The 144,179-nt window shown below is 40.0% G+C and overlaps 9 protein-coding genes and 2 long non-coding RNA genes across 13 annotated transcripts; 7 read left to right on the plus strand and 4 right to left on the minus strand.

The window, feature by feature from the left end:
- Positions 1 to 7,204: 7,204 nt before the first annotated feature.
- On the minus strand, positions 7,205 to 22,425 carry atf6b (activating transcription factor 6 beta). Of its 2 annotated transcripts, none has more exons than XM_055054924.1 (17): positions 22,117 to 22,425; positions 18,816 to 18,895; positions 17,830 to 17,911; positions 16,881 to 16,940; positions 16,721 to 16,800; positions 16,229 to 16,436; positions 14,619 to 14,780; positions 14,248 to 14,417; positions 13,765 to 13,944; positions 13,241 to 13,323; positions 12,826 to 13,041; positions 11,979 to 12,086; positions 11,512 to 11,611; positions 11,249 to 11,316; positions 10,574 to 10,673; positions 10,398 to 10,482; positions 7,205 to 10,295 (listed from the first exon to the last, which is right to left on the minus strand). In XM_055054924.1, the coding sequence occupies exons 1-17, from the start codon at positions 22,187 to 22,189 to the stop codon at positions 10,003 to 10,005; spliced, it is 2,148 nt and encodes a 715-aa protein (XP_054910899.1). In that variant the 5' UTR covers positions 22,190 to 22,425; the 3' UTR covers positions 7,205 to 10,002. The 2 variants fall into 2 exon arrangements, with proteins under 2 accessions (XP_054910899.1, XP_054910898.1); XM_055054923.1 differs by having other exon boundaries at positions 14,619 to 14,783.
- A 1,668-nt stretch (positions 22,426 to 24,093) lies between these two features.
- Positions 24,094 to 27,566, plus strand: LOC129375702 (uncharacterized). The gene is made up of 8 exons (XM_055054928.1): positions 24,094 to 24,207; positions 25,112 to 25,417; positions 25,566 to 25,835; positions 26,307 to 26,369; positions 26,476 to 26,520; positions 26,607 to 26,720; positions 27,174 to 27,230; positions 27,318 to 27,566. The coding sequence occupies exons 1-8, from the start codon at positions 24,132 to 24,134 to the stop codon at positions 27,488 to 27,490; spliced, it is 1,104 nt and encodes a 367-aa protein (XP_054910903.1). The 5' UTR covers positions 24,094 to 24,131; the 3' UTR covers positions 27,491 to 27,566.
- A 1,352-nt stretch (positions 27,567 to 28,918) lies between these two features.
- LOC129375705 (uncharacterized) lies at positions 28,919 to 36,289 on the minus strand. The gene is made up of 5 exons (XM_055054931.1): positions 36,221 to 36,289; positions 34,832 to 35,191; positions 33,524 to 33,646; positions 29,322 to 29,380; positions 28,919 to 29,094 (listed from the first exon to the last, which is right to left on the minus strand). Exons 1-5 carry the CDS (start codon positions 36,252 to 36,254, stop codon positions 28,963 to 28,965), a joined length of 708 nt encoding a protein of 235 aa, XP_054910906.1. The 5' UTR covers positions 36,255 to 36,289; the 3' UTR covers positions 28,919 to 28,962.
- LOC129375704 (uncharacterized) lies at positions 29,805 to 32,415 on the plus strand. The gene is made up of 2 exons (XM_055054930.1): positions 29,805 to 30,367; positions 31,191 to 32,415. Exons 1-2 carry the CDS (start codon positions 30,041 to 30,043, stop codon positions 31,698 to 31,700), a joined length of 837 nt encoding a protein of 278 aa, XP_054910905.1. The 5' UTR covers positions 29,805 to 30,040; the 3' UTR covers positions 31,701 to 32,415.
- Positions 36,290 to 37,200: 911 nt separating the features above from the next.
- Positions 37,201 to 41,642, plus strand: lgals17 (galectin 17). The gene is made up of 7 exons (XM_055054929.1): positions 37,201 to 37,334; positions 38,103 to 38,146; positions 38,829 to 39,194; positions 39,539 to 39,629; positions 40,218 to 40,396; positions 40,588 to 40,638; positions 40,938 to 41,642. The coding sequence occupies exons 1-7, from the start codon at positions 37,309 to 37,311 to the stop codon at positions 41,015 to 41,017; spliced, it is 837 nt and encodes a 278-aa protein (XP_054910904.1). The 5' UTR covers positions 37,201 to 37,308; the 3' UTR covers positions 41,018 to 41,642.
- On the minus strand, positions 40,178 to 53,605 carry vps52 (VPS52 subunit of GARP complex). Its single transcript, XM_055054922.1, has 21 exons — positions 53,564 to 53,605; positions 53,233 to 53,340; positions 52,944 to 53,025; positions 52,423 to 52,475; positions 51,968 to 52,043; positions 51,682 to 51,749; positions 51,319 to 51,494; positions 50,987 to 51,137; positions 50,624 to 50,724; positions 50,384 to 50,516; positions 50,120 to 50,177; positions 49,443 to 49,576; positions 49,025 to 49,180; positions 48,575 to 48,693; positions 48,283 to 48,406; positions 47,671 to 47,766; positions 47,340 to 47,447; positions 47,053 to 47,118; positions 45,585 to 45,696; positions 44,449 to 44,567; positions 40,178 to 43,356 (listed from the first exon to the last, which is right to left on the minus strand). Exons 2-21 carry the CDS (start codon positions 53,323 to 53,325, stop codon positions 43,210 to 43,212), a joined length of 2,172 nt encoding a protein of 723 aa, XP_054910897.1. The 5' UTR covers positions 53,326 to 53,340; positions 53,564 to 53,605; the 3' UTR covers positions 40,178 to 43,209.
- Positions 53,606 to 53,616: 11 nt separating this feature from the next.
- Positions 53,617 to 56,818, plus strand: rps18 (ribosomal protein S18). Its single transcript, XM_055054932.1, has 6 exons — positions 53,617 to 53,689; positions 54,277 to 54,375; positions 54,523 to 54,609; positions 55,511 to 55,612; positions 55,737 to 55,828; positions 56,696 to 56,818. Exons 1-6 carry the CDS (start codon positions 53,687 to 53,689, stop codon positions 56,769 to 56,771), a joined length of 459 nt encoding a protein of 152 aa, XP_054910907.1. The 5' UTR covers positions 53,617 to 53,686; the 3' UTR covers positions 56,772 to 56,818.
- Positions 56,819 to 56,864: 46 nt separating this feature from the next.
- Positions 56,865 to 63,790, minus strand: LOC129375701 (E3 ubiquitin-protein ligase RING2-A-like). 2 transcript variants are annotated; one of them, XM_055054927.1, is made up of 7 exons: positions 63,507 to 63,790; positions 61,808 to 61,906; positions 60,725 to 60,885; positions 60,260 to 60,475; positions 59,147 to 59,467; positions 58,300 to 58,540; positions 56,865 to 58,198 (listed from the first exon to the last, which is right to left on the minus strand). In XM_055054927.1, the coding sequence occupies exons 2-7, from the start codon at positions 61,883 to 61,885 to the stop codon at positions 58,037 to 58,039; spliced, it is 1,179 nt and encodes a 392-aa protein (XP_054910902.1). In that variant the 5' UTR covers positions 61,886 to 61,906; positions 63,507 to 63,790; the 3' UTR covers positions 56,865 to 58,036. The 2 variants fall into 2 exon arrangements, with proteins under 2 accessions (XP_054910902.1, XP_054910900.1); XM_055054925.1 differs by having other exon boundaries at positions 60,251 to 60,475.
- An 11,266-nt stretch (positions 63,791 to 75,056) lies between these two features.
- LOC129375949 (uncharacterized) lies at positions 75,057 to 76,354 on the plus strand. The gene is made up of 3 exons (XR_008607687.1): positions 75,057 to 75,117; positions 76,021 to 76,077; positions 76,156 to 76,354. It is a non-coding gene; the product is annotated as an uncharacterized LOC129375949 (long non-coding RNA).
- A 15,367-nt stretch (positions 76,355 to 91,721) lies between these two features.
- LOC129375695 (mucin-5AC-like) lies at positions 91,722 to 102,859 on the plus strand. Its single transcript, XM_055054919.1, has 3 exons — positions 91,722 to 91,827; positions 94,389 to 96,676; positions 102,779 to 102,859. Exons 1-3 carry the CDS (start codon positions 91,722 to 91,724, stop codon positions 102,857 to 102,859), a joined length of 2,475 nt encoding a protein of 824 aa, XP_054910894.1.
- Positions 102,860 to 105,459: 2,600 nt separating this feature from the next.
- LOC129375958 (uncharacterized) lies at positions 105,460 to 112,111 on the plus strand. The gene is made up of 3 exons (XR_008607688.1): positions 105,460 to 105,513; positions 111,431 to 111,486; positions 111,572 to 112,111. It is a non-coding gene; the product is annotated as an uncharacterized LOC129375958 (long non-coding RNA).
- Positions 112,112 to 144,179: the final 32,068 nt, after the last annotated feature.

Here is a 144,179-nt window from a genome sequence, read left to right on the forward strand (position 1 = left end):
GCACCAAATTACTCCTATATATAATAGGAGTAATTTGAAAAAAATGAAACTATAATCCAGCAAGCCTCTCTCAGAGACAGAGCTACAGGTTAGTGTGTGAAAAGTAAGCGTAACTCAAAGCTTACTTTTTTACATCTATGTTCCATTTGTTGCAACATAGAAATTTCATCTTCAATTTAAATTGTACCAAAGGTAGTTATTTAATAAATCCTTGGGCCACAAAAGCTTATGTGTTAGAAAAGTGTCTGAAAATGCCTTTGTTGTCGGAAGGATGTATAACAGACTTTTAAATTATGATATTAATTCATGTCTTTGCTGTATAAAAAATCTCTCACATTTACAGTGGTGCAAAAGTAAATGTAAGAAAAACAAAACAAAGTAGTAACATCATTGTGAATTACAAGAAAGTTCATATCAGATGTTTTGCTAATGAAACCTAAAGTGCGCTGTGCATGTTCATCCTCAGTATATCTGCATATTAAAATGGAAAAATTGATTGAAATAATGGCAAACCTACTAAAGGAGGGAATTAACCCGAGAAGCAGGTATGGTAACGCTGGGACAGCTGCACAGATCCACTGCTTAAGTGGGATAATCCAAGTACAGGAAAATTATCAGTCATGCACACCATGAATCAGACCTTTATGGAAAAGCAGCAAGAAGAAAGAATGTGTTAAAGGAAACCCATTAGAAGGACAATCTGCCTTTTCTGAAGAATAGGAGAATGGACCGGTCTGAGGCAAGACTTGAAAAAACTTTCTTACTGGCTCTTTCCAGTCACTCTGACTCATGTTCAGACGTTTAGTAAGAAATAGTAAAAAAAAAAAAAAAAAAGATTTTGAGGATTTTATGATTTTTGTTTCATTTTGACAAACATTTTCCCAGATCTTTGTGACGATTTATGCTTTTAAATATCAAAATTCACAATCCCTTATCTTAAAATACACTACAAAATGTAAAAATAAGTAAATAAATAAAGTTTAAAGTATGAAAATAATTTTGCAGGGCACTCTACATTTATTTAGCTTTTGGGTGTCAGAAGAAATCCAGATGTCAAGAGTGAAGTTCTCAGTTATGTCATGAAACCTGCAGCTGTGTTTTTTGGACATTCAAGTGAAAAGTGGATACAAAGTGACAGCCAATCATCACCGAATAGTAAATGAGATCATAGGCTGGGAAAGAATGACAAACCTGGCAAACTCAAACACTGAGAGAGCGTGAAATCAGAGCATCTGTCAGAAGCTTTTATCTTTACCATCCACTTCAAAAAGATTTTTTTAACCACTTAAAATTGTAGACTTAGTCAAATTTATGATGTCAAATTTTAAGTGGGAATTATATATAATTTTTAATCACTAAAAATGTAACATTTTGAAGTTCTCATCTTTGTTCTTTTATTTCTTTGATCTAGACTTTTAGATTTTATAAGCACATCCTTATTTACTTTATTCTTTTGATTCATTTGAAAAAACTTATAAAATAAACTTGCTAATTTCCATAATGCAGTTAGCATTATTTAAAAATTATCCAACTTTTTAACAATTAACAAAAAACTGACTGACTTTAGAAGATGACTGCATCACATTAGTGATGGAGGGTTCACTCACAGCTGTTAAAACTATTGGTGCAAACCTGTAACGTCCGGCTGTGAGGGGGAATACGTTTATTTGGGACACATGACTGCATCGCACAACCCTCCTCACTTCCAAACCCTCTCCACCAGAAACATGGCTGCCTTATTAATGATTCCCTGGTGGAAGTTCCTTCTGTTATTGTCCCTCTGATGAGCTCATATCAGAGAAAATATGTTTACTGAAATGATGGATTAAAATTTTAAGGGCCAGTTAGTACGTCATATGAACGTGACTCATGAGAAACAAGTTGAAAGAATATCAGACACATTTCTCCCTGGACTCTTCAGAAAAACAAAAACCTGGGGTTACCCTGATATGTGCAGCAGCAAACCCTTTGGTCCCTGTGATATTTATAGGTTTGGACAGTAATGATGTTTTATTATTACCCAAGTTTCAAGACTGAGGATTTGCACTATGTGTAAGTTTATAGTCAAAAGTAAAAAAGCATTTTTCAGAGAAAACTATACTCAACTGTGATAAAGTTGAGTCACATCACTATGAAGAGCAGAGAGTTTGAACATTTTGGTTCTAAGTTTCAAACTCCCTTAAATCTGTGTGCTTGCCAATTTTTCATCTTCTTAAGACTGAGCTGCTTGTTGCAAGGGCTTAAAGTTTTAGCTTATTTCAATGTATGGAGAATGTTGAAACTTTCATCCATAAAATTAAAAGAAAACCAAAAAAAGACTTGGCATGTGTCATTTAGTTTAAAGATAGGGATAAAATATGGTGTGGTGGCATCTGGGACCGCAGTGGAAAAATAGAGTGATGTGGTTACAAGCAAGGGGTCTGTGGTCGAACGACTTTCATAACGGATGGTCATAATACAGGAGACGTTCTCCAATGATTGTTAATGACGCATGAGATGGACAGAGTAATGCCGGTTATGAAAGCGGAGAATAAAAGAAGCTGGACAGTAAGAATGAAGTTATAAAGGATTTATCCTTTAAAACTCCAAAGTTTATTTCCATTTGTTCCATCGAATCATTGAGTGTCTGAGAGAAATTAAAGGCATCTGCTCCTGCCGGATGGCTTTCTGCTAGAATTACAGTTTCTTTGCTTTTGGAGGCATTTATGAAAACATTTCTGGTCAATAATTGAAGTAATTTTGTTAAAAGACAAGCAGTATGATCACCTGCCTAACAATGTGACCTGCTCTCAAAACAGACCGGTCCATGTGTTACTACCGACAGACCTCAGAAAGTCTGCTGTGGTGTCTGGTAACAAGATCTGTGATGGTCACTTACATACCTAATACACAAATAAATTTAGAAACAATAATAGATGATCTGGTCCATATGATCACTTAAATTTAACATTTAAAATACCCGACAGATTCAAAGGGTAAATAGTAGAGAAATTAACCAGATCACATAAATCATACAATGAAAACTAAATATATCCAATAATCGAATTACAATAAGAGTTTGAGGGGGCTTAGCTCTTCTAAAATAGCAGGAATTGGAGCTACACTAAGTCCTCTGTTGGATCCTATCAGAGGTTCACAGCTGTTCCTTCCTTGGACCATTTTTGACAGATACTAAACACCGCAGAATGGAAAGGCCCACAAAATCTGCAGTTTTGGAGATGTTTACAGCCAGTAGTACAGTCACCACTATTTGTTCTTTGTCAAACTCCCTTTAAGCGTTATGCTTGCCAATTTCCCCCTGCTTCTAATTTATCGATTTTACAAGCTCCACTTGCTGCCTAATATATCCAACCTACTAATCCAAGGAAGAAACTATTGTTTACTTTACTTCATAAATTATGTTTTGTCAACTCAGTGTATATTGCACCTTATTTACAATTTACAGTTCTATTTCTGTGTTCGTTAATGTTCTTTCCATGAAGCTTGTTTTGTTGGCTTATACTGAATCTGCATGTACTTTCCATCTTGGTGTCATATTATGTTATTTACAGGTGCTGTATATTCATAAAATGCACACAAATAAAACAAATAACAAACATGTTTTGATAAATTTACATCATGTGAAAATGCTATTCCTACAGCTAAAATATAGTTTGAGTTCAAAACCCATATAATGATCATTAAAAGCTCAAAAAAACAAATAAGAAATTATTTATACACTGCAAGACATTTGTTGTCTCATTCCTCTGAAAATCTGCCATATTCATTGCCTCTTTTCCTCTTTCCATCAAATAAAGTCTTTATTTTCCAGCCAGGACGGTGATATTGCACATCAGCCAAAGAAAACAAACACTTTCTTTCTCAGAAAACAACCGAGACACACAAGCCTGGTCTCTGCGAAGACTGCGAGGTTTCCACACACCAAATAGTCAGATCTCTGTGCCAGAGTTTGATTCTGTTTTTACAGAAAATCACAGCTTTTCCACAGGATTTTTGGATGTAGTTCAAGGATTTGAAAGCCGGCAGTAAAAAATAATGACGAATTTGACCCCTGCCTCATAGTTTTGGTTAGTGGTGGATTACAAAATATTTTCTTGTCTCTGGTTATTATTCTAAGGTGGAATTCAATTTCAAGTACATGAGCGGAAATAATTTACACTTTTGCAAGACAGGTTTGTGGTAGAGGGTGAAAATTTGGTAAAACCACCGAATGAAAAATGAGCTGAACATTAAAACACATTGGATCATCCACAAAGTCACGACTTCTACTTACAAAGGAAAACATTTGATTCTTAACTAAATAAATCTATGATGTTTACCTGCAGAAGAGTGCAGAAATATTATATAAAAATCACAGTTTATGATCCTTTCCTGGCCTTTCAATCCACGTCTATCCTTACACTATCCTTATTGTTTCGATCTGAATCGCATGCATTAGATCAAGTGAATCCAGATAAGTCAGTGGTTGTTTACTTTGCGGGTTTCAAGTGTTGCAAAAGGACTTTTTTCTCCCATCGTGAGGCTGGAATTCAGCTCTAGCTGCTGGACAACACTCCTTATATTTTAGGTTTACCACACAAGCAGCTTGGCTCACAAAGACCAGACATGTTTCTGACTACCTGACTTTCAGTTTATCACCAGCAGCTGGTAAAAAGCTCCCACTTATAAGGCGTCTTAGAAGGAAAATAAAATAAGACTTTTTTTTTTAATTATCCAAAATATTTATTTCTTATTATATATTTGTCATTTTCTTCTTGTATCATCATCAAAAGACATTTACAGACACATTTCTACAAATACTTTTTTTTTACTTGTAAAATTTTAAATACAGATAAAGCTAAAAAAACTAATATTAATTATTTGTTTAACCATTTTCAATGTGACACTTGTCAACTTGTTTCTCCAGGTACAACTAAAAACAGCTCCTCTTTGAATTATTTTGCTAAGTAATCCTGCGGTGTCCTGTAGTCAGAAAATGTAGATCTTTTCTACACAATTTTGTAGATGCTGAACATTTCTATCCGTCTTCTTTGCAAAATTACTCAGCTCTGATCACATGTAGATCAAATGGAGCTGAAGTAATTGTTAACAGCAATTTTCAAGTCTTGCCATAAATTCTCAATCATTTCTGTCTGTTTATAAGCAAACAAGTAAAGAGCCATTTTATAACTTTGTTGACTTTAAAGCCTTTATTGTAGCTGTTGTTGTTCCCCAACACACAGAGCCTATGTCTAAAAAATGATTTCATTTAGGAAAAGACTAAAGATTCTCAAGGGGTTACAACATCATGTATAAACCTGTAAAACTGTCATTACCAAGTACAAAAAAATTACTTTTTCTGCAGCAAACGAATGATCTCACAGCCCCACTTAAAGGACAAAATTACTGGTCAGAAATTATATGTCATAGAAAACTTTTTATACATATTTCACAGTCAGTGCTGTTTAAAAAGTGAATAGACCTATAGTGTTAGTTTTTGCCAATAATTACAACTCACAGCTGTAAATGTAGCAGTTTAGTGTTTTCATTTCCAGCCTCATTGGAGTTTGAAAGTCCAGAGTTTGAGTCAAATTTACAGCTTCTGTTCTGCAGCAGTGACATGAGGACATTACGTTATACAGGCCTGTTTGCTCCTGGTGAATGAGAACAAACATTGGGTAAGAGATTAAACCGGAAGACATTTTTTAAGCACTTAAATTGTGTTAGTGTAAATGTAAATGACTAAATCACAACAATTATCATGCACAGAACATTGTTGTGCCATTAGTAATCCAGCCAGTTCAGGATTACTGAATGGAGCATATAAAGTCTCCATAAACTCCTTTAATTGCACTTTATTGTTTATTATTTTAACAAGCAGGTAATTATGGGGGCATTATGAGTTTACGAACACCCACTAAGCGAATGTCTTGATGTTTAACGGCAAGTTTTTCTGGTTACCTCATAGGAAACAGATGTGTCGTCCCTAAAGTAGACCAAAAACATACTGTACGCCCGTCTTCATAAATTTTCTTATGTAAATAGATCTGTTTATTAAAAAAAGCAAATAAGCAGTCTCTAAGGCCAAATCAACACCAGACTTAAGTCATCATTCATCATTGCTATCATATGGTGAAAATAATCTTATCGACTCTGCAACGATACACAACTGTGACAGATGTTGGCCTCATGAGTTTGCCCTTCATGAACTTGTGGATAAAAAAGATTAAAAAAAGAGAAGGAACGCAGACAAGACACTAAAACATTGTGGCTCTGAGCCGTCTGTCATCAGCTGCAGATTTAAAATCTGTCGAGTATTACAGGAAGAAAAACTGAGTCGTAAAACTAGACAGCAAAGTAAAAACCATCAATGAAATTATCCACAAACACAGAAGATACAAGTTTTCTGTCAGGCTAAATCATGACCACAAAAACAAACAATTCAGCTTTGGGGTGACATGAGGATGTCGTCCATGCACAGAATAAGAATATGTGTTCAGAAGCATGCTGCCTTTTATTTCTCATGTGTTCAACAGAGCCTGGACTGAATTTAAACATTGTGATATAGATCCTTCCTACTAAAATATTTTGGTTCAGCTTGATCTTATAAGCTTCACATTACAACACGACCTCAGCCACTGACTGCGAATCATGAAGTCAGCCCCGTTGAGGCTCATTTTTCTTCTGGGGAAATTTAAATCATGTTTGTGTTCACCTGTGATTAATGTTTCCTGAGTCACTCTCTTGCTTCTTCACATCTGTCTGACAGCAGCTCACCAATCTGCAGCGTCCAACCGCCCCCTGCTGGTTGGATTATTTACTACTTCCTCTTATCAAACAGATCCTGCTTAGGTTATCTCACCAAATTATGATTGGATTTGAAACATTAAATGTGATACTATTTGCTGTGCTTATCAATAATTAGAAAAGTTGATATTAGCACAAACTTTTCTAAACTAATTAATGTTGCAACTAGATATATTGCAGTAAATTGGAATATGCTTTTCAATAAAGCTTGTCAGGTTAAAATTATTGCTTGAAAATAGCCCCTAATATTCTAAATTTAATATTTATATTCTAACGAATAAAGTTTGGCAAAGAGCCTAAAGGGGGAAAAAAAGAGTTGTTTGAATAATAAAGTAAGAATTTTTGTTTTAATTTTAAAATTTAAGGGAATAAATGAATCAACAATTTCTTAAACTGTTATAACAAATTTAGTCACAAGTTATACTTTTTTAAAATTTAATAATTAATGCAAGTAAAATTGCCAAGAACATACCGTTACTTTTCAGACGTCTCAATTTTAATCCCAAACATAGGTCAAAAGGGCAAAAATCTGAGTGAAAAAAAGCCAACTTGTCCATTTCAAATGAACAGAAAGTCAAATATCATATTTACATATTTTCCTTACAAGAAAAAGTGCATAATGTTTATCATAACAATGTTCTTGCACTGCAAATGTAAATATAAGTTTTGAAACATCTGAACACAGCAAGAGAAAAAGAACCAATTCAAAATTGTTTCCCAAATCTTTTCAACTTCAATTTTAATGGTGTTAAAATGTATTTAAAAATGTTCAGTCATAACATTGTTAAATACATTATTCAGTATGAATATGGAATGATGATCCATTTTCTGTTATCTTTACTGTTTTTGAATCATTTATAAACGCGGTCTAAAATTGTGAAGAGTAACTGTCCTGGACAGTTACCAGGCATGAAGTGATAACATGTCGACAGTAATCAGAAAACAGAAACTGAATGACCACTGTTTTATTGACAATGCTTCAAAAACTTTATACAAACCTCCCCCGCAATTCTTGACATTTTTGTCCCTCCCCATTTTCAATACACACCATCCTATTACAAATAAAAAAAGGCCCTTCCTACTTTATGTTAACTTCTTCTTAGCATACCTTTATACAAATCAGAAAATTATTTAAAAAAACAAAAGAACAAACTGATTTGTAAATTTTTTCAATAGTCTAATGAACAGTGAACTCCAAACGTTTTATGGTCGTGTTCAAACAGAACCCAGCAGCAAACTGAAGGCTTCAGAAACATAAAAAAAGTTAGAAACGTGACTGTCAATAATAATACAAGATAATAGTAAAACTTGAACCTGAATTGTTTCATCTTCTGAAATACAAAATTGAAAATCCATTTCAATTGTATGCACCCGTTTCTTAGCTTTTTAATTTTGCCTCAATAGAAAGAAAACATTTTTAAAATATGTCCCTGGGGAAATGCATGTCAAAACATTTCTTGCAGCTTCTAAAACCCAGTAGAAATATTTACATCAAAGCTGCACAAACTGAGATATCCTCCAGCTCAAGTATACACCTACAGTTTTCATCCATCATGCACAGCGGGTGGGTTTGATAGATGAAGATTATGAAGTGATGCGAGAGTCTAATATTACATTTTGCATTCAGCTACAATGGAACAGGATGAAACTCAGGTCCCAGGTCAGAAATCCTAAATTATTCAGTTTCTTTCAGGCACTAATAGTTCTTTCCTTTAAAAATTAAAAAGAAGAACTCAATTTTATGATTTCTATGTACAATCATAAAAAGAATATGAAACTAATATAAGTTTACACTTACAGATTGAGAGGCTGACTGGTCCACTGGACACAACATGTAAATATAAAATATTACATTTCCAAGACAAAAAAAAACTTCACAGGTTTTCTCATCTTTTTACTTTTTGTTGTGAAAAGAGAAATATAAAAATTTTTAAATGTGACAAAATACAAGCAAAGTATCAACACTCATATTTACAGATATTAAATAACATAAAAAAACAGACAATGATAAAAGTGACAGCTGATGCAGGAGGCAGGCTGTTTAACTCAAAATTAGTAAAAGATTTCAGAGTTATCATAGAAAAAAACAAATAATCTTCGCCTCACTTAAGTTTTTGTTTTTATATTAGTTGTTTTTATTTAAAAAAAAAAGGAAAATAAATATTTTGACAATCAAATGGATAAAAACTAAGGGTTGAAAAAATCTGCAGGCTCAAATCTTGCGGTGGCATAACTCTTGAACACATTGAACAAATTGTTTCTGATGAAATTAATTTCTACACCACTGCTCAACTTGAACAGGAGGTGGCATTCATATAGAGTATGTTTGCTGGGAAAACAAATCAGCAAGACTCCTTTGTAAAAATGTATGCCTTAACATTTACAAAAAGAACAAATAAAACAACTCTGTAATTTTTTTTTTAACCAAATAGTGTTCGCCGTCATGCAACAGCTGTCAGTGTTGTGTCAAATAATCAAATTCATGAAACACTGTATTTACAACAAAATGTAAAGGCCTTAAAGATTCCTGTCTTTTTTCCAGATAAAGAAATACAACATTTCTGCAGTTTTATTGATCACAATGTATATAAATATGTACATCATGTCTCTTTTACTGGTTAGATCTATATGCCTAGAATCCCCCAAAATGAAAGTTTTAAACCCTGAAACCATTAAAAAACTCAATACATGACACTGAAAACATTTCATGTCCTGAAACCTGAATATAATCTCTAAACATGGAGATCATATCGCAATAACTTCTTTTCTTCGTGACTTTAGTATGTCTGCAGAACCAAAAAGTTGACGGGTTTAAATATGCAACGTCCACAAGAACTTCAAAATGTGGCCCCATCAAACTGAACAGTCCGGTAGAGAGTCAAATTTAATAAAGATTTGACTGTCAAAGGGAAACAACCGAGTAGTCTGGAAAGAAAACTGGAACTGATCAGTTTGATTCACTTTCACGTGCTGGCGGTGCCCTCTTTGTCTTTTTATTTTAAGGAATAGATCTGTCTATTTTGACAGTATTTTATGTAGTCCTGTCTGTGCCAGTCGCTGATGAAATGCAAGAAAAACTCAGACTTTAACACAACTTAGTTCGATTTTAACCATCTCTGAAATCGTTTTTGCTTAGTGAAGAGATCTTAAAAAATTTCTTTTGATTCTTCATGCGAGTCACCAACCTTCAACCATCAGACTCGCCTCTGTGTCTCCTCAGACTCCTTCTGATTGGCCGATCAAGTATTCGGGTGTTTGAGTTCGGGCGGGTAGCGGCTGCCTTGGAGAGGGGTTTGAAGATGATGGGTGGTGCTGGTGGCGCCCTCTGAGGGAGGTGTTGTTGTTATGGTGATGGTGGGCACCATGCTGGGAGGCGGGCGGAGGAGGGGCGGGTTCACGAAGAGATGGAGGGACGGCAGAGGACTTTATGGGGATGATGCGAGTGTCCATGACCTCGCAGTCGACCTGCATCATCATCTCGTAGCCCTGAGACGAGTTGTAGAGACTCTCTGAGGAGGACGAGACCGGAAAAGTCAAACCCAGCAACCAGGTCAGTAAACGCATCATGCATTGTTCTTCAGATGTTTTAAATATCATCCAGACAAACTCACCATTAACAGATATGGCTGGCATCACCAGAGACATTTTAGGCCGGCTGGTTTTGTTATGGCTGATGGCAGGGAGTAACAGGTGGTCCTGCAGGAATCAACACATTTTGATTGATTGATATCTGATATTTAAGATCTAAAATCATAAACTGGAACCGAGATGTTTTCAATAGTCTTACCCTCCGGAAAGACACGACGTAGAACGTGTCTTCCCTGCGATCAATGGCGTCCAAGAAGTCGCTGTAGGTGAGCTCAGGACCAGGAAGTACCCTCAACTGACTGCAGGGGAAGCCAAACAAGAACCAGAAGAACCAGAAGAAGAAACTTAAAAACTTAAACCGAAATATTAATATTCTGTTTACCAAACTCTAAGGAATATGGCAAAAATGTTCCGTTTAGTTAAAAATCAAGCACGACGGATAAGGAAACATTTTTAAAAACATATTAAGAGATATGATGGCCAAAGCCAAAGTCCAGTAATAAGATGGAATCATTCAGTAATTATTGTGAACATATTTAATGTTTCCAGTCTCAGAAAAGAGAAACAAAAAACTGATTTGAACTTTAAAACTGCTTGTAATATTTGTTAAATGAGATAATTCAATGTAGTTGAGCTCCAAAAGTATCCATAATACTCATTTAGAATTTGATTACTTCAATGTTCAAATTATTAATTTAGAACAACTGAATTTCTTGGATATTTATAAGATAAATTTGGTATTAATAATTTATTTTCAGTTTCTTTTTCACCCGTAGTCTGTCAAATGAGAATAAACTCATCTTCTTTACTCATAGCTAAGTCGCCTTCTTAGTAACAGTCTTGTTTACATTGAGGAGTGTGTGTTTGGTTGTACCTTTCTATGGAGCGGTGAGCCTGGATCGGCAGATATCTGGAAATGTTTGCCTTCCTCAGGTGAGCTTTCTGTTTCAAAAGAAATACACAAAAAAAGATTTGTCTTGGTTATTTCAAGTCAAATCCTTTACAACTGAAACTGTATTTATGTGCTGCTGCCTTCCCAGGCTAATAAAGTACTCCAAAAGAGACTTTACTGAATCCTTGTTAACTAAACCATTTTTAAAAGGTAGATACACTTGTTTAAATACGAATATTTCTCACCTGGGTGATCTTTGCTTTTTTGGCCGTCTTTGCTTTTCCTCCAGACTTCTTTCTGTCGATTTGATGTCGATGAACCCATCCTCTTAGCTCGTCTGCGAGCCTGGAGTCACAGAGATTTTCAGTTTGAGCTGCTACGCAAAAAAAAGTTTTATTTCTCTTTTTATTTATTTATTTTTTTAAATTAGCTTTATTGTGTTCATAAAAAGTGAGAACTATCCCACCAGAGATTAGCACATTGTTTCACAAACCCCGTCTGTGAAACAAACAGGATCTTTGTGACTGCTATTTAACATTTACTAAAGAAATGACAAAAGAATAATAAATACAGAATAAGGTAATTCAAGTTTTACTTGTGATCTGGCCTGTGCAGTTTGAGGGCTTTAGACATTTGTTACAAATTTCTCCTTTGGAGATGGTAAAAATGAAGGCATGATAAAACAAGATATTTCGTCCAGCGCAGGACTGACCTGAGAGACTCAGAGCGGTTGAACTGTCGGCAGTCTGAGGAAGTGAAGTAACGTTCGATGTCTGGCAGAACCAGATCTTTCATGTCACTGAACATGTCACTCAAGTTTCTGCCCAACAACCAGAAAATACAGGACAATGGTTAGACACTAAGAAAGATGCTCAGAGCAATAAGATAAATTATCACATTTTTTACAAAAATTAAGTCTGTGCTTTAAAATAAATTTTCTTAGGTAAAGTTGGAAAAACTCTTGCAGAGAAACTCTATGCTCCACAAGTGAGAAGTGGTTGGGTGTCTAAATAAAATGCAGGTTACTGCAATGATAGCAATGAGTTATATAACAGGGTACAACAGTCAAGGAACACAATGAGAACTGTGACACCAAAATGAAAATGACCAAACATCATCATTTATCCATTGAATAAAAGAAACAAAAATAAGATAACTTAAGTAACCAAATCTAGCATTTGAGTTTTTAATGGTTGTTTAATAAAAATTAATTGACTACTATCAGCATTTATTCTGCAATAACTTTTTATCCTCTTAGTACATTTTTTCACAATACTTCAACCAAAAGTACTTATTGCAAAGTCCTTTGAAATATGAGCAACACAATAATATTGACACAATCATACATTGAGTAGCTCTTAAATAAGGGTCAATGTATTGCTAAAAAAAAAAATTTACATTCTACATCAGTCTGTGTTTGTTAGCATAAAGTGATATTGGGTTGTGAAAACAGTCGCCTTCAGTGTAATAGCTCCTTTGGAAGTGGAAGTTGTAGCCTCAGTTTATTCCACTGCATGTCAAGATAATGTGTTTACAGCCAGTCTATTGATTTGCCTCACCGGAACTGATAAGACTCTGGAGCGTATCTCTCTGCCTCTCCTCCCTTCCATCGCTCATCACCGACGGACTCCGGTTTCTCCGGTTTGTCCTCAACTTTCTGGAGAGGTTGAGAATCAGTCTGGCGATCCTGCTGCTGTTCGATCTCCAGCAACCGGCGACCCGTATAAGACACCAGATCTTCCTGCAGACTAGCTGACAGCTTCCTGTCAGTGATGCTGCAGCGATAAACACCAAAATCGTTTAAACCTCAAATACAACTGTTGTGGTTCTTCCATATATTCCATACAGGACAATATAGTTTGTGTTTTTAAATTGTAAAAACAACAATTGGACATAGAATGACACAGTAACAAGCTGAGATGCTAAACTAAATCATATCATCCTAATATTTTGAAGAAAGCTGTGAGCGGATACCTGACGGGGCCAAAGCTGAAGGTCATGAACAGCAGAACCGCCATGACACACACTGCTCTCTTGTTGCTTGCAGAGTCGCCGTTCTGAAACATAAAGAGCATAAAAATGGAAATGTTGCTTCACACATGCTGAATCTCATCAATGTGTAAAATCAGCTTTCTATTTTGCAAATATGTTCATTTTGCTATATACGTACTAAAAAAAAAGCCTGCATGATTTACAGTTTTGTTTTTTTTAATCAACAGGATTAGCAGGTTTCTCTGTTTCTTGTGCGTTTTCCCGTCACTCAGTCTTCAGGTCTTGTTATTCAAGTTTCCCTGTTTACCACATGCTTCTTCCTCTTCTTCAGGTGCAAAACCAACAGAGTGGAAGAAAAAGCTGCTCTCCATATGTAGTTTTAAAGACATAAACCTTATCACACAAAATCAGAGGCTTGGTAATTTTATTACACATTTTTGTTTCCATTACTGTAACTTGTTCTTTCTCCTTAAGTTCCCCTACATAACTGTCTCACCACCACTCACCTCTTTCGCAGCCAGTCTCTCCCTCAGCGCCTGGTTCTCCTTGCGGAGTCGTTCGTTCTCCTGCTGGGCTTCCCTCAGCTGAGCCTCCAGATTCTGCAGGTATTCCTTCTTTTTCTTTCTCGACTGGCAGGCAGACTCTCTGTTTTTTATCATCCTCTGTTGCCGCTTTAGCACCTTCATCTGTGCAAGGAAAAATTTGAAGAGAAAGAAAGTAGGCAGAAGTGATTCAGAATTCAAAATGGGAAAGAAATCAGCTGGACGAGTTAAAAATCAGCAGCAGAAATTGAGATCGGTAAATTTTTATGTCTATGTATAACTGAATATTTTTCTTTCTCTGAGTGACAAGAATAAAATAAAAAGATGTTTATAAACTTGTGAGTAATGAACTGTGGGTATTGATATTACTTTCAGCAAAACATTGTAGCCAGCCTTCAACCTGGCAGAGTTTTGTTTCAGCGTGAGTCACCGCATCCACCTACTCACATCAATGTCGTTGGAGTTGTTGCTGGGTAACGGCGTAGTCGCCGGAACGATGGGCTTGCTGTTTGAGGAGGCAGCTGGGCTGGAGCAGTGCTGAGGGATGCTGGGGGACACGGGCTCCATTTTCACAATAGCCGGAGCCGAACTGAGACAGACGGACGGAGAGAGGACGACTGGGAGGAGAAAAGGCGCTGCGTTAGCGATCAGACACAAAGCTAATTAACTTTACCTGGAATTTAGAATAAAAAGGACAAAAACTTGGGAATTTATCTGGTAGTTACATTTGATTTCATTTGAAAAATACTTAAAGATCTTCATTCTTTAATAAAATAAGAAAATGCATAATAACGGCTAACAGAACAATACTGTCCTACCGGGTCTATTCTGATCCATGGAGGGAAGCCCCTGCAGTATGAGGGTCTTTGCTGGTGCAGGGTTTTGGGGGACGGGGAGCGTAGCAGCAACACACACCGGTCGGGGCTGGATGGGAGGTTTAGTGCTCAGGATGGTGCTGGCTTTTAATGTGCTTGGCAGGACTGCTACAAAACACACACTTTTAGGTTATTTCACATCACAAAAACATATTGATATCAAATATATATTGCAGCAGTTTCTCTGTGTTGTGCACAACTGTTCTGAAATGCTTTCCTCCTTGAAAACACTACATTAAAATAACTAAATACTCTCTCCAGCATGTTACTGAGTTCAGAAGAAGCTTTTTAAATCAGTTCTCCCTTAACAACAAGTTTGAAGAAACAAGAAAATATTTCAAACATGGAGAACAGTTGGTGCTACAACTGGAAATAAAAACAAACAGTTAAGAACAATGTTACCAAATATTATTTTAACAAATAGGAATGTTTTAGTATCATAAAACGGCCAATATGGTTGTACTGGTCACAGAGTGACTTCTCAGCTACTCTGTTTATTTGGGGGTTAGAAACTACAACCATCTGCAAACAACTAAAAACCACAAAGCTATAGTTTTAGATGTACTTAAAATGATCATAATTGCCTATTTTAATAATTAGACACCAATTGCATGTTAATATGCAAATAGAAAACTGCCTTGTCACTATGACAGAGCCTAACCTCAGGAATAAATTTAAATAATTTGCATGATTGGAACTAAGCAGTCATTTTAATATCAGAGCTTACTAAGGAGACAGCAGCTTCAGGTTGGTAACTTTTCTCCGATTCTCAACACCAATCTTGATTTCGTTTTCATTTCAATATAATTTCTATGATTCTTGCCTAAAAAAGATATTTCCAATGAGGAAATATCTTTTACAAGATTTTTTTTTTATGGGTATAAAATTTCTAAAAAGTAGCATAGCTCATAAATATGCATACACATGATAAAACAAGATAATAACTGGACAGTTGGAACTATACAATCACTTAGAGATCCTTCATGCTTTCATTAAAGCTAATGAAGGTTACCCAAATGTCAGAAACTTCAACCTGTCCTAAATACCCAAAGTTTTGAGTTAATATATATGCAATATTTACAACTGTATGAGCTTGATCAAGAAAAGAACATTTGAAGTCTCTAAGACTGCAGACTGAGGTGCTGTTTAAACATTCGAAGGCCTTTCAGTATGAAGACTAGAAAAGTTCCATTTATCCAAAACTCCGTATTTAGTTACAACCCACCAAAGACCCTTCTTCAGAGGAGTTCCCACACCTATACAGTACTCCCACCATTGTATGGGGGCTGCCCCAGGGTCTGTGCACAGAATACCTCCACAAATGAGTGGAACACAGGGTGGAAGGTAAACCGAGCTCTCTATTCAGGCTCTAGCGCTGACAGCTCACAGATAAGTGCAGAGGAAAAAAAAAAACAAAACTGCAAACTAAACACATGTGGAATATCCAGTTTTCAGATTTGCATAAACAAAAGGTGTGGAGTACTAATGTAATCCTTGTCTAGTGCTTCTTATTGTCTCAATATAGAAGAATACTGAGTAAACAAATCGCATACCTGCAGTTTGTGTCTGTATTCCATTGATGACTGCTTGGACAGAAGTTAATGGGGTCTGTAGCTGAGTCTGGGTCATTATTGGAATCTGGGACTGGGGTGGGGGTACTCCTGTCGTTGCCACAGTTACCTCCATCGTCCCCAGCGGAGGAGACAGTACGTCTCCATACATGTACGGAGGAGTCGGAGGATTTTCGGCTTTAATTGTAACCTGTAAAGGAGATGGGACACAAATAAGCTTGTTTTCTTCCCTCCCAGTCAGATCATTACTCCAAATAAAAATGTGTTCTTAATCATTCACCTGGTCAAGTAAAGGTTAAATAAATGAAAATAAATAAAGATGGCCTCTTTACACTATGACTTTGAAATATATCTTCAGTTATTTTATTAGTTTCTTTTAATATTAAAAGATGAGCATCCAAATCATAACACAAACAGTTTCATTGGTCTATTTGTGTGATAAAACAGCCTCCTCGATCATCTGAAAAATCCCACCTGAGGGTCCGGTGATGAGGTCGAACAATCTGACTCCAGCGAGGAAGCAGGAGAGGGAGGCTCAGCCTTGACCTGGAACACTGAACAGAAACAACATAATTAGTGGAAACATTGTAAAAACACACTGTGCAAAGATTAGATTAGAAAAAACTCAACTTACACATTTCCACAGGGAGCGGCTCTGTCAGTGTCATCTCATTTTTTATCACCGAAGTGTTTCCTAAACAGAAACAAAAACAGCACACAAACAGAGATGGATGTTGTGACATTAAACAACATTATGACTGGATAAATAAAACCCTTTAAATGCACTTGCACCAAATTTATTATTAAATTAAGTGCAAAAACCTTTCAAAATTTTACTAAATGAAAATGTTCTTAAAGGAAAACAGAACAGATTTTTAGCAAATATTAATGGAATTCTTCAGTTCTGCCAAAAATAAATAATATTTAATAAACATGTCGACATAAATAAAAACTGAAGTTGATTCTTTGCCTGAATCAAAATAATTGGTTTTGTTCAAAAGGTAGTCTATCCATACACCTCCCACATACAATGAGCTACATAAAGCTAGTTCATGCAACAAAAGGCAGATCTGCTCATTGGACTGATTTCTGCAAAATCAATGTTCTCAACTGAGCTTCTTGAGTCAATCATTTACCATTTTGCATCAGCTGTTTTGCTGACTTTTAATAGAGGGATCATGTCCACCTTATTTTTAATTATTTGTGTTAAATTAACTTAAAAATGTTCATTTTGAGAAAAAAATAGCACCATGTTGGGATTTCAAAGAACCATGCAATCACATAAACACAAGCGAGCTTAAACTGTAAAGCTAGTATGTTTTTGATTAAAAGCAAGTGGTTTTCAGTATTAGAACTGTTATGTTTTTATTTTCACACTGTCCCTTAAGTCTCACTAAATAGGCATAAAAATAAAGCTTATAGGTGGAGAAGACCTGCAGATGTCGACAGAGTGACTCTGCTTCTAGTAGCTGAGGACAAAGAGTCTCGTGTTGCAGAGACGACTGATCCGTGAAACCAAAATGCTAAGCGATGTGATCCAAGCGCCCCGAGGTGAGAGCCACAGGCAACTGGACGGTGTGTACCTGTGAGAAGGTTGTCGTCAAGGTATCGCCATGGTGATGTGCGGTTATCAGGATCGAGGGTGAGCACGAGGTCATTGTCAAACTGTGAGGAGTTGGAGAAATAGAGAGTGAAGAGGAAAAAAGTCAGTAATCAAACATGTCCAAACAACTGTAGGGTTTGTGTGTCTCAGTCTGTGTGACTGAGTGTGTGTGCATGTTTGTGTTACTCAGCCAGGCAACACACAGCATCTGTCTGAACTGTGCCCTGACCATTCATCTGTGGGAGCTGCTGCTCCAACAACCTGATCCTAACTGTGTATAAACTCTAGAGTTTCACTCACACAAGAGTTTGTTACTGTATTCTGTATAGTTTTCTGCAGCTAAACTGGATGATTACAAGCATTTAAAAATAAAATATCTGCCTAAATAATTAAGACGGTGTATACATGAAGCTAAAATTTGGGAATTGACAACATTCACATTAAAATCAGGTTTATAGAACTCAATAACCTGAAGCTGTAACCATTCCAGTGCAGACTGAGTCAACAAACTGCAAAGAGATTCTATCAAAACCGTCACTAAACCAGTTCCTCAGAAAACTGCAAACTGTCTGCACTTTGTTTGACTTCTCAAACAAGTCAAACTTTGTTTGTTTTTATGAAAAAAAAGGAAAAAAAAGCACAAGATTAAAGGTTTAAACAGGATGTAGTTCGGCACTGTCCAGGAACAAGGATTCATGCCAAATCTAACACCTTCAAGCTCATTTGAACACATCTTAAGCAAACTAGTGAAACCATAGTAAAAACAATAAAATGTCCAACGTAAAGTAATGACAATTTCCCCCAGAAGTTTATTGAAATATTCAAGATTAGAAATAAATGCTAGTTAATTCATGCAAGTTTAGAGACTATTATCATATAGGGGGGTCAAATTGAGCAATGAATGCTGAGTGTCAGCTGCACTGAAACAAAAGCTGCAATGCAAAGACACATTTTCAATGACCGTACCGATGGGTCATATTTCAACCCTTGACTGAAGTCCCCGTCCTCTCCTTCCTCCATGCTCTCACACTTGAACAGGCAGGCATCTGCAGAGGAAACAAAATTTTCAGAACATCAGTAAAGCGCAAGGAATAAAACTCAGGTGCAGATGATGAAGCGAAAAACAAGGTGGTCCACGGCCAGAGGAGAGTCAAATCAGCCATTTTATTTGCATCTCTGAACATGTAAAAACGGTACTTAGGAACACTACCAAAACATCACCAAAAGTCATTCAATGCAACAAGAAAGAAACAAAACTGCGACACAAACAGATTCAGTCATGCATCAGTTTGGCAGAAAGTGCATGCAAATGTTCTTTCACAAGTCAAACCTCAAAACACAATTAGAGGAAAGCATATAACAAAAACTTTATTGTTATCCTCAAAGGTTTTGAACTAAATATTCAGTCTTCTCTCATAAACAAGTTAAAAGAACCAGGAGCATGTTTGTAACTTTCTGTCTGGCAAAACCTGAAACATATATAAATAGACCTGCCACAGCCAGTTGAAACATAATGTTAATTCATAGTTCATAACTGCATGAAACAGTTTAAAGACAGAATCCAGTTCAGTGAGGAGTTTTAGTTTTTACTATTTCATCTGTCTTCAATGGCACTGCCTATTCATTCTCTGCCTATAAGTAAATTAACTCTTTTGCAAACGATTTACAATGACAGTGACACTAACCATGTGACAATATCAATGTTTCTTACTTCATACTACATATTGTTTTAATTTTCTTACAGAACATTTTTTTCTATTATTTTGTTGCTGATATTTTTATTTTATATGGATAAAAAATGTTTTTTTCCTTCGCTCAGAATCTGAATTAACAAATGAGTTGTTTATACGAATGGGTGTACAACATTCCCTCTCACAAGTTAAACAGCCTTGGCTATAGGAATTTGAGAAGAATCAAATAAACGCTGATGAACTAGATTCCTCCAGCAAGGAGGAGGAGAAATCTCTGAGGTGACAAATATTTTAGAAAGTTACAATATTCACTCACACCAGCCAAACTGAATCTCAGGCAAAAGTGTAACAATGTACATTTGATTTTAATATCTTCATCAAACTCAGTGGCAAAGTAAGCTACAACCTGGAGAGATATTAACACATAAATGTGTCAACTACGAATCTTTATGAGATCACATCAGGAGATATGAAGACATGTTCCTATTTAGACTGGCACACAAGCACTGTTGTTTGTAAAAAAGCTAAAGCTATGCCTCATTTACAGGAAACAAACAAAGTGGTAGAAAATGGTACTTCTCCCATCATGCTTTGCGTTCTCTGATGAGCCACACACTGGACTTTGAAACTGAAATAAACAGGGGACACTTAAGCTTTTACTATGATCAGATTCTGTTAAAGAGAACCAAAAATTGAAAGAAACATTTTTTTAATCAGTTTTAAAACTCCACAAACAAATGATTATACCTACTGAAGTTAATTTGCATTAACAAACAAGTCAAGTAATTAATAAAAGTAAAGTATCTGTGAGGTTTTAAGTCTTTCCTGCTTATTACATGAAAGAACTCACCTTTTTAAGTTACTGAAAAAATAAAGAAATACAACATAATCTAGATAATCTCGCTAAAAAGCAGAAATATTGTTCATGAACTTTTACTTTTCTGTGTTATGAGAATTTGAAATTGCAGGAAATTGTAAATGTGTCTTCTGAAACAGTTCATGCAGCTCAAATCAAACTACATTTTGTCAGCCATAAGTAATGATTCACCTACTCTTAACCTCAATCTAGTCACGTTTACTGCTTCACTGCAAGGGACGAGCAATCGCTTTGTCCTTCAAGTCACAGTGAGCCGTAAAACTGCTCAGTTTGACTGTCAAATTTACCTAAAAGATCTGAGGCGAAGCAGGTTGACAGAGTTAAACAGAGAAACATATCAAGTCTAAACTTCAAGCTGCAAGAGCAAAAAACAACTCAACAAGAAGTCTCAAACACATCTACAGACTGTTCATTAGAAACAGTCAAAACCACCAACTAAAAATAAGGATGACTGATATCAATCTGTACATTGGTTGAGACGTGGTGGAGCCGACTGCTACAGTCACACTAGGTGGGAAAAGCGAAGTATTCAGGACCTTATGAGACTCTCAGTAAAAAAAAATTAAAAAGAAGAAGAATATTAAATAACGCAAGTAAAAATACATAAGTATCACAGTACACTTTATGTATAGCGTTAACATTTTTTTTAATACTAAAACAGAGTTGTAAATAAATATAATTTAAAATGAGTGCTGCAATGCCTACATTATGTCTTTCATAATGTATGCGAAAGTAAATTTAACTTTTTTGTCATTCTGGTCTTTATAATTCTGGTCATCACAAAAAAACCATTACAAGTTACACAATGATGTTAGCTGGTTAATTAGTCAAACTATTTGTTTCATTTAAATTTGTCTTTCTTGTAAGCTTTGGAAAAGAATAGTAGCCTTTATTCAGCTAGTTGACCAGCAGTCTGCAAAAATAAGTGGGGAATGGGGCAGAAGAATTTATCTTCCAGGAAAAAAATGTAGGCAGCTACAACTCTCACATCACATATGGATGATGAGACAAAATAGATTAAAATTTGGGCTAACCTTGCTAAAAAAAATTCGCATCACAACAATATGTTCTTGCAGCAGCAGTCAAACTTTGGCTTAGTTAATGTATTTCCATGCTAAGCTTTTTTTATTGCCAAATAGTTTTACCAAAATCACTACAGGAGTATATTTCACATGCTACAGCTGCAAACATGACTGGAAATGTGTTTTTCTGACCATTAGCAATTTAAAGTCTGCAACCTTTAGAGACGTTTTGATAAGTATTGTTGCATTACAAACACAGTGATGGACTGCAGGAAATAGTGGGAACTCTTTATCAAACAAAGAACGGGTTTAGATGAAAATCATGTAAGCAATAGCAAATTTTAAAGAGAAAAAGTTAGAGGAGGTTATATAAAACGTTCAATCACGTTCCCAGCCAGAGAGAGGCTGATAAAACAGCTACGTCCGGGTTAGAAGATTGAGGAAGCGAGTTCAGAGCAACGCTAAAACCGCGTGGACCAGTACCATAAACCAACTGAAATATAAATTACTGTTGTAAGATTCGGGAATAAACATTAAAAACGTGTAAAACTGAAATGAAAATCTTGTAACGCCCAGTTGGCCTCGCCTCGGTGCAGCAGTTAGCGCCCGCAGTTAGCTTGTAATGCCAATTTTACCCATTCATCTTCATTCATACACGGACTTAAAAGAGTCCTTACCCCAATCTTCGCTCGTCAGTAGGTTATCGGCGAAGAATCGGCTGTCCAGATCAGACAGTAAATCCGCAGTCATCGCCACAAAGGCGGTGTGTGTTTGGACAGCAGGAGTCTGCAGTCAGACGTGATAACAGCAGCTAAACAAGCATATACTCGATGAAACTCTAAGCTTTATCCACAAGCTAACGCGCTAATTCTAGATTAGGCCACCATTTGCGATGTGAAGTAATATAATTTATTTATATCGAGTAGAAAACTGTTTTTTTTTTCATGCCCTCCAGTCAAATTATCGATCCTTCGTTTCGCTTTGCATATGACAGAATAGGAAACGCATTTTCCAGAAAGTCACCGCCTACCGCCTCGTTGGTTTAGCCAATGAGAGTAAAGAAGGCTCTGATCGACACAGATAAGAACCAATGAAATAGCCGGAAGACTGTGATTGGGCAGCTAGTGAACCTACTGTTAAACAGGACCTTGTGGGACATCCCTTTAAAGATGATTCTGCCCAATAAGATTGCGGATTTTTGATTGACAAAAACCCTGAGCCAAACAACGCGATAATGTCCAGCGCAAACAAAAATAGTTACGAGAAGACTCACGTGGATTCAAGCGTTGTAGCAGAAAAACTGGCCTGTGTCAGACTAGGATGTTTTCCAAACATAAAGCAATTCATTGTTCATTTTAGAAAAAAATAAAAGAAACATTTACAAAACATTGATTTCTATGGGATTAGGACCAGTTTTGAAATGCTATGCATCTTGCGGGGCTGGAGGTGTTATATAACCAAACAGGGAAGAGATGATCACACTAACATTTTAAGCACAAGTTGCTTTTTCAGTGTCGAAAGAGCCCTCTAAAAATCAATTTCAATTTGCCAGAAGGTGAATCATGCACTGTAAAATCACAGTGGCTGTTGATTCATCAGAGGGAGAGTTTATTTGGAAAAGTAAGACACAGGACTCAATTTTTGAGTTTCCATAAAAGTAAAGTCCAATCCATTTTAAAAATCTATTTTTGATGTAAAATGTTTTTCCAATTTTTTTGAACCGTATGTGGTGTAATTTGAGCTATGTCCATCATATTTTAGTATGCCTTGTGTAGTTGTTTTTGACTTACTATTTTCAGAAAATAGAAATAAATTTTTTTGTCCTACTGCAGGGTAATTCAAGAGTAAAATACAAGCATGCATTTTGAAAGTGAGATTTAAAAAGAGCCTAAAAACTGAAACTGAGAAAAAGAATACTATTCAGTTATTAAATATAGCATACTCAAATCAAAAGAAACTTAGAATAATTTTCTTTTGAAGTGTATAAAATGTGTATATTTGTACATTGAAAACAGGAACAAAGAAGTTGAAAAATGGACTGTATAAATAACAGCAGTAATGTTCTGTGAGATGAGAAAAAGTGAAAACAACAGCAGTGAAGAAAACATTGAATGAGTTTGATGGCTGCAAAGTCAACAACATTATGCAATCAGACATCACCTGTCCTGATGCTGATTATGCTTCTTATCCTTTGTTGCATCCTCTGTTTAGGTCAAATGCATTTATATATTTTTTTATGGATCTTGTGTTTAGATTAATAATTACATAATTTATACTTAAAATTTAATGTTCTTTTAACTGGATGCATTTACACAGTCAGCCTATTCTTTCATGTCTTTCTTACAGCTGCAATGTCCATTTCACTCTTAAAACTCCCTTATAATTTAATGGTTTTGTTTGTGACTGGTCATCTTTTACCCACATATCCACAGACAGAAAACCCAAAAATTCTTACAGAATTAATTACTTAAATCTGAAAGTATAGGCATAAAGCCACAATTAGAATTCAGATTCCCATTTCCCCAGTCTCTAATGCTCAGATGTAAAAGGTCTCAGCTTGAGGAAGAGGAAGAAGGACAGAAGGAACATGTGGAAAAAAAAGATTGAGACAGACAAGAGGTTCATTTTTCCAGACAAACCAGGAACAGGACTTCTGCACTGCAGTCATATTTTCTGTCCTCTTGTTGTGAAGATGCTCAAGTTTATGATTCTCTGTCATGTCTGGTTCCTGATCCACGATGTGATCGACGGTGTTGAAAACTCCACAGGTACAGACAGATCTCTGTTGTTTCACTACTAAATACAATTATATTGATCATACAGCTAGTAATGTGTGCTTATAATGTATCGCAACATTTGATGATGAACAAATAATATTCAGCTTTATTGTGTTATTTTTTCCATGGTGATTTCAACTGATTAAATTAATAAAATCTGTAATAAAGAATTGCAATTACACATATTTTATAATGTGTAAGAAATTACTGAAACATAATGAATAACTACCTCATTGTAATGTCATTAGAATGAAGATTGAATTATATGAAACAGAACAGAAAAAAATAAGGTCTTACAAATATTGTTTTGTATTTTTTTGTGTAAATATTATTTACAGATGTTTCACATTTATTGTATTTTTTTTAACATATGTTCCAAAGTTTTGTCTCAATTCTCCATTACAGTTATTATTTTAGTCTGAGCGGATGACAGTGAGCCTGTTTCCATGAGATAAAACAGGAAGTGCAGGCAAGACAGGAAACAAGGCTAAAAGTCGACTTCCAGTTAGGTGACTGTCATAGTTAATATTAGTGTCATCTTGATACACAACTAAAATTCTATTATAACTGACATTCAAGCAAGCATCCTAAAAAAATTGTTTTTTCTTGTAATTTGGAGGGAATCTCAAGAGCTTAAGTACTCAGTTTGTTTGTCTCAAAATAATGTTCAAATTAAAAAGTAATTAACTGATTGCAAAGAGCAACTAAATGTTTTTTCCATTTAATTTTAATTGAATTTGAAGCAAAAAACTGAGTTTTTTTAGCCACTACATGCATGTATGAATTTATTGAAAATCGCAAACGCCAAAGTAAAATAAATGATTTTAAAAAGCAATAAGAGCAACAAACCTATATTTAAAATGAAACATAGATTTAATAATAATTTCCAACTCAGATCTTCAGGCTAAGAGCTTCAGGTTTTGGACCAGTCTCTCTCCATCAGAAGTGAACCGGTTTTCAGTATTGGAGGGTCATCATGTGTGCCTGCCTTGTGGGGGGTTTGCCGGCTCCAATGTAATCTGGACTCATCAGAACCGGAGGGTCCTGGTGACACGGCAGAGCAGCTACCAGACCAACGATGACCGTCAGCATTATGTTCTGTTGGGTGATGGAGGTCTCTGCGTGCTGAAGCTTGAGGATTCAGACAGTGGAGCGTATGACTGCAACCAGCAGCTGGTGGCTGAGCTGCAGGTGCTCACAGGTATGATAAGAATCCAGCAAAAGTGTTAAATACCAGCTAGGACATTCTTACTATTGTACACAGGAAGCTCTGTATTCTTGAACTGAACACTGCAATCCTTAAAGTGTAAAAACTAAAAGTCAGTAATCCTTCTGCTTCTGACACCCAGGGCATGACTTCACTGTAGCTACGGGCAGGACGCTTCTGCTTCCCTGCAGAGGCTCCTCTAAGTCTAAACACAGGTGGTTTAGACAGAGAGAAGGGCAAAAGGAGGAGGTCATCTTCACCCGTTTCAGAAATGGTACAGGGAAAGCGGAAATAGACGGGAGTCGCCTGAGCTACATAAATGACGCTCTGCAGATCACAAACCTGCAGCCAGAGGACGCTGGAGACTATTTCTGCAACAGAGTTCTGCAGGCAAAACTCACCATCCTGGAAGGTAGCTCGGTCAAATATTCAACTGGTTATTTTGTCCAAAATTTTGCAGTAATAACAAGAAAAAAAAACTGAGTTATTGATGATGAAAACTGAAATACAGATTTTATAGTCTTTTTAAGTAACCTGATTCTGTTATTTTTCTGTTATGATTCTTTATTTTGTATTTGCAGAGCTTTTTATCTTTCCTATGATTAGCAATTTCTTGTTCCTTTTTAAGTGCTTGATTAGAAATATAAATATTTTATATTCTTTAAATACAAAATTTTAATGCATTCAACAGAAATGTGAATTTGTAATTCTGAATATCGCATTTGCTTTAAATAAGGCAAAAATAAATTGAGGTCAGTGTTGAATCAATACATCCAACAGAAGGATTTGAACAGTTGTCAGTATTTACAACAAAATGTATATAATTGCTTACTCATAATGCTTGTCAACTGGTAGACTTTGAAACTTGAAAACTACATTTCAGAGCATGCTGTGCCAGCCAGCATCCCATCATCTACCACAATAAGAACAGTCTCATCTGTGTCAGGTAGGTTCTCCTTTCAAAATCATGTATTTAGTTTTTTTTTTTTTTTAAAAGACACAAAAACAATTCTACCAATGCACAGATTTTTACATTTTGTTTGTGTTTTTAGTTGTGTTTGAAACGCAGAACCCAGCAAAGAAGAGACCAGAGAATGGTCAGCCACACACAGTTAAGAGCAAAAAGAAATAATCTCAGTATTAATCTGTGGTTTAAATGTTCATTGTTTGTGCTTGTTTTTAGCTCTGCTGCTGGTCACTGTCATTGGTTTGGGGTTAATGATTGTCCTGATCGCTTTAGTCTGTATTTTCCTCACCAGCATGAAGTGCAGAAAGAGGAGGAGACACAGATATGCAGGTATTTATTCATGCATTGTTACTTGTTTATTTATCTGAATAATCTTCACTTTACTTCAATTCAGTTTTAGCTTTGAGGATGAATAGTAATGTAATAAGATAATTGCAAGTAATTATAACCAGAGGTTTGACAGTAATATGGCCATTAAAGCCGCTAATCAGGCATTTAGGAACTGAGTCACTGGCTCTACCCAATGTTTAATTTAACATCTAGGACATCTAGGAATCCAAATCTTAAGCAAAAGCCTTCAGTTTGACTTTTCTTAAAGGCACAGAGAACGATATTAGCAGCCATCTGGATCAAGATTTTATCATCTAATTCCTAATTCACGATATTAGGAATTCACTATTAATAAAGTAAACTGAGTTACTGCAAGTGACAAACATTTTATGAGCATTGTCCATTCTCTTCATTATCTTATGTATCCTGAATTCAGACGTTTCTCTGTTGTAGCAAAAAGACGAGAAGAGACAGAGCTGCAGCTGTGGATGACATATAATGCCCAGACTGGTAAATAAATAACTCAGTCAAATCTACTAAAGGAAAGTAACTTTGTCATTTAAATGCATTTAAATGATTCATTTTAATTGGCTGCAGAGTATGAGGTGTTTAAGCGTCCGTCCCTGCAGGATGACAGCATCCACTACGCCTCTCTGGGTCGACAGAGCTGGATCCACAGACCCAGCTGGTCTCCACCAGATCAGAGCACCAGTAATGTTGTTTATTCCTCGGTCATCTCCAGACCTGCAGTCAAACACACTTTCTCCTGATCCAGTTTATTTCTGCCATTCTTCGTCAAACAACAGTGAGAAGTGTTTGACCTTTTGTGTGTCAATTACTTCTAACTTTTAGCCTTTGATTAAAGTTGTTACAACATGAAGCACAGAAATCTTTTTTTTTTATCTCCTTGAGGCTTTATAAAAAGTAAATACAGTTAAATACTATGTCAGCTTATGTTTATTTGTTTTTCACTAACTGTAAAGAAGGTACTGAAAACATTTCATTTATATTTGTAACAAAGAGGAATGTCAACAAGATTCTGCAAATCAACAGTTTTGCAAAAAATCAGCATTTTACTTCTAAAACACGTTATGAAAGTTATATCATAAACATATTTACATTTGAGTTACTGAAAAGAATTGACCCATAATTGACAGTGAAATACAAATGTACACTTTAAAAAAAAAAAAAAAGAAAGACAGAAAAGAAGACGTAAGAAAACAAAGAAAATGGTATGCCGAGCTGAGCTGGTAATTTTTTCATACAAGGGAATTTCTTCACATCAGGATTTTGTATAAGTCCCCTCCATGCCCAGTGTTCAGCTTCTATTGATCATATTTACATTCTTCGTGTCAGTAGCTTACTGGTTATATAGCTGTAAAGCAGGAAGCAAAAAAAAAAAAAATTACAGCAGTTCCACAAAATTTTAACAGTAAAACAAAGACGAATGATAAAGCTTACATGATACCTCATATTCATCTTGAGAATAATGAGATTATGTTACCTGGCTATGTTGGAGATTTTGTGTTTATTCTTGCTGTGTTATAGCATCAGTTCAAAACTCTTAACATATCCTATATTTAATTATAATAATTAATAACATTTTATATCAGCTATTGAATTTGTTGCTATCCTGTACCTTTATTTTGTTAGGAGTCCAGATCAACTTCATATTAACTGACTCATTTGTATTTAATATGTATGTTTTCACATCGCAACAACAACAAAACTAACAATACTTTCTTTCTTCATCAGATATAACAGATTCATTTTTTAAATTTCAAATCATGATTTAAAAATGTGAACCGAACAATTTATTATTAGGTTGATCCTAAACTAAAATTGTAAGCTAAATTGCAAATTTATTTTCAGAATTGCTACTTTTGCTTTGATATTAATTGAAATTTAATTGCACATGAGGCTAAGAGGTGTTTAAAATACATTTCTATATTTTTCATATTGAATTGCACTGTAGTCCCGTATTGTGTCCTGCGTTGTGGGTATGGCAGGAGATTTGAAATATTAATATTTTATTTAGCACGACTGAAGAACTAAAGCAGTTATCTAGAAATCTGTGTATGCTCTAGATTTACTGGAAAAAATATAGTTTTTTGAAAATTAATTAGAAAACAAAACAATAGAAAATGATTTTACTTTTAAACTAGAATAAAGTTTCCTAAGAATTGAGAAATGTCATATTAAGAGTGGCTCAGCAGAAATAAAATGATCTATTTTCTGCTTGTTATCCATTTAAGTTTTTGCGTGTGGTCACTGTGGAATATGTGACCAAGTCTTCTGCTAATCCAGGTCTGGTCTTGACAGATGGGCGGGGCTTATCTGGATGCCTCAGACTGGAGTAATGTAAAGAATCTTCCTGCAGAAACAGACGTCAGACAAGAAGCAGAAAAGTCACATTCCTTGGTACCATGATGCAGGAAAGCATGGGGGAAAAAAAACATGTCTATTTACTTTCTGAAAAATAATAAGGCTGAATTTAAAATGAATGGATGTCACCTAACAACATTTAGATCAATTTTGTGTTGTAGGTAAATAACTTTCAGCTGTGAACTCATAATGTGAACTTGGCATACATCTACTGACCTCTGTGATCCTCAAAGAATGCTGTCTCCTTGGATTACAGTAGCAAGGGCCGAGTTTACCTGCAGATAAAGCAGAATACGAGTGAGGATGAAAAGAGATTGATCTGAAGCTCTGATTTATTTGGAATCAGTTATAGTAATCAACCTTGCATATTTTAAAAGGTTTTGAAAGATGTCAGTATTTACAGGTCACACGTATTTCAATTTGCAAAGCCAGAAGTGAAAAGGAGCGAAAGTAACTTCACATAAAAGTGAAGAAACTAAGTCACCAAGTGTCTCATCTAAACAGTAAATGCAGAACTCTGCTTGTTAACTGGGTGAAATGTAACCTGACACCAGATAGGCAGTGCACCAGATAATCACAAACACCATCAGAAAGCAGACTGCAACAAGCTTGTAGTTTTCGTTAGACTGAGGTAAACAATGTAATCCTATGTTAGACCACATCCTCAAAAGATTCTGCATTTATTCCTGAGCATGCTCTGGTTTACAGGAAATTATCAAAGCGAAAGTGAAAGAGCAGTTAGTAAAGGGATAAGTGAAACTAAGAATCAGTGTTCAGCTGAACTACCGAGAGAAAAGCTAGACTTGATTTCTTACCTCCTCTTGATAGATGTGTAACTTTATTTAAAGTAGAAAGAAAAGGCAATTGTTCCACCTAACGCTGAAGGACAAGGAGGCGGGTTTCCTTCCAGAAATCTTTTACAACATCGGAGCAAAATGTCAGACATAAAGCTTTGCCTGGAGGCCCTGTCAGCTCTCTCTGGCTGTACCGTTGAGGCAACAACTGGATCCTCGCAGCTCACCTCGCAGGATTTTGTCAACATTGTAGCCCTTAAAGAGTTTTACAAACAGGAAGGATTTAAAGAACTGGAGTACCCGAGCTTGGGAACTTTGTCCTTGCAGGACTTGGAAAATCAGGACATGTATAGCGCCCCACCAGCACTGACCCATGGACCCGTCAGTGCAAGCCTTAAACCAACCATTAAAATCAATACCCAAGACTTCTTCCATCCGCAGTATGACTACGATTTTACCAACATAAAGGTAAGAAGAAATCTTTCATTTTTTGCTTCGTAAACCCGTCATATGACAAAGACCTTAGGCAATAGAGCAGTCATAAAAACATGTTTGTGTTGACTTGAAACTGCAACGTAACAGTATCATTAAAACAGAAAGAACAAATACACATTTTACAAAACTACTGGGCTAACTCTGTTTCCGGAGCAGACTCGCTTTTTACTAAGGGAGGAAATGAGGACATGTGTACACATAAAATGTGATTGAGTTTTATTTTAAGCAAATTCATCTCACTCGGCACACATATGTCCTGGAATAAGGAAAGGTTGTAGTGAATGTGTCTAGAATAAATAAACCTATCATTTAAATTCTTAATTCAAATATTTTTTATCAATATTCGATGACTTTCTGTTTCTCTGGGGCAAAAATATGTTGTACAGTAGCCTAGTGCTCTTAAGGACTCTTCAAAGTAGGAAATATTTGACAGCATGTCAATCAAATCCTGCAGAGATGTGTTGAAGTCACAAAATGTTAAAATTATCTAGCTATCTCTCTCCAGTTGTTTGTAAGTGTGTCCATATTTTTATGTTAAAACCACTAACATCTGTGCATATTGATGGGATTTCATGTAAGAGATCAACACAAAATTGTATGAAAATGCAGACCAGGTATATTTTAGGACATTTTCACATCCTAACTAAGGGTGGCAATAAGCATAGAAACAGCTGTAGAAAAATGACAACAGATTTTTCTCAAAATCAGAAAGTGCTTTCCTGAGCATTCCCACCTATTCTTTAAACAAGATTAAAGAAGACACATTTTGAACTGATAAATATATCTTGATTTACAGGATGGTGATAAGGTATTTATGCGTGGAAATGAGAAGTACGTTCGCCCCTGTGGATGGAAACGGATCGCTCTGCGCGTTGAACAGAAGTATGAAGATGGGGACAGTTGGCTGGGGACAGGGAACAATGCCTGGCCAGTCTCCTACCATGGCCACAACATGGACGGCTCCCTTGGCATCATCATCACCCATGATGGCCCACCAGACGACGAGCCAAACTTTCTGGATGCCGGAGCCGCCGCTTTGCGAAACCCCGACACCAGAGGCAGGGGGGTGTACTCAACCCCAGATATCAAGATGGCAGAGAAGTACTGCAAGACATTCAAGTACAGCGTGGATGGGAAGACGTACAAAGTAGTTCTTCAGAACCGTATCAACCCTCAGAAAAGGAAGAGCTGCCAGAGAGAGGGCGTCTGGTTGGTGTACATCCCAGAAGGCAGCACCAACCTGCAAGAGAAAGCCATTATTGAGAAGTCCCTTCGTCCGTATGGACTCCTGATAAAGCAGGAGTGACTTTTTGGATGCTTGGAAGATTCAGGGATATCAACCTTCTTTCACCTTGGGGAAATAGAAATGCTTTGCAAAAAGTGTGAGATCTGTTTCAGTCAGGGGCATGTGGACATGATTATGCTAGTTTCTTCAGTTTCTGTTTGCTATTGTCACTTTAGCTAAGTGATCACACAATCTGCCATTTACCGATCAGAAACACCAGGCTCCTCCCAGCCTGCATTATCTTCACCATCCTTTTCTCAAATTTGCTTGTCTCATATTTTTATTATTCAGAAATAAATAAACAGATCTACTAAAAATACAAATTGGATGAACTGATGAAAAGAGAAAGCAAACAAGATGTAGAAAAGTCTGTAGTTCTCTAAGTTGATTTACACTGGCACATAAAAACTTTTAGTTTCTATTTTGATTGTAGCCTAGTTTTATTTTTATTAATTATTGCACATAATTGAACCAACTTGACAAAAAAAGAATGCTCCATAATGACTGAGTAATTCAATGAGCAATAAATTATTAATTTGCAAATATTGTTTCAGTAATATTTTGTACCTTTAAACTTCATAATGTGGTGTGGGGTTTTTATGTTTACTCCCTAGTCTAATTGGAAATCTTTTTGTCTGAACTGATATTTTACTGTGATCATCTGTCTGTCTATTGTGAACTGAAAGTCTGTCACAAATATGTCATAAATATTAAAATGGAGAGTACAAATCCTTTAGCTATGATGCTTTCTTTAACTTGAGTATTTTACTGCATTAGTTTTGACACTGACATCAAGTTTGACATTTAGGAACTGCTCCTCCTTTTCACAAAGTGAAGATCTGATTGCAGAGCAGCATTCACTTCTCACCAATTCATTGTTTATTTTTACACTTGCGTCATTTAAATCCAGTAAAACCGGCTTTAAAACACATTGCATCTCAAAGCTCATTCACAGTATGACTAAAACGTGCATTACACAGAGTGTTGAATAAATGTTTCTGTTAATACCAATAATGTCCATATTTATCACAATTTTTTATGTCAGTTTCTATATTTATAGGATATTTATTGTGTTTCAGTTAAGTGCAGGAACTTGGAGCTTTTGATTAAAAATACTCTCAAGTGGTGTATTTCTCTTTAGCAAATGTACAAGACTTCATAATGTCAGAGCTGAGTGATGAAGCATAAGCTAATCACTTGTGTTAAAACAGGAAAAAATAAACTTTAAACTAGGACAATATATAAAGTCTTTTTGTCCCTTGGTTGTAAAAGTGGTAGATGAGCGGTTTATACCACAGGGAATGATCATGCAGCACTGTTGGATTTCACAAAATGCAGAGTTTTAAAACTACACTGGTCTGTTGCTTATATATCTGCGTATGTTAAGGTCAGTAAAGTCACCAAACGTACACGATCAGATTCCATTAGTAAACACAATGCAAGACCACCAGACATAAAAGATCTTTAAGCATTAGTTTTGTTTTAAATGAGTCAAAGTGACTTTACATAAAGGACAACTGCAGTTCCAATAGGTGAGCAGCAGAGGGCAGTAGGAGAATACAGTATGCTTGCTTACTTGCAAGATGAATGAAGTATGCAGGTACAAACCAATATACCAAACAGTTTAAAATTCTCTTTTACAAGAAAAAGTTTTTTCAAACTTTCATCTGAGCTAAAATTTTTTTTTTTTTTAAAGTCCCTTGAACATTGAACTCAAAAATGACCATAAATTTGATAATCATGATGTATTATTCTGATGATGTTGAGCAGCAGTTTTAAAATAAAAGCAGTGCTACAGAAGTAGAAGAAGTGTCAACAGGTGGAAGATGTAAGTGGATATGCACCTGAGCAAAGGTAGAGTCCAATCATCAGGAAGGAAGAGAGGCCGAGTAAACCCGGAAGGACACAGATCCCCAGACTCCAACAAGGTTGTCCAGCTTTTCTTCCAGCAGTGTCCTCATCTACTCCTGGACATAACAAGAAAAATCCATCAAGATCACAAAGACATTATTTTAATGCTGAATTGTTCCATGTCAGTATTTACAGCTGTAATGCAAAGCTATGAAACTCACACTCCTTTGAGTTTCTACTTGTTTCAGTCTTCATTTAGATGTTCTAGTAAACCTGTACTGAGATAATCCTCTGGGAACCAGTGCTAATTTGCACAAACTGTAGATTATTGCAATGCACCTGCATTTGAGACTAAAATCCATTCTGGTGTTGTGAGTAACTGGTTTCACATGTACTTAATGAATCTTAATCTCAGATATATTTCATACTTACATATTGAAAACAATTATTTTATGTTCTTATTCAGAATTACCATCTGTTTTTACTGATATATATATATATATATATATATATATATATATATAATATATTTTTTTTTTTTTTTTTTTATATATTTTTTTTTTTTTTTTTTAAATATTAACACAAAACAAAACATTTTGAAGATAGTGTTTCTGATGGGCAAAGTGAATTTCTGCCCAGGGTATCGCAACCTGGAGGGGAACACCGACGCTCTCAGTAAATACACACTAAGAAAATATTCCTAAAGCTGAATTAAAGGTATAATATTTAAAGACTTGAACTATTTTGTGATTTATGTTCTATTTGTAAATTAACAAAATCTCACCCAAGGCTGAACTCCAGCAGAGTTACTATTGATCGATATCAATTACAAAGTAAACCCCAAAGAAATGAAGAACAAAATATTCACTTTACAGCTTTACAGACAACAAAAATTAAGCACTGAACACCATTAAAAACCTGTGAAGTGCACAATTTCCACCAAATATTGATTACTGAACTCTTCCTGAGTTAGTATTGTTTTTTCTAAATTAATTTAAACTTTTTTTTGTGCACGTTTTTTTTTTTTTTTTTTTTTTTACATTATTTGAGGTCTCAAAACACCCCATGTCTTTGTTATTTTGACCATTTCACATTTTCTGCAAATAAATACACAATTTTTGCTTGGAATTTCAGACATGTTTTTAGCAGTTCATAGAATAAAAGAACAATGTTAATTTTACTCAAACATACACCTATAAAAAGTAAAATCAGAGAAACTGATAATTAACTTTTTAGTTAAGAGACTAACAGTTTCTTCACTAAATATATATATTATATGTATACAAAAGATCTAGTCTTACCATTAAGTTTCAAGGGAATTCCTCTGCTTACACACACCTTATCTCCACAAAACCCAGAACAGAAATACAGCCCAGCATCTTGCTCCTCCACAGCCTGGATCTCCAGTCTGACCAGCCCGCTATTCAAATTTCCTGTCCATATTGTGCGACTGGAGTAAGTATTAACGGATTCTTCTTTTTTTTTTAGTTTACTCTCTGAGACTCTAAGCAGTGGCAACAGCTGATCTGAACTCAGCAGGTACCAGGTGATAACTGAGCTGGATGTAATGTTGCAGGTCAGAGAGACATTCTGTCCCCTGATGACCACCAGTGGGTCGTGGTGAACATGGAATGGAGATGACCGGTGACATCCTGCAACACCTGAGGAGAACAGACAAGTCAAAATCATGCAGACCAAAAGTGTTATTATTTCTCACGTTTGTTCAGCACATCAGCCCTGATTGAAACATTCTCTTTGAATGGGCAAAGTGGTATAAAGTAGTCGCTGTGATACTACAATTTAAGATGCACCTCAACAGTTTTCTGATGCTTAGTTTTAATAAACATATCACCATACACTACCAGTGGTGGAAAGAGTTGGTTATGATAAAATTTGATGGTAAACTAAGTGATTTTTTCATGTGATGAAGAAATTTAGGAGTGCTTGACCATCCTTAGTTTATACTCTAAAGCAATCTGTTTTAGTTTCATAAAACTATTCTGAAAAGAGATTCTACAAACGTTTTTAAGATTTAATCAAAATTTATAATAGAATAGAAATAAAGCTGTTTTTTTTTATTAGCTGCACAAAAAAATAACCCATTCTGTTTTGAGTCCCCTTTTAAGATTACAACAAATCAGATTAAGCTCATAATCTATACTTTGATGCATGAAGTGGGAATTTTCCTTTATTTTTGCAGGATTCAAAACTTTCACTTTTATCAATGAAACTGAAGCACTTTCTTTGTCTTTTATTCTATGCAATAAAAAAAACTGCAAAAGGGTCAAAATCAAAAGGCATTGGTCAGGAAAAATCAGAACTTTGCACCTTTATCAAAATACATTTATCATACAGTCTGCAATGCATGGCTCATGTAAAAAACTTCACATGGTAGCAATCGATCTCTTCTCCCTAAATCATTGACTCCTAAAATCCGAAACTTCAAATGCTCTGTTTTAAATTTCATGGAAATTTTTTAAAAAGCTTGTGGAAGACTTCATATAATTTCATATAAATAAGTATTATAATAACTGAGTTTTGGATTGATAAAATTGCTGTATTCAGTTGAAAGAAGATCAAACGAGACCAAGCCACAAGACCAATAAAACCTCAGACACATTAGAAAACCAAAATTCTGAGTAAATTGTCTGCATTTAAAACAAGAAAATAATGAATAATTGATAACTTACAAAGAAATATGAAAATCCAAAAGAGACCTGCCATTATCCTAAAGGAGACAAATACTCTCAGAACGAACTGGTTGCAGGATGAATGCTGACTGAACTGAGCTCAGTTTGGTGTCAGTTTTTTATTTTTGTGGGAGGAAGTAAACGAGGGACTTTGTTTGGCCACAGAGTTCACAGGGAGACCACCAACACGTTTCTGCTGCTGCAGAAAACGGAAGAGTAACTGTTTTTCCAGTGAATACTGAAAGCAGCCATTCTCCTGCTTTAGGTATCACAGTTAACTTTCATTTCTACAGAGACCATAAACTGCTTGGCTTGCATCAATCGCTATTTTAAAAAAAGCCTTTCAGTAACCCCCACCTTACCTCTCTTGCTTATTTCCCATACATGCAGGTTTTTATAGACTTTGATTCATTTATATATTTCATTGCTTTTAAATAATTACAAATCTGGTTCAGTCAAAAATTTTATTCTGTTGAGATGTTTAGGACTTTTCACTAAAAGTGAAACTGACAGTAAACTAATATTAATTAAGTAAAAATAAAAATAATAGCTGAGATACAAAGTTCTTTAAGCAACATTAGTATTTGGGAAGTTTTTAAAATGTATCTTATTTTAATATAAGTACTATAAATGTGCATAAGAAGTTTTACTTACAGAAAACCCATCAAAGAGCGACTCAAAATTTTACTATACAAAGTAATACTATATTACTACTACTACTAACAATAATAATAATAATAATAATAATAATAATAATAATAATAATAATAATAATAATAATAATAATAATAATAATACTTTAAACGAGTATTTTGGTACGGAGACTACTACATACAAATACATCCATTTGTAAGAAAAAACGTTCCCCAGACCCATGGAGGAGGGAGAAGGATCTCGCTGCACGAAACAGAGAGGGGCGGGGCGGGGATCACCGTCAGTTTCATAGCAGCTGTATGACCAGTAAATCGAAACTTAGGCAGGTCAGCGCTGCTTCTAAACTGGTTGTCAGCTGAGAGAAGCTCACACTTCTCCCAGCAGCAGAGGGGTGCAGAGGTGGAGAATCAACTAAATTTCCAAAAGTAAACACAATGGGAATCCACCAAAAGCAACTCTGGTAAGAAATGTATTTTATTTATTTCTAATTTGATATTTAAATGTAATGATGTTTTATAAAAATGTTGTGTGCCCATCTTAACCATTTATTTAATTATTGATTGATTTATTTTATCTTAAACTCTTAATAAATATGCATTCTCCTTCCATGAAATAAAGCATGCATTTGTCTGCAGGGTGCAGGGAAAAGCATAAGCGTAGCCACCAATTTCTGCACCACGTTAAAGTTCACCAGAGAGGGCGCTTTAAGTTTCGTTTTTCACGAAGCTGAAACCGTTTACGCCTATGTAAAAACATACATAGCTGTCATATCACATGCTTATTTCATGAGTGTACTTACTATTAGTTTCATTTCTTTGGTTTGGCTCCCATGGAGGTTTCAATCATAAATAACAACAACAATAAAAAAATATAAGATATGGACAACAAATATTTAATCTGTATTATAATAAATTCATAAATCACTACAAAATAATATTTAAAATCAATATTTTATATATCCTGTTTTAAAAAAAACTAAATAATTACTATTTTTTAATTATAGTACTTATTCTATAATAAATACTATTATAGTATTTATTTGTCCTCACCTAGACATAGATGAGGACAACTTACCATAGATTGTATTGAAATACAGTCTGTGTAGTGTTTTTTCACTTATTTTTGTTTATGTGTCATTTTGAATTTGTAATTAATCCTAACAATACAATGATGAATTGAAAACTGATAACTTTTTTATTTTATTTTTATTTGTTTGTGTGGGTTTTAGGTCTTTTATATTTCTACAAGGTTTCCTTACTGGAAATTTAGTTGGTGAGTACCTACCTTGGATGAATCAAAAGATTTCTGTTGTTTTTTTGTTTTTTTCTTAAACAAATTTCAAAGTTACCTATTACCTGGGGTTAGTCAGGGTTTGTTGACAGCAACAATAGATTCCCAGAAATGTTAGTTAGTAACTGCCAAGAAAAACATCAGAGATGAGGGACTTCACAAATATTATAAGCTAATGAAACCTTATTCTTCAGCTCTTTTTGTGCTTTCTTATGTAAACAGGGCAGGATTTACGAAGCCAATTTTAGGTTTCACACACAGTAAGATAAATTAAAATAATTGGTGTTTTGAACACTCACCATAGAGCAAACTACAAACAAACTACCTGTCCACATCTTTAGCATGAGTTACAACTTTAATATTTGTAATATATTCCAGTTGTTTTCAATATTTTAAACAATTATTTTTTACTTTGTTTACTTTACTTAAACTTTGGTCTTTATCAGTTGGTGCAATTACTTCAGAGAGCAAGAAGCAAGGCACATCCTGGGAAGGTTGCCAGTCTATCACAGGACAAAATCAGTACATTCTGACAATTTTCAAGAGATTAACTAATCTTACAGTTATAAGTTAAACATGAATGAGTAGTCTGGATCTTTGACTCCACGTGATGTGGAAATCAAAGTAAGAAAACACCTCCTGAAAATTTTTCCTGGTCTTTCAGATTCTTCAGCTCTGCCCTCCGTTGCGAACCCTGTGCCCGTCTTGACCGAGGTGGGGAACCAGGTGGTCCTTCCCTGCAGCTGGAAGGACTCCCAGAAAGAAGTGTCAGCGTCCGGCTGCCACATCCAGTGGATGACTCCGCCATACACTGTGTTCGAACAACTTGGAGAAGACAGGTGGCAGGCGGCGGAGTACGAGGGCCGGGTGGAGGTGCCTCTGGAGAAACTCAACTCCGGGGATTGTTCCCTAATCATCAAGGACGTTCAGATCAGCGACACGGGGAGATACGAGAGCTTCATAGTGGTGGATGGCGTGAGGTCCCAAAAGAGCAGAGTTTTCATTCAGAGTGTCAAATTGTCTGTGACAGGTTAGTCTGGGAGTAGGAGGGATGGTTTGTTTTGATTTAACAATGCAATCTCTCATTTAGGTTTTCTCCATATTAGAATAGAACATTTTCTTTTAGACATAAAAGTACAAACATGGACATTTTTATGTATTCTATTTCTAACATCACTTCTTCCTTTAACATGGCATTTCTCTGGTATTCATTCATTTAAAATAATACATTTCTATAAAGCTGATTAAAGTGGATTTTTTTTATCATGGGCTCTGTTTTCGTCTTTCTCTTTTCATAAACAGTATGATCTCTCTTGGTCTCATTGCTGTGAATGTTAATGCATTTCCTTCGTATTTTGTTTTTGCCACTTTCAGACCACAAATCCCAGAAGAGTCTTTACCAAGGGGACGACCTGGTTTTGAATCTGTACACCCCCCACTCATATGCAGTGGTCTTCCAGAGCAGGTTAGTTAAACATTTAAAGAAAACTCTTTGATCAGCTCAGGTCGGTGATCAGCAGGATAAATAGAGGAAGAACTTCCACTAGTTTTGATTTATAAAGGGATCAACTAAAAGTACTATGTACTTTAATACACTCATTTTGAATTTTATGAAAAATAAAGATCATAATAGGAAAACCTGCTTGGTAGATCTTAGTTTGTTTTTTTTTGTTTAACTGTCTTGCTCCGTGGCAGACAGTGTGATAATTTAATTTTCAAACATAACATGGGTCCTTCAAATCACAGATTTACTAAGTCACTAAAATTTCTCTATCCAACTGCAGCACACTCTCTGAGGTTTTGTTTGTGTCGACACAATATTTTGGTTGCCTATTAAGCAAACCTGTTGCTATTAAAACATGCTTGATTATTGTAAATAATCACTCAGTGCAACAGCGTTAGGATTTTGGAGTTAAAACCAAAGCAGAGAGAAGCTTATCGTTTGGTTTTGTTCGTACACAAAAGTGTTTGGGTTTCTCAGCACTTTCAGCATCCAGAAAACAATTTCCCCAATAAAGCTCATCTTGTTTTAATTTTCTCTCGTGTTATACAGAAACAGTTCGGAGTGGGTGAACCTGTGGAAGAGAGGGGATGAAAACAACGAACGCATAGAAAAACATCATCAGCTTGAACAATTAACCATAAAGAATCTACAATACTTCGATGAAGGAATATACAAAGTTTTGGATCAGGACGACCTCTCTGTCAGCACCATAAAGCTGTCCATAAAGGGTGAGAGCACAGCTTCCTGTGAACAATGTGAAGTTTAGATTTTGGTATGAAACTTAAAATTAAAAGTTAAAATTGATCATACTTATTACTTACCAATGTAAATGTATGTCTTGCATACTTTTTGTCTTAAAGAGTAGTTTAATATCAACCATCATCTGCATCATAATCATTTTCAGTATTTCTGCTTTCAGAAAACTCCCCGTCATCGAGAATCCAAGAAAAGCGGGAACAAATTCTGATAGGTGAGAATACCTGACTTCAGAAAGCAAAACAGTCAGTGACCTTTGCACTTTCAGATCAACCAACCGAGTCTTGGTTTTGTTTCCTAGCAACAATAATTTTTATCGAGCAGAAGTAAAAACATCTATTTTCAAAAAGTATGATAGCAAACCAAAGGGGTTAAGTCTATTTTATAGTTTTATGTCTCATTGTGAGATGCCGATATATATGTTACTCATACAAACATATCACACCAATAAGTGATTCCTAAAGGAAACACTTTGACCTGAAATAACAATATATATCTGTTCTGTCTTTTCAGATGCTGCAGCTACAAGCAGCTGTTCAGCGCTTCTCTTGTCTGTTCTGTTATTGTGTTCCCACATTATTTATCTTCATTGAGACATATTTTTCTGGAACCATATATACAGACTTTAACACTCTCTGACCAGCAGACAGAGAGGATTTGTAAATAGGAGAAGAAACAGTGAGCCTTGCAATCTTACGCACGATTGTAATCAAGAAATACTTCTATTAGTGGTCTGGTCCATTTCTGATGGTCAATATTTTATATTAAAAATGTTTGGTTCCAGTTACACCGTTTTGTGAACCACTACTGGCCAAATGATGTAGTTCTGTTTGAGATATTTTTATAGTGTATCTGTAGACATAATTAGGCCTATTGATTTTCTCTTTCTGTGTACATATTTAATCTACCCCACATGTTGTATCTTTTAAGAGGGTGTTTTGGTCTTTTCCCTCCTTTCTGTTAAATACCGATTAACTTCAAAATTCAGTAATCAACATTTAAAACTCATCTAGTTTTCTAATTTATAAAAAATGTACATAGTCTAAAACCTCTCTAACAGAATTTAAGAGACCAATAAAATAATTCACTAAAATTATGACTTCAAAATTTTCTGTATTATTTTTTGTTGCACCAATTTGTGATTTTACAAAAAACTGTTAAAATTATAAACAAGGCTATTTCAAAACTGTTTCTTGATTGTATTTGTAGAAAGGATTTTTTAAAAATAAAGTAAATTAGAAATTGACGTGTGATCTCCTATCTGTAAAAAATATTTATTATTTAATTTAAATCTCAAATAAAGAAATTTAAAAAAAAGTTTTTTTGTTCTTTATTCATTTTTAACTCATTCAGAATGTTTGGTTAAGTGGGAATGCCTTAAAACACACGTTCACAGGAATAGATGCAACTCAAAGGACAAAGAAACAAAGACATGCTGCAACTTGAATAATCTTTTTATCCAGGACTTCCTTCACACTGAAAACAATATGTCCTCTAAGTTATCGCCTTTCTCTTTGTGAACAAATCGGGTTTACTCGTAGTCTTTCTCCATTTGTGTTTTTGTATATTTTTGCTGTTTCTTCTGACCTATTATATTTTTAAATCAAGCCAATTTCACCTACTCTTTGGATGTTCCATGTCCATTTTGACAAAAAAAGACAAATCAATAAAAAGTGATTGGCTCATAGTCTTAGGAATATGTAATTTGAAAATATATCATTTTGAATTTAAGATATTTAGGTTTGGTCAGGGTCCCTAATCTACATAAATTCATCATAGATGACTGGTTTAAGGAGGGATCAGAATCATGTTAATTAAAATAGGTTGGAATTTAAAATTATCAGAAAATATTACATTCTTAAATCACATGTGAATTGATCAGTTTCTCTCTTAATTCATCAAGATATTAGATATGTTGCTGACATATCTAATATGGAATGGGAGCAGGCTGGGACTAACAGACGTGTTGATTATCAGTTGTGTTTTTCCAAATATTAATGCTTTTCAGAGGTAAAATCCAAAGATTGATTGTTCTAAACAAAGATAAGAGATGCTCCTTGACTTTTAAATTCAATCCTATAACAATAGAATTTGCTGACATGGAAAAAAATGCACCTTCCTTAAGGGTCAGCGGGGCTTTTCTCTGCCTTGTGCAGTGTTATAAATCACAAAGAAATGCAAGTTTCTTCCATGTTAGGAGAGCAAGATTGTGGGCATTTTCCAGAGAAAATCATACACCTTCCTTCATACACATCCACAAAATAACTGAATCCATCATTTCAGCCACACAAATGTTTCAATTGCACCCAAATATTTTGTTCAACTGTTTTAGTAACTAGTGGGAAAAATACAGCAACATTTAATTCCTCTGTAATCTAAATTTGGAAGATAATTTAAACGCACAAATTTAGCAACTGGCTGAATGATCGAAATATTGGTGGTTTACGTTAATATCAGCAACATTTACACCAAAGTTGCATACCCAATCGGGGGACATTTTGGTTATGTTTAAATGAAAGTTTTTAATTTTCCAAGTTCACAGGTACAAAATGTGTGTTTTGCAGTTTTTTCAGAGGAATATATGCAAAAGTTCAATGATGAACGTCAAACGTAAAGATGAAACCTCCTTCTATGTAATCTGTGTTGGAACTTATTTCACATGTGGGAAAAAAAAAAACAGGGGGCTTTCAAACTTCAATGAGTCTGAAAAAGGAATGACGAAGTGAGCTCAGAAGGGTCATTATTTCCAGGTTGAAGCTCAGCGTTTTAGCAACCCTCCCACTCGTTAAAAGTTGGGTTTGTGCTTCTTCACCTCGACCATGAGATGGTGAAGGTTGATGAGCTCTGAGCGGACGGCCAGGCTGCGGAACGTCGGCTGGTTCAGAACCTTATGAAAGCCGTGGTAGTATTGGATGAGTTGAGTCAGAGCGCCCTGCAGGGCAGGATAAAGAGCAACAGTTGGTAAAAGTTTGCAAAATGACTTTGTGCAGCGCCCCTTTCCTCCTACATGAAGAGGAGGAAAGGAGGGCGCTTCAACGTTGCTTCCTATTTGTCTACTTGAAGTGGATGTGCAGAGGAAATGACAAACAGAATACTTTGCATATACCACATATTTGTTCTTTGACATTTATTAAATTGAAACAAACTTGGGATATTTTGGAATAACCATAATCTGACAGTCCAGAGGTTTAGAGAAATGCAAGATCCTGTAGAAACATGTTTTTCTTCTGATAAACATAATTAATTTATATTTATCAAGAAAGAAATAGACTTAAATATTTTTGTTTATAGAGGTGATGCACTTGTATTGCTGAAATTTATATGGTGTATGTCAAAAGACAAACAACCGTTTTATTCTCGCTGTCTGACATCCAAATCAAAATTTTCTATAGGACTGAGATCAGAGTTTTGTGATGGCAACTTCAAATGACTGATTTTGTTCCAACAAACTTACATAAAATCTGCATGATTTGTTTTCTAAGGATGCAATTTTGTGCAGCGCACCAGTCCCTCCTACAGCAAAACACCCACAGGAATGGTCAATTTATTTGACGATTCCAAATGAAATGGTCAATATACCAAACATTTTAAGTTTCATTTGACTCCAAAAATTTAAGTCTTAGTCCAAGAATGCACTTGCAAACATTTCATGGATTTTTTTTTAATTGCTCTAATAGATTTTTGTTTTCTGAGTGGCATTTCAGTCTAAGTCAGTACATAACTTGTTTAATTGTGACATTTATCAAACATGTTTTTGTTTGCTTTTTTTGTTTTGGGGTTTAAATGCACATTTGATGCCAAAACACATTCAGCTTTGGGATACAGACCCATTCTCCTTGTTGAACAGCATCCTATTTATGCTGATTATAATAATTTTCACCTACAATCACCTGAAAATTTTATACATTTTGACATTTAGTATATAAACATTTTTTGTGAACACAGCTGGTCATGCTGAACCTTCAGCACTAGAGGAATCAGACACTAGTGCTTGTTTGGATAACATTCTTGTTTAGTTGCTCACCTGTATGATGCTAGTTCCATTTTTAAAGTTAGTGAAGGATCTCATGACGTCTTGACTCATTGACTCCACCGACTGCTTCCAGGTGCTGGAAAACCCTCGGACCAGCTGAGTGATCCGAGCTGCACACAAACACTTCTGTTATGCACTGCAAACATTTCATTCTTTCTCTATTTCTCTTCTGAGGAAGAAATGGGCAGTACGGTTACGTTTTCTTGCATTCTGTGATTTATGCTGAACTTAGGCCAGTTTCCTGTCTGGCTTCATATACGGCAGAAACACTTCTGATTGTGGTTGTCGGGGGAAATGATGTTGTTAAACAGACAAAACACAAAGGATGTGGAAAGCTGAACTTGCTATTTCTACACATTTTGACAGATGAGAAATAAAACTGCAAGGACAGTGGAAAGCTAAGGAGGAAGTGTCACATTGCTCAGTAAAACAAAACTGAAGGCTGAAATGAAACAAACAGGTAAGTAAATCCCAGTCATCCGTAGAGTGCAGAAGAGCATGAGACTAGGATGGAAAGATCTTTGACAATCCCTCATGAGAAGGTATTTAATACAAGAAACAACCAAAATAACCAATAATCCAAGTAAGCCATGCTTGTATTATAGATACATTACCTACATATGTTAACCCTTGACAACCAGAAATTATCTGACATTTGTGTAAGGCATTTAAAGTTCCCAAAAATTAAAATAACCACTAAAACCCTTCAACATTTAAAACGGCATGGTTTAGTTTTAGGAGAAATGCATAGTTTCCTTTTTTCATGAAACCTTAACAATAGTGGCCATAAAGCCTTGACAGTAAAAACTGTTCTGGGTGTGGCTAGAGCAGGGGTGTCAAACTCCAGTCCTCAATGGCCGCGGTCCTGCAGTTTTTTGATGTGCCACAGGTACAAAACACAGGAATGAAACGGCTTAATTACCTCCTCCTTGTATAAATCAGTTCTCCAGAGTCTTGCTAATGACCTATTATTTTATTCAGGTGTGGTGCAGCAGAGGCTCATCTAAAAGTTGCAGGACACCGCCCCTCGAGGACTGGATGTTGACAACACCTGGGCTAGAGGCTCTATTCTGTTCCATCTTCAGACCTTTGCATAGTCATTTCTAGATCTGAAATATTTCTCTCACCTTCTTCATTCTTCAGTCGATCTAGTTGCCCTTTCTCCATCAGTGCCTCAGCCTCCTTCACGAAGGCAATCATCCCCCCAAAGGGAGGAGACAGAATCTCCTCGATAAACTCCTGCAAGGCGAGGATGGAGGAAAAACAGATAGGAATATTTAAAAGTTCAGTTGCTTGAAGTGAAAGACTAAATGCAGAAAACAAGCCTAAAGCTTATTATTGTGTTATACAGTGCCAAGATTCCTACTGCTTTCCTATTGTTCAAATTCAATCACAATGGAAGGTTTTCAAAACTTAACAGTGTGTTTTGGGTCATGCCACAACAGCCCAAATGTAATTAAGCGTGGAATTTGACTAGGCCCCTCCAACCAGCAATTTCTTTAAAAATTGTGTATGTCCTTTGGGTCATTGTTCTGCTACATAATACAAATGTGCTTAACTTAAGTTGTTCTATATACTTCTGTGACTTCCTAGAGGGTATGTGATGCACCGATTGAGTAATTGGGAAGTTTCACCATGGTTACATATTTTCTCCAGTTTGGCTCGAACTGTGTTCAGAGCAGAACCTCAGAAATAGCTTTGCAGCTCTTTCTGGATGTATAACTTTGCTTTCTCATCTGTTCTTGAATATCTTTAGCAAAAAACATGATGTGCTGTCTTTTTCATACTCTTTGCAGGATGGTCTCTTCATCCTCTTTCTGCTCCCAAACATATTGTCATTCTCATCTGTGGAAACCTCCTCTGTATTCAAAGGGATTTTAGTCTTTTTTTAAAGCTACAAAAGACAAGCTTCTGTCAGGAAAGGCTTAAAAAAGCCTTTTTTAAAGGATGTTTTTAGCCTTTACAGAAAAGGCTAAATTCTCTTTTTTGAAAGGATTTTTTGCCTGCTTCATGTTGTATTTAAGCAATGTCTTTGTTTGAAATGTCTGGGAGTGGCAAGTGAAACTGAACCAAAAAGTGAATTGCTTTTTTATTGCTTTTTAAAAATTGTTTTACTATTTCCAATCATTTACTCTGTGGAAAAACATAAATTTGCGTTGATATAAAAACAATTCCTGTTCATTTTAAGGGAATAGATCAAAAATGGTCCGCAACATTCCTTCAACCTTTAAAAATGTATTAACTTCTTCTTATCCCACTTTCATAGTTGCTGCCATCTCTAGTGTTTTTTCTGCTTCTTGATGCAAATCAATGATGCAACTCTTCTTAAACAGACTAACATCTTTTCTACCAGCAGAGGATGCATGTTTCAAGACATTTTTAGATTGTTATAAATAACCGTAAAAAAATAAATAGAAATAAAAGTGAGCAAAACTAATTTGTTAAACAAAAGTGAGTTGATTGAAAAAAGTGTAATTAAATATCCAACTGTTGAAATATTTTTATGGATTCTTTAAATCATAATTTCTTTTAAATCAAAAGTTTAGTTATACATATTAATTTAATGTGTATTATATAAAAATAATCAGGTTTTACCTGCGTTCGAGCAAGGAGCAGCTGTTGAAAACTTTCCACCTCTTTACTGTCATCTGCTGCCCTCTCCTGGACAGATTAGAAAACAACAACAACCTAATCAGAACTGACGAGTGAAAACAAAAACAAATACAAAAAATATTCTAGAACAAAAGAAAAGATTTGTGTTAGATTAAAAACCTGCGGAGCTTAAAAAATAAATACAGAACTTTTTGTTCTGCATCATCATCGAAGCAGATTACAGAGCAAACATCATTAACAGTGCACACTAAATACAGAGTAATCCTCACCATCAGGACACTGAGCATCATGTCGTAGTTGTTGATGAGGAAGATCAGCTGATCTCTCCTGGAGGGAAATTCTGCTGCCATCTTCAGCACAAAGTTTTCAACCTCAACCTGAAAAGAAAAAAAAAATTTAATTTGTTTGCTTTTCACTCCATTGCAAAAACTTGCTAAACAACCACATCTGAGAAATTTCAAACTGACCAATTTTTCATTGTAATTTGAAATTCTGAATGATTTTTCTCACACCTCTCTCCACTTGTATACCATATCAAACTGAAATACTTTTTTGGCAACAGATAATCATACAATAAATGAATGCATGTGTGTGTGTTACCTGCAGCTGGCCCAGCAGAGCATTGGTCCTCTCATTAGGAAATGTTTGATTGATGCTCACAATGGCGGAGGAGAATTCTGCATATCGCCGAGTGATCTGAAATTAGAAAACATAAACTCTCACCACAAAACCTTTTGTGATATACTTTTCCTTCCACTCAACTTTCCATTAATATGGTTGGAGAAAATAGTCTGAACCAGGTTTGTTTTTTAGCAAGAACCTTGCTAAAGCACCTTTGTTTTTCCAACAGTTTATATGCATTAATATGGAAATATAATATTTTTCTATTAAAAATCCAGTTGTTTTTCTTTTTTTGCTCATACTTACATGCAAACAGAATCTTGCAGATTTCCATTAGCTGTAAGTCATAAAAACTAGATGGCACTAAACACTGTGATTTTATGGAATATATGGATTTCATTTTTAGAATGTAATTACTGAAATAAATAAAATGTTGATTACATTAAATTTTACTGCATTGCACCTACAAAATTTTCTTCATGCCAAATCACACATCTCATAAAATGTAATTATAAAGCTGGAACCATAACCGATGCACAGGTTCACTATGATTGAAGCCAGGAGCCGTGGTCTTTGTGTGTGAACACATACGTAGTGTGGTCTGGTGTCCAGGACTCCCAGTTTCTGAGGGTCAGTGTTTCTGATGCTCTGGATATTCATCTCCAGAATGAGTTCAAACCTCGGCCACAGCAGCTCCAACACGGCCTCCCAGTACCTGAGAAACAATCACAACTTCTTCAGGTGATTCTAGAAATACAAAGAATAACGCAATCATATGTGCATCCCCCCAGTTGTTCTTGTAAGAAAGACTCCAATGAAAGTAGGAAAATAAATAAAGATTTAAATCCATATGAAGTATTTTTAATTTCAATGTGAAACTGACTTGTCAAGAGCAGGGATGGTCCTCTTGGCTGTGATGGCTCTGAATCTGAGGATGATATGGATGCAGAGAAAGACAGCGATGCTGTCGTAGCAGTCTGACACGTAAGTGGACATGCTCTTCTGCAGACAGACACAGAGAACAAGATCACTAAAGTTTTAGGTGTGTCATGTATTAGGCAAAGTAAAGTAAAAAAATAACTGCTTGCCCAGGTTGGAATTGTAAATGAGAACTATTAAATCATTGAATAAATACAAGTTAAAAAAAATAATAAAATACATTTTAAAAAAGCTAATATTACAGATTACATTATGAAGATATGTTTTCCATTTTGGTAACAAACAAAAACACCAATAGGCGCATTGGGCAAAATATAAAACAAAAGTGTGTGCACTCTACATTAAGATGAAACCCATACAACTATACAACTGAGGGTAAAACAGATGTCCATACCAGGAACATGCTGAGAGTTTTCCCCATGATGCAGTTGAAAAGGTCCAGGGCCGAGTTTCCAGTCACCATGAAAAAGTCACACAAGAAGAGGTATTCTCTGCAGCCGTTGTCCAGCAGGGCGTAGTGCTGGCTGCGGAACAACATCTCATACGGATACTGGAGAACAGACAATTAACAGATGCAATGTTTATATATATATATATATATATATATATATATATATATATATATATATATATATATATATATATATATATATATATATATATATATATATATATATATATATATGACTCATATCACAGTATAATTGATCTTTTACCGCTTATAATGCAGCCAGTGTTACCTTGTATATAATACAAGAATTATTTTCACAATTTGTTTTTAATTTAGATTGTAATTTTAAATGTGTGCTCACCCTGCTGTCCCCTCTCTGAGCTGTATGTGGAACCAGGATGGGACCCTCCAGCTCTGCTGGACTCAATATTGCCCCCCTCTGGCCCAAAGTGAAAATGGTATTCCTGCTCTTTAAAGACGGTTTGGAGAAAAAACCTGCAGCTCAAAGTCAAGGATCATTTAAACTGGGCATCGGTACATCAGTGCTGTCCTGTGTCTAACTGTCAGTCATGCAGTTGGAGTTCTTCTGATAGAAACACTTTTCAGATCAATTGAGCTTAACATATTAAAACTTTTTACCTTAGCTGACAACATTCATACAGAGGAAACCATTTACAGAAACTCCTCAACATAAAACACAAACAGTTAAATGTCGTTCATAGAAAAGGACATACCAAGCCAATGTACGAAAATACAGTAAAAACAACAACTTTATTCTAAAAGGTGACTTATAAGTGCTGAACTTGTGGTTTCTGTGTGCCTGTAGCAGAACATGGTACAAGATTTTACATGTTTTGTTTTATAAAATAAATAATCATTTTTGCTGTTTGAAAATGAAACTCTTTCTATAAACAAAATACTTTACTTCTGTATTAATTTCCTAAGAGAAAGTATGCTTAATTTTCTTCTAATGTAATTTCAATGTTTCATTTTTATGAGCAAACACAACCGTGGATAAAGACAGAAATTGAAGGATATCTTTCTTAGCTGTATCTTCCACTCCCATCAGGTCATCTTTGTCTGCTACCTCCTCATACTGAAACAGAGCAGAAAAACAAATTCTAATATAAAACAAAACCCTTTAAATAAAATGAAGAGCAGAAAAAGGACAAGAGCTTAGTGCTTTCCAACATTCTGACAGCCTGGGACGTGTAGTAGACCAAAAAAAAATGTAATGAAGCAGAGATGAACTTATGGAGGCCACATCACACGCTTGTGATTTTTCTTAATGGATCCACTGACCTGCACTTTGAGGAGCCGGCCACTGTAGGACTTGAAGTAACTGTAGTAAATCTTGCTCATCGTGTCCACATACTCGTCCCTGATCTCCTTGGCAACGGTTCTTTCATTAGCCAAAAGAAACTGATAGAAAAATCTACAGCAGGACAGTCATAAGGACAACCATCAGTAATTTTCACTCATTTTAGAAAATGAAATAAATAGAAAAAGGAGGTGGCCACTATAAAGTAGAAAAGTACACACCTGTATTTCAGCAGAGTATTTTGTGGGATCTGATAGTTTGTCATTGGTTTCCTGAAGGAGTAGATCTTCTGAAGAATAAACTCTCTGATCTTTGAGACTGCCTGAGGAGGAGAAAGTTCAGTTTACCCACTGTGAAAAACATCGTAAAAGAATCCTAGAGTTCAACTTACACAAATACAACTAAACTCATTCAGGATTCAAACAGTTCCTTTGAACATTTGACAAATGATTTAAAAGGTTATGTACATATATTTCTTCTCCCTGAAACAACCATTTCCTTATGCAGCAAGAGTACATTTAAAACAATGACTGAAAAGCAAACAACATGAACATAAAAGAACTGAATTTCTCTCTGGGGTTTACCTTGAGTTTGAGGCGATCAACAATGTCCTGGATGTCGGAGCAGGCCAAGGTTTCTCTGAAGCTCAGCTCTTTGGCAAAGTTGATCTTTGTGTTGAGCTCATGGAGCTGCTCGAGAAACTCCTGCTCTGTCACTGGACTTTCCAGGATGGTGCTGCAATGATAGAGGACAACATCAAGCCATTAGTAGTAGTTTTTTAGTCGCTCAGTTTTAATACAACATCCCTATTTTTCTTATTCTAATTTTGTAATGAAGCAACATAAAAATTAATTAAGGCTTTACAAAATTGTTGTCTTTATGCTCAACATGATTGAAATTATTGTTTTAAACTTACGAGATCATGACTCCAGGCACCACTAGCTCGTCCACCAGCTGGCTGAGGTGGCTCCGTACAGCCTGCCTGTTCTTCAATCGAACGTTCATACTGACTGACTGCTGCTGCAGGGTCTGGATCTCACTGCTGATGGAGGAAAGGTCGCTCTGAAAGCCACTCAGCATACCCTCCATTCGCTGAGGAAGAAAAAGAAAAAGTAACCTATTAAAAATCAGTAATTCAAGAACTGGAAAGATGTTTTAACTCATCTTTTTCTAGTTATATGGAGTAGTTACACACTAAGAAAAATGTGGAAATGGAACACTTCTATTAGATGTACTGTGGATAAGTGCTATGTAAATAAACTGCTTAAGTATGTCTCACCTCAAGTATGGAGTCACACGCAGTGATCTGGTTGTGCAGAAGAGCAATGTTTTGACTTTCCTTAATGTCTAACATAAATGTGCTCAGGATGGAATTTTTGCATTGTTAAAAAAGTAAAACAATTCCAAGTCTCACAAGAATTCAGTAAACAATTCAATGAAATTATAGTTTATTAATTGTCCATTCAACATAAACTCTCGGATTTAGTAACAATGTCACCTCGCTTCAAACGTAGGTGACATTGTTACATCATGAGGGCCAGTAAGTTCTCAAATTTAAAGGATACAATCTTTGATGGAGGCTTGTTCGATCCTCTGCAGCTCTGCCTCCACCTGCTTGGAGTACTGACGTAGGTCAACACCCTAAAAACAGGCATAAAGAGAAGAACTGAACTATTAGAAAACATGGTTATTATTGACTTCATATGAAAAGATGTTCACCTTTGTTGAAATTACAAATGAATAGTGTAATTACACCAAATATTTTGTGCCTCTGGTTTGTGAAAAAGAATACATACTGGACCAGGTAATGGAATAGCTTTCTTTCTTGAGCGTACACTTTATTAAAAATATAAAATTCAGAAATAATAAAGAAGCAAGTAATTGTCACAGTAACAGAAACAGGTGTTATCCTTCGGCCGTTTAAATCTCTACAGTGGAGAAATGAGGAGGATTAATAGCCAAGTCAATTTAAACATTTAAGCTGTGTATATTTGATACAAATGTGTTATGATGCTTTTACCGTTTTAAGAGCTTCTTTCACAAGATCATCTTCCAAGTTTGCCTGAATATGAGCTGCAGAAAGAAAGATATAATAATTAAGAAAAATCTTGCAGAAATCTGAGATCAAAAAGACTTTCCAAGACAAGAACTCCTCCTCTGAACTCGACTGAAATTTCTTAAATAAGTGTACAACAGCTAAAATATAAAAACATGCCAATGAGAGACTTTAAGAGTTCAGATAAAATCAAACAGTTTCTGTTAGCAAGGAGGAAGAATGAAACAGAACGTAAGATGGCAACGACCATGCTGCAAATGTTTAGTGATGAGACAAAATGTTTACAGACCAATTATGTATGATCTATGCATTACGAAATACTGTTTCATAAGGAAAACGATAAATGAGCAAAACTAGTTCATTTTGGGACTGTGAATTTATTTCATAATGAAAAGGTGCTCAACTATGAACATACAATAACAAATGTTTAGCCTTTGTGAACTAAATAAAGACTGGAGCAAAACAGTAATGAACCAGAGTCTTACTGTCCACTTCGTCCAAGATAAACTCATCAGTGGTCAGGTCCAGTTCTCCCAAATTAAGGTTAGCGATGTCTCCATCAGTTTTCTAGAGAAAAATCAAGATATAGCTATTTCACAAAAAAAAAATCTCTAAGGGTTTCACCTCATTTAGTGAAACAAGTACGTGTGTAGTGCGAGGTATATAAAGTATACCAGATACAACCAAATGTTTATCACAGTGAAAATATCATCTGACTTGATTTTTCGTTGTTTGCAATCAACTCGGTAATTAGTCAACTAAATAAACTGTCACCTCATCCTGTAGATACGCCATTGCGATTTGTGTTTGGTTTCCAGTTATGTTTACATCGGCTTCAATAAGACCAGCAGGTACTCCCTCCGCCATTGCGGCGAATTTATGCTAACGTAGAGGATAGAAAGGAAAACAAAAACACAAATGTAACCCAAGAAATGTTCCGCTTCCAGGTATCAGCGAAACCTGCTTTTAAACCTATGCCTTACTAGGTTTAGAAGCATTTAATATTTTTATAAACCTAGTAAGGCATATGGTTTCAGACTGGTTAAATTATTTTTATACAGATAAAATAACTGTAACATGCATATAATTTAAGTTTATTAATTGCCTTTAGGATGCGCAGAATCTCGTCGGACCCACTAAAAACGGAGGACCGATTTCCGGTCAAAAATTTAGCCAAAGTCTCGCGAGATAATAGCGTCTTCCTCTTTGCACGGAACCTGCTTCCAAGATGGTAAGTTAGTTTTCGACCGATCTAGTATGGTTTTAAAATCTGTAATCATCGAGCTTACATCTACTTTATTTGTGGTTTATTCATACCCAATAAGCAATGTGCATGTTGTGGGGATGAAATAACTTGAAATCGTTGAAATATAAGACATTATTGTTGAAATACGGCACCCTATCTTACCAACGCTGGTTAGCTGTGAGGAGTCACAGAAGCCAAGAAGCGCCAGTGGATTTAATACCTACAATTTTCATTGTTAATTTCGCTAAAACACACGTTTCACGTGCCAGTTAAAGCAGTGATAACTTGCGTTATATTGCTACATTTGAGGTCCCATAATATTTATATCGCCCATACAGTTTTAGCGGGGCTTCAATCGCTGAGCTACTTTGTTAGCATTAACAAGAGGACTACAAATAGAAGCCAGTTTGCATTAAGTTTTGCATTTAGTTTGATTGAACAAGTTAAACAGTTATCAACTGATTGCATCTTGTATTTTGCAGTGCTGTGGTCTTAAGGTAGCTATGTTGCTAGGATTCAGCCTCTGATCATCTGTTTTAGTTATGTTTTTCCTGTTGTGATTATGATTTCAGTCTTTGGTCATCCCTGAGAAGTTCCAGCACATTCTTCGTGTTCTCAACACGAACATTGATGGAAGGAGGAAGATCGCCTTCGCCATCACTGCCATCAAGGTACATTTGAAAAAATATATATTTTTAAAATATTTGACCTGTTTCATTTATTAAACCTTGTGCTACATTTGAACTTAAATTTGCTGCACTTGGTATCTTGATTGTTTACATGAGAGTAATATAAAATTACTGTTTGTCTGATTTAAGGGTGTAGGCAGGCGCTACGCTCACGTCGTCCTAAGGAAAGCTGATATTGACCTCAACAAGAGGGCTGGAGAGCTCACTGAGGAGGAGGTAAGCATAGTTGCTGAAAACTGAAAATTATTAGTTCCAAGTCTGGCTAGAGATCTATTTTTGGACAGATTACTGAGTTGAATAAGAATGATTGTTGTCTTGAAAAATTTATATACCGCAGTTCAAATTTGCTGTAAAGATGTAGTTGCCCTACCAATGTCAACGGTGTATGTTTTTTGTTTTCCATTTTGTTTTTTGGAAGTTTTGGTCTTGACCACATACATGTTCTTGCTTTGCAATTATTGTGTATGGATTTTCTCAAATCTACTCAGTCCAAACATCCCCATGGACAGCGCATGGAGGTTCTTTAGGAAGCATAATCACAACTTGCTTTATGAACAGAAGCTTCAAAAAGGTTGAAATGTGGTTGCCATTGATTTTTGCCCCTCCAGTAATATTTATTTAAGAGCGAGTCAAAATATTAATCATCTCAGCCTTTTAGATGATGAGATAATCCTCTTCACATGAGCAGCATCTTATCTGTGGATATAAAGGAATAAAAAAATGAACACTGTGGGCTTTGTGGTTCATAATCTGATGTTAAAACATTCGCTTCTATCTTAATTAGCTTTAAAAACAATACTCAGAGTTGTAAGCATATATTCCTCAAAATAATAAAAATAGTTTAAAAGCTAAATAACTTTGGTTCACTTGCCTGAACACTTTTTTGTGATGGTTATTGAAAGACTGTATCTATACATTGAAGCCATGTGTTGGTAAAATAAATATTTGATCCACTCAAGATTCATGATCAAAAATAAATAAATTTACATTGAGGCAAATAGGCTGATCTTTTTCTGGTAGAAGTCAAACTATATCTTAATTGCTGCCAACTATTAGTACTAATAATGTTATTTATGAATATGTACGTGATTATTATTATTTTTTTTTTTATGTATAGGTTGAGCGGGTAGTGACTATCATGCAGAACCCTCGTCAGTACAAAATCCCAGACTGGTTCCTTAACAGGCAAAAGGACGTCAAGGATGGCAAATACAGCCAAGTAAGTGTTCAACAGTATTACGAATCAGTTTAGACCCAATGAGACACCACTGCCTGAAATGTTGTAAAGTTCTTTTTAAATGTTTCCTCATTTAATCACGGATCATTTTTATGTGTATCTCTAGGTCCTTGCCAACGGTCTGGACAACAAGCTGAGAGAAGATTTGGAGAGACTGAAGAAGATCAGGGCTCATCGTGGTCTCAGACACTTCTGGGGGTAAGAATTAAGAGCTTTTGTCCTTGAACAAACATCAATGTCTTGTTTTTAGTCGATTCATTCGTAATACTGTGATAAAGCTAAGATTGGGAACAATATTGCAACGCAACGTGTTGAGGTCCTAAACAGACTGGTTCAGCTCAAGATTGTTCAAATACAGAAAGGTGAACAGATGAATGGTGCAGCGAGAGTCTGTCCTGGGGACACTTGAATTCCTATTAAATAATTTTTGTTTCTATACTGAACACTTTGCACTACATTGACTAAATAAATTGGCTTAAAAGAAGAGCAGGCAGGTGTTTGGTGGCTCAGTTTTAAAAGACCACATGCACCATGTGAAGATGTTGTCTTCGATTTGTTTGTCCAGGGTTTGATCCCCGATCTCAGGCCATTTTCTCTCCTCTTCCCTGTTATGTTCTACTGAATTAAATATGTTTAAAAAACCATTAAGCCATTTAGTCTTGCTATCTTGCTAATCTGATTAGCCTTCTAATGTATTGTCCTTCTCTTTAAAAGTGAAGTTGTTCTGTTGCATATTGTGTAAATGTCCCAATGTGAAAGGCATGCCTGTATAACAGTGGAAAAGACATATCTCTCTTACATGTGACAAATGCAGTGTAGCTTTGCATTTCCTACTGGAAGGTTCATTGTATTTACTCCATAAACTTCATTAGTTAGCAAATATCCTCATTCCATGGTATATTTTTCTGTACATATATTTAAACTTTTGAAGTGTTGTGAAATTGTGACAGTGCTCTTAAAGAATATTTGCCAAATAAACCCTGTCCTTGTTGCTCTAGTTTGTTTCCATAGATGAACTAAAATGAATTAGTTTGAACTTTTCCTGCATCTCTTTTCTCTATCTAGTCTCCGCGTGCGCGGACAGCACACCAAGACCACCGGCCGTCGTGGTCGCACTGTCGGTGTGTCCAAGAAGAAGTAAACTCCCTGCTTCCCTTTGTTTCAATAAAACACACTTCACAAAATTTACCTAGCCTGTCTTTTTTTGTTTTTGATTCAAATACTGATCCTGAAATTGGTTTAAATAGTTTATTCTCAATTGTTCAGAAAGAGTGACTTTTGTAACAGGAATAATATTGCATTTAATTTACCCATCATATCCTGAAAGTAGGTAAACTATGGCTGCAGAAAATATAAAGTGCAAAGAAACGATAAGCAGAGTTGAAATTGTTCAACTTGTGTCCAGCCTTAATAAAGAAGGCCCATGTATGGCTTTTTTGTCTTTTAAGCAAGTGTAGAAACATACTGTGGTATTAACTAAAGCAAATTAAAGGGGTGAAAAGAGTTAAAATACAGATATCTGAAAAATGGTTAAAATAAGAGACTAAAACATGGCAATAAATCATCCTGCCCATTTCCAATTATATTACAGCAAAATTATTCAGGACAAATTAAGACTTGAGCATTCTAAATACAGTTGGATAAAACTACATATCTATTAAAGAAAAGCTTAAAAATGTACAATTTCCCCTCTCCCAATGTATGTTAATATTCATAGCTGTTGCTGCAAAAGTTTGTTCACTCAATGTTGAAAAGTTACAGCTGTGAATTCATTACTGCCACAATAGTACATGATATGACAGCTGTTTTATAAGGATGAAGAGCTGGTAGTAGCTTCAGTCATGTGGCCTATTAAAAGTAGCATTATATAAATTACCCTTCATCAGAATTGCAAGACAACTTAAGCAGGAGAGGAAAAACATTAACTTCTCAAAATTCATTTTCTGAAACTATTTGGGATGATCTATGCCTTATCAAATGCCCATCATGACAGTAAATCTAAAGCACCCAACATATTGAGAATAAGTAAATATGCCATAAAATAGCTGGAATTAAAGAGTCCTATGATTGTACAATAACCAAAACAAAGAATGGTACATGATACAAAGATTTTTGGAGAAATACATTAGTCAACAAAAATGTTATCAAAAAATAAGGAATGACAAAATGGTGACTCCTGAAGGAGGAAAAATCTTCTGACCAAAGTGAATTTTATTAAATGTTTTTTTCTTTTAATGCTGCATATTGCATCATGTTTTCTGTTTATGATCAATTCCAATTCAGGTCAGCCGTCAAATGCTTCAAATAAAAAGTACGCAACAGAAATCAAAGAATAAACCAAAATTAATGCTAGATTCCAAACAAAACGTGTTTTTATAGCAGTTGACAGAGAACGGGTCTATGACCTCATCCATCCTGCGGTGGGGGGGATTTCTGCTGCGGCTGATGCTGCTGTGCTGCTTGAGGCTGCTGCTGCTCCTTGGTGGGAGCGTAATAAAGCTCCAGCGGCTTTCGGACCTTCCAGTATTTCTCGTTGACCAATTCTAGTGTCAGAGAACCGTTGAGAGTCTGAAGGGAAAAAAATAGGTGACTGGCTTGCAACAGTTTCTTTATGCATATACAAACATTTTAATCCTGACGATGAGACCGGAATTGAGTTTGTTACTTACTGAAAACTGCCCTCCCCTTGTTGTTATGTAGATGGTGTATTGTTTCTCACTGATGTTGCCCAGACTTGTCCCTTCTCCACTCCTTGAAGCTGCTCCAGTTTCGCCTTCTCCCTCTGCTCCTCCCTCCTCTTTTCCTCTGTTCTCCATTGGCCCATCAGTCCGTCGTTCCTCGAGAGCGATGCGCAGGGCAAGGTACTTTGACAGATGGTCCACAGTGGCGTTGGCTGTCGTCTTCACATATCTGTTAAAAAGAGGGTTAATATTTATTGCTATTAACAGCAGTACATTCTAAGATTGTTTACTGTTCAATTGCAAAACAATTAAGCTGGTCATAAATTGATATTCTGCAGAATTTTGTAGAAAAGAAACTTCATTGCAGAACATTAATCTGAAAGGGGCAAAAGAAAAGATTAATACGCAATTAAAATTAGGATTGTTGGATATCACTTCTAACAAGCATGCATCCATAATCAGGTCTGTCATTGCATGATAAAATAAAACAATCTCACTCATTTCCATTTGCATAATTTATTGTTTTTTTTTCTGTTTGTACCAAGATTTAGATAAACTCTTCAATCTGGTGCTTTGGTCTCAACTAGCGCTTTCTTGAGGGACAATTTCTTACGCATTTAGATCAAAGTTTATTGATCTTTGAGAATGGGCTTATGTATTATTATGCCATAACCGTTTTATAACTTGAAAAAGGTCTCAAAACAACAATATTATCGTTTATCACAATAACATCAGGGACAATTTATCGTCCAGCAAAATTTATCATTGTGAAAGGCCTATTGGTGGTAACACACACTGTGCTCTTTGGATGCACCACGAAATGTTCTTATCTTACCTGGTTTGGTTGTAGTCGTTGCCATGGACTAGCTGGGGGTGTGGTCTGAACACCAACTCGATCTCTGAGGCCGGCCCCTCCTTGTGGCGCCTCAGGGGAGGAGTTGGGCTCCCGCTGTCCGCCTCGGGGCCTGAGCCATCGTCCGAGGCACGCTGCCGCTTGCGGCTCGGTCCAGCCTCCGGGGGAGTTTGTCCCCTGGGGTGCGGCGTATTCGAGGGGGCAGAGTCATGGGACAGGTGTGAGCGGGAGTCACCGTTGTCCTCACCACCGCTGAAAGTGGTGTTGTCGCTCTCTTGAGTAGGCTTCTTCACACGATGATTCCTGTAAGGAGCAGGTAAACATTAACAAAATCTTAAAGTTAGTGTTGTTTAAAACTGGTAAACATGTTTGTTCTCATAACGATTCCCTGCTATGGCAACACAAAGGCACTGAACGTTTTGGATTGAAATTGTGCCACTTGTTGGCTCAAAGCATTAACACAAGGGGGCAGCAGAAGGCTGATGTGAGGTTGAATACATTTTCACATATTCAGCCTTCACATATATATTCCATGAATATATTTTCAGCAATAAATACCAGAATAAAATACATGATACCCATGATGATTCTGAATAATCAATATGAATTATTTGTCATGGAGTAGTCATGGACTGTCATGGACTTTACATATTATACATATTATTCAACTGACAGTTTCTCTCTAAATCGTTATAATTGGACTGAATGAGTGAAGATTTAATGAAAACAAGACAAACAGCTGAATATGTACTTGGCCTGATATGACAAAACTATTTGACTTTTTCATCCTTCATCTAAAAGAAAACCATTTCTCTGAAAGAATAAAATATGAAAAACTCAAATATTTCTTTCAAAGGCCAAAAATAATGTTTTTGAATGTTATTATAATTGCAGCAAAATCTGCAATTACAGACAAACTAGTATGCAAGTTTACCACTCTATTTACACCAAGTCAGCAAAGATGACCTGGAAATGATTACTGTAGAATAAAATGTCTGGTGATACTAAAAACATTTTCATCTAGAAGGAAAAAAAAAAAAATCATTCGCCATGTGCCCTCCTGACAACCTCCCTTTCCTCCCCCACCTCTCGGACCTGTAGCGGGCCTGCTGGCGGAGCCCCTCCTCGATGCTGGAACTCAGCGCCTCCTTGTTGTGCAGCCTGTTGAGCCTCTCCAGGACGGTGCGCTGATGGGCCTCGTACTCGTCACGACTCGGGTAGATCTTTGAAATAAGCGCGTCAAAGTTTGAATCTCTGCGCAGTGATCGTCGGGAGACCAGTTTCTTCCTGCAGGTTGGGCACTCTTTGTTCCTGAGGTGTCATAAACATTAGTTGTTTTTTTTTAAATGAAGTAATTAGTTATACTTGTTTTGCACCTGTGTATATATGACACACTTCCATTCAAAGATATAGTAAAGTTATCCTGTTTATTCTCAAAATCAGATGGGCTGACAGTATCCCAGTTAGATATTTACATATTATACATCCACATATTGAACAGTTATTGAAAAGTTTCCACCCTGCATTACTTCACAAACGCCTAATGGCAGTTGTTCTCACCCAGATCGCAGTGCAGTGACAATACAGTCAGAACAAAAGCGGTGCAGACACTCTTTGGTGGTCATTGTGTTCTTCAGCATGTCCAAGCAGATGGGACACATCAGCTCACTGTGTAGCGAGCGAGGAGACACTGCCACTTCAGTCCCATCCACGATGGCCTCCTGTGTACACACAAACAAAATTCTGCTTTATTCTGTTGCTTTACATCATAACAATCAAGGAAAAATCCAATCTCAGAAAACCTTATGGGGGAAATTAGTCTAATTCATACAAGTTGATTTCTTTGGACCCGGTTTGAGTAAATTCAATCAATTTCTTGTAAAAGCCATCTATTTACATAGTCAAATTCAGATGCTATCAGAAGGAATCCAATTTGGAACATTTCATAATTTTTTGTTTATATTTGGTTAAAATGATCTGGGCTGAATCTTTACAATCAATTTGGATAAATCCAATATTCACTCCAAATATGTAAGATGTTTTACATATTTGGAGTGATTGAGCGTTTGAGTTGAGAGAATTAAAAAAAACTAAAACAACAAAAGAAAACATAGAAAAGTGACAAAACTTCCCAGCAAATACAGACAATAAATTCAAACAGTGTCTGTCAATTTTATATATTCAGGTAATCAATTGAACTTATGATTAGTGTTTAAATGTATTCAAACTGACTTTAGAGGTGACAAATCTTCTCTACATTGGCTTTTTCATCACACATAAAAAAATGATTGTAATCATTCTAAAAATTATTAGAATGTAAAACAGGTTTTACATTCAGATTGTAACATGGGAAATTACGAACTCAGTCAGTCATCGTGACAGACTGATCTATGATGTCTTTGATGTCATACAGGTGGATCTAGCGCCTTCTTTAACACAGGTAGCCTTTGTTCACCAAAACATAGCTCAGGCATTAATCTCTTCTGTGATACACCCCTTTGAACTATGGAGTTTTAACCCTGTTAGGTCAGCTCCAACATATCCAGGTCCCATTCAAAACAGTATTTAAGACGCAATGGACACGTTGAATCAGACAAACAAACAGCTTTATGAATTTCATTTTTGTTTTGTGCTACCACTTACCTGAGGGCTCCTGTGTAGTTCATACAGACTCAGCTCCCAGGTCTTACTTGGAGTCTGGACATTTACAGGAGCTGCCATGCCTGCTGTTTCTCACAATTACTGAATTACAAAGAGAGAAAACAAAACATTATATTCTTAGTAATAGTTTGTTTTGTTTTTTTACCCCAGAAAGAACTACATAGTACATCTTTATGTGGTTAAGTCAAAAAGACCAAGTGAAAATCTTTCACCACAAGAACATCATTGGTAGGGTATTGTATTTCAAGACAGTACATTTGATTTTCAGCATAATCATTACATGTGTTTGACATGTCTGATAAACTCCAACAGAATGTGAGGCCAACATGTGATAAACGTCTTCAGTGCTTGAGATGCTGGAGCTCATTATGGGGGCAATGTTTAATGGCATGCAAAGAAAAGTGTTAGGAAAACAGATTAAAAGAAAGAAGTATCCTAAATTTCTGATATCAATACATTAAAAATCTTTATTGTTTCTGGATTGGAAAGTGGTGGTGTTAATTGACAGAGAAATTCAGTGTTTGATGAGTAATACTGTGAAAAAGCTTCAACTGCTCCCTATTTCTATATACTTTCATTCAGCAAGACTTTGAATCTTTCAAAGTGGTTCTGTGCAGCAGTTTTTCAGGTATTTTGCCCCTGACATTGGCAACATATTGTGTGATTTTTGGAGACTTTTATGACTGAATAGTTAGTAAAATTGCATCTAACAGAAATAAAGAATGAGTCAAAAGACAGAAAAAGTTAAAAGAAACTTATGTGCAGAGATTAAAAGAAAATCTTACTCCTTAGGAATGAAGTATGAAGAAAACTTGGTTGAACTCTTGTTAGTACAGTTGATTTTCTTCAAGTTTTACTGCATTTCATTTTTAAGATGTCCCCATGGTATAATGAAGGTTAAGCATTAACATTTTTAAGTTTCAGAAGTTTTCATTCAGGAACTAAATATGTTCTTGATAAGATAAAAATCTGGGCAGTCTCCTGGCTACGAAACCAAATCTTGAACATTTCGATACCTTAGTTACTGCTGCATCAGCTGTATTGTACTCTTTTACATTTCCTAAGAGTTGACTATATTGTAATTGAAAATATCCATTATCGGGGACACAATGCAGATTGCGGGTTATGTTATTTTAACATTTTAATATCTTTGCAGTTAATTGGATTTGATCCTTCTTCATAGCGACCGAGTTTGAAGGCAAAATGCCTTGAGAGCACTTTACGGAAAAAAAAAAAAAATTAATACTCACAATTGTGGACCATAACAGCATCATTGCTGTTAAGAAAGTACTAATTCATCCTTTCTGCATACTAAATGTATAATTTAGTAAGCACATTTATTCTACTGTTTATGCTTCATCTAAAATCTCGAATGTCACTGTTAAACACGGCCAATATATTAAAAGAACTCAATATGATTCGCTAAAAACTGTCCCCAAACAGTTCTTGAATTCGTCATGTAGAGCTCATGCTGTCCAAACAGGCTAATTTGACAGTAAGATCATTAAACCCCAGCAACAACGAAACGTTAGGCGTCATAGGTTTCCAACCCTAAACAAGTACATCAACTTTTATTCTTCCTAGTTTCTGACTGTTATACGCAAAATTCTCGTTATCAAACATTTCATGCAGCTTTTAGAAAAGGCATGAACTAAATGGGTCGATCAAATTGGAAACTCACCTGACGTTTAACTGACGGACAGCTGACAGGAGCATACACCAACATACAACACTTCTAGACAAACTTCTCAGTAAATACCTCTAAACACACACACTGATGCCTATTTTCTGCCCGGGTATTTACACAGTCGAAATAGTGTCGCGGTTAAGCCTCGTCTGGAGGATAAGCGCCATAGAAGAATCAAAAATGCAACATTTTTCTGAACACCAACGGCTAGTTAGCATTAGCTGTAGCCATGTTTCTGCGTCGTCTTCTTCATACGTCATACTACCGCGCATACCTAGCAAGACTGCCCCAACGGACAAGCTATGTATTGCAAAATAAAATGCCGAAAACTTATTTCCGTTGTAAATGGTAACCAAATGATAAGTAAAATACAAAAAAATCAAGCTTTGATTTTTATGTAAGTTTTTAGATAAGTAAGTTTTACACATTTAATTGGACTGACTGATGTGATCCAGCTGGGTCCTTTGTACTTGAGGCCAAAGTTTTCTGCGATTTGTATTGACAACATACAGAACTGAAATAATTCTTACTTTCCTTTTTATTGTATGTGTTTGCTTCGAGTTGTGCTGCATCCTATATGCTCAAAAGAGCATTATGGCCAAAGCTTTAGCAGTCATAAGACTTTAGCATACCGGTAATGTACATAATGGTACATCACCGTTTCATTGAATCTCAAATTACATGCAGTTTTGCAACCTTGATTTTATTTGCACAATTTCATTTGTAGGTTTTGTAATGACCACCCTGAGATTCATATTTTTATATCTCGCTATTTTTAACAGACATGTCTGTTTAGTAATAGACATGCGGAAAGAGGATGGCGAGGTCTGTGGCTTTTGTATGCTCTATATGCCTCGTGATGTTCCGTAGTATATTGTTTCCTGTATATTAAGAATGACTAATAATAAGGACCTAATATGTCATACAGCTTCTGACAAACTGAAATATAATTTGAGACCTTACAAACTGAGATTCTTTAGAACAAAAACATGACGAGCAAAAGCATTTTTTTTAAAGTGATGTGTTTTGTTCTAAGGAAACATTTAAAAAAAATCACACCATGTAATTATAAGTGTCCAAAAGAAATGAAAAAAAAATATTAGTTTTACCGCAGTTGCTGAGGTTTCTCTGAATAGCTCATCCAAGGCCCAACAATGACGAATGTAGACAGTCCAGTTTCACTGGCTTGGACATGTTAATTTGTTTGCTAAAAAAAGTTTTTGATTTTATATGCATGTGCCAATACATTTGACTTCAGGCTTGGATTTGCCTAAACTCACTTCCTTAGTCAAAAATATGAAAACTTAGTTGAGAAAATACATTAAACATCTTAATTTGCTGAGTGGGGGATATTTTGTTAAAGACTGAGAAGCTCTCTTTCTATTTCACAAAATCAAGAGTGAATGGGATAATTTTTAATAATAAAAAAAGCATCTTAATTATTGGCCACCTGTTACTCTCAGTAAACTGTAATAATTTGTAAAACTGTTCAAGCTTCATGTGTGAGTTTAATCCTATCTGTTCTTATTTCCTCTCTGTAATCCCCAAATTCTTTGTTTTCTTGTGTCTTTAATGTGTCATAGGAAGCCTAAAAATCCTAAACTCAATTACAAATATACAAAATCCACATGTCACCTTCCTAATGAGGTGTGGCGATGATTTGTTGGCAGTTTCCTTGGTACCAATACGCTGCTGTCTTTGAAGCTCTTAACTTCAAACATGTTGAAATTTTGGATTTTGATCGCAATACAATCGAACCAGTAACAAGCTTTATACTTATCTACATGTAGCACCGGTATCCCACTGCTAACCGCGCCACTGGACCAGTTCTAGGCTCTAAGGAGTGGGGAGCAAGAATAACAGCACCAGAGACCGCTGCTTAAGTGTAATAAACTAATAATTTACTAAATGTAAAACACAAAAATAAGATGCAACACATAAACAAAGAAAACTCTACAGATTCTCAATAAGAAGGTAAATGAAACTAAAAGAAGAAAATAAATAAATAAAGAATATATCACTCTTCACCAAAATGAAATACAATTATTCAAAACACATTCAAAGATATAATATATAAAAATCAAAGTATTATTCGAATATGTATTCAGTTCTTCAGTTCAATGAAAAGTCTTAGTTGACTCAATCCAGACAAAAATAATAATTCAATAGATGATCAGTTCTGCTCAATCCAGTTCGCCCTGGCAGCAATTACCGCACGCAGGAGAGTCCCTCCTTAATGTGATGGAGAAGGTGAATTGACGCTCTGGGTCTGGCTCGCCATCCTGAATCCGATCCGTAAATGTGCGCGCCGTGAATGTGCGCGCCGCACAAAGCAGATAAATCCTGGCTCCGTCCGAGCTTCCAACCAAGCAAAAAATCCTGACCAAAACCAATATTCTCAATAAAATTCCTGTCAATTCCCGACCCAGGTAGATTATCTTTTTAATTAAATTAACTTTCGCTGTTCATTAATCACCGCTCCACTCCGATTCCTCCTCTGCGCTCTGTCTCTCTCCGGCCTGTGATGCTGGTCTCTTAAAGGGGCAGCGACACAATTTTCTGTTTACAGACTTCCAATCAACTATTTATTACTATTTATGTCAGATTTTAACATGGGTTACATACATGTATAGATTTTGTTGCATATAGGCCACATTTAGACCACCTGAAGTTGTTTTAATTATCTAAACATTTCAGATTTATTAATAGTTGTTGATTTTTCTTTATTGATATTTGTACTAGCATGTCAAGGTAAAGCAAGCTAAAAGGGGGGTTTTTGCATGATCCTAATGTAGTGGAGGCCTAGAATGTGTCTGATAAGCTATGGCTGCTACAGGAGTTTCACATCTTCAATGAGCAACGTGGGTGGAAGACTGACCGAACAATACGCCTTTGTTGGATTAATTGCGAGGTGACCTGTGCAACTTTATGACTGTAAAATTCTCTTCAGAATGTCTTTTTATGAATATATTTGTACTCCTGAAGGTCAGTCTCTTCTCACAATGTAACCTTGCATCAACCAAAGCTAACCATTCCACCTGAGGTCACATTTGAAAGACACACCTTGACAAAAAGGATAATACACCCTGATTTTTTAGGGGTCTAAGTATCCCCGGAGCCTACAAAATGATACACAACACCAGGTTAAGGAGAAAGAGAAAAGGTGAAATTTTAGAAATATTTGGGGAAACTATGAATCAAAGATTTTGATCAAATACAGCCCAGAATTATGAAAACGGGAAAACTGGCCCCAGTTCAGCTTGTGTCCTTTTACTGCTGTTAACAGCCAATGGTTAGTATTCCCTCAGTTCTTACAAACTGTTGGCATCTTTGTTGCAGAGAAGGCCTTTGATTTTATATATATCTGTCAATTCATCTGATGGCAGCCGTGCTTCTTTTGTTATTATTTATTTTAATTGTATTTTTTTCAGGAAAGAAATTCATTAAATTATTAGTCAATTTTAGAAGGATGTGTGAACCAATAAAAACAGAACAAGGTATCAAACAATAAAAAAAACAACTGCAGATGCAGGTACAATTTGTGACTAAAATGCGTAGCAGTTTTTGTTTACAACTACATAAAGAAATAGGAAAGTCTATCCTCAACCTCAGTGCAAATCATTCTAAAACCATTTTCCAAAACAGGACAGACTCATCTCTCCTGACAGAGGGCACCTTTAACCACAGCCAGCTAACAGGTTGTATGTTTTTGCAGTACAGTGAACTTGGAATTGATATTTGTTGGCAATTTTCTAAAACTTGCTTTGCATATGAAAATGCAGGTATATTCAGCAAAATAGAGTACAATGGTGAGCCTGTATTTTAGAGCTGGCAAATACTTTCCCTTAGGTTTATTCACTTGAAATAGCTGTCTGTTTTAGTCAAAAATCTTAAACTTTGATTAAGATTTTTCTTTAGATAAGAAAATACACTAATCTCTATCCCGAATAGAGATTAGTGCTTTAATTAACACAGTTTAACTTTACAGCTTCTTAGGGTACATCCTAAACAATTTAATCTCTAAAATGAATCATCTATTTACGAGATTCAATTATGGGATGTAAACAGCAAAGTTAACAAATATATAGTTGTTTTAACATCAGCAATTAGTCTCATTCAGATCTCCTAAATCTTGTTCTTGCTCAACTGGGTATCAGTTCTATACACAAAAACAGCTTTTCCTGGGCCAGACAAAAAGTGCAGTAGTCTTTTCCACCAGGGTTCCAATATAGTTGACGAAGAATAAAACTACTAATAACTGTATCTGGTGCATGTTTGGTTTAAAAAAGTTTAGTCTTCATTCAGTGAAACTACTCACAGTGTGTAAGTAGCCATATATTTTCCTCAAGTAAAGAGTACAGTGCAGTGAAACTACTCCTAAAAGTATGTATATTTAATCCAGCAAATATAATTAAGTAAATGTAATATTACCCACCTTAGTTTTTTCTTTGTAAAAAGGAACATACTTTTTTCCTGTCTTTATTATCTGCATGGATTGGATTTAGAGATTTAAAAGGGAAGCAAAGTTGAATTGAGTAAAATGCAGACTGACACTGACAGTTACTAAGAAACATGCAGGTGTGACTTGCAAAGAAACAACACCTGCAGGGAGTTGGAAAAGAGCCAGGAAGAAAATAACGCAGGTTGTTAGTTATGTAAGTGGGTTTGAAGGTAGAATGGAATCCATTGTTGGCAATCAGAACTATTCATGCTGAATTGGAAAGTGATACCAGGTGTTAGTGTTGTGCATGTGAGATTTCCCACAGTAATTACTACTGTCACTTAAAGAAGCCATCTGCCATCTCAATGTGTGAAAATAGCCTTTCATTTTGTTGTAGTTATATTTTTCTTGGAAGTGACATTACTTTATAAATCTTTTTAAATTTCAGTGATTTGTTTAGCCTACTGCATAAGAAGAAAATCTCTCAGACATGATTTTTTCATTTTGGTTTTAATGGTCACAGTACAGTTTAATATATAGTTGTTTTGAAGCAAGAAGCTCCTCCAGCTACAGGTTCTTCTTTGGCCTGGAAAACTTCAAGAACAGTGAAAAATCCTTGAGAAATTAATTCTTCATCATGAAATATTCCTCACCAGAATTAAATCCCCAGAAAACATTTGCCTCAGTTTACAGGGAGATGGTATCAGTCTGTACAGTACAATCTATGAACATAATCAAAGCCCAAAATATGCCTGCCATTTTTAATTGGGGTTGTGAAAATATGATCCTCAAAGTAAAAAAAACAAAAGGCTGGCAATTTTGTTTCAGTTTTTTTTTTCTTACCTTCTGTAAAAATTACAGTTTGTATTCACGAAACAACAGAACATTTTGTAAAACCTGGATACTCTTTTTGTGGGGCACACTGAAACAGCTGGTAGCAAATTTGACTTGCAGTAACAGCATCTTGGGTTTGAATCACAGCCTGGGGTCTTTCTGCAGAATGTGAGTTCTTCCAGTGTATGTATGTTTTCTCCAGGTACAGTGACTTTGTCCCACTGTCCAAAAGTATGAGTCGTAGGTTAATGGGTCTCTAAATTTCCCCCAGATGAGTGTGCGTGTGAGTGAGTGTGTGGATGGTTGCTTGTCCTGTGTTGCCTCGTGATTAATTGATGACCTCTCTTCCATCTGTTCTAACCTTTGTTTTGTTGTCTAGGTTGAAAAAAAACAAAACACCCACAATTATTCTACACACGCTAACATTGGCTGACAAATGTCCATAAGTTCACCTTAGTTCAACAATGACGACAAACAACTTCGCAGCAGGAGAACAGTACTTACTCATTAAGCTTCCATGGTAATTACTAATCAGGTGTGTCACCTCTCCTTTTGATGCTGTTTGTGTCCTGACTTTCCAAAAATGTCCTTAGGAATGTGGGTGGAAAACTAAGCTTTGATTGGTTAATTCAGAGGTTCTTTTCCCCTCCAATGGCTGTATTTATTGATCTATTTATTTTTTACATATGTATTCCCTGAAAGTGAAAGCCATCTCCTCCTCTGAGAGGCTCTGCTGAATAACTGAGAAGTAACCCATTCTGCATCTCCATGTCATGGTCACAAATGAAGGATTTATGTCAAGAAAACAAGTTTAAATGCAAAAATGAATTGTCATTAAATTTGTCTAACTTTACAGCTGTTCATTTATGCACCAGTTTTGTGAAATTACTCCAGAATATTACAATTAGTAATCAGTAACAAATGAGTAATTAGTTAAAGTGCTTAATTTAGGAGTCACAAACAACTACATGATTGTAAATGTAGAACATTTTTTTACCTAAACTGTTCTATAGATTGAAATATTTGTTGATGTAAATTGTCAGGCTGATGTAACTAACTAAAGTACTAAATAAAATTGGCTTTTCACCCTTTTGGGTGAAATTAATGTAAAAAGGCAAAGGTTGAAAATAATTGATAGGTGTCAAAATCAAGAAAATTTCATTTTTGATTTTTCAGTGGTGCTGCTAATTTGTGCTCTTCAAAACGAGACACATGAAGCCTAAAAATGTTCTGACGAATCTTTGACTGTAAAAAGCATGTAACAGCTGCAAGAGCCACCATGTTATAAGTCAACAGTCTGGATCTGAATTAATAGATTTTATATCCCTCACTTAAGTTGTATTTTAGGTGAATTGCTGAAAAGATTATTTTAAAATTATTTTTTGTAGTCACTGTACAGTAAAGACACAGCTGAAACACAAAGCAATGTGAAAACAGCAATCTGAGTGAAGGTTCAAAGGGAACTGAATCATCATAGTTTCTATTTTTATAAGACATATGCATCATTATGAGATATAAGAGACACAACAAAAAACGTGCCAATGTAACAATAGGAAACCTACTTGAGTCAATACCAGTAAATCACGCTTATTTTTATGAATGCTTAGAAGCATGAGTAACAGGAACCTACATTTCTCTAAAAGTGGGTTAAAATGGATCAACGTTAGAATCTTGTCTTGTGCTATTTGCACAAAATTTGTGGCCCTGGTTGACCCCGTTTGTGTCTCTCATTAGGATGAGTCTCTTACCCCATAACCTCCTATTGCTTTAATAACATGGGTTTGCACATCCAGTTCAGCCCTCAAACTAAAAAAAATGTTACATTTATAAATATTATTCTCATTTCTTAAGACTAGTGAAAATAAGTTACCTGACAAGCTAGATTCAGACTGTACAATAAAAAAAACAACTTAATGGCTTGTTGAGACTTGTCTTCATCAAACCTCATTCGTTATTACTTGTTCTACTGGCATTTTTTTATATTATTGTATAGTATCATTGTGTCTTTGAAAGACTTCAGGCAAAGAAAAACATCAAACACTTTCAGTATAGCATTATGATTACATTGGAAATTCAATAACACTCCACTAAAAATAAGAAAATGTTTTGTGTGCATGGATGTCAAACATTTTTATATTACTCCATTAATTTAATTAATACATCAATATTAGTTATATTATTAACAGTATAATAGTTTCCAATACAATACTTTTAACATTAACTGTTTACTATGGGTGATTTAGTTGCAACATTTAAAACCATCATCCTACACTAGAACACACTTGAGAGTGACCTATATTTTATTGAATTATTTTATTTACACATGTCCTATCTTGGCAATTGGCAAAATATCATAAAAGAGCCAGTTTCCTATTTGTGGCAGAGGTGATATCCTAGCTTAGCTGGATGACTGACTTTGTTAAATCAGGGTTGTATCTGATATCAAACTAGACAGATCAGATTAATGAAATAGGATTCTGTTTTGTATAACCCTTCAACATTTTTGATGTTGAAGGGTGTCTGTGTGCAGAATTGTTCATGGAGAGAAAGGCAGCCCCAGGCTAACAGATAACAAGCACGCCACAAGTACATCCAAGACGAATTTGTAATTTTGACTGTGAACACCCTGTTCCTCATGACTACAAACAGAAACCACAATAATGTCACCAACAATCGTCAAAGATTGAAGACAATAGCTCCCAACAAGAAAGGGAAGGACAGTACACTGGGTGTGTATAGGTGTGTTGCCACCGAACATGCATCATGGAACCTCATAAAAAACAAAACGTTATGCAAGATAACATGCTGCTTCTGAGGTTTTCTTCACATCGGCAGCTTCTGAACATAAAGATCAGAGTTTGTCTGGGAAACAGACACAGCATCAACTATCACTTGTCATGGCTACATGGCCAAAAACAGAGTTTTGTGATTTTAACAAATTAAGAAAAAGAAAAAAAGGAGCAATGTCATATATTTTGCTCAGTTTGTCTGTACAAATTATCATGTGAGCTGTAATGGTCAAATTATTATTTTTTTTTTCATTTTATAGCATGGCATTTTTTCAGGCCTCACATAGTAAAATGCATTATTCTATTTACAAGAGCTTTCTCAATAATGACTAATGTCTAGACATTTGCAGAGACAGTCTGCACATTCTGTGGCAAAAAAGCAATTGAATTATCAGATGATACAGTCAGGGTAAGCCCAGCTTCATAAAACAGTCAACTCACCTTTGTTCTTATCACTAGGTAATGGAAGCTAAAAATCACAGATGAAGCGATGAGCGCTTGCACAAAGAATTGGCATATGTTGACTGAGAAATAGAGAAACAAAGTTTTTTTCTCTGTGCAGGCTTCTTTCTTTCAGATGGAGCATATTGACATATTTTTGGATGTTCTTGTTCTCTGGCCACATGTTTTTTAGACCTAATGTAACCTCAAAATTGAAAAGTGAAGTTTTTGTTGATTTTGTTTTTGCCAATTAGCTGCATAGGATGGGAATTAAAAATATTTTTTTGTGTGTTTAAAATGGTAAAAAAAAAAAAAAAAAAAATGTAATTTCATACTATTAAAATTCAACAAATGCATCTGATATATTTGAGAATCATTGTCATGACCCTGGAAGGTGCTTTTGTTCTATCATGTAAAACTGCTGAGTCCACATCCACTCAGTTTCTGTCATAAAGCTGCCAAACCTGATTGCAACAGAAAAACAAAGTATACCACACCCTTTAAATTTCAGTAACCTCTCAGAATACTGATATCAACAGACTGTTATAAAGTCTCACATATCAAATTACCTGGCTAAAATTTGAATTCTTTGTTTTGTTGAATAAAGAGAAATGATTTTGTTCATATTGTAAAGTTTCCAAAAGAGCTCATGATGACACAACAAAAGACACACACACAAAGGTTTGGTTGGCTCCTGTTAATAATTATTTGAATAATGTGCAGACACAAATGGAATACTAAATTAATGTAAAAAGAAATATTAGGCACATTCAGTGTCTTAGCTTTGCACAAAACAAGTTAATAAATAAAACTTATAGTAAATACATTGCGAGTGTATTTACATAAATTAAAGAAAACCCACACATTTAATTATACAATCAAATAATAAATATTTTGACCAAAAAGTAATGATTCAACATTTAATTGGTTCTCTTCAGTTAATCCCAAATGGAAATTGGCTTATAGTGTTTCTCAGTCATTTTGTTGCATTTCTGAGAGCATAATTGAAATTTTCCACACTACTTGTCTAAATGAGAAGGAAACTAGTTTGTTTCCTTCTCATTTAAACAGGGTGGAGGTGCTTTCCTGCATCATGCAAATGATTATGTACAGTTCCTCTTACATTTTCAATTGCTCAATGGGTCGCTGTTGAATAGTCTTGACCTCCACGACATTTAAGCATAAATTCATTTTACAAGCCTTAACATGCAAAATGATATTTCCATTAGCCTTTTCAACATCATCAGGCAATGGTTTGTGACCCACAACAGGAGAGTGATAGAGTTCCTCTCATTCCTTAACCTCATTTACTTTTTCCAGCATGGATACAGAAAGTATAGGAAAACTGCAATGCATGCACACTTTTTCTAAGGTTTTAAGCTATTGCTACTTTAGACAAGTAGTGTGGAAAATTTCAATTATGCTCTCAGAAATGCAACAAAATGACTGAGAAACACTATAAGCCAATTTCCATTTGGGATTAACTGAAGAGAACCAATTAAATGTCGATAGATAGATAGATAGATAGATAGATAGATAGATAGATAGATAGATAGATAGATAGATAGATAGATAGATAGATAGATAGATAGATAGATAGATAGATAGATAGATAGATAGATAGATAGATAGATAGATAGATAGATAGATAGATAGATAGATAGATAGATAGATAGATAGATAGATAGATAGATAGATAGATAGATAGATAGATAGATAGATAGATAGATAGATAGATAGATAGATAGATAGATATCGATCGATAGATAATTACTTATTTTATCTAAGTCAGTTTGGATAATGATTTTCATTTAATGGGGGAAAAAGTTGTTTGACTTAATGTAGACCTTTCCTTCTCATACTTGTTATGCTTTTTACCTTTGCCCAGTTATTTCCTTAAAGGTAATGAAATCTACAATTCCACTGCTGACATGCATAATCCCGTTGATTACAAGATTATGTAAAAGTTAAAGTAAATTTCAATGGCAACACTTAATTGCAAATACAACTTCTACAAACATAACAAAAGTTAATCTCTGAGAAAATACAGCAACAAGGATGGATATGTTATTTCTCTATCTTTTCATCTTAAAGGAAACACATTTTGCTTCTTAGTCACAGAGCTTAAAGTCTTAAAATCATAGTTCAACACACCCTGTCAAAAGTCATAGAAGCAAAACAGGCTTATAATTTTGTATGAATTCAAGTAAATAATACTTACAGACAGACTGTCAGTGATATGTAATTTATGCAAACGTCGTCTATAAAGTGAATGTGTGCTGATGTCTCCTATATTTCACAGCCTTACCTATAAGAGAGGAAGTTCTTAGACCATTCACATAATCTCTCTTAATCCTCCAGAACCTTGATTCATCTCCTTAATATCCTGGTTCAGTTTAGTTAATTCCAAAAAAACCCTATAAGGTTTTTAAGTCTTGCAGTTTGGACTGGATACCACGGAAAGATTGTCTCTTGTGACTGTTTTAACAATATAAATATTCACAAAAATGATCCCGCTTCCCGGAATAAAAATATCAAAATGTCAGATTCTACTAGTACATATGTTGACTACAAGTAAAAAAAAGAAGAAAAGTAAGTGTAAACTAAAGCTCACACAGAAAGCTCAGTGTGGAAAAAAATGAAGTGGACATTTCAAATATAGATCTACTATCAACAATCTAGAATTGCATCTTTGACTGTGACATGAAGCTTCACATAACACTGCAGCCATGCTATAAATTGACTTACATTTTCTAAAAATTGCTATTGCTGTAAAGAATAACAAAATAAATTGCAAACAAAACATATCCAACGTCATATCATAATACCTAATAACAAAAGAAATGCTGCTCAACCAGTTGAGCGAATACAATTGATAAACACACAAAAAAAATCAAAGAGGCCACACCTAAAATACTTTATTGTTCACATTACTACTCAGATATTTTACATCATTATACAGTCCTGATGTCACAGTACCTGCCCTACACAGGTATAAAGCTTCTTTGCGAAACTTAAGAATAGTCACAACACAGGCAGCAAGAAGAAATAATCGGAGAGAAACTTTTCCGTACTAAATTTTATTTCAACAAGAGTAACTGTAAGTACTTCATATTTTTAGTCTCCATAAATATTAAACTTTATGTTTACCTCTAGTAATAAGATGAAAAAAAAATTGTGATTCGATGGTTAGGACAGTGGTATAATGTTTACTATGTTAGGTTTGGTCTTTGTATATTCTTACTTTGTAGGGATTAGGTGCTTCCAAATCCTCAGGATTTCACCAACTATTAACATATTAGGCAAAATTAAATTATTAAGTGGTTTATGGTGAAAATTTGGGTTAGAATAATTTTTTCTCTTCCCTTGTAATGGCAGGGTGATGTACTCATGTCGTAACCCGTCTCTTACCAAATGACCAAAACAAAAAAAAAAATTGTGAGATAGTTTGTTAAGCGTATGGACTGACTGATGGCGCTTTTTAAATTTTGTTGTTCCTGTGACAATAACAATAAAGACTTTTATCTTTTCTTATCTTATCTTATCTTATCTTATCTTATCTTATCTTATCTTATCTTATCTTATCTTATCTTATCTTATCTTATTTTATCTTATTATGTGTTATGCATACACAATACTTATATATACAAAAAGTAAAAAGATAATAAATGTGTCAGACTGATCAGAAAGAAATTATGTCAAAAATAAATAAATAAAAGCTTCTGGAATTAAAAAGGGGAACACTGAAGGAACAATATTAGTAAATATAAAGAATATAGGTCTAGACTAAAAATGTCACGTACAAAAAATGACAGTGATTAAAACAATGCTTATCTGTAAAAGGGTATGAACACAATAGTGAAAAATTTTTATGAATATGTTTAAAAGCATTCCACATAAAGTACTGCCACCTTCAAATAAGATGATAAAAGAAAGAAAAGAAAAAATATATTTTAACTTAAAAAAAGATAAAATAAAACAAATATATCTATACTTCATACAGAGAAAAAAAATCCAACAAAGATGAAGAAGATTCCGATGATTTTGCTTGTGGTTATTGGTAAGTTTGCACATGTGAACAAACATATGCTGAACTGAAAAAAGAAAAACAAAACTTAAAAACTGTTTCCTTTGAAAGCTTTAGAGATGCAGACAAAAGCACAAATGTCAACGACCACAACTGCCTCAATAACAACCACAGCAGCTCCAACTACAACCACGACAGAACCAACAACAACCACAGTTGCTCCAACAACAACCACAGTTGCTCCAACAACAACCACAGCTGAAACAACAACAACCACAGCTGTCCCAACAACAACCACAGCTGAACCAACAACAACCACTCCTGCACCAACAACAACCACAGCTGTCCCAACAACAACAGCTGAAACAACAACAACCACAGCTGTTCCAACAATAACCACAGCTGCACCAACAACAACCACAGCTGCACCAACAACTACCACTCCTGCACCAACCACAACCACAGTTGCTCCAACCACAATCACAGCTGAACCAACAACAACCACAACTGTGCCAACTACAACGACTGCACCAACAACAACCACAGCTGAACCAACAACAACCACTCCTGCACCAACAACCACAGTTGCACCAACCACAACCACAGTTGCTCCAACAACAACCACAGCTGAACCAACAACCACAGCTGTGCCAACTACAACGACTGCACCAACAACAACCACAGCTAAACCAACAACAACAACTCATACACCAACAACAACCACAGTTTCTCCAACAACAACCACAGCTGAAACAACAACCACAGCTGTCCCAACAACAACCACAGCTGCACCAACAACAACGACTCCTGCACCAACAACAACCACAGCTGTCCCAACAACAACAGCTGCAACAACAACAACCACAGCTGTTCCAACAACAACCACAGCTGCACCAACAACAACCACAGCTGCACCAACAACCACCACTCCTGCACCAACCACCACAGTTTCTCCAACAACAACCACAGCTGAACCAACAACAACCACTCCTGCATCAACAACAACCACAGTTGCTCCAACAACAACCACAGTTGCTCCAACAACAACCACAGCTGAACCAACAACAACCACAGCTGCGCCAACTACAACAACTGCACCAACAACAACCACAGCTGAACCAACAACAACCACTCCTAAACCAACAACAACCACAGCTGCACCAACTACAACGACTGCACCAACAACAACCACAGCTGAACCAACAATAACCACAGCTGCACCAACTACAACGACTGCACAAACAGCAACCACAGCTGCGCTAACTACAACTGCTGCACCAACAACAACCACAGCTGTTCCAACAACAACCACAACTGCACCAACAACCACAGCTGTTCCTACAACAACCACAGCTGTTCCAACAACAACCACAACTGCAGCAACAACAACCACAACTGCACCAATAACCATAGCTGTCACAACAACAGCAGCTGCAACAACAACCACAGCTGTTCCAACATCAACCACAGCTGAACCAACAACAACCACAGCTGCACCAACTACAACGACTGCACTAAGAACAACCACAGCTGAACCAACAACAACCACAGCTGCGCCAACTACAACGACTGCACTAAGAACAACCACAGTTGCACCAACAACCACAGCTGAACCAACAACAAAAACTCCTGCACCAACAACAACCACAGTTGCACCAACCACAACAACAACCACAACTGCACCAACAACAACCACAGTTGCACCAACAACAACCACAGCTGTTCCATCAACAACCACAACTACACCAATAACCATAGCTGTCGCAACAGCAACAACAGCTGCACCAACAACAACCACAGCTGCACCAACAACAACCACTGCTGTACCAACAACAACCACAACTGAAGCAACAACAACCACAGCTACACCAACAACAACCACAGCTGCACCAACAACAACCACTCCAGCACCAACAACAACCACAGTTGCTCCAACAACAACCACTCCTGCACCAACAACAACCACAGTTGCTCCAACAACAACCACTCCAGCACCAACAACAACCACAGTTGCTCCAACAACAACCACAGCTGCACCAACAACAACCACTCCAGCACCAACAACAACCACAGTTGCTCCAACAACAACCACAGCTGCACCAACAACAACCACTGCTGTACCAACAACAACCACAGCTGCACCAACAACAACCGCAGCTGCACCAACAACAACCACTCCTGCACCAACAACAACCACAGTTGCACCAACCACAACCACAGTTGCTTCAACAACAACCACAGCTGAACCAACAACAACCACAGCTGAACCAACAACCACAGCTGCGCCAACTACAATGACTGCAACAACAACAACCACAGCTGAACCAACAACAACTCCTGCACCAACAACAACCACAGTTGCTCCAACAACAACCACAGCTGAAACAACAACAGCTGCGCCAACTACAACGACTGCACCAACAACAACCACAGCTGCACCAACAACAACCACTCCTGCACCAACAACAACCACAGTTGCTCCAACAACAACCACAGCTGAAACAACAACAACAGCTGCGCCAACTACGACTGCACCAACAACAACCACAGCTGAACCAACAACAACCACTCCTGCACCAACAACAACCACAGTTGCTCCAACAACAACCACAGCTGAACCAACAACAACCACAGCTGCACCAAGTACAACGACTGCACCAACAACAACCATAGCTGAACCAACAACAACCACAGTTGCACCAACAACAACCACAGCTGAACCAACAACAACCAATCCTGCACCAACAACAAACACAGTTACACCAACCACAACCACAGTTGCTTCAACAACAACCACAGCTGAACCAACAACCACAGCTGCGCCAACAACTACTCCTGCACCAACAACAACCACAGCTGAACCAACAACAACTCCTGCACCAACAACAACCACAGTTGCTCCAACAACAACCACAGTTGCTCCAACAACAACCACAGCTGAAACAACAACAGCTGCGCCAACTGCAACGACTGCACCAACAACAACCACAGCTGCACCAACAACAACCACTCATGCACCAACAACAACCACAGTTGCTCCAACAACAACCACAGCTGAAACAACAACAACCACAGCTGTCCCAACAACAACCACAGCTGTCCAACAAAAACAACAGCTGCAACAACAACCACAGCTGTTCCAACAACAACCACAGCTGCACCAACAACAACCACAGCTGAACCAACAACAACCACTCCTAAACCAACAACAACCACAGTTGCTCCAACAACAACCACAGCTGAACCAACAACAACACAGCCGCAACAACTACAACGACTGCACCAACAACAACAACAGCTTCGGTGACTACAACTGCTGCACCAACAACAACCACAGCTGCACCAACTACAACGACTGCACCAACAACAACCACAGCTGCACTAACTACAACTGCTGCACCAACAAAAACCACAGCTCTTCCAACAACAACCACAACTGCACCAACAACAACCACTGCTGTACCAACAACAACCACAGCTGCACTAACAACAACCACTCCTGCACCAACAACAACCACAGCTGCACCAACTACAACGACTGCACCAAAAACAACCACAGCTGCGCTAACTACAACTGCTGCACCAACAAAAACCACAGCTCTTCCAACAACAACCACAACTGCACCAACAACAACCACAGCTGTTCCTACAACAACCATAGCTGTTCCAACAACTACAACTGTAGCAACAACAACCACAGCTGCACCAACAACAACCACTGCTGTACCAACAACAACCACAGCTGCACTAACAACAACCACTCCTGCACCAACAACCACAGTTGCTCCAACAACAACCACAGCTGCACCAACTACAACTGCTGCACCAAAAACAACCACAGCTGCACCAACAATAACCACTGCTGTACCAACAACAACCACAACTGCAGCAACGACAACCACAGCTGCACCAACAACAACCACTCCAGCACCAACAACAACCACAGTTGCTCCAACAACAACCACAGCTGCACCAACAACAACCACAGCTGCACCAACTACAACGACTGCACCAACAACAACCACAACTGTAGCAACAACAACCACAGCTGCACCAACAACAACCACAGCTGCACCAACAACAACCACAACTGCACCAACAACAACCACTCCTGCACCAACAAACACCACAGTTGCTCCAACAACAACCACAGTTGCACCAACAACAACCACAGCTGCACCAACAACAACCACTCCTGCACCAACAACAACCACAGTTGCTCCAACAACAACCACAGCTGAAACAACAACAACAGCTGCGCCAACTACGACTGCACCAACAACAACCACAGCTGAACCAACAACAACCACAGTTGCTCCAACAACAACCACAGCTGAACCAACAACAACCACAGCTGCACCAAGTACAACGACTGCACCAACAACAACCATAGCTGAACCAACAACAACCACAGTTGCACCAACAACAACCACAGCTGAACCAACAACAACCACAGCTGCACCAAGTACAACGACTGCACCAACAACAACCATAGCTGAACCAACAACAACCACAGTTGCACCAACAACAACCACAGCTGAACCAACAACAACCAATCCTGCACCAACAACAACCACAGTTGCACCAACCACAACCACAGTTGCTTCAACAACAACCACAGCTGAACCAACAACCACAGCTGCGCCAACAACTACTCCTGCACCAACAACAACCACAGCTGAACCAACAACAACTCCTGCACCAACAACAACCACAGTTGCTCCAACAACAACCACAGTTGCTCCAACAACAACCACAGCTGAAACAACAACAGCTGCGCCAACTGCAACGACTGCACCAACAACAACCACAGCTGCACCAACAACAACCACTCATGCACCAACAACAACCACAGTTGCTCCAACAACAACCACAGCTGAAACAACAACCACAGCTGTCCCAACAAAAACAACAGCTGCAACAACAACCACAGCTGTTCCAACAACAACCACAGCTGCACCAACAACAACCACAGCTGAACCAACAACAACCACTCCTAAACCAACAACAACCACAGTTGCTCCAACAACAACCACAGCTGAACCAACAACAAACACAGCCGCAACAACTACAACAACTGCACCAACAACAACAACAGCTTCGGTGACTACAACTGCTGCACCAACAACAACCACAGCTGCACCAACTACAACGACTGCACCAACAAAAACCACAGCTGCACTAACTACAACTGCTGCACCAACAAAAACCACAGCTCTTCCAACAACAACCACAACTGCACCAACAACAACCACAGCTGTTCCTACAACAACCATAGCTGTTCCAACAACAACCACAACTGTAGCAACAACAACCACAGCTGCACTAACAACAACCACTCCTGCACCAACAACAACCACAGTTGCTCCAACAACAACCACAGCTGCACCAACTACAACTGCTGCACCAAAAACAACCACAGCTGCACCAACAATAACCACTGCTGTACCAACAACAACCACAACTGCAGCAACGACAACCACAGCTGCACCAACAACAACCACTCCAGCACCAACAACAACCACAGTTGCTCCAACAACAACCACAGCTGCACCAACAACAACCACAGCTGCACCAACTACGACTGCACCAACAACAACCACAGCTGCACTAACTACAACTGCTGCACCAACAACAACCACAGCTGTTCCAACAACAACCACAACTGCACCAACAACAACCACAGCTGTTCCTACAACAACCACAGCTGTTCCAACAACAACCACAACTGTAGCAACAACAACCACAGCTGCACCCAACAACAACCACAGCTGCACCAACAACAACCACAACAGCACCAACAACAACCACTCCTGCACCAACAAACACCACAGTTGCTCCAACAACAACCACAGCTGAACAACAACAACCACAGCTGCACCAACTACAACGACTGCACCAACAACAACCACAGCTGCGGTGACTACAACTGCTGCACCAACAACAACCACAGCTGAACCAACAACAACCACTCCTGCACCAACAACAACCACAGTAGCTCCAACAACAACCACAGCTGAACCAACAACAACCACAGCTGCACCAACTACAACGACTGCACCAACAACAACCACAGCTGCGGTGACTACAACTGCTGCACCAACAAAAACCACAGCTGCACCAACAACAACCACTGCTGTACCAACAACAACCACAACTGCAGCAACAACAACCACAGCTGCTACAACAACCACAGCTGCACCAACAACAACCACTCCAGCACCAACAACAACAACAGTTGCTCCAACAACAACCACAGCTGCACCAACAACAACCACTGCTGTACAAACAACAACCACAGCTGCACCAACAACAACCACAGCTGCACCAACAACCACAGCTGAGCCAACTACAACCACAGCTGTTCCTACAACAACCACAGCTGCACCAACAACAACCACTGCTGCAACAACACAGTTGTTCCAACAACAACCACAGCTGAACCAACAACAACCACAGCTGCACCAACTACAACGTCTGCACCAACAACAACCACAACTGAACCAACAACAACTCCTGCACCAACAACAACCACAGTTGCTCCAACAACCACAGTTGAACCAACCACAACCACAGTTGCTCCAACAACAACCACAGCTGCGCCAACTACAACGACTGCACCAACAACAACCACAGCTGAACCAACAACAACTCCTGCACCAACAACAACCACAGTTGCTCCAACAACAACCACAGCTGACACAACAACAACAGCTGCGCCAACTACAACGACTGCACCAACAACAACCACAGCTGCACCAACAACAACCACTCATGCACCAACAACAACTACAGTTGCTCCAACAACAACAGCAGAAACAACAACAGCTACGCCAACTACAACGACTGCTCCAACAACAACCACAGCTGAACCAACAACAACCACTCCTGCACCAACAACAACCACAGTTGCTCCAACAACAACCACAGCTGACACAACAACCACAGCTGCGCCAACTACAACGACTGCACCAACAACAACCACAGCTGAACCAACAACAACTCCTGCACCAACAACAACCACAGTTGCTCCAACAAACAACCACAGCTGACACAACAACAACAGCTGCGCCAACTACAACGACTGCACCAACAACAACCACAGCTGCACCAACAACAACCACTCATGCACCAACAACAACCACAGTTGCTCCAACAACCACAGCTGAAACAACAACAGCTACGCCAACTACAACGACTGCTCCAACAACAACCACAGCTGAACCAACAACAACCACTCCTGCACCAACAACAACCACAGTTGCTCCAACAACAACCACAGCTGAAACAACAACAACCACAGCTGTCCCAACAACAACCACAGCTGTCCCAACAAAAACAACAGCTGCAACAACAACCACAGCTGTTCCAACAACAACCACAGCTGCACCAACAACAACCACAGCTGAACCAACAACCACTCCTAAACCAACAACAACCACAGTTGCTCCAACAACAACCACAGCTGAACCAACAACAACCACAGCCGCACCAACTACAACGACTGCACCAACAACAACCACAGCTGCGCTAACTACAACTGCTGCACCAACAACAACCACAGCTGCACCAACTACAACGACTGCACCAACAACAACCACAGCTGCGCTAACTACAACTGCTGCACCAACAAAAACCACAGCTCTTCCAACAACAACCACAACTGCACCAACAACAACCACAGCTGTTCCTACAACAACCATAGCTGTTCCAACAACAACCACAACTGTAGCAACAACAACCACAGCTGCACCAACAACAACCACTGCTGTACCAACAACAACCACAGCTGCACTAACAACAACAACTCCTGCACCAACAACAACCACAGTTGCTCCAACAACAACCACAGCTGCACCAACTACAACTGCTGCACCAAAAACAACCACAGCTGCACCAACAATAACCACTGCTGTACCAACAACAACCACAACTGCAGCAACAACAACCACAGCTGCACCAACAACAACCACTCCAGCACCAACAACCACAGCTGCTCCAACAACAACCACAGCTGCACCAACAACAACCACATTTGCACCAACTACAACGACTGCACCAACAACAACCACAGCTGCGCTAACTACAACTGCTGCACCAACAACAACCACAGCTGTTCCAACAACAACCACAACTGCACCAACAACAACCACAGCTGTTCCAACAACAACCACAGCTGCACCAACCACAACAACAGCTGCACCAACAACAACCACAGCTGCACCAACAACAACCACTCCTGCACCAACAAACACCACAGTTGCTCCAACAACAACCACAGCTGAACCAACAACAACCACAGCTGCACCAACTACAACGACTGCACCAACAACAACCACAGCTGCGGTGACTACAACTGCTGCACCAACAACAACCACAGCTGCACCAACAACAACCACTGCTGTACCAACAACAACCACAGCTGCACCAACAACAACCACTCCTGCACCAACAACAACCACAGTAGCTCCAACAACAACCACTCCAGCACCAACAACAACAACAGTTGCTCCAACAACAACCACAGCTGCACCAACAACAACCACTGCTGTACAAACAACAACCACAGCTGCACCAACAACAACCACAGCTGCACCAACAACCACAGCTGTTCCTACAACAACCACAGCTGCACCAACAACAACCACTGCTGCAACAACCACAGTTGTACCAACATCAACCATAGCTGAACCAACAACAACCACAGCTGCACCAACTACAACGACTGCACCAACAACAACCACAGCTGAACCAACAACAACTCCTGCACCAACAACAACCACAGTTGCTCCAACAACCACAGTTGAACCAACCACAACCACAGTTGCTCCAACAACAACCACAGCTGCGCCAACTACAACGACTGCACCAACAACAACCACAGCTGAACCAACAACAACCACAGCTGTCCCAACAACAACAACAGCTGCAACAACAACAACCACAGCTGCACCAACTACAACGTCAGCACCAACAACAACTACAGTTGCACCATCTACAATGACTGCACCAACAACAACCACAGTGTCACCAACAACAACCAGCGCTGTACCAACAACAACAACAGCTGAACCAATAACAACCACAGCTGCACCAACTACAACGACTGCACCAACAACAACCACAGTTGCACCAACAACAACCACTGCTCTACCAATAACAACCACAGCTGTGCCAACTAAAACAACTGCACCACCAACAACCACAGTTGCACCAACAACAACCACTGCTGCACCAACTACAACGACTGCACCAACAACAACCACAGCTGTCCCAACAACAACAGCTGCAACAACAACAACCACAGCTGTTCCAACAACAACCACAGCTGCGCCAACTACAACAATGACTGCACCAACAACAACCACAGTTGCACCAACAACAACCAGCGCTGTACCAACAACCACAACTGCACCAACAACAACCATGGCTGCACCAACAAAACCACAGCTGCACCAACAACAACCACAGCATCGCCACCTACAACAACAACTACACCAGCAACCACAGCTGCACCAACTACAACAACAACTGCACCAACAACAACAGCTGTTTCAACAACAACCACAACTGCACCAACAACATCAACAGGTGCACCAACAACATCCATAGCTGCGCCAACTACAACGACTGCACCAACAACGACAGTTGCAGCAACAACCACCACTGTACAAACAACCACAGCTGCACCAACAACCACAGCTGCACTAACAACAACCACAGTGGCATCAACTACAACAACAACTGCACCAACAACAACCACAGCTGTTCCAACAACAACCACAAATGCAGCAACAACAACACCTGCACCAACAAAAAACACTCCTGCACCAACAACAACCATAGCTGCACCAACTACAACAATGACTGCACCAACTATAACCACAGTTGCACCAACAACAACCACAGCTGTACCAACAACTACAGCTGCACCAACATTTACAGCTGCACCAACAACAACCCCCGCTGTACCAACAACCACAGCTGCACCAACGACAACCACAAGTGCACCAACAACAACCACAGTTTCACCAACAACAACCACCGCTGTACCAACAACAACCACTCCTGCACCAACAACAACCACAGTTGCTCCAACAACAACCACAGCTGAACCAACAACAACCACAGCTGCGCCAACTACAACCACCGCACCAACAACAACCACAGCTGCACCAACAACCACAGCTGCGCAATCTACAACAACAACTGCACCAACAACAACCACAGCTGTTCCTACAACCACAGCTGTTCCAACAACTGCACCAACAACAACCACAGCTGCACCAACAACAACCACAACTTCTCCAACAACCACAGCTGTGCTAACTACAACAATAACTTCAACAACAACAACCACAGCTGTTCCAACAACAATTACAGCTGTTCCAACAACAAGCACAACTGCAACAACAACAACTGCACCAATAACCACAGCGGCACCAACTACAACAACAAATGCACCAACAACAACCAAAGCTTTGCCAATCATAACAACGACTGCACCAACAACCACAGCTGCACTAACAACAACCACCGTTGTACCAACAACAACCACAACTGCTCTGACAACAACCACTCCTGCACCAACAACAACCACAACTGCACCAACTACAACCACAGCTACGCCAACGACAGCTACACCAACAACAACCACCGCTGTACCAACAACAACCACCACTGCACCAACCACAACCACTCTTGCACCAACAACAACCACAGCTGCTCCAACAACCACCACAGCTCCAACAACGACCACTGCTGTACCAACGACAGCATCTCCAACAACAACCACAGCTGCAACAACCACAACCACAGTTGCTCCAACAACAACCACAGCTGCAACAACAACCATCGCCATACCTACAACAACCACAACTGCACCAACTACAACAGCTGCACCAACTACGACGACTGCACCACCAACAACCACAGTTGCTCCAACAACAACCACAGCTGCAACAACAACCACAACTGCACCAACTACAATCACAGCTACGCCAACTACGATGACTGCACCAACAACAACCACAACTGCACCAACTACAACGTCGCCTGCACCAACAACCACAGCTGCCACAACCACAACTACTACAAGCACGGTTTCAACAACTACAACAACCTCCAATGCAGTTCACAACAAATCCAGTGTCTTCTTGGTCATAGCTTTTTTTTCAGTAGTTATGATGAATTAAAACTGGACTTATGCTTGTCTTCATATAAACCTCTTACTCTTGAATATATTTTCTAAATTACATGAAACATGTTTATTTCTGTGAACTAATATTTTGTAATTTATTAATTTAATTGTGAACTTCAAATGCAACATAAATATTATTATTTCTTTGGTCTTAAGACTTAAAATTTTTCAAATACACTACAATATGGGAGATTATATATATTTTTTGTAAAAAATGTTATTATTTTTAATTTAATATTTATTTTTTCAGTGGGTGCAGAATATATGTGATAGATATCCAGCATGTATACTCTGGTTTTTTCCCTCTTCTTTAAATATTTCAATAAATTATCATAATTTAGCATTTATTAATAAAAAAATTGATTTGTTTGATTTCAGAATTAAGTGACAAAACAGTGGTTAATCTTTTCCAGTGGCTGGCCGTGCATTTGATCCCTGGCCCTTCAGTGGGTGTTCACGGATTTAATCAACCACTGTGACTTTACAATTATGCAACCACAAATACTACAGTGAAGAAAAAATGCAAAATAGTGGATAGCAAATATTTGTTCAGCCTTGACATCAACATTATTACTGATTTGGGGGACATGGGCAACAGCCTTATTCCCCTGAAGATCTGAACGTCCACAGCACCTTATACATCATCATCGAGATTCTGCACTGATCTTGGTGTTGTGGTGGCGCGGAGGTAAAGCACAACTCACATAATGAGGCCATAGTCTTCGGCACTGCTATTGCAGGTTTGATTCCCATCCTGATGACCTTTGCTGCATGCTATCTCCCTTTCCTGTGTAACAACTCCCAAATAAAAGCTGAATGAGCCACAAAAAAGATTCTTTATTAGTTATTTCTTTATTTGAGCTGAATGATTTGAGTAAGACTGACTTACATTTTGAACTCACTTAATAAATTTAGTTAAGAAAACTTTATAAATTGAGCTGGATAAACTTTATGAATCGAGTTGGATGATCATAATAAATTGAGTTGGATAAATTTAGCAAATTGAATTGAATGAACTTATTGAATTTAGTTGAATGATCACAATTAAAATGAGCTGGAAGAACACAATAAACTGAGTTGGACAAACTTGAACTGAGTGGGATGATCATAATATACGTAGTTTTAGAAACTGATCATAATATACTGGTCTCTTCCTTTCTAGCTGTGAACCCTTAGGTTCACCATTAAGGTTACAGGGTGACCCTCCTATCCACCACAGGCATACTTCAGGCATAGTGCCAGTTATTTTAAGGATGTTTATTGGTTCCCGAAAAACAAAAAATATCACTAAAATCCTCTCAGGCCGAACTTGAAAACTGGACTTTATGCTGCCAACACTTAGCCTTCGTCAACAACTCGGACAGAAGTGAAAGCTTCGCGCACCGCAAGTAATAACTCGGCCAGAACACTGCGCTAAATTATATATAATTTAACGAAGCTTCGAGGCACATAGAATTTCCTCAAGGAATTTTAATAATCAAGGTACTCAAATCACTCGAGGAATTGTTTCAGCCCTACAGGGACTCCTTGGCAGGGATTTTTAGGCTAAGATGGGAGTGAAGCATGAGAATCTTTGTGAATTGGGGGTTTCCAAGTGATATTATCTAGGAAAAATAAGTTTAAGTGAAGTACCCAGCATTTGACTATAGAGGTTATTAATGTTATGTGCAATGTGTTTTGGCTCTTAACTATCACACTGTCAGGCACAAAAAACAGAGGTCTTCAAAATGAAAGGAAAATATTTAAATAACCTTGTCTCACAACAGGTTTCCTGTCATTTTTACAGAGGTTGGGAGAAACACATTAAAAGAGGACACATCCTCACACATTACTCACACCTGTGCTTTGATCTATTTTGTATAGTTGTACAATCGCTATGTCAGTCCTTCCTTTTTGGACAAACGAAAAGCAAAAAAAAAAAATTAAAGACTCACGTCAAGCAAATTATATTTCATGTATTTCATGTGATTTAGTTTTAAGCTTTTATTTATATATAGATGACACCATATATTCCATTTGTCAGAACTTGTCGTAACCTAATGATTACTGCTGCTGGAGCACTGTGTTTTATCAAGAGGATTTAAGAATGAAGGCGCAAGTTGAATGTATCCTGCAGTTGATATGCATCACTATGCAGCTGTACAGAAAGGCCTGTAACTGAAATTAATTAACTATGATTCTACTGATTCTAATTGTAATCCTCTATCAATTTATGTATACACTTTTAAATGCAAATAACAACTTTAAGTAATTACAATTATCTAACTTTAAAGGGTTATTTTGCAGATTGCCGAGTCATAATGAAGTCTAAACAAGTAATTATAATCAGACTATTTCCTTTCTGAATAAAGGAACATTTTTAATAACCTTTCTTAACAATAGTTAGTGACATTTAAGAAAGGCAGGATAAACATTTCAAAGTAAAAGACACACCCAACTATTTGAGATGTTCTTGTACTTTTCTCAGACATCTCCTATGTCAGGTGCTGTTATTAAACCAAGCTTTTGTTAGTGCAGACACAATGGGAGTTTTAGCAAGTATCAATAAAAGTAAAGTTATTTGTGGCATAATAGAATGGAAGAAAACTTATGTAAGCCTCAAGAAAAAAGACGTAAAAAACACTGATAATATTCTTTCAACACTTAATTATGTCCTTCAAGTCATTAAACTACATTTAATCTATTTACTATTTCTAGGTTTACTTGTCAAATGTTCACATTAAATATCACATTGTCTGTGATATAATTAAGTGTTTCTCTCTATTTATAGTTATCATTTTCTAATATTTTAAAATCTTTTTAAAATTTTAGAAAATTAAAAAAAAAAATTGTCTGTTATAAAATGGGGGGCAGTATGTAATTTTACCATTTCAGTAAAATGGTAAAATTACTGCCTTAATAATGAATGTAATAATAATTTATCATAATTTTAGTATCATAATAATAAACCAATTTTTTTTTCAAACTACTTAGATAAAATACTACAAAAATATATATAAATATACTATATTTAACAAACAGCCTTAACAACGTATTTGATTATTAAATACAATAGAAAATTTGTTTTGTAATGCTGGACCCTTGCACAGATTCATTTTAAAATCAAGAAACAGGCTATTTCGAACTTGCATGACAGTTTTATTGACTCTGATGTAAAAACTGGACAAGTGATGACGTTCAGTTATAGGGTGAACTCTATTTGTACCAATACAAAACAAAGAAGTCCACATACTGGACGTGTCACTCCAAGGGTGTTCCTGAGAAACTTTCTGAGTCATGAAATAAACATTTCTAATGCTCTCCTTTGACTGTAATTATAATTTTAGACTATTTGTTGTATTACTAGATGCAAAGACAAAACAAGTAGTTCAAAGAGCACTTTACTGAGTCTCCAGTGGTGTTATCTAAATTTAATTAAAGCAATATGAACTTTTAATTATCTAAACATAATTAAATATTTTTAATTATGTTTTATGTATTAACAACAGCTGCTGCCACGACAACAGCTACAACAAAGCACAAAATATGCTGGTTTTTTTTCACATTTTCTCAAGCGTGACTCACTAGCGGAAGAAATCTAGAAAAAAGTCTGGTTCAGAGTAAGAAAAGGACAAATCATAGCCTCTGCAAACAATGGACAAGAGGAAATGGGCATCTCAGGACAATGGGTCCTCATGTACCCATTGGCTTACTTGTAAGTGTTCTTAGGGTGACAGTTAAGGGGTTAAAACATCTTTTGTTTTCATCACATATGAATGTTCAAATTAATAACAATAAGATCAGGTCAGAGGTCTAAATTTACATAGACAAACATGACTTGGTCATACAGAGGATATTTCTTGATGTCAGAGTTTGGTGATTTGCGTCAGACATTTTACATTCCAGGACAATGAGGCATCATCACACTGTAAGACATCAGTCTCCAAAAAAGTACAACTGGCAGACTTATAACTAGTGGAGTAAAACACATTTACTTTTTTAAGCTGTTTTCTGTTTATTCTAACAATAATAAATAAAATTATTTAAACTTCTTTAGTTTTGACAACAAAATATAATGTCTTCCTCCACCTTCAAATGCAATATCAAAAATATTACCTAACATATTTGTTATATTTTTTATTGAATTTCTAATTAAAAACAATAAAAAATATTCAATGTTCTTTGATTCAGTTAAGTTTTAGGCAAAAATATTAAGAAAATTTAGTTAGGCTTAATATCTATTTTCTAGAAAAATAAAATTATATAGCTATATGTGGAAAGGACTTTTATTAGAAAGCAGGAACACAATCCTAAATTTAACACTATGTTCACATATGTAACAGGAAAATAAATCCTGTTCAACAAGCTTACCTCAGGCACCTTTCACACACACGCACATATCCAAATTAAAGACAGAAATATGTCACAGGTAGCCACACCTACAATAAAGTATTGTTCACAGAATTACTAATTTTCATCTTTGCGTGCACCTGAATCCATGCTACGTGCGCTTGATGAATATAAAGCTCTCCACTACACCAGTAAGCAGTACCAGTCATTCAGCGAACAGTGTCAAAGTGAAGAGAACTCATTCGACAGAACCTGTAAGTGTTGCTTTACTAAATAATTTCAGTCACATTCATATGTTTTTACTGTAATTCTGTTATTATAAAAATAAAGCACTGGAGACTATATTGTATAGATTAATGTCTTTTAAAACAAAATGGTGACGCTCAGGTAGCATAACAATTTAAATTTGACAACCTTAAAATAAAGATAGGGTAATTGAATTTCAAATGGTCTTGGATTTATTTGATTATATACTGGGTGTCTTCATAAGAACTAGGTCTGTTTTTATTGAAAATGTATCATGATGACATAAGTTCTGAAACTACCACACAAGTGAATTGATAAGAATTATGCTGAGTTGACAGAAGACTTATGTAACATCAAAATGCTATTCTGTTACAGTTTATTATTGAGCATTGGAAATACTCTTTCTTTTACTTTCAAAAACATTGAAGGAAAAAGGGATAAAGAATGCAATACGAAAAGGCACATTAAACAAAGGGGAAAAAAACTAATTTGTAATCTTTGAATCCTTAACTGTTATGACAATGGAATCCTCATTAAACCTTTGGATTACATTTAAGAGATTTCAGGGTGACAGTTAAAGGGTTAAATGGTCTGATACCAGATAAAGGAAAGAAAATATATAAGAAAAAATGTCTAAAAAAGGAGAATTGAAGGTTTTAAAATGCAAAGCTAACAAATGTGTTATTTCTTAAACAGAACTTATAATACAGGATCATAATGAAGAGTATTTGGATATTCATTCTGGTTGCTGGTAAGTGAAAACATGTCACAACAATGTGAGAAGCTAACAAAAAGAAAAATAACATGCACAAATAATTTTTTGTCATAGCTATAGCAATGAAGACAAAGGGGCAAACAAGCATAACGATCAATGTTGTGCCGACCACAACATCTGTTGCTCCTACAACAACACCTACCCCAACAACAACCACAGCTGTGCCAACGACAACAGCTGCTGTAACCACAACAGCTGCTCCAACAACACCTGCCCCAACAACAACCACTGTTTCTACAACCACAACAACCATTGCTCCAACAACAACCACTGCTGTGCCAACAACAACAACAACCACTGTGGCTCCAACAACTACCGCTGGCCCAGCCACAACAACTGCTGCACCAACTACAACCATTGCTGCAACAACCACTACAACCACTGCTGTGCCAACCACAACAGCAGCTCCAACTACGACAACTGCTTCTCCTACCACAACAACATTTCCCCCAACCACAACAAGAGCTGCTGCCACAACAACTACAACAATTCCAACCACAACCGCTGCTGCACCAACCACAATTACAGCTGCCCCGACCACAACTACAGCTGCCCCAACCACAACAACAACCTCAGCTGCCCCAACCACAACTACAGCTGCCCCAACCACAACAACCTCAGCTGCCCCAACCACAACAACAACTGCCCCAACCACAACTACTGCTGCACCAACCACAACAACCTCAGCTGCCCCAACCACAACAACCTCAGCTGCCCCAACCACAACAACTAAGCCAACCACAACTACTACTGCACCAACCACAACAACCACAGCTGCCCCAACCACAACAACCTCAGCTGCCCCAACAACAACTACAGCTGCTTCAACCACAACCACAGCTGCACCAACCACAGCTGCCCCAACCACAACAACAACTGCCCCAACCACAACTACTGCTGCACCAACCACAACAACCTCAGCTGCCCCAACAACAACAACCTCAGCTGCCCCAACAACAACTACAGCTGCTTCAACCACAACCACTGCTGCACCAACAACAACAACCTCAGCTGCCCCAACAACAACTACAGCTGCTTCAACCACAACCACTGCTGCACCAACCATAGCAACCACAGCTGCCCCAACCACAACTACAGCTGCCCCGACCACAACCACTGCTTCAACCACAACAACAGCTGCTCCTACCACAACCACTCCTGCACCAACCACAACAACTACAGCTGCCCCAACAATAACTACAGCTGCTTCAACAATAACTACAGCTGCTTCAACCACAACCACTGCTGCACCAACCACAAAAACCACAGCTGCCCCAACTACAACTACAGCTGCCCCGACCACAACTACAGCTGCCCCAATCACAACAACCACAGCTGCCCCAACCACAACAACAACTGCTTCAACCACAACTACAGCTGTCCCAACCACAACTACAGCTGCCCCAACCACAACAAACTCAGCTGACCCAACCACACAACAACTGCCCCAACCACAACCACTGCTGCACCAACCACAACAACTACAGCTGCCCAACCACAACAACAACTGCCCCAACCACAACTACTGCTGCACCAACCACAACAACCTCAGCTGCCCCAACCACAACAACCTCAGCTGCCCCAACCACAACTACAGCTGCCCCAACCACAACAACCTCAGCTGCCCCAACCACAACAACAACTGCCCCAACCACAACTACTGCTGCACCAACCACAACAACCACAGCTGCCCCAACCACAACAACCTCAGCTGCCCAACAACAACAACCTCAGCTGCCCCAACCACAACAACAACTGCCCCAACCACAACTACTACTGCACCAACCACAACAACCACAGCTGCCCCAACCACAACAACCTCAGCTGCCCCAACAACAACTACAGCTGCTTCAACCACAACCACAGCTGCACCAACCACAGCTGCCCCAACCACAACAACAACTGCCCCAACCACAACTACTGCTGCACCAACCACAACAACCTCAGCTGCCCCAACAACAACAACCTCAGCTGCCCCAACAACAACTACAGCTGCTTCAACCACAACCACTGCTGCACCAACAACAACAACCTCAGCTGCCCCAACAACAACTACAGCTGCTTCAACCACAACCACTACTGCACCAACCATAGCAACCACAGCTGCCCCAACCACAACTACAGCTGCCCCGACCACAACCACTGCTGCACCAACCACAACAACAGCTGCTCCTACCACAACCACTCCTGCACCAACCACAACAACTACAGCTGCCCCAACAATAACTACAGCTGCTTCAACAATAACTACAGCTGCTTCAACCACAACCACTGCTGCACCAACCACAAAAACCACAGCTGCCCCAACTACAACTACAGCTGCCCCGACCACAACTACAGCTGCCCCAATCACAACAACCACAGCTGCCCCAACCACAACAACAACTGCTTCAACCACAACTACAGCTGTCCCAACCACAACTACAGCTGCCCCAACCACAACAACCTCAGCTGACCCAACCACAACAACAACTGCCCCAACCACAACCACTGCTGCACCAACCACAACAACTACAGCTGCCCCAACCACAACTACAGCTACCCCAACCACAACAACAGCTGCTCCAACCACAACCACTCCTGCACCAACCACAACTACAGCTGCCCCAACAACTACAGCTGCTTCAACCACAACCACTGCTGCACCAACCACAACAACCACAGCTGCCCCAACCACAATTACAGCTGCCCCGACCACAACTACAGCTGCCCCAACCACAACAACCACACCTGCCCCAACCACAACAACCACAGCTGCCGCAACCACAACTACAGCTGCCCCAACCACAACAACTGCTTCAACCACAACTACAGCTGCCCCAACCACAACCACTGCTGCACAAACCACAACAATTACAGCTGCCCCAACCACAACAACCACACCTGCCCCAACTACAACAACCACAGCTGCCGAAACCACAACTACAGCTGCCCCAACCACAACAACAACTGCTTCAACCACAACAACAACTGCTTCAACCACAACCACAGCTGCCCCAAAAACAACTACAGCTGCCCCAACCACAACAACAGCTGCCCCAACCACAACTACAGCTGCCCCAACCACAACAACAGCTGCTCCAACCACAACCACTGCTGCACAAACCACAACAACTACAGCTCCCCCAGCCACAACAACCACAGCTGCTTCAACCACAACTACAGCTACCCAAACCACAACAACTGCTTCAACCACAACTACAGCTGCCCCAACCACAACAACCTCAGCTGACCCAACCACAACAACTGCCCCAACCACAACTACAGCTGCCCCAACTACAACAACAGCTGCTTCAACCACAACTACTACTGCACCTGCCACAACAACCACAGCTGCACCAACCACAACAACTGCCACAACCACTGCTGCACCTGCCACAACAACCACAGCTGCCCCAACCACAACAACAGTTGCTTCAACCACAACCACTGCTGCACCAACCACAACAACTACAGCTGCCCCAACCACAACTACAGCTGCCCCAACTACAACAACAGCTGCTTCAACCACAACTACTACTGCACCTGCCACAACAACCACAGCTGCACCAACCACAACAACTGCCACAACCACTGCTGCACCTGCCACAACAACCACAGCTGCCCCAACCACAACAACAGTTGCTTCAACCACAACCACTGCTGCACCAACCACAACAACTACAGCTGCCCCAACCACAACTACAGCTGCTCCAACCACAACAACAGCTGCACAAACCACAACAACCTCAGCTGCCCCAACCACAACCACTGCTGCACCAACCACAACAACTGCTGCTTCAACCACAACTACTGCTGCACCTGCCACAACAACCACAACTGCCCCAACCACAACTACAGCTGCCCCGACCACAACCACTGCTGCAACAACCACAACAACCACAGCTGCCCCAACCACAACAACTGCTGCTTCAACCACAACTACTGCTGCACCTGCCACAACAACCACAACTGCCCCAACCACAACTACAGCTGCCCCGACCACAACCACTGCTGCACCAACCACAACAACTACAGCTGCCCCAACAACTACAGGTGCTTCAACCACAACCACTGCTGCACCAACCACAACAACCACAGCTGCCCAACCACAATTACAGCTGCCCCGACCACAACTAATGCTGCCCCAACCACACCTGCCCCAACCACAACAACCACAGCTGCCCCAACCACAACAACCACAGCTGCCGCAACCACAACTACAGCTGCCCCAACCTCAACAACTGCTTCAACCACAACAACAACTGCTTCAACCACAACTACAGCTGCCCCGATCACAACTACAGCTGCCCCAACCACAACAGCTGCCCCAACCACAACTACAGCTGCCCCAACCACAACAACAGCTGCTCCAACCACAACCACTGCTGCACAAACCACAACTACAGCTGCCCCAACCACAACAACCACAGCTGCTTCAACCACAACTACAGCTGCCCCAACCACAACAACCACAGCTGCCCCAACCACAATTACAGCTGCCCCGACCACAACTAATGCTGCCCCAACCACAACAACCACACCTGCCCCAACCACAACAACCACAGCTGCCCCAACCACAACAACCACAGCTGCCGCAACCACAACTACAGCTGCCCCAACCTCAACAACAACTGCTTCAACCACAACAACAACTGCTTCAACCACAACTACAGCTGCCCCAATCACAACTACAGCTGCCCCAAGCACAACAACAGCTGCCCCAACCACAACTACAGCTGCCCCAACCACAACAACAGCTGCTCCAACCACAACCACTGCTGCACAAACCACAACTACAGCTGCCCCAACCACAACAACTGCTTCAACCACAACTACAGCTGCCCCAACCACAACCACTGCTGCACAAACCACAACAATTACAGCTCCCCCAACCACAACAACCACACCTGCCCCAACTACAACAACCACAGCTGCCGAAACCACAACTACAGCTGCCCCAACCACAACAACAACTGCTTCAACCACAACCACAGCTGCCCCAACAACAACAACAGCTGCTCCAACCACAACCACTGCTGCACAAACCACAACAACTACAGCTCCCCCAGCCACAACAACCACAGCTGCTTCAACCACAACTACAGCTACCCAAACCACAACAACTGCTTCAACCACAACTACAGCTGCCCCAACCACAACAACCTCAGCTGACCCAACCACAACAACTGCCCCAACCACAACTACAGCTGCCCCAACTACAACAACAGCTGCTTCAACCACAACTACTACTGCACCTGCCACAACAACCACAGCTGCACCAACCACAACAACTGCCACAACCACTGCTGCACCTGCCACAACAACAACTACAGCTGCCCCAACCACAACAACAGTTGCTTCAACCACAACCACTGCTGCACCAACCACAACAACTACAGCTGCCCCAACCACAACTACAGCTGCTCCAACCACAACAACAGCTGCACAAACCACAACAACCTCAGCTGCCCCAACCACAACCACTGCTGCACCAACCACAACAACTACAGCTGCCCCAACTACAACTACAGCTACCCCAACCACAACAACTGCTGCTTCAACCACAACTACTGCTGCACCTGCCACAACAACCACAACTGCCCCAACCACAACTACAGCTGCCCCGACCACAACCACTGCTGCAACAACCACAACAACCACAGCTGCCCCAACCACAACCACTGCTGCACCAACCACAACCACAGCTGCCCCAACTACAACTACAGCTGCCCCGACCACAACTACTACTGCCCCAACCACAACAACCACAGCTGCCCCAACTACAACTACAGCTTCCCCAACCACAACTACTACTGCCCCAACCACAACAACAACTGCCTCAACCACAACTACAGCTGCCCCAACCACAACAACAGCTGCTCCAACCACAACCACTCCTGCACCAACCACAACAACTACAGCTGCCCCAACAACAACTACAGCTGCTTCAACCACAACCACTGCTGCACCAACCACAGCAACCACAGCTGCCCTAACCACAACCACTGCTGCACCAACCACAACCACAGCTGCCCCAACTACAACTACAGCTGCCCCGACCACAACTACTACTGCCCCAAACCACAACAACCACAGCTGCCCCAACTACAACTACAGCTTCCCCAACCACAACTACTACTGCCCCAACCACAACAACAACTGCCTCAACCACAACTACAGCTGCCCCAACCACAACAACAGCTGCTCCAACCACAACCACTCCTGCACCAACCACAACTACAGCTGCCCCAACAACAACTACAGCTGCTTCAACCACAACCACTGCTGCACCAACCACAGCAACCACAGCTGCCCTAACCACAACTACAGCTGCCCCGATCACAACCACTGCTGCACCAACCACAGCTGCCCCAACCACAACAACAGCTGCTCCAACCACAACCACTCCTGCACCAACCACAACAACCACAGCTGCCCCAACCACAACAACAACTGCTTCAACCACAACTACAGCTGTCCCAACCACAACAACAGCTGCTCCAACCACAACCACTGCTGCACAAACCACAACAACCTCAGCTGACCCAACCACAACAACAACTGCCCCAACCACAACCACTGCTGCACCAACTACAACTACAGCTGCCCCAACTACAACAACTGCTGCTTCAACCACAACTACTGCTGCACCTGCCACAACAACCACAACTGCCCCAACCACAACTACAGCTGCCCCGACCACAACCACTGCTGCACCAACCACAACAACCACAGCTGCCGCAACCACAACTACAGCTGCCCCAACCACAACTGCTTCAACCACAACTACAGCTGCCCCAACCACAACAACTGCTTCAACCACAACTACAGCTGCCCCAACCACAACTACAGCTGCCCCAACCACAACAACCAAAGCTGCCGCAACCACATTTACAGCTGCCCCAACCACAACAACAACTGCTTCAACCACAACTACAGCTGCCCCAACCACAACTACAGCTGCCCCAACCACAACTGCTTCAACCACAACTACAGCTGCCCCAACCACAACAACTGCTTCAACCACAACTACAGCTGCCTCAACCACAACAACAACTGCCCAACCACAACCACTGCTGCACCAACCACAACAACTACAGCTGCCCCAACCACAACTACAGCTGCCCCAACTACAACAACAGCTTCTTCAACCACAACTACTACTGCACCTGCCACAACAAACACAGCTGCCCCAACCACAACTGCCACAACCACTGCTGCACCTGCCACAACTACAGCTGCTGCAACCACAACAACAGCTGCTCCAACCACAACTACACCTGCTCCAACAACTGCCACTGCCCCAACAACCACAACTGCTCCAACCACAGCAACTGCTGCTCAAACAACAACCACAACTGCTTCTGCAGCAGGGAGTCATAAAATAAGTTTTCTTTTGGTCACAGCAGTTATTACAGTAGCTTTTTTTTAACTTTAAATTGCAATGTAAAGTTTATTTTTCTTCTTATTTATTATGGTCTTTAAATTCATCCCTTTTTTTCTTTGTACGCTTATTTAAGAGTAATACTATTATCCCATAAAAAGAATTTATTCATACCAGTAATTTTTCACATTTTTCTTACAGAAGATTTTTTTTTTTGCTTAAGTCTTTCTTGCAGGATCTAATGAGCTGTATATAGATTTAGGCAAAAATTACATTTTATTTCTTAAAAAATATAACCTAATGTACAGTTTTTATTTATTTATTTTTTAACAAATATGTATTGTAAGCATTTTATTTATTACGCCTGTTCCAGAAATGGATGTGCTTTTCATAGTTGACCAATTTGTAACTGGTAATACTCATGTATTTAACATAAAGGTTTATCAATAAAGAATGGGAGAAAATTATTCAGACTAACTTGATTTTATTTACAATCGCTAACCCATTAAATTTAAATCATGCACATTCAAGTTCCAAGACCGAAACCAATGCAAAAGACAGGCTCCACATCTGCCAGAAAAGGATGACTTCAGCAACAATGCTCTTGTTTTTTTACACATAATTCTTACTGTACATACTGAAACTGACCGCATTCTCATTATCATTAGACCACTTATAAGCACAAGGCATTGTCCTACCAACAGATTAATAGGTCACGTAATATTTTCTGTTTTTCAAACCGTGCTCTTTAACATGGCAGTATTATGTGTTTTCCAGCTACATATAATAATTTTGTAGCACAATCAAGTAACTAAATTTCTTTCAGTTGTTATGAAAGTGGTGAATATCAAACATGGCATAAAAGAAATTTCACTTTGTAATTTAATGCCTTGGGTCTTTATCTCTTTAAAGATGCTTAAATCTCCACATTTAACCTTGCTCCTCTATTTACCCTTTCACAATTTTCTTTTACTAGCATTACACTGAAGTAGTTTGTATTGAGCTCAGCGATGCAAAGTTCCACCAGGTTTTTGCTAATTGCTGATGGCTAGTCTGAAGAAGCAGAGAATGGGGACAGTAGGAGATGGATTCTCTGTCAGAAGGAAGTAAAGGGCTTCTAAAACATGCATGAAATAATCAAAGCAAAACTCCAGGTATGATTTTTTGAGAAAATAACATCGTAATGATGTAAATCTTAAATATAAATATTTTTTTTAATATAATTTTAAACCTTTAAACCTTGAAGATTGTTGTGGACCGAAATGTTCAATCCCTTTCGTAAATACTGGGATCAGCCCATCTGGCCCAATAAAAATATGATTTCCAAATTTCACTTGAAACAATTTACACAATTTCAATATGGCTGACGAAAAAGGGTGTCATGCTTTGTAAAGTATGCCAACCACCTCCGTGAATATCCCATTGACAACCTAATTAATTTAAATTGTGACGACTGAGAATGTAATTGAATTCGGGACTCTTCAAAGAAAATTGACTGGTGACATCGACTGGCTGAAAGCTGCAGTCACAAGCAAGAGGCCTGAAGGTGAGAACACCTTATGCATGTTGACAGGGCCTGCCCAAGCCTGCATGCACAAGCCATGCAGCCAGATGTTAAAATATTTTTTCTAGACAAAGTCAAACATTGAGAAGATTTAAATATTGTTATCAAAAGTTATCAAACGTGCTGTTTGGAAGCAAAAACATACACAAAAAAAACAAAAAAAACAAAAGACATTGGCATAAATGTTTGGCTGTTGAACTGGACCAGTTCAACCTAAAATGAGCTTGATTGTTGATGCACAAAATCTTTTTATTTTTAATAAACATTACATTACCAAGAGATGTAAACATTCCCTTATCTTGGCTTTTTTATTCTCCCTCTTTCTTTTCTCTGTCCCTGTAGAATAAGTCATTTTTTACAACATTGTTTTGCTTGTTATTTTTCACTGGTGCTTTGAAGGTTTGGATGCGTTCTGCACTTCACTCTGCAGCTTATATTACCGGTGAAGCGTGACCTATCGCACCTATCAGGGTGTCCATAACATTTATTAGACTAGGATTAAAAACCCATTAGTAATAAAAACCTCTTCTCCAAGGAAGTTCCTGATAACAGGTAGCAAAAAATACAAAAAAAAAATTACACAATAATTTAATACCCCACGTTTGGAGGCCATAGTCCTTGACGCGGGCGTCGCGAGTTCGACTCCTGGTCCCGGCAACCTTTGCCGCATGTCTTCCCCCTCTTCTCGCCCTCTTTCTTGTCTGCCTTCTGTCGAAAATACGAGTCACTAGCGCCACAAAAACTCTTCAGAGAAAAAAATGATAAAAAAAAAAGAAATAATTGTTTACATTGGCAAGAAGAAAAGATAAATTGCGGTTAGAAGAAAAACACTAGACCGCTGATCTGAGATTATCACTGTGGGCATCAATTCTATAGTTCTTTTTTCTGTGCACTTGGGTTTTAGGGGTTTCCCTGGCCGGAACAGAATAAACCTCATAAATTGAGCAGAGAAACAACACCTAAATCCTGAAGTCCAACTTATACATTTTGTTCAGCAAAGAGAAGGTTATCTCTCTCCCTTCCCATTTGGCCTGTCACTGGGCCATTCACTTCCTGGCATGAGCTCTTCTACCCACAAGGTGGCTCTGTAATCTTTCCTGATGTGAGAAGGAGGCTAAGGACACTCAGTGAGTAGAGGTATAATTTAGGTATAATTGTTGTCTCCTCCTATTCATCATATGTCTTCCATTGACAAAACAACTGAGAAAACTGTAAAAATATTTTTTTATATCACTTGTTTAAATATCCGTTTAGGTCAGGAAGGTAGGGATGTACGTAGTGATTATTCCACCTCTAGGACACACCCCAGACATTGCCACTTTATCCTCCATCTGAGTCATAATAGTGGTGTTCCTATTTTTGTCAAACAAAATCTTGTGCCATGGTGACAGAATAAAGGAATCTTACCACAATACCGGGAGGCAAACTGAACATTAAACACATAAATCATATTGTTCATTGACATTCCTGTGTGCTTTGCGACTGCATAAAATTGTTGCTGTTGCAGCAACATATGTGTGCTCTGAGATTTATTTATCCAGTCAATATGATGCATGCTTTGAGAAGAGTTAAAAGGGAAGAAACCGATGAGATGACAATTTTTAAAGAAACTGCATAATCACTGGATAACTTCCTATGCCAGATTTTCTTTCAATGCTAGGTTTAATGTGGGTCTCAAGGCCTGTTTTTATTATTATTATTGTCATCATTTTATTATTATTGTCATTATTATTATTATTATTATTATTATTATTATTACATTTTAGTCAGATCACCATCACTCACCAGCAACTTTAGCAGGTACACTTGTTCAGTTGGTTACCAATACAACTATTAAATACTCAAATCTGCCAGTCACATATTTAGTTTGTTAAATCACATATTTAGGCACACAAAGAAGACTTGCTGACATTAAAATTGGGCCTCAGAATAATGAAGAGTGATTGGTTCTGAATATTATTGTAAACCGCATTGTGAATACCACTTTTCTTGTCAGAATTATAAGATAGAATGAGACACTTTAACTGGTAAAATTGTTCAACTGGTTTCTAAATAAAAAATAAATGATCCAATCACATGGCAATATCCAAAGAGTTATATTGAAACATGCCTTTCAAGTCATAAGGCAGACAGGCAGGTAAATTTAGATAATCTGTAACTATTATTTTAAATAGGATCTCTGGTTATTTCAAAGACAATGTGAATGAGAAATATTGGTAAAATTGCTTTATTTAAATAATCTGCTAACTTGATAGAGAACATAACTACATCTATAATAATTGAAAATTCAGCATTCATTTTAACAGATCATTTATTTGTGTAGTTATGCTTCAGTTATTTATATTTCCTGCTATCATTTATGTTTTACCAGAATATAGTTACGTAACTCATTAGTTTTGAGACAACCAGTGAGTTTGAACTTGAATAAAGTGGAAAAACAGGAAGAGCAACAGATCAAGATGTGGCATAATCTTTTGTAAGCATGGGAGGCACCCACATCTAATTGTTTATTGTCATGCATATTCAAATACCATACAACAATACAAGTTTGGTGGAAGCAATTATCACACAGGAGGAACAATTCCAAACTCTGGGTGTGTTGGTGTGTGACATTAAATATAACACAGGGACAGTTTTTCTGATGCTAGCAACTAACGAAAAAAGAAGGAAAAAAACAGCAAAACACTACTGAACAACAGTAACAAATTTAAAGATAAACCTTACCATTGATAACATCCATCCATCTTCCGGTCACCCTTCTCCCTAACGGGGTTGGGAGGTGCTGGTGCCTCTCCAGCTGCGCTCCAGGCAAGAGGCGGGGTTCACCCTGGACTGGTCGCCAGTCTATCGCAGGGCAACACAAACAGGACAAACAACCATAGACACACACACTCACACCTAAGGAGAATTTGAAAAGACCAATTAACCTGACAGTCCATGTTTTTGGACTGTGAGAGGAAGCCGAGAACCCGGAGAGAACCCACGCATGCACAGGGAGAACATGCAAACTCTGTGCAGAAAGACCCCGGCCGGGAATCGAACCCAGGACCTTCTTGCTGCAAGGCAACAGTGCTACCAACTGCGCCACTGTGCAGCCCCCATTGATAACTTGTTCAAAAAAATCAATACGATCATACTCAGCTCTGATCAGATGAAACTGAGCAATAGGAATGAAATAGGAAGTAAAAATATGTCATAGGATAAATAAAAATGATAATACATTAAATTAGTATAGCTCTGCTTAGGACTCAGAAGTAATGAAAATTATGACTCATGCCTTGATGTGTGTGTACTTGGTTCTCGAGGTGTGACGCTAAGGGTGTGAAATCAAAGTTTCTTTTTGTTGCCACTGGACAGAGTCATATAAAAAACTTTTTTTTAAGCCATGACTAAAGAGCTTTTGTGGGTCACCGCTACATGCTTTTCTTTTCGAGGAGTGAAGATATTTCTAAATCTAAACAAACAATGCAGCCAAGTAGCTTCTTGAAAAAAGAACATCTGAATTATTACTATTAAAACATATATGCTTAACAATTTTAATATTGATTCATTACCTTTTTTTAAAAAAAAAAAAAGACAGGTGAAGAAATTTTTACATTATGTTTTTAACTTAAAAGACTATTGGTAAGGCAAAATAGGTTTAATTTAGAAAATTTTAAAAAGATTAGTGGACAATTGCTTGGTATAGTATTTATACTCCAAATATAAAGACTTATTCTTCAATTAGCAAGGTAAGAAATGTAGTTCAGCCTGTTTGTGTACAAAAGAAATTAGAAATATCAGAAGAAACCACACCTAAAATATTGCTTTATGACGTTCCTTATGAACTATGCTCATAGTTTTTTGTTTGCTTCAAACCAATGCCACATGACCTGATCGTTGGGATTTAAAAGCTTCTGCTGGAAGAAGTTTTCACACAACAGACAGGAAGGATAGCTGAGCATCGCAACTTCTGTTACTGCAGTGAAAAAAATATCCAGCTGGAATCTGTAAGTACAAAATATCTTGGTGACTTTTTTGTAATTCAAAAATTATGGTAGAGTTTGTTAATAAGTAGTAAGATATTGAGTAATATTTTAAGAAAACAAATTTCAAACTTAAAATTAATTTTAGTACTGTATATAATTTGTACTGTTATTTTTATGTCATTTATTTATTTTGTAATTTTTAATTATTTTTTTTTATTTTATCTGAAATAATGGCATTTGAGCAACAGGAAAGCGGGTTGTGAGGGAGGGGAGAAACATACGGCAAAGGTCAACTGCCGGGACTCGAATCCAAAACAGCTGCGTTACAGGTTGTTTGAGATTTGTGGTTCATAGAAATTTATTTATTTGCAACCCATAAAAACAAATAAATTTACCTGGGTTGCAAATGTATTATTTATTTTTAAAAAGTAATCCCCAAATCACCCGCTATTAACAAATGGATTGCACAGTAAAGTGGGACACATTATTATTTACATTATAAATCAATGTAATTACAGCTGTTTCATAGTTAGCTAATTAATTAGTAGTTAAAAGCTACTTTTAACTACTAGTTAATACGGCATAATCGATAATTATGCCGTTTTTGCGTCATATTACCAGGTATGTACTACTGGTAATTGCAACAGTGGACCATTGATTTTTTTCTGTTTAGAAAATACAACTATTTGTCTTATATTACACAATTTATATTTTAAAAATATGATGTTTAATATGTATTAAAGTTAAATAGTACTCAGAATGATTATATTTTTGGAAATGAAAGGAAGGATTTTTAGAAAATATATGAGAGTGAATGATTTAAGTTATAGCAAGTTCAAAGGGCAGTTAGATGTATTAAACTGAACATAAAATAATTATGGAGTTACAAATTTCTAGATCTTAAACAATTTGTAAGATGTATGAGCAGAATATTTTGTTAATCAACAGTTAATACTATATCCTAAATGTGGTAATCTCCAACAGTCCATCATTAGACCCTGGGAGATTTTTTTCTCCGACAGAGTTGCACTGTTCAAGCGTATGTGTGTGTGCATGCATTTGTATGTGTGATTTTGGGAAATAATGGTCTGACAGGATGACCCTACTGTCTCCCTGATGTCAGACAGTCACATCTGCTGCGCTCCTCCTGAGCATCGCTAATGCTATCCATGCATGGTATCAGAGACTGCTGAGAAGTCAATGACACAATGAAAGTGAACGTTCAGTATTGCTGTATGCTCTTCCAGGAGGAGTGAATGTTGCAAAGTAATGACTCGATGCATTCACTTCTGCCAAGGACGAGTGACATTGTGATGACTTCCTTAAGGCAGTGTTTAAGAAAGAGCAGGAGTTTTGAAGAGACAAAGGTTCAATTTCAAAGCATTAAATTACAAAGTCTAATTTATTTTAAGTGAAATTGGTTTGTACAGCATTTTTATGATAACAGAAGGGAAAAAAAGTCACCTTGTTAAGCGATAAAAAGTCAATCTGTGACCCAAAAATAAATAATACTGCCCTAACAGAACATGGCTCAATGTGAACAACAATCTACATGTCTTCAACAGATTGATAGCAGGATAACCTTAATCACTCTAACTCTGAGCTCTGAGCTTTTCAGAAAAGCAAGGGTAGCTCTCTCCACCTATGAACGAGACAGTTCAAGGTGCTTTACATAATACAAGTACCGGACAAAGATATGAAGAAAACACCATGCAGTCAACAATTGAACAAACCTTACATTTTGATTAACGCTTAATAAATAATTCATAAATATACTGTGAAATAAATGAATGTCACCAAAAAAACAACATTTTTACCTTTTTTTATCATTATGCATTCTATTTATTTATTTTAAGACTTATTTATATGAAGATTCATAATTTCATACTATGACACTGTTATTTTGTAAAGCTACCTTAAATATTTAATGTATTTTTTTAACTCCATTTTTTTAGGATATTTTTATTTCATGTTCTTATATTCAAATAAAAACATCCACAGGGAGCGGGATTATGACTGTAGGGCAGGTCTGGTCAGAGTGCAGACAATGAAGACTACACCAGAAGAGCCAATCTTTCCAAACAAGAACACTTGAGCATAACTCAACAAGGAAAAGCTTTCTTGCCTAACAAATAATCTCAGTGATAACTATGGTGGCACAAGACCTGTATGTCAGTTCAAGTCAGTTCAAGAAAAATAATCTATAATGAGCAGCTTCGCATGCTACTCTTTTATGAAGATGCACTGACGCTCACTGTCAACCAGCTTACTTCACTCTGACCAGCTCAGAGGGCTGCCATTGCTTCCACTGGTTTTGTGTTGATTTTAGCGGTTTGTGGGGCGGCTTCCAGCCACAGTCAAAATCCCGCCCCCTAATTTGAATATAAGGATATTGAATGAAGACCAGCAATAAAAATGGAGCTAAAAAATAGCTCATTTGAAAAGTGACTTTGCAAAATGAAAGTGTAGCAGAGCCTCGCCTGTCATCATAGAAAAATAATAAATAATGAGAAATGTATTAATATTACTACTTTCACCCCATGGTTTGTACTAAGAAGTATTTATTTTTCATTTAGTTTAACCAGTTTTGATTATTTTTTCATCAAAATCGCTGAATTTTTGCAATTTCCCATTCAAACGCTTGGAATATAAGCTGGAGAGGCAGCAGCGAGCTGAGCCAAGTGCACTGGCCGCTATTCTATGGGAGCATGCTCCTCCTGCTTGTACATCACCAATATATATATATATATATATATATATATATATATATATATATATATATATATATATATATATATATAAATTCCCTTCTCACCCACCGCGGGTGGTTCTTATCCTCTGAGCTCGGGTCCTCTACCAGAGGCCTGGGAGCTTGAGGGTTCTGCGCAGTATCTTGGCTGTGCCAAGGACTGCACATTTCTGGACTGAGATGTCTGATGTTGTTCCTGGGATCTGTTGTAGCCACTGCTCCAGTTTGGGGGTTACTGCCCCGAGGGCCCGATGATCACAGGCACCACTATGGTCTTCACCTTCCAGGCCCTCTCCAGTTCTTCCCTGAGACCCTGGTATTTCTCCAGTTTCTCGTGCTCCTTTTTCCTGATGTTGCAATCACTTGGTATTGCTACATCTACCACAACGGCTTTCCTCTGATGTTTATCCACTACGACAATGTCTGGTTGGTTCGCCATTACCATTTTGTCTGTCTGGATCTGGAAGTCCCACAGGATCTTAGCTCTGGCGTTCTCCACCACCTTTGGGGGTGTTTCCCACTTTGATCTCGGGGTTTCCAGTCCATATTCTGCACAGATGTTTCTGTACACTATGCCTGCCACTTGGTTATGTCGTTCCATGTACGCTTTCCCTGCTAGTACACCCTGCTGTTATGTGCTGGACTGTCTCAGGGGCCTCCTTGCACAACCTACACCTTGGGTCTTGTCTGGTGTGGTAGATCTGGGCCTCTATTGCTCTGGTGTTTAGGGCCTGTTCCTGGGCGGCCAGGATGAGGGCCTCTGTGCTGTCCTTGAGTCCAGCTTTTTCCAGCCATTGGTAGGATTTACTGATATCAGCCACTTGGGTTATTTGCTGGTGGTACATCCCATGTAGGGGCTTGTCCTCCCATGATGGTATTTGGCACCTCAACCTCCGTTCCCTGTTGTCTGAGACATTCACTGAGCACATTGTCTGTTGAGGCTTTGTCCCTGATGTATTTATGGATCTTAGTTGTTTCGTCCTGGACAGTGGTTCTCACACTCACTAGTCCTCTGCCTCCGTCCTTGCGGCTCGTGTACAGTCTCAGGGTGCTGGATTTGGGATGGAACCCTCCATGCATGGTTAGTAGCTTTCTAGTCTTAATATCTGTGGCTTTTATCTCCTCCTTTGGCCAGCTAATTATTCCAGCAGGGTATCTGATTACTGGCAGGGCATAGCTGTTTATCGCACGGATTTTGTTCTTGCCATTGAGCTGGCTTTTCAGGACTTGCCTTATTCGTTGAAGGTATTTAGCTGTGGCTCCTTTCCTTGTGGCCTCATCGAGGTTGCCATTTGCTTGTGGTATACCTAGGTACTTGTAACTGTCCTCTATGTCTGCTATTGTTCCTTGTGGGAGTGAGACTCCTTCTGTACGGATCACCTTCCCCCTCTTTGTGATCAGCCGACCACACTTCTCTAGTCCGAATGACATCCCAATGTCAGTGCTGTAGATCCTGGTGGTGTGGATCAGTGAGTCGATGTCTCGCTCACTCTTGGCATACAGCTTGATGTCATCCATGTAGAGGAGGTGACTGATGTTGGCCCCATTTTTGAGTCGGTATCCGTAGCCAGTCTTGTTGATAATTTGGCTGAGGGGTTCAGGCCTATGCAGAACAGTAGCGGGGACAGAGCATCTCCTTGGTATATGCCACATTTGATGGACACTTGTGCAAGTGGTTTGCAGTTGGCTTCAAGGGTAGTTTTCCACAGCCTCATCAAGTTTGCAATGAAGGCTCTCAGAATCCTGTTGATGTTATACATCTCTAGGCATTCAATGATCCAAGTATGCGGCATTGAGTCATAGGCTTTCTTGTAATCGATCCAAGCCATGCACAGGTTGGTGTGTTGGGTTTTGCAGTCTCGGGCAACTGTGCGGTCTATGAGGAGTTGGTGTTTGGCTCCTCTGGTATTTACACCGATACCCTTCTGTGCCGTGCTCATGTGTTTATCCATGTGTTTGCTTATCTTGGCCGCTATGATGCCTGACATGAGCTTCCAGGTTGTGGAGAGGCAGGTTATTGGTCGGTAGTTGGGTGGGACTGGACCCTTTGATGGATCCTTCTGGATTAGGATTGTCCACCCTTCAGTTAACCATTCAGGGTGAGTACCACTTTGTAGCAGCTGGTTCATTTGGGCTGCCAGTCACTCATGGAGGGCAGTGAGTTTCTTTAGCCAGTAGGCATGGATCATGTCAGGCCCTGGTGCTGTCCAGTTTTTCATACCTGAGACTCTTTCTTACAGCTACGCTAAAAGCCTTTGCTATGTATTGATTTTAAAAGGTATTTAAATCTTATCTCAAACGGGAGCAGTAACAATTATCTAGAACAAGATTTGCTCTGATTTTATTTCGAATTAAAGTGTGTTATTATGTATGAGAGAATAGTTGAAGTTTCAAATTAAGGATAATTACATATTTGAAAGGAAGGCGACCAGAGTGTAGGTATAGCATCTAATCATACATTATTTCCTATTTCCTATATCAAAAAGTGATATCAAGATTGTGCTTTACAAAGTTTAAAAAAATTTGGTATTTTATTATTGATCATTATTTTAAATTAAAAAAAGTTCACCGTTCACCATTTCAGAACACATAGATATATTTAACAAGAAGAATAAATGAAATCAGCAATGACCTTAATAAAACAGGCAATTTAGAAAAGATTAAAAATCAGGTTCCTGAAGTTGATTAATCTGCAGGAAGAACGATTCCTCAGGCCATGTAATGCTGAGATAACATAAAAGCCAAATTTTCTTTGATTGATATTAAAAGGTTATCATGAACATTTTTTTTCCTCTAGGGGGCTTTTTGCAAGCTCTAGTGTTCCTTATGTAACAGTAGGTTGAGAGGAAAGGGCTAAAGAGAGGGGGAAAGACATGCAGCAAATATTGTCGGGTCTGGAAGTTGAACCCCCGAACGTCTCCTCCAAAAGTGGGTTGCGCTATCCCCTACACCACTATAGCATCCCTGTACAGAACATGATAACTTTTAATTAGTAATGCAAAACGTCATTCCAAAAGCACCTGAATAAGGTGCTTTTGCACCAACAACAATAAGATTTTAAAACTGCATAAAAGACCAGGAAAAAGGTATGTGAGAAAATAAATCAAGATTTATTTTAATATCACATAAGGTAGGAAAATGAAATATTTGTAGAAATGCACATAACCAAAACATTCATTTCTGTCTAAGGGAAAGGAAAACAGAAATTATGATGAAGTTAGATACCTTCACGGTGTTGCTTGCAGGTAAGTGAAAACAGGGAATGGGTCAAGATTTTTCAACCTCCATTAAATTTTTCTGTGACACTAAAATGGTGCAATATTGGTTAAGTTCTAAGCATAGCTGCAAAAGCTGAAGAACTGTCAACCACAGCTTCACCGATGACAACCACAGCGACTCTAATTACAACAACAGTGGCTGAGACAACAATCACAGCTGCTACGACAACTACCACAAGGAATCCAACAACCACAGCAGCTCCAACTACAACCACAGTGGCTCCAACAACCACAGATGGACCAACAACAACCACAGCATCTCCAACAGCAACTACCACTGCATCAGCAACAACTACAGCTGTACCAACAACGACCACATCTGCACCAACAACTACAGCAGCTCCAACCACAACCACTGTGTCTGCAACCACAAGCACAGTGGCTCTAACAACAACCACAGCATCTCCAACAACTACCCCTGCACCAACAACAACTACAGCAACTCCAACTACAACCACAACTGCACCAACAACTACAGCAGCTCCAACCACAACCACAGAGGCTCCAACCACAACCACATTGGCTCCAACCACAACCACTGAGTCTCCAACCACAACCACTGTGGCTCCAACGACAACTACAGCTGTACCAACAACAACCACATCTGCACCAAAAACTACAGCAGCTCCCACTACAACAAGCGCAGCTCCCACTACAACCATACTGGCTCCACCCACAACCACTGAGTCTCCAACCACAACCACTGTGGCTCCAACAACAACTAAAGCTGTACCAACAACAACCACATCTGCACCAACAACAGCAGCTCCCACTACAACCACAGTGGCTCCAACAACAACCACAGCATTTCCAAAAACAACCACTGAGTCTCCAACAACCACAGCAGCTCCAACCACAGCCACAGTGTCTCCAACCATAACCACTGTGGTTCCAACAACAACTACAGCTGTACCAACAACAACCACATCTACACCACCAACAACAGCAGCTCCCACTACAACCACAGTGGCTCCAACAACAACCACATCTGCACCACCAACAACAGCAGCTTTAACTACAACCACAGTGGCTCCAACAACAACCACTGAGTCTCCACAACAACCACAGCAGCTCCAACCACAACCACAGTGGCTCCAACAACAACCACAGCATCTCCAACAACTACACCTGCACCAACAACAACTACAGCAGCTCCAACTACAACCACAGTGGCTCCAACCACAACCACAACTGAACAACGACAACCACAGCAGCTCCAACTACAACCACTGTGGCTCCGATAACAATTACAGCAGCTCCCATTACAACCACAGTGGCTCCAACAACAACCACAGCATCTCCAACCACAAGCACAGTGGCTCCAACAACAACCACAGCATCTCCAACAACAACCACAGCAGCTCCAACAACTACCCCTGCACCAACAACAACTACAGAAACTCCATCTACAACAACAACTGCCCCAACAACAACCACAGCAGCTCCAACAACAACTACAGCAGCTCCTACTACAACCACAGTGGCTCCAACAACAACCACAACATCTCCAACTACAACCACATTGGCTCCAACCACAACCACTGAGTCTCCAACCACAACCACTGTGGCTCCAACAACAACTACAGAAGCTCCCACTACCAGCACAGTGGCTCCAACTACAACCACAACTGCACCAACAACAACTACAGCAGCTCCAACTACAACCACAGAGGCTCCAACCACAACCACATTGGCTCCAACCACAACCACTGAGTCTCCAACCACAACCACTGTGGCTCCAACGACAACTACAGCTGTACCAACAACAACCACATCTGCACCAACAACTACAGCAGCTCCCACTACAACAAGCGCAGCTCCCACTACAACCACACTGGCTCTACCCACAACGACTGAGTCTCCAACCAAACCACTGTGGCTCCAACAACAACTAAAGCTGTACCAACAACAACCACATCTGCACCAACAACAGCAGCTCCCACTACAACCACAGTGGCTCCAACAACAACCACAGCATCTCCAACAACAACCACTGAGTCTCCAACAACCACAGCAGCTCCAACCACAACCACAGTGGCTCCAACCACAACCACTGTGGCTCCAACAACAACTACAGCTGTACCAACAACAACCACATCTACACCACCACACAGCAGCTCCAACTACAACCACAGTGGCTCCAACAACAACCACATCTGCACCACCAACAACAGCAGCTTTAACTACAACCACAGTGGCTCCAACAACAACCACTGAGTCTCCAACAACAACCACAGCAGCTCCAACCACAACCACAGTGGCTCCAACAACAACCACAGCATCTCCAACAACTACCCCTGCACCAACAACAACTACAGCAGCTCCAACTACAACCACAGTGGCTCCAACTACAACCACAACTGAACCAACGACAACCACAGCAGCTCCAACCACAACCACTGTGGCTCCGATAACAATTACAGCAGCTCCCATTACAACCACAGTGGCTCCAACAACAACCACAGCATCTCCAACAACAACCACAGCAGCTCCAACAACAACCACAGCAGCTCCAACAACAACTACAGCAGCTCCTACTACAACCACAGTGGCTCCAACAACAACCACAACATCTCCAACAACCACAGTGGCTCCAACCACAACCACTGAGTCTCCAACCACAACCACTGTGGCTCCAACAACAACTACAGAAGCTCCCACTACCAGCACAGTGGCTCCAACAACAACCACATCTGCACCAACAACAACAGCAGCTCCCAGTACAACCACAGTGGCTCCAACAACAACCACAGCATCTCCAACAACAACCACTGAGTCTCCAACAACAACCGCAACATCTCCAACAACCACAGCAGCTCCAACCACAACCACAGTGGCTCCAACAACAACCACAGCATCTCCAACTACAACCACAGTGGCCCCAACCACAACCACTGTGTCTCCAACCACAACCACAGTGGCTCCAACAACAACTACAGCAGCTCCCACTACAACCACAGTGGCTCCAACAACAACCACAGCATCTCCAACAACTACCCCTGCACCAACAACAACTACACCAGCTCCAACTACAACCACAGTGGCTCCAACTACAACCACAACTGAACCAACGACAACCACAGCAGCTCCAACCACAACCACTGTGGCTCCGATAACAATTACAGCAGCTCCCATTACAACCACAGTGGCTCCAACAACAACCACAGCATCTCCAACCACAAGCACAGTGGCTCCAACAACAACCACAGCATCTCCAACAACTACCCCTGCACCAACAACAACTACAGAAACTCCATCTACAACAACAACTGCCCCAACAACAACCACAGCAGCTCCAACAACAACTACAGCAGCTCCAACTACAACCACAGTGGCTCCAACCACAACCACAGTGGCTCCAACAACAACCACAGCATCTCCAACTACAACCACAGTGGCTCCAACAACCACAACTGCACCAACAACAACCACAGCAGCTCCAACAACAACTACCACTGCATCAGCAACACTACAGCTGTACCAACGACCACATCTGCACAACAACTACAGCAGCTCCAACAACAACCACTGTGTGTCTGCAACCACAAGCACAGTGGCTCTAACAACAACCACAGCATCTCCAACACCCTGCTCCAACAACAACTACAGCTCCAACAACAACCACAACTGCACCAACAACAACTACAGCAGCTCCAACTACAACCACAGTGGCTCCAACCACAACCACATTGGCCAACCACAACCACTGAGTCTCCAACCACAACCACTGTGCTCCAACGACAACTACAGCTGTACCAACAAACAACCACATCTGCACCAACAACTACAGCAGCTCCCACTACAACAAGCGCAGCTCCCACTACAAACACTGGCTCCACCCACAACCACTGAGTCTCCAACCACAACCACTGTGGCTCCAACAACAACTAAAGCTGTACCAACAACAACCACATCTGCACCAACAACAACAGCAGCTCCCACTACAACCACAGTGGCTCCAACAACAACCACAGCATCTCCAACAACAACCACTGAGTCTCCAACAACCACAGCAGCTCCAACCACAACCACAGCAACTCCAACCACAACCACTGTGGCTCCAACAACAACTACAGCTGTACCAACAACAACCACATCTACACCACCAACAACAGCAGCTCCCACTACCACCACAGTGGCTCCAACAACAACCACATCTGCACCACCAACAACAGCACCTCTAACTACAACCCACAGTGGCTCCAACAACAACCACTGAGTCTCCAACAACAACCACAGCAGCTCCAACCACAACCACAGTGGCTCCAACAACAAACACAGCATCTCTAACAACTACCCTGCACCAACAACAACTACACCAGCTCCAACTACAACCACAGTGGCTACAACTACAACCACAACTGAACCAACGACAACCACAGCAGCTCCAACCACAACCACTGTGGCTCCAATAACAATTACAGCAGCTCCCATTACAACCACAGTGGCTCCAACAACAACCACAGCATCTCCAACCACAAGCACAGTGGCTCCAACAACAACCACAGCATCTCCAACAACAACCACAGCAGCTCCAACAACAACTACAGCAGCTCCTACTACAACCACAGTGGCTCCAACAACAACCACAACATCTCCAACTACAACCACATTGGCTCCAACCACAACCACTGAGTCTCCAACCACAACCACTGTGGTTCCAACAACAACTACAGAAGCTCCCACTACCAGCACAGTGGCTCCAACAACAACCACATCTGCACCAACAACAACAGCAGCTCCCAGTACAACCACAGTGGCTCCAACAACAACCACAGCATCTCCAACAAACAACCACTGAGTCTCCAACAACAACCGCAACATCTCCAACAACCACAGCAGCTCCAACCACAACCACAGTGGCTCCAACAACAACCACAGCATCTCCAAACTACAACCACAGTGGCCCAACCACAACCACTGTGTCTCCAACCACAACCACTGTGGCTCCAACAACAACTACAGCAGCTCCTACTACAACAACAGTGGCTCCAACAACAACCACAACATCTCCAACAACTACCCCTGCACCAACAACAACTACACCAGCTCCAACTACAACCACAGTGGCTCCAACTACAACCACAACTGAACCAACGACAACCACAGCAGCTCCAACCACAACCACTGTGGCTCCGATAACAATTACAGCAGCTCCCATTACAACCACAGTGGCTCCAACAACAACCACAGCATCTCCAACCACAAGCACAGTGGCTCCAACAACAACCACAGCATCTCCAACAACTACCCCTGCACCAACAACAACTACAGAAACTCCATCTACAACAACAACTGCCCCAACAACAACCACAGCAGCTCCAACAACAACTACAGCAGCTCCTACTACAACAACAGTGGCTCCAACAACCACAACATCTCCAACTACAACCACATTGGCTCCAACCACAACCACTGAGTCTCCAACCACAACCACTGTGGTTCCAACAACAACTACAGAAGCTCCCACTACCAGCACAGTGGCTCCAACAACAACCACAACTGCACCAACAACAACTACAGCAGCTCCAACTACAACCACAGTGGCTCCAACCACAACAACATTGGCTCCAACCACAACCACTGAGTCTCCAACCACAACCACTGTGGCTCCAACGACAACTACAGCTGTACCAACAACAACCACATCTGCACCAACAACAGCAGCTCCCACTACAACCACAGTGGCTCCAACAACAACCACAGCATTTCCAACAACAACCACAGTGGCTCCAACAACCACAGCTCCAACCACAGCCACAGTGTCTCCAACCATAACCACTGTGGTTCCAACAACAACTACAGCTGTACAAACAACAACCACATCTGCACCACCAACAACAGCAGCTCCCACTACAACCACAGTGGCTCCAACAACAACCACATCTGCACCACCAACAACAGCAGCTCATACTACAACCACAGTGGCTCCAACAACAACCACTGAGTCTCCAACAACAACCACAGCAGCTCCAACCACAACCACAGTGGCTCCAACAACAACCACAGCATCTCTAACAACTACCCTTGCACCAACAACAACTACACCAGCTCCAACTACAACCACAGTGGCTCCAACTACAACCACAACTGAACCAACGACAACCACAGCAGCTCCAACCACAACCACTGTGGCTCCGATAACAATTACAGCAGCTCCCATTACAACCACAGTGGCTCCAACAACAACCACAGCATCTCCAACCACAAGCACAGTGGCTCCAACAACAACCACAGCATCTCCAACAACAACCACAGCAGCTCCAACAACAACTACAGCAGCTCCTACTACAACCACAGTGGCTCCAACAACAACCACAACATCTCCAACTACAACCACATTGGCTCAACCACAACCACTGAGTCTCCAACCACAACCACTGTGGCTCCAACAACAACTACAGAAGCTCCCACTACCAGCACAGTGGCTCCAACAACAACCACATCTGCACCAACAAACAGCAGCTCCCAGTACAACCACAGTGGCTCCAACAACAACCACAGCATCTCCAACAACAACCACTGAGTCTCCAACAACAACCGCAACATCTCCAACAACCACAGCAGCTCCAACCACAACCACAGTGGCTCCAACAACAACCACAGCATCTCCAACTACAACCACAGTGGCCCCAACCACAACCACATTGGCTCCAACCACAACCACTGTGGCTCCAACAACAACTACAGAAGCTCCCACTACAACCACAGTGGCTCCAACAACAACCACAACATCTCCAACAACTACCCCTGCACCAACAACAACTACACCAGCTCCAACTACAACCACAGTGGCTCCAACTACAACCACAACTGAACCAACGACAACCACAGCAGCTCCAACCACAACCACTGTGGCTCCGATAACAATTACAGCAGCTCCCATTACAACCACAGTGGCTCCAACAACAACCACAGCATCTCCAACCACAAGCACAGTGGCTCCAACAACAACCACAGCATCTCCAACAACTACCCCTGCACCAACAACAACTACAGAACTCCATCTACAACAACAACTGCCCCAACAACAACCACAGCAGCTCCAACAACAACTACAGCAGCTCCTACTACAACCACAGTGGCTCCAACAACAACCACAACATCTCCAACTACAACCGCATTGGCTCCAACCACAACCACTGAGTCTCCAACCACAACCACTGTGGCTCCAACAACAACTACAGAAGCTCCCACTACCAGCACAGTGGCTCCAACAACAACCACAACTGCACCAACAACAACTACAGCAGCTCCAACAACAACCACAGAGGCTCCAACCACAACCACATTGGCTCCAACCACAACCACTGAGTCTCCAACCACAACCACTGTGGCTCCAATGACAACTACAGCTGTACCAACAACAACCACATCTGCACCAACAACTACAGCAGTCCCACTACAACAAGCGCAGCTCCCACTACAACCATACTGGCTCCACCCACAACCACTGAGTCTCCAACCACAACCACTGTGGCTCCAACAACAACTAAAGCTGTACCAACAACAACCACATCTGCACCAACAACAGCAGCTCCCACTACAACCACAGTGGCTCCAACAACAACCACAGCATTTCCAACAACAACCACTGAGTCTCCAACAACCACAGCAGCTCCAACCACAACCACAGTGTCTCCAACCACAACCACTGTGGTTCCAACAACAACTACAGCTGTACCAACAACAACCACATCTACACCACCAACAACAGCAGCTCCCACTACCACCACAGTGGCTCCAACAACAACCACATCTGCACCAACAACAACAGCAGCTCATACTACAACCACAGTGGCTCCAACAACAACCACTGAGTCTCCAACAACAACCACAGCAGCTCCAACCACAACCACAGTGGCTCCAACAACAACCACAGCATCTCTAACAACTACCCCTGCACCAACAACAACTACACCAGCTCCAACTACAACCACAACTGAACCAACGACAACCACAGCAGCTCCAACCACAACCACTGTGGCTCCGATAACAATTACAGCAGCTCCCATTACAACCACAGTGGCTCCAACAACAACCACAGCATCTCCAACCACAAGCACAGTGGCTCCAACAACAACCACAGCAGCACCAACAACAACTACAGAAACTCCATCTACAACAACAACTGCCCCAACAACAACCACAGCAGCTCCAACAACAACTACAGCAGCTCCTACTACAACCACAGTGGCTCCAACAACAACCACAACATCTCCAACTACAACCACATTGGCTCCAACCACAACCACTGAGTCTCCAACCACAACCACTGTGGCTCCAACAACAACTACAGCAGCTCCCACTACCACCACAGTGGCTCCAACAACAACCACATCTGCACCAACAACAACAGCAGCTCCCACTACAACCACAGTGGCTCCAACAACAACCACTGAGTCTCCAACAACAACCGCAACATCTCCAACAACCACAGCAGCTCCAACCACAACCACAGCAGCTCCAACCACAACCACAGCGGCTCCAACAACAACCACAGTGGCCCCAACCACAACCACTGTGTCTCCAACCACAACCACTGTGGCTCCAACAACAACTACAGCAGCTCCCACTACAACCACAGTGGCTCCAACAACAACCACAGCATCTCCAACAACTACACCTGCACCAACAACAACTACACCAGCTCCAACTACAACCACAGTGGCTCCAACTACAACCACAACTGAACCAACGACAACCACAGCAGCTCCAACCACAACCACTGTGGCTCCGATAACAATTACAGCAGCTCCCATTACAACCACAGTGGCTCCAACAACAACCACAGCATCTCCAACCACAAGCACAGTGGCTCCAACAACAACCACAGCATCTCCAAAAACTACCCCTGCACCAACAACAACTACAGAAACTCCATCTACAACAAACAACTGCCCCAACAACAACCACAGCAGCTCCAACAACAACTACAGCAGCTCCTACTACAACCACAGTGGCTCCAACAACAACCACAACATCTCCAACTACAACCACATTGGCTCCAACCACAACCACTGAGTCTCCAACCACAACCACTGTGGCTCCAACAACAACTACAGAAGCTCCCACTACCAGCACAGTGGCTCCAACAACAACCACATCTGCACCAACAAACAGCTCCCAGTACAACCACAGTGGCTCCAACAACCACAGCATCTCCAACAACAACCACTGAGTCTCCAACAACAACCGCAACATCTCCAACAACCACAGCAGCTCCAACCACAACCACAGTGGCTCCAACAACAACCACAGCATCTCCAACTACAACCACAGTGGCCCCAACCACAACCACTGTGTCTCCAACCACAACCACTGTGGCTCCAACAACTACAGAAGCTCCCACTACCACCACAGTGACTCCAACGACAACCACAGCATCTCCAACAACTACGACTGCACCAGTAACAACTACAGCAGCTCCATCTACAACAACAACTGCACCAACAACAACTACAGCAGCTCCAACAACAACAACAGCAGCTCCCACTACAACCACAGCAGCTCCAACCACAACCACAGTGGCTCCAACCACAACCACTGAGTCTCCAACCACAACCACAGTGGCTCCAACAACAACTACAGCTGTACCAACAACAACCACATCTACACCACCAACAACAGCAGCTCCCACTACAACCACAGTGGCACCAACAACAACAGCAGCTCCCACAACAACCACAGTAACTCCAACGACAACCACTGCATCTCCAACAACTACGCCTGCACCTGTAACAACAACAGCAGCTCCATCTACAACAACAACTGCACCAACAACAACCACAGCAGCTCCAACCACAACCACAGTGGCTCCAACCACAACCACTGAGTCTCCAACCACAACCACTGTGGCTCCAACAACAACCACAGCATCTCCAACTACAACCACAGTGGCCCCAACCACAACCACTGTGTCTCCAACCACAAGCACAGTGGCTCCAACAACAACCACAGCATTCCAACAACTACACCTGCACCAACAACAACTACAGAAACTCCATCTACAACAACAACTGCCCCAACAACAACCACAGCATCTCCAACTACAACCACAGTGGCTCCAACCACAACCACTGTGGCTCCAACAACAACTACAGAAGCTCCCACTACCACCACAGTGACTCCAACGACAACCACAGAATCTCCAACAACTACGCCTGCACCAGTAACAACGACAGCAGCTCCATCTACAACAACAACTGCACCAACAACAACCACAGCAGCTCCAACCACAACCACAGTGGCTCCAACCACAAGCACTGAGTCTCCAACCACAACCACTGTGGCTCCAACAACAACTACAGCTGTACCAACAACAACCACATCTACACCACCAACAACAGCAGCTCCCACTACCACCACAGTGGCTCCAACAACAACCACATCTGCACCAACAACAACAGCAGCTCCCACTACAACCACAGTGGCTCCAACCACAACCACAGTGGCTCCAACAACAACCACAGCATCTCCAACTACAACCACAGTGGCCCCAACCACAACCACTGTGTCTCCAACCACAAGCACAGTGGCTCCAACAACAACCACAGCATCTCCAACAACTACACCTGCACCAACAACAACTACAGAAACTCCATCTACAACAACAACTGCCCCAACAACAACCACAGCAGCTCCAAAAACAACTACAGCAGCTCCTACTACAACCACAGTGGCTCTAACAACAACCACAGCATCTCCAACTACAACCACATTGGCTCCAACCACAACCACTGTGGCTCCAACAACAACTACAGAAGCTCCCACTACCACCACAGTGACTCCAACGACAACCACAGCATCTCCAACAACTACGCCTGCACCAGTAACAACGACAGCAGCTCCATCTACAACAACAACTGCACCAACAACAACCACAGCAGCTCCAACCACAACCACAGTGGCTCCAACCACAAGCACTGAGTCTCCAACCACAACCACTGTGGCTCCAACAACAACTACAGCTGTACCAACAACAACCACATCTACACCACCAACAACAGCAGCTCCCACTACCACCACAGTGGCTCCAACAACCACATCTGCACCAACAACAACAGCAGCTCCCACTACAACCACAGTGGCTCCAACAACAACCACAGCATCTCCAACTACAACCACAGTGGCCCCAACCACAACCACTGTGTCTCCAACCACAAGCACAGTGGCTCCAACAACAACCACAGCATCTCCAACAACTACACCTGCACCAACAACTACAGAAACTCCATCTACAACAACAACTGCCCCAACAACAACCACAGCAGCTCCAACAACAACTACCGCAGCTCCATCTACAACAACAACTGCACCAACAACAACCACAGCAGCTCCAACCACAACCACAGTGGCTCCAACCACAACCACTGTGGCTCCAACAACAACTACAGAAGCTCCCACTACCACCACAGTGACTCCAACGACAACCACTGCATCTCCAACAACTACGCCTGCATCAATAACAACTACAGCAGCTCAAACTACAACAACAACAGCAGCTCCCACTACAACCACAGCAGCTCCAACCACAACCACAGTGGCTCCAACCACAACCACTGAGTCTCCAACCACAACCACTGAGTCTCCAACAACAACCACTGCAGCTCCATCTACAACAACAACTGCACCAACAACAACCACAGCAGCTCCAACCACAACCACAGTGGCTCCAACCACAAACACAGTGGCTCCAACAACAACCACAGCTGTACCAACAACAACCACATCTACACCACCAACAACAGCAGCTACCAGTACAACCACAGTGGCTCCAACAACAACCACAGCAGCTCCCACTACAACCACAGTGGCTCCAACAACAACCACAGCATCTCCAACAACAACCCCTGCACCAACAACACCTACAGAAGCTCCCACTACAACCACAGTGGCTCCAACTACAAGCACAACTGCACCAACAACAACCACAGCAGCTCCAACCACAACCACAGTGGCTCCAACAACAATTACAGCACCTCCCACTACCACCACAGTGGCTCCAACAACAACCACAGCATCTCCAACAACTACACCTGCACCAACAACTGGAGAAACTCCAACTACAACCACAACTGCACCAACAACAACTACAGCAGCTCCTACTACAACCACAGTGGCTCAAACAACAACCACATATGTAGCAACAACTACAGCAGCTCCCACTACAACCACAGTGACTCCAACGACAACCACAGCATCTCCAACAACTACCCCTTCACCAACAACTACAGCAACTACAACTACAACCACACTGCACCAACAACAACCACAGCAGCTCCAACAACAACAACTAGAGCAACTCCAACTACAACCACAGTGGCTCCAACAACAACCACAGCATCTCCAACTACAACCACATTGGCTCCAACCACAACCACTGAGTCTCTAAACACAACCACAGTGGCTCTAACAACAACTACAGAGCTCCCATTACCACCACAGTGACTCCAACGACAGGCTCAGCATCTCCAACAACTACGCCTGCACCAATAATAACTACAGCTCCTCCAGCTACAACGACAACTGTACCAACAACAACCACAGCAGCTCCAACCACTACTACAGTGGCTCCAACCAACCACTGAGTCTCCAACCACAACCACTGTGGCTCCCAACTACAGCAGTACCAACAACAACCACACCTACAAGAACAACAGCATCTCCAACTACAACCACAGCAGCTCCAACCACAACCACAGTGGCTCCAACCACAACCACTGTGTCTCCAACCACAAGCACAGTGGCTCCAACAACAACCACAGCATCTCCAACAACTACACCTGCACCAACAACTGGAGAAACTCCAACTACAACCACAACTGCACCAACAAATACAGCAGCTCCAACAACACTACAGCAGCTCCTACTACAACCACAGTGGCTCAAACAACAACCACAGCATCTCCAACTACAACCACATTGGATCAAAACACCACAGTGGCTCCAACCACAACCACTGTGGCTCCAACAACAACTACAGCTGTACCAACAACAACCACATCTGCACCAACAACTACAGCAGCTCCCACTACAACCACAGTGGCTCCAACAACAACCACAGCATCTCCAACAACTACCCCTGCACCAACAACAACTACAGCAACTCCAACTACAACCACAACTGCACCAACAACAACCACAGCAGCTCCAACAACAACTACAGCAGCTCCAACTACAACCACAGTGGCTCCAACAACAACCACAGCATCTCCAACTACAACCACATTGGCTCCAACCACAACCACTGAGTCTCCAACCACAACCACTGTGGCTCCAACAACAACTACAGCAGCTCCCACTACCACCACAGTGGCTCCAACAACAACCACAGCAGCTCCAACAACAACTACCGCAGCTCCATCTACAACAACAACTGCACCAACAACAACCACAGCAGCTCCAACCACAACCACAGTGGCTCCAACAACAACTACAGCTGTACCAACAACAACCACATCTACACCAACACAACAGCAGTTCCCACTACAACCACAGTGACTCCAACGACAACCACTGCATCTCCAACAACTGCGCCTGCATCAATAACAACTACAGCAGCTCAAACTACAACAACAACAGCAGCTCCCACTACAACCACAGCAGCTCCAACCACAACCACAGTGGCTCAAAACACAACCACTGAGTCTCCAACCACAACCACTGATTCTCCAACCACAACGACTGGCTCCAACTACAACTACAACTGCACCAACAACAACCACAGCAGCTCCAACCACAACCACAGTGGCTCCAACAACAACTACAGCTGTACCAACAACAACCACATCTACACCACCAACAACAGCAGCTCCCACTACAACCACAGTGGCTCCAACAACAACCACAGAAGCCCACTACAACCACAGTGGCTCCAACAACCACATCATCTCCAACAACTACCCCTGCACCAACACACCTACAGCAGCTCCCACTACAACCACAGTAGCTCCAACTAAACCACAACTTTACCAACGACAACCACAGCAGCTCCAACTACAACCACAACTGCACCAACGACAACCACAGCAGCTCCAACCACAACCACTGTGGCTTCAACAACAACTACAGCAGCTCCACTGCAACCACAGTGACTCCAACGACAACCACAGCATCTCCAACAACAACTAGAGCAGCTCCTACAACCACAGCAGCTCCCACTACAACCACAGCAGCTCCAACCACAACCACAGTGGCTCAAACCACAACCACTGAGTCTCTAACCACATCCACTGAGTCTCCAACCACAACGACTGTGGCTCCAACTACACCACAACTGCCCCAACAACAACCACAGCAGCTACAACCACAACCACAGTGGCTCCAAACACATGCACTGAGTCTCCAACCACAACCACAGTGGCTCCAACAACAACTACAGCTGTACCAACAACAACCACATCTGCACCAACAATAACAGCAGCTCCCATTACAACCACAGTGGCTCCAACAACAACCACAGCAGCTCCCACTACAACCACAGTGGCTCCAACAACAACCACAGCATCTCCAACAACAACAACTGCCCCAACAACAACCACAGCAGCTCCAACTACAACCACAGTGGCTCCAACAACAACCACATCTGCACCAACAACAACCACAGCAGCTCCAACCACAACCACTATGGCTCCAACAACATTACAGCATCTCCCACTACCACCACAGTGGCTCTAACAACAACCACAGCATCTCCAACAACTACCCCTGCACCAACACTGGAGAAACTCCAACTACAACCACAACTGCACCAACAACAACTACAGCAGCTCCTACTACAACCACAGTGGCTCAAACAACAACCACATATGTAGCAACAACTACAGCAGCTCCCACTACAACCACAGTGACTCCAACGACAACCACAGCATCTCCAACAACTACCCCTTCACACAACTACAGCAACTACAACTACAACCACAACTGCACCAACAACAACCACAGCAGCTCCAACAACAACTACAGCAACTCCAACCACAACCACAGTGGCTCCAACAACAACCACAGCATCTCCAACTACAACCACAGTGGCTCCAACCACAACCACTGAGTCTCTAAACACAACCACAGTGGCTCTAACAACAACTACAGAAGCTCCCATTACCACCACAGTGACTCCAACGACAGGCTCAGCATCTCCAACAACTACGCCTGCACCAATAATAACTACAGCTCCTCCAGCTACAACAACAACTGCACCAACAACAACCACAGCAGCTCCAACCACAACCACAGTGGCTCCAACCACAACCACTGAGTCTCCAACCACAACCACTGTGGCTCCAACAACTACAGCAGTACCAACAACAACCACACCTACAAGAACAACAGCATCTCCAACTACAACCACAGCGGCCCCAACCACAACCACTGTGTCTCCAACCACAACCACTGTGGCTCCAACAACTACAGAAGCTCCCACTACCACCACAGTGACTCCAACGACAACCACAGCATCTCCAACAACTACGACTGCACCAGTAACAACTACAGCAGCTCCATCTACAACAACAACTGCACCAACAACAACCACAGCAGCTCCAACCACAACCACAGTGGCTCCAACAACAACCACAGCTGCACCAACAACAACCACATCTGCACCAACAACAACAGCAGTTCCCACTACAACCACAGTAACTCCAACGACAACCACTGCATCTCCAACAACTGCGCCTGCATCAATAACACAACTACAGCAGCTCAAACTACAACAACTACAGCAGCTCCCACTACAACCACAGCAGCTCCAACCACAACCACAGTGGCTCCAACCACAACCACTGAGTCTCCAACCACAACCACTGAGTCTCCAACCACAACCACTGTGGCTCCAACAACAACTACAGCTGCACCAACAACAACCACAGCAGCTCCAACCACAACCACAGTGGCTCCAACAACAACTACAGCTGTACCAACAACAACCACATCTACACCACCAACAACAGCAGCTCCCACTACAACCACAGTGGCTCCAACAACAACCACAGCAGCTCCAACTACAACCACAGTGGCTCCAACAACAACCACATCATCTCCAACAACTACCCCTGCACCAACAACAACTGCAGCAGCTCCCACTACAACCACAGTAGCTCCAACTACAACCACAACTTTACCAACGACAACCACAGCAGCTCCAACTACAACCACAACTGCACCAACGACAACCACAGCAGCTCCAACCACAACCACTGTGGCTTCAACAACAACTACAACAGCTCCCACTGCAACCACAGTGACTCCAACAACAACCACAGCATCTCCAACAACAACCGCAGCACCTACAACAACCACAGCAGCTCCAACAACAACCACAGCAGCTCCAACCACAACCACAGTGGCTCCAACCACAACAACTGAGTCTCCAACCACATCCACTGAGTCTCCAACCACAACGACTGTGGCTCCAACTACAACAACAACTGCCCCAACAACAACCACAGCAGCTCCACCCACAACCACAGTGGCTCCAACCACAAGCACTGAGTCTCCAACCACAACCACAGTGGCTCCAACAACTACAGCTGTACCAACAACAACCACATCTGCACCAACAACAGCAGCTCCCATTACAACCACAGTGGCTCCAACAACAACCACAGAAGCTCCCACTACAACCACAGTGGCTCCAACAACAACCACAGCATCTCCAACAACAACCCCTGCACCAACACACCTACAGAAGCTCCCACTACAACCACAGTGGCTCCAACTACAAGCACAACTGCACCAACGACAACCACAGCAGCCAACCACAACCACTATGGCTCCAACAACAATTACAGCACCTCCCACTACAACCACAGTGGCTCCAACAACAACCACAACATCTCCAACTACAACCACAGTGTCTCCAACCACAACCACTGTGTCTCCAACCACAAGCACAGTGGCTCCAACAAACCACAGCATATCCAACAACTACACCTGCACCAACTGGAGAAAACTCCAACTACCACAACTGCACCAACAACAACAACAGCAGCTCCAACAACAACTACAGCAGCTCCTACTACAACCACAGTGGCTCAACAACAACCACAGCATCTCCAACTACAACCACATTGGATCAAATCACAACCACTGTGTCTCCAACCACAACCACTGTGGCTCCAACAACAACTACAGCTGTACCAACAACAACCACATCTGCACCAACAACTACAGCAGCTCCCACTACAACCACAGTGACTCCAACGACAACCACAGCATCTCCAACAACTACCCCTTCACCAAAACTACAGCAACTCCAACTACAACCACAACTGCACCAACAACAACCACAGCAGCTCCAACAACAACTACAGCAGCTCCAACTACAACCACAGTGGCTCCAACAACAACCACAGCATCTCCAACAACAACCACTGTGGCTCCAACCACAACCACTGAGTCTCCAACCACAACCACTGTGGCTCCAACAACTACAGAAGCTCCCACTACCACCACAGTGACTCCAACGACAACCACAGCATCTCCAACAACTACGACTGCACCAGTAACAACTACAGCAGCTCCATCTACAACAACAACTGCACCAACAACAACCACAGCAGCTCCAACCACAACCACAGTGGCTCCAACAACAACTACAGCTGTACCAACAACAACCACATCTACACCAACAACAACTACAGCTCCCACTACCACCACAGTGACTCCAACAACAACCACTGCATCTCCAACAACTGCGCCTGCATCAATAACAACTACAGCAGCTCAAACTACAACAACAACAGCAGCTCCCACTACAACCACAGCAGCTCCAACCACAACCACAGTGGCTCAAACCACAACCACTGAGTCTCCAACCACAACCACTGAGTCTCCAACCACAACGACTGTGGCTCCAACTACAACTACAACTGCACCAACAACAACCACAGCAGCTCCAACCACAACCACAGTGGATCCAACAACAACTACAGCTGTACCAACAACAACCACATTTTCACCACCAACAACAGCAGCTCCCGCTACAACCACAGTGGCTCCAACAACAACCACAGAAGCTCCCACTACAACCACAGTGGCTCCATCAACAACCACATCATCTCCAACAACTACCCCTGCACCAACAACACCTACAGCAGCTCCCACTACAACCACAGTGGCTCCAACTACAACCACAACTTTACCAACGACAACCACAGCAGCTCCAACTACAACCACAACTGCACCAACGACAACCACAGCAGCTCCAACCACAACCACTGTGACTTCAACAACAACTACAGCAGCTCCCACTGCAACCACAGTGACTCCAACGACAACCACAGCATCTCCAACAACTACCCCTTCACCAACAACTACAGCACCTCCAACTACAACCACAACTGCACCAACAACAACCACAGCAGCTCCAACAACAACTACAGCAGCTCCTACTACAACCACAGTGGCTCCAACAACAACCACAGCAACTCCAACAACAACCACATTGGCTCCAACCACAACCACTGTGGCTCCAACAACAACTACAGAAGCTCCCACTACCACCACAGTGACTCCAACGACAACCACAGCATCTCCAACAACTACGACTGCACCAGTAACAACTACAGCAGCTCCATCTACAACAACTGCACCAACAACAACCACAGCAGCTCCAACCACAACCACAGTGGCTCCAACCACAACCACAGTGGCTCCAACAACAACTACAGCTGTACAAACAACAACCACATCTGCACCAACAACAACAGCAGTTCCCACTACAACCACAGTGACTCCAACGACAACCACTGCATCTCCAACAACTGCGCCTGCATCAATAACAACTACAGCAGCTCAAACTACAACAACAACAGCAGCTCCCACTACAACCACAGCAGCTCCAACCACAACCACAGTGGCTCAAACCACAACCACTGAGTCTCCAACCACAACCACTGAGTCTCCAACCACAACGACTGTGGCTCCAACTACAACAACAACTGCCCCAACAACAACCACAGCAGCTCCAACCACAACCACACAGCTCCAACAACAACTACAGCTGTACCAACAACAACCACATCTACACCACCAACAACAGCAGCTCCCACTACAACCACAGTGGCTCCAACAACAACCACAGAGGCTCCAACAACAACCACAGTGGCTCCAACAACAACCACAGCATCTCCAACAACTACACCTGCACCAACAACAACTACAGCAGCTCTAACTACAACCACAACTGCACCAACAACAACCACAGCAGCTCCAACCACAACCACAGTGGCTCCAACAACAATTACAGCACCTCCCACTACAACCACAGTGGCTCCAACAACAACCACAGCATCTCCAACTACAACCACAGTGGCTCCAACCACAACCACTGTGTCTCCAACCACAAACACAGTGGCTCCAACAACAACCACAGCATCTCCAACAACTACCCCTGCACCAACAACAACCACATCTGCACCAACAACAACTACAGCAGCTCCTACTACAACCACAGTGGCTCCAACAACAACCACAGCATCTCCAACTACAACCACATTGGATCAAATCACAACCACTGTGTCTCCAACCACAACCACTGTGGCTCCAACAACAACTACAGCTGTACCAACAACAACCACATATGTACCAACAACTACAGCAGCTCCCACTACAACCACGTGACTCCAACGACAACCACAGCATCTCCAACAACTACACCTTCACCAACAACTACAGCAACTCCAACTACAACCACAACTGCACCAACAACAACCACAGCAGCTCCAACCACAACCACAGCAACTCCAACCACAACCACAGTGGCTCCAACAACAACCACAGCATCTCCAACTACAACCACAGTGGCCCCAACCACAACCACTGTGTCTCCAACCACAAGCACAGTGGCTCCAACAACAACTACAGAAGCTCCCATTGCCACCACAGTGACTCCAACGACAAGCTCAGCATCTCCAACAACTACGCCTGCACCAATAATAACTACAGCTCCTCCAGCTACAACGACAACTGTACCAACAACAACCACAGCAGCTCCAACCACAACCACAGTGGCTCCAACCACAACCACTGAGTCTCCAACCACAACCACTGTGGCTCCAACAACTACAGCTGTACCAACAACAACCACATCTACAACAACTACAGCATCTCCAACAACAACCACAGCAGCTCCAACCACAACCACAGTGGCTCCAACCACAACCACTGAGTCTCCAACCACAACCACTGTGTCTCCAACCACAACCACTGTGGCTCCAACAACAACCACAACTGCCCCAACAACAACCACAGCAGCTACAACCACAACCACAGTGGCTCCAACCACAAGCACTGAGTCTCCAACCACAACCACAGTGGCTCCAACAACAACTACAGCTGTACCAACAACAACCACATCTACACCACCAACAGCAGCTCCCACTACAACCACAGTGGCTCCAACAACAACCACAGCAGCTCCCACTACAACCACAGTAGCTCCAACAACAACCACAGCATCTCCAACAACTACCCCTGCACCAACAACAACTACAGCAGCTCCCACTACAACCACAGTGGCTCCAAATACAAGCACAACTGCACCAACGACAACCACAGCAGCTCCAACCACAACCACAGTGGCTCCAACAACAATTACAGCACCTCCCACTACCACCACAGTGGCTCCAACAACAACCACAGCATCTCCAACTACAACCACAGTGGCTCCAACCACAACCACTGTGTCTCCAACCACAAGCACAGTGGCTCCAACAACAACCACAGCATCTCCAACAACTACACCTGCACCAACAACTGGAGAAACTCCAACTACAACCACAACTGCACCAACAACAACTACAGCAGCTCCAACAACAACTACAGCAGCTCCTACTACAACCACAGTGGCTCAAACAACAACCACAGCATCTCCCACTACAACCACATTGGATCAAATCACAACCACTGTGTCTCCAACCACAACCACTGTGGCTCCAACAACAACTACAGCTGTACCAACAACAACCACATCTGTACCAACAACTACAGCAGCTCCCACTACAACCACAGTGACCCCAACGACAACCACAGCATCTCCAACAACTACCCCTTCACCAACAACTACAGCAACTCCAACTACAACCACAACTGCACCAACAACAACCACAGCAGCTCCAACAACAACTACAGCAGCTCCTACTACAACCACAGTGGCTCCAACAACAACCACAGCATCTCCAACTACAACCACATTGGCTCCAACCACAACCACTGAGTCTCCAACCACAACCACTGTGGCTCCAACAACAACTACAGAAGCTCCCACTACCACCACAGTGACTCCAACGACAACCACAGCATCTCCAAAACTACGCCTGCACCAGTAACAACTACCGCAGCTCCATCTACAACAACAACTGCACCAACAACAACCACAGCAGCTCCAACTACAACCACAGTGGCTCCAACCACAACCACTGTGGCTCCAACAACTACAGCTGTACCAACAACAACCACATCTACACCAACAACAACAGCAGCTCCCACTACAACCACAGTGGCTCCAACAACAACCACAGCATCTCCAACAACTACACCTGCACCAACAACAACTACAGCAGCTCCAACTACAACAACAACAGCAGCTCCCACTACAACCACAGCAGCTCCAACCACAACCACAGTGGCTCAAACCACAACCACTGAGTCTCCAACCACAACCACTGAGTCTCCAACCACAACGACTGTGGCTCCAACTACAACTACAACTGCACCAACAACAACCACAGCAACTCCAACCACAACCACAGTGGCTCCAACACCAACTACAGCTGTACCAACAACAACCACATCTGCACCACCAACAACAGCAGCTCCCGCTACAACCACAGTGGCTCCAACAACAACCACAGAAGCTCCCACTACAACCACCGTGGCTCCAACAACAACCACATCATCTCCAACAACTACCCCTGCACCAACAACACCTACAGCAGCTCCCACTACAACCACAGTGGCTCCAACAACAACCACAGTGGCTCCAACTACAACCACAACTGTACCAACAACAACCACAGCAGCTCCAACTACAACCACAACTGCACCAACGACAACCACAGCAGCTCCAACCACAACCACTGTGACTTCAACAACAACTACAGCAGCTCCCACTACAACCACAGTGGCTCCAACAACAACCATAGCAGCTCCAACCACAACCACTGTTGCTCCAACAACAACCACAGCATCTCCAACTACAACCACAGTGGCTCCATCCACAACCACTGTGTCTCCAACCACAAGCACAGTGGCTCCAACAACAACCACAGCATCTCCAACAACTACCCCTGCACCAACAACCACAGCAGCTCCAACAACAACTACAGCAGCTCCTACTACAACCACAGTGGCTCCAACAACAACCACAGCATCTCCAACCACAACAACATTGGCTCCAACCACAACCACTGTGGCTCCAACCACAACCACTGTGGCTCAAACAACCACTACAACTGTACTAACAACGACCACTACTGCACCAACAACTACAGCAGCTCCCACTGCAACCACAGTGGCTCCAACAACAACCACAGCATCACCAACTACAACCACAACTGTACCAATGACAACCACAGCAGCTCCAACAACAACTACAGCTGTCCCAACAACAATCACAGCTGCACCAACAACAACTACAGCGTCTCCAACCACAACCATTGTGGCTCCAACAATAACCACAGTGGCTACAACAACAACCACAACAACTCCAACCACAACCTCAGTGGCTCCAACCACAACCACTGTGTCTCCAACCACAACCACTGTTGCTCCAACTATAAAAACTACACCAATAATAATCACAGCTGCACAAACAACTATAGCTTCACCAACAACAACAACCACTCCTGGACAAACAACAACAGCCACTCCAACAACAACCACAACTACACCAACAACAACTACAGCTACTCCAACTACAATCACAATGGCTCCAACAACATCCATGTTGGCACCAACAACAAACACAGTATACACGACAGCAGCTCCAACAACAACAACTGCACCAACAACAAATAGAACTGCACCAACAACTACAGTTGCACCAACAACAACTACAGCAGCTCCCACTACAACCACAGTGGCTCCAACAACAACCACAGAATCTCCAACAACAACCACAGCATCAACAACTACGCATGCACCAACAACAACTACAGCAGTTCCAACTACAACCACAAGTGTACCAATGACAACCACAGCAGCTCCCACCACAGCCACTGTGGCTACAACAACAACAACTGCACCAACAACAAACACAGCTGCACCAAGAACTACAGCTGCACCAACAACAACCACTCCTGGACAAACAACCACAGCTACTCCAACAACAACCACAATTGCACCAACAATAACTACAGCGGCTCCAACCACAACCACTGTGGCTCCAACAACAACTACAGCGGCTCCAACCACAAACACATCAGCTCCAACAACAACTACAGCAGCTCCTACTACAACCACAGTGGCTCCAACAACAACCACAGCATCTCCAACTACAACCACAGTGGCTCCAACCACAACCACTGTGGCTCCAACAACAACCACTGTGGCTCCAACAACAACTACAGCTGTACCAACAACAACCACATCTGCACCAACAATTACAGCAGCTACCACTATAACAACAGTCACTCCAACAACAACCACAACAGCTCCAACCACAACCACAGTTGCTCCAACTAGATCCACTGTGGCTCCAACAACCACTACAACTGTACTAACAACGACCACTACTGCACCAACAACTACAGCAGCTCCCACTGCAACCACAGTGGCTCCAACAACAACCACAGCATCTCCAACAACTACCCCAGCACCAACAACAACTACAATATCTCCAACTACAACCACAGTGGCTCCAACCACAACTGTGTCTCCAACCACAACCACTTTTGCTCCAACAACAACTACAGCTGTACCAACAACAACCACATTTGCACCAACAACTACAGCAGGTCCCACTACAACCACAGTGGCTGCAACAACAACCGCAGCATCACCAACTACAACCACAACTGTACCAATGACAACCACAGCAGCTCCAACAACAACAACTGCTCCAACAACAAACACAGCTGCACCAATAACTACAGCTGCACCAACAACAACTACAGTGGCTCCAACCACAACCATTGTGGCTCCAACAATAACCACTGTGGCTCCAACAACAACCACAACATCTCCAACTACAACCACAGTGTCTCCAACCACAACCACTGTGTCTCCAACCACAACCACTGTTGCTCCAACTATAACAACTACACCAATAATAATCACAGCTGCACAAACAACTATAGCTTCACCAACAACAACAACCACTCCTGAACAAACAACAACAGCAACTCCAACAACAATCACAACTACACCAACAACAACTACAGCAACTCCAACTACAATCACAATGGCTCCAACAATATCCATGTTGGCACCAACAACAAACACAGTATCCACGACAGCAGCTCCAACAATTGCACCAACAAACACAGATGCACCAACAACTACAGTTGCACCAACAACAACCACATCTGCACCAACAACTACAGCAGCTCCCACTACAACCACAGTGGCTCCAACAACAACCACAGAATCTCCAACAACAACCACAGCATCAACAACTACGCATGCACCAACAACAACTACAGCAGCTCCAACTACAACCACAACTGTACCAACAACAACCACAGCAGCTCCAACCACAGCCACTGTGGCTACAACAACAAGAACTGCACCACCAACAAACACAGCTGCACCAACAACTACAGCTGCACCAACAACAACCACTCCTGCACAAACAACCACAGCTACTCCAACAACAACCACAACTGCACCAACAACAACTACAGCGGCTCAAACCTCAACCAGTGTATCCACGACAGCAGCTCCAACTATAACCACAACTGTACCAACGACAACCACAGCAGCTCCAACCACAGCCACTGTGGCTCCAACAACAACAACAACTGCACCAACAACAAACACAGCTGCACCAACAACATCCACTCCTGGACAAACAACCACAGCTACTCCAACAACAACCACAACTGCACCAACAACAACTATAGTGGCTCCAACCACAACCAGTGTATCCACGACAGTAGCTCCAACTACAACCACAACTGTACCAACGACAACCACAGCAGCTCCAACCACAGCCACTGTGGCTCCAACAACAACAACAACTGCACCAACAACAAACACAGCTGCACCAACAACAACCACTCCTGGAAAACAACCACAGCTACTCCAACAACAACCACAACTGCACCAACAACAACTATAGTGGCTCCAACCACAACCAGTGTATCCACGACAGTAGCTCCAACTACAACCACAACTGTACCAACGACAACCACAGCAGCTCCAACCACAGCCACTGTGGCTCCAACAACAACAACTGCACCAACAACAAACACAGCTGCACCAACAACAACCACTCCTGCACAAACAACTACAGCTACTCCAACAACAACCACAACTGCACCAACAACAACTACAGTGGCTCCAACCACAACCAGTGTATCCACGACAGTAGCTCCAACTACAACCACAACTGTACCAACGACAACCACAGCAGCTCCAACCACAGCCACTGTGGCTCCAACAACAACAACAACTGCACCAACAACAAACACAGCTGCACCAACAACAACCACTCCTGCACAAACAACTACAGCTACTCCAACAACAACCACAACTGCACCAACAACAACTACAGTGGCTCCAACCACAACCACTGTGGCTCCAACAACAACTACAGTTGCTCCAACAACAACCACAGCATCTCCAACAACTACACCTGCACCAACAACAACCACAACATCTCCAATAACTAACCCTGCACCAACGACAACTACAGCAGCTCCAACCACAACCACTGTGGCTCCAACAACAACTACAGCAGATCCTACTACAACCACAGTGGCTCCAACAACAAGCACAGCATCTCCAACTACAACCACAGTGGCTCCAACCACAACCACTGTGTCTCTAACTACAACCACTATGGCTCCAAAAACAACTACAGCTGTACCAACAACGACCACATCTGCACCAACAACTACAGCAGCTCCTACTACAACCACAGTGGCTCCAACAACTACCGCTGCACCAACAACTACAGCAGCTCCAACTACAACCACAATAGCTCCAACTACAACAACAGCAGCAACAACTACTGCAGCTCACATAACAGCCACAGTGGCTCCAACTACAACCACAATAGCTCCAACTACAACCACGACTTCACCAACAACATCCACAGCTGCACCACCAACAACCAATGCACCAACAACAACAGCTGCACCACCAACAACTACAGCGGCTCCAACATCAACCACAGTGGCTCCAACTACAACCACAAAATCTCCAACTACAACCACAGTGGCACTGAGAACAACCACAGCATCTCCAACAACAACTACCCCAGCACCAACTACAACCACAGTGGCTCCAACAACATCCACAGTGGCACCAACAATAACCACAGCATCTCCAACAACTACAACCACACCAACATCAACTGCACGAACAACTACAGCAGCTCCAACTACAACCACACTCGCTCCAACTACAATCACGACTGCACCAACATCAAATTCACCAACAACTACAGCTACAACAACAACCACTCCTGCACAAACAACAGCACCTACATCTAAAACCACAACTCCACCAACAACAACCACAGCTATAACACCAACAACTACAGCAGCTCCAAATAAAACCACAGATACACCAACAACAACTGCAGCTACAACAATAACAACTGCACCAACCGCCACAGCAGCTCCAACTCCAACCACACTGGCTCCAGCTACTGCACCGACAACAACCACAGCTGCTCCAACAACTACAGCAGCTCCCACTACAGGCACAGCTGCACCAACAACAGCTGCACCTACAACTACAGCCACTCCAACTACAACCACACATGCTCCAACTACAATCATGACTGCACCAACAACCACAGCTGCTACAAAAACAGCCACTCCTGCACCAACAACCACACCTTCAGCAACAACGACAGCAGCTCCAACTACAACCACAACTACACCAACAACAAACCACATTTACTCCAACTACCACAGCTGCCCCAACAACCACCACAGGCAGAACAACCACTGCAGCTCCAACAACAACCTCAGTGGCTCTAACAACAACCACAGCAGCTCCAACTACAATCACGAATGCACCAACAACCACTGTATCTCCAACAACCGCCGCCCCCACTAATATTCCTACAACTACATCTGCTGGATCTCCTACAAGCACAGTTTCACCTACGACTACAACTACCTCCAATGCTGTTCACAACAAATCAAGTGTCTTCCTGCTGATAGCTCTTTTCTCAATAGTTATGTTGAATTAAACCTGCACATATCTTGTGTTTAAATGAAATATTTTAGTCTTGAAAATATTTCAAAAATATTTTGTATACACTGTGTTCATTTCTTTAAATTATTATTTTGAATGTAATCTTTAAATCCATCATGACAGTTGTACGTTATACTCTTAAATTAAAAACATAGACATGATTTTGTCTGTTGAAACATTTTAAAATTGCACTACCAGATGGGAGACTCTAATTTTATTATATCTTTTAAAATGCCATAATGTTTAATTTAATATTTATTTTTCTGAATGGGAGCATAATATAAGTTATTGATTGTGCAGCATGTATGCTCTGGTTTTTTTTCTTCCTTTCCTTTAGTTATTTCTACAAATGATCATATCATGAACTTATGGACTTCCTGAATAAAAAAAAATGTCTGATTAACTATGTGTTGTTTTTATAGTTATATGACAATATGGTGGTTTATCTTTTTACATGATGCAACATTTTCAAGTCTATCATTAATAGACAGACTAATAACTATATTCAGTTACTGTTAATTTGTGGTGCATTTGTGAATTGTGCAGGCATTCTTAATACAGCTTGGTGGTACAGCATTTTCCAAGATGGAAATATATTAAAATAAAAAGTGAAACAGCCGTATTCAAATACAATAAAATAATATAGAAAACATTTCCAAACTGTAAGGCTCAATAGGCAGTCAGACAGAAAAGCTTCTCCATTTTATGCTAACATAACTATGGTTCATGTGCAGTACCCAGCATTTGACTATAGGTGGTGTTATTGTTCAGTGCAACATGTTTTGGTTCTTAACATGCAGTAATTCCTGTTCAAAAAACAGGTGAAGGGTTGATTACACTAGGTTACAAAAAATATTTTTGGGAATTTGTTTTTTTCAACTAAATTAGGACTATTTTGCACAACTGAATACAATAATGTTATTTAGAGAAATCCAATATTTTGACTTGTCAGTTCATTTCCATTAATAAATCTCATCCAAAAAAGGATTGAGAAGAAAAAAAATTCTTTTAACAGAGTGTGTTAATTAAATGTTACAAACTTGGATTTCTGTAAATTCAATGACAAACACTTACAAGTGTAACTATGTGTAAATTGAACATCACATCTTCATTGTGCAAAATTCTCCATCTCTTTTATGTCCAGATGGAAACTCTCCCTCTGCTCATCACTCCTTGATCCCAGTATCTCAGGAAACTTTCATATGTTAGAACAAGTAATGCATTTTGATGCTCATGTGGCATCCGCAGTTCAGAAAGTTGACCTGATTGAGCAAAACCAATGTGATCTTTGGATTCAGCACATGAAAATGACCCCAAAACAGTTTTTGACAATTTCTTGGCTGTTGATCAGTGTTATCACCTCTACAATTTCAAGAGCAAGGAAATGATGATAGGGTCTTCTGCTATAATTCTTCTGCTGCTGTTGATAGTGTACTCCAAAAATATGGTGCTTTATTTTATATGTGAAGAAAAACATGTGTATTATTAAAACTATAAAGGATGTCCTGCAGTTGGACAACTTGAATCACTCAACAAATTTTTATTAGAACTTTGACTCTTGTATTGACTCTCAAACTGTTTTCTTTTGTATTAAATAGAAACTATTGTTTTATTTAGAGCTTGCCATAAGTTCAACTGTTACTGGAGATCTTGATGCTTCAATTGTTTTAGTATCCCTTAATTATAAACTCTCTGAGTGGATTTAATGTAGTGTGTCGTGTCCCAGTAGATATTTTTTTTTGTGTGGAATTACTTGTGCTATCTTCTCACCAGCAGAGGGCAGCAAACACACACTGCTACACATGAAATATTTTGAACACTGCTAATTCAAAACAAGGGATATTAACTTTATTATAAAAATATGATCAACGAATTTTTAAGAAAACATTTTCTATTAACAGTAGAATTAAAAGTACACCCTCATATATTGTTTTTTTTCATGGACCAAATGTGATGTGAAAAGTAAACAAACGCTGTTTTTAAAATTTGTCCAAAAACCAAAAAGTGTGTTATGCATAATATTCTGCATTTGTAGCAGTGTGCTAATTGTTTCTTTTAATTAATCCAGTTGAAGATTTAAAATAGTTGATTTAGTTTAGATTATATCAGACTGTCCACTTATACACATCACCTGTTATACAACAATTACAAATAATTACCCAATTAAAAAGTCACCCAAATAATTATTATAACATTTTAAAGTGAAGCTCACCCCCAAATTAACATTTTGTGCTGATAAAAAAAATCCTAAATCGGTCATTTATGGTTCTATTCTGTATGAATTATTGTCATTTTGGTCCTTAATACCAATATTTTCACATATCTTTATATTTTGATCAATCTGATGCTGTTTTTAAATATTAGTTGAATGATAATTTGATCAGTTAATACTTCAGTAGATTTTTGCCAAATATTGTTTTGCTATTCTTACTTGAGTAATTTCTTGAAAGGCTTCTTTTCACTTTCACTTCAGTTGATGTTGCAGTAGTGCTAATCTTACTTGAGTACACTAACTTCTTCAGTGTCAGTATAAAACCACAGATCTCACACCACCTGAGTCAAAGGTTTGGTCAATAGCGTTGCTCAACTTTAAAAATGTGTGATTTATTTGCAATGTGAACACAGAGTGGAATGGGCCTCCGCTGTTCTGGACCCGTCCGCTCTTCCCCACACTCAGCAGTGTCTTGTGGCTCCGTTCGTTTAGCTGACAGGTTTTGCTTTCAGAAGGGGGTTATAGTTATACTTTAAAGAAGTTATCTCTTGTGCTCTCCGTGTGAACTTGCTCAATTAAATGTGTATCGTAATTAATTTTCAGTCTTTTACTATATGTTACATGTAAACCAAGCAAAATAAACAAAAGCCCTTTTCTCAGTTTTGTGGAGGGAAATGGGACAGAGAGCAAGAAATGACCATCTGAACGTGTGCAAAGAATCACCATTTCTCCTTCTGATTAGATCACAGATGTAGGAAGGCAACAACCCAAGAGTAGCCTCATAAATAAATTGGTGTCCCCATGTCTCAACCTCCTAGTGGAGTAGGAAGGCATCCCACTGGAGAATAATAATGAGTCAAGGTAATTAGTAACAAACCTCAGAGAAGAATGATAGACAGTATTTTTTTTAAAGATATTGTGTTGACATTTGCATATAAAATGCAAATGATTTAAAATATACAGTAATGTTGCTGTTAGAAGCCACATTTTCAGTTTAGAAGAAAATTTAGATTTGCTTCAAAAGGAAAAGCTCAATTTGAGTTTAAGTTTCTTCAAAATATTTTCAAAATGGAGCTTAAAGATGTCAAAGTCAAAAGCAAGAACCCAAGGTATTTGTATGTGTAAAAAAGAAAAGAAATACAAATAGAGGAGAGCAAGAACATTAAAGAAAATAACCAAGAAATAGAATATATATTTTAGAAAGCAAAATAACATGTGCAAAAACATGTATAACAACAAAAATGTCACTGAAAAACACAGTACTAATTAATATTAGATGAATTCAGTGTCAACCGCAGGAGTGTATCTGCAAACAGCTGAGTGTGGCATGCTTGTGAAAATAAAGTTTTTCCATATGAATGTTGAATAGCGGGTGGAGCCACAGATTTGGACAGCAGTAAATTGCAGCTGCACCTCAAAAATTTAGAAATCATGAAAAATGTAGTTTATACAGTAATTCTGTTCAGAAAGTGACACTTTTGTGTCACAAAGATTTATTGAATGCTACATAGATTTAGTACACAAAGAGGGATATATTTTAATCATTTATTAATTAATGTAATTTTGATAATGTAATTTTGATAATGACCTATTTTAAAATTTCACAACATTTTAAATGTAAAAACCAACTAGAATGCTGATATTTACAGAGTATCAATTATCCTTGTCTGTCAAAATGAGGTCAAGCCAAGGATTTGAAATCAAAATCCTACATGTTGAATAAAAGGACGTGTTTCAATAACCTTCTCTAACAGCGCACTTACTGGCATATGAAACAAAATTAGAAATCTTTTTAAAGAAAAGATCTACCTAATCTTTTGAGAGATTTTTGTTAACGCCTTCTTTGTCAGCTGCTTTGAAAGAAAACATTTAATCAATTGGGAACTTTGGTCAGATCTTCCTGGTTACACAATTACAAGTGCAGTAGGTGTCAATAAAAAAAATGTAACAAGAGAAACTGTGTTAAGATGCACAGAGAATGTAGAGGATAGAATAAAAATAACTTTGAGCAAGAGATCATAAAATACAATGACAAGTTAATTTACAACACATTCTTCTAATTATATTTCTATTTAATTAACTAAATTTTTATTGGCTTATTCTAGGTTCAGATGTCAAATAGTTGAATGTTGAGTGTGTGTGCTTATGACCTGAACAGTAGTCGCCTTGATGTCAGAGTCCGGTGCTTTGCGTCACATGCTTTGCGTCAGATGCTTTGCATTCCAGTACAGTGAGTTATTGTCCCGCTTTGTAGTCTCGTATTGTGACAAAGAAAAAAACAAAAACAGAAGCAACTTACACATTTATTCACATTTGTAAAGAACATATATGCATTTTTAATTTATACGCACCTCTTAAATTTAATACTGTGAGGATTTGGGTTTTCTCTGTATTAATTTAGGTTTCTGTGTCGTTTTCAGTTGATTTAGTCTCTGTTTACCCCTTGATTGTTCCCAGCTGTGTCTCATTTCCCTCATTGCCCTCTGTGTATTTAACCCACTTGGGTCCTTGTCTTATCTGTCTTGTCAAGCTGTCTAGTCTGCTGTCAGTTATTAATTAGTAGCAGTTGTGAGCATTAGCCTTCTGTTCATCTGAGCTGCCCAGATTATTTTTTTTATCATTAAATCATCACTTCTTCATTCCAACCTGGGTCCTCAGCATCTTCCTCACCACCTCTTCACTGCATATCATGACAAATACAAGTCTCATTAAACAATATCTTTTCACCTGTCTTAAGCCACTCAAAAATGTCTGTTTGGAAGATAAATTCAGTTTGTTAATTAGATTAATTTCCATGTCATGAAAGAAATTTGAGTATCACAAAATTAACACGTAAGTTGTAAGCTAAATTATCATGATATTTGTCAAAAAGAATGAGCTATTAAGCAATTAGGTTTCATGCTAATATAATTATCAGTCAATTAACAAGCAAATAAAGGTTTTCTTTGCTGGAAAGTTCATTAACTATGGGCCCATAGTTAATAAACTATGCTGGGATAATTAGTTATCCTACCTAAGTATTAGTTAGGATAATTTCCGCTGAGGCTGAAGGTTGGATGATATTTGGCAG

Source organism: Poeciliopsis prolifica, unplaced genomic scaffold, assembly GCF_027474105.1.
Source record: "Poeciliopsis prolifica strain line A6 unplaced genomic scaffold, Auburn_PproV2 SCAFFOLD041, whole genome shotgun sequence".
NCBI classification, from domain to species: domain Eukaryota; kingdom Metazoa; phylum Chordata; class Actinopteri; order Cyprinodontiformes; family Poeciliidae; genus Poeciliopsis; species Poeciliopsis prolifica.

Coding starts and splice junctions, on each gene's coding strand:
- LOC129375705 (XM_055054931.1), bottom strand. CDS start 36,254: ATGGCAGGTCTCTTTTGGATTTTCATATTTCTTT. Junction 35,192..36,220: donor TTGGATTTTCATATTTCTTT/GTAAGTTATCAA, acceptor TGTTCTCCTCAG/GTGTTGCAGGATGTCACCGG. Junction 29,381..33,523: donor TGGACTCTACCTTTGCTCAG/GTGCATATCCAC, acceptor CTTTATCTGCAG/GTAAACTCGGCCCTTGCTAC.
- LOC129375695 (XM_055054919.1), top strand. CDS start 91,722: ATGCTACGTGCGCTTGATGAATATAAAGCTCTCCACTACACCAGTAAG. Junction 91,828..94,388: donor GAACTCATTCGACAGAACCT/GTAAGTGTTGCT, acceptor CAACCACAACAA/CCACAGCTGCCCCAACCACA. Junction 96,677..102,778: donor CAACCACAACAACCACAGCT/GCCCAACCACAA, acceptor ATATCCGTTTAG/GTCAGGAAGGTAGGGATGTA.
- vps52 (XM_055054922.1), bottom strand. CDS start 53,325: ATGGCGGAGGGAGTACCTGCTGGTCTTATTGAAGCCGATGTAAACATA. Junction 47,767..48,282: donor TGGACACCAGACCACACTAC/GTATGTGTTCAC, acceptor TTCTAATTTCAG/ATCACTCGGCGATATGCAGA. Junction 47,448..47,670: donor CTCTGCTGGGCCAGCTGCAG/GTAACACACACA, acceptor TTTTCTTTTCAG/GTTGAGGTTGAAAACTTTGT.
- rps18 (XM_055054932.1), top strand. Junction 54,610..55,510: donor GAGAGCTCACTGAGGAGGAG/GTAAGCATAGTT, acceptor TTTTATGTATAG/GTTGAGCGGGTAGTGACTAT. Junction 55,829..56,695: donor GGTCTCAGACACTTCTGGGG/GTAAGAATTAAG, acceptor TTCTCTATCTAG/TCTCCGCGTGCGCGGACAGC.
- LOC129375704 (XM_055054930.1), top strand. CDS start 30,041: ATGTCAGACATAAAGCTTTGCCTGGAGGCCCTGTCAGCTCTCTCTGGC. Junction 30,368..31,190: donor ACGATTTTACCAACATAAAG/GTAAGAAGAAAT, acceptor CTTGATTTACAG/GATGGTGATAAGGTATTTAT.
- lgals17 (XM_055054929.1), top strand. CDS start 37,309: ATGGGAATCCACCAAAAGCAACTCTG. Junction 39,195..39,538: donor TGTCAAATTGTCTGTGACAG/GTTAGTCTGGGA, acceptor TGCCACTTTCAG/ACCACAAATCCCAGAAGAGT. Junction 40,639..40,937: donor GCGGGAACAAATTCTGATAG/GTGAGAATACCT, acceptor CTGTCTTTTCAG/ATGCTGCAGCTACAAGCAGC.
- LOC129375701 (XM_055054925.1), bottom strand. CDS start 61,885: ATGGCAGCTCCTGTAAATGTCCAGACTCCAAGTAAGACCTGGGAGCTG. Junction 59,468..60,250: donor GCCCGCTACAGGTCCGAGAG/GTGGGGGAGGAA, acceptor TGCTCCTTACAG/GAATCATCGTGTGAAGAAGC. Junction 58,541..59,146: donor AACGACTACAACCAAACCAG/GTAAGATAAGAA, acceptor TCTTTTTAACAG/ATATGTGAAGACGACAGCCA.
- atf6b (XM_055054923.1), bottom strand. CDS start 22,189: ATGACTGCGGATTTACTGTCTGATCTGGACAGCCGATTCTTCGCCGAT. Junction 13,324..13,764: donor AGAGACTGGCTGCGAAAGAG/GTGAGTGGTGGT, acceptor TTTATGTTTCAG/AACGGCGACTCTGCAAGCAA. Junction 13,042..13,240: donor TTCAGCTTTGGCCCCGTCAG/GTATCCGCTCAC, acceptor TTATCGCTGCAG/CATCACTGACAGGAAGCTGT.
- LOC129375702 (XM_055054928.1), top strand. CDS start 24,132: ATGCTCAAGTTTATGATTCTCTGTCATGTCTGGTTCCTGATCCACGAT. Junction 24,208..25,111: donor CGGTGTTGAAAACTCCACAG/GTACAGACAGAT, acceptor TTTCCAACTCAG/ATCTTCAGGCTAAGAGCTTC. Junction 25,418..25,565: donor TGAGCTGCAGGTGCTCACAG/GTATGATAAGAA, acceptor TCTGACACCCAG/GGCATGACTTCACTGTAGCT.